Source organism: Glycine max, chromosome 18 (genome assembly GCF_000004515.6).
Source record: "Glycine max cultivar Williams 82 chromosome 18, Glycine_max_v4.0, whole genome shotgun sequence".
Taxonomy (NCBI): domain Eukaryota; kingdom Viridiplantae; phylum Streptophyta; class Magnoliopsida; order Fabales; family Fabaceae; genus Glycine; species Glycine max.
The window spans coordinates 745,625-857,543 of record NC_038254.2 but is presented as its reverse complement, the minus strand read 5'-3'; the positions used below and the strand labels follow the sequence as shown (position 1 = coordinate 857,543).

At 32.8% G+C, this 111,919-nt stretch overlaps 14 protein-coding genes, 1 long non-coding RNA gene, 1 other non-coding gene and 1 pseudogene across 36 annotated transcripts; 5 read left to right on the top strand and 12 right to left on the bottom strand.

Moving 5' to 3' along the window:
* The first annotated feature begins 1,407 nt into the window (after nucleotides 1–1,407).
* LOC121174017 (uncharacterized) lies at nucleotides 1,408–2,085 on the top strand. Its single transcript, XR_005889679.1, has 2 exons — nucleotides 1,408–1,532; nucleotides 1,807–2,085. It is a non-coding gene; the product is annotated as an uncharacterized lncRNA (long non-coding RNA).
* Nucleotides 2,086–6,333: 4,248 nt separating this feature from the next.
* Nucleotides 6,334–10,663, bottom strand: LOC100779690 (ultraviolet-B receptor UVR8). Of its 3 annotated transcripts, XM_003551891.4 has the most exons (7): nucleotides 10,412–10,663; nucleotides 9,489–9,528; nucleotides 9,110–9,393; nucleotides 8,661–9,010; nucleotides 8,164–8,565; nucleotides 7,414–7,801; nucleotides 6,334–6,946 (listed from the first exon to the last, which is right to left on the bottom strand). In XM_003551891.4, the coding sequence occupies exons 3-7, from the start codon at nucleotides 9,332–9,334 to the stop codon at nucleotides 6,704–6,706; spliced, it is 1,608 nt and encodes a 535-aa protein (XP_003551939.1). In that variant the 5' UTR covers nucleotides 9,335–9,393; nucleotides 9,489–9,528; nucleotides 10,412–10,663; the 3' UTR covers nucleotides 6,334–6,703. The 3 variants fall into 3 exon arrangements, with proteins under 3 accessions (XP_003551939.1, XP_040867919.1, XP_040867918.1); XM_041011985.1 differs by lacking the exon at nucleotides 9,489–9,528 and having other exon boundaries at nucleotides 10,412–10,662; XM_041011984.1 differs by having other exon boundaries at nucleotides 9,110–10,662.
* Nucleotides 10,664–20,172: 9,509 nt separating this feature from the next.
* LOC100802546 (ALBINO3-like protein 1, chloroplastic) lies at nucleotides 20,173–25,632 on the bottom strand. Its single transcript, XM_003552750.5, has 11 exons — nucleotides 25,076–25,632; nucleotides 24,284–24,394; nucleotides 24,025–24,099; nucleotides 23,760–23,820; nucleotides 23,446–23,519; nucleotides 23,228–23,332; nucleotides 22,547–22,654; nucleotides 22,124–22,227; nucleotides 21,829–22,035; nucleotides 21,403–21,736; nucleotides 20,173–20,515 (listed from the first exon to the last, which is right to left on the bottom strand). The coding sequence occupies exons 1-11, from the start codon at nucleotides 25,427–25,429 to the stop codon at nucleotides 20,444–20,446; spliced, it is 1,605 nt and encodes a 534-aa protein (XP_003552798.1). The 5' UTR covers nucleotides 25,430–25,632; the 3' UTR covers nucleotides 20,173–20,443.
* Nucleotides 25,633–26,908: 1,276 nt separating this feature from the next.
* On the top strand, nucleotides 26,909–27,781 carry LOC100775960 (photosystem II core complex proteins psbY, chloroplastic-like; annotated as a pseudogene).
* Nucleotides 27,782–27,914: 133 nt separating this feature from the next.
* On the bottom strand, nucleotides 27,915–34,110 carry LOC100802021 (uncharacterized). The gene is made up of 6 exons (XM_003552749.5): nucleotides 33,936–34,110; nucleotides 33,625–33,692; nucleotides 32,005–33,532; nucleotides 30,319–31,824; nucleotides 29,120–29,174; nucleotides 27,915–28,354 (listed from the first exon to the last, which is right to left on the bottom strand). The coding sequence occupies exons 1-6, from the start codon at nucleotides 34,039–34,041 to the stop codon at nucleotides 28,216–28,218; spliced, it is 3,402 nt and encodes a 1,133-aa protein (XP_003552797.1). The 5' UTR covers nucleotides 34,042–34,110; the 3' UTR covers nucleotides 27,915–28,215.
* A 2,130-nt stretch (nucleotides 34,111–36,240) lies between these two features.
* LOC100817128 (estradiol 17-beta-dehydrogenase 12-like) lies at nucleotides 36,241–39,071 on the bottom strand. The gene is given in 3 exon segments (NM_001254581.2): nucleotides 36,241–36,745; nucleotides 38,211–38,280; nucleotides 38,386–39,071. Coding segments are annotated over 3 exon segments (963 nt in total). The 5' UTR covers nucleotides 39,024–39,071; the 3' UTR covers nucleotides 36,241–36,490.
* Nucleotides 39,072–40,768: 1,697 nt separating this feature from the next.
* Nucleotides 40,769–49,131, bottom strand: LOC100816067 (very-long-chain 3-oxoacyl-CoA reductase 1). Its single transcript, XM_003551876.5, has 3 exons — nucleotides 47,976–49,131; nucleotides 47,120–47,189; nucleotides 40,769–41,257 (listed from the first exon to the last, which is right to left on the bottom strand). The coding sequence occupies exons 1-3, from the start codon at nucleotides 48,593–48,595 to the stop codon at nucleotides 40,952–40,954; spliced, it is 996 nt and encodes a 331-aa protein (XP_003551924.1). The 5' UTR covers nucleotides 48,596–49,131; the 3' UTR covers nucleotides 40,769–40,951.
* An 886-nt stretch (nucleotides 49,132–50,017) lies between these two features.
* On the bottom strand, nucleotides 50,018–55,907 carry LOC100801487 (regulator of G-protein signaling 1). 4 transcript variants are annotated; one of them, XR_419302.4, is made up of 13 exons: nucleotides 55,615–55,907; nucleotides 55,058–55,178; nucleotides 54,843–54,906; nucleotides 54,658–54,742; nucleotides 53,919–53,992; nucleotides 53,374–53,565; nucleotides 52,743–52,831; nucleotides 52,369–52,607; nucleotides 51,915–52,039; nucleotides 51,573–51,694; nucleotides 51,077–51,319; nucleotides 50,436–50,480; nucleotides 50,018–50,352 (listed from the first exon to the last, which is right to left on the bottom strand). XR_419302.4 is itself a non-coding variant. In XM_006601854.4 (12 exons), exons 1-11 carry the CDS (start codon nucleotides 55,689–55,691, stop codon nucleotides 51,113–51,115), a joined length of 1,395 nt encoding a protein of 464 aa, XP_006601917.1. In that variant the 5' UTR covers nucleotides 55,692–55,907; the 3' UTR covers nucleotides 50,018–50,480; nucleotides 51,077–51,112. The 4 variants fall into 4 exon arrangements, 3 of the variants coding, with proteins under 3 accessions (XP_006601917.1, XP_014626452.1, XP_014626454.1); XM_006601854.4 differs by having other exon boundaries at nucleotides 50,018–50,480; XM_014770966.3 differs by lacking the exons at nucleotides 50,018–50,352; nucleotides 50,436–50,480 and having other exon boundaries at nucleotides 50,811–51,319; nucleotides 55,615–55,906.
* Nucleotides 55,908–57,861: 1,954 nt separating this feature from the next.
* LOC102669667 (protein NOI4) lies at nucleotides 57,862–59,328 on the bottom strand. Its single transcript, XM_006601853.3, has 3 exons — nucleotides 59,102–59,328; nucleotides 58,389–58,610; nucleotides 57,862–58,188 (listed from the first exon to the last, which is right to left on the bottom strand). The coding sequence occupies exons 1-3, from the start codon at nucleotides 59,108–59,110 to the stop codon at nucleotides 58,162–58,164; spliced, it is 258 nt and encodes an 85-aa protein (XP_006601916.1). The 5' UTR covers nucleotides 59,111–59,328; the 3' UTR covers nucleotides 57,862–58,161.
* An 898-nt stretch (nucleotides 59,329–60,226) lies between these two features.
* LOC100800411 (myosin-11) lies at nucleotides 60,227–68,530 on the bottom strand. Of its 7 annotated transcripts, none has more exons than XM_041011983.1 (9): nucleotides 68,120–68,530; nucleotides 67,746–67,925; nucleotides 67,360–67,650; nucleotides 64,198–67,269; nucleotides 63,018–63,840; nucleotides 62,275–62,918; nucleotides 61,667–61,817; nucleotides 61,510–61,591; nucleotides 60,227–60,744 (listed from the first exon to the last, which is right to left on the bottom strand). In XM_041011983.1, exons 2-9 carry the CDS (start codon nucleotides 67,863–67,865, stop codon nucleotides 60,642–60,644), a joined length of 5,286 nt encoding a protein of 1,761 aa, XP_040867917.1. In that variant the 5' UTR covers nucleotides 67,866–67,925; nucleotides 68,120–68,530; the 3' UTR covers nucleotides 60,227–60,641. The 7 variants fall into 7 exon arrangements, with proteins under 7 accessions (XP_040867917.1, XP_006601913.1, XP_014626330.1 ...); XM_006601850.4 differs by having other exon boundaries at nucleotides 67,360–67,653; nucleotides 68,120–68,284; XM_014770844.3 differs by having other exon boundaries at nucleotides 67,360–67,540; nucleotides 68,120–68,284.
* A 1,851-nt stretch (nucleotides 68,531–70,381) lies between these two features.
* LOC100809811 (E3 ubiquitin-protein ligase AIRP2) lies at nucleotides 70,382–72,513 on the bottom strand. Of its 5 annotated transcripts, none has more exons than XM_006601847.4 (6): nucleotides 72,101–72,506; nucleotides 71,745–71,770; nucleotides 71,608–71,654; nucleotides 71,437–71,503; nucleotides 71,052–71,298; nucleotides 70,382–70,949 (listed from the first exon to the last, which is right to left on the bottom strand). In XM_006601847.4, the coding sequence occupies exons 1-6, from the start codon at nucleotides 72,187–72,189 to the stop codon at nucleotides 70,739–70,741; spliced, it is 687 nt and encodes a 228-aa protein (XP_006601910.1). In that variant the 5' UTR covers nucleotides 72,190–72,506; the 3' UTR covers nucleotides 70,382–70,738. The 5 variants fall into 5 exon arrangements, with proteins under 5 accessions (XP_006601910.1, XP_040867915.1, XP_003551913.1 ...); XM_041011981.1 differs by lacking the exon at nucleotides 72,101–72,506 and adding an exon at nucleotides 71,885–71,922; XM_003551865.4 differs by having other exon boundaries at nucleotides 71,608–71,770; nucleotides 72,101–72,513.
* A 3,463-nt stretch (nucleotides 72,514–75,976) lies between these two features.
* LOC100807148 (probable LRR receptor-like serine/threonine-protein kinase At1g67720) lies at nucleotides 75,977–81,951 on the bottom strand. 2 transcript variants are annotated; one of them, XM_003551861.5, is made up of 15 exons: nucleotides 81,587–81,942; nucleotides 80,655–81,192; nucleotides 79,919–80,430; nucleotides 79,583–79,712; nucleotides 79,205–79,276; nucleotides 79,061–79,129; nucleotides 78,900–78,971; nucleotides 78,686–78,754; nucleotides 78,344–78,510; nucleotides 78,012–78,265; nucleotides 77,585–77,711; nucleotides 77,437–77,502; nucleotides 77,160–77,346; nucleotides 76,943–77,075; nucleotides 75,977–76,483 (listed from the first exon to the last, which is right to left on the bottom strand). In XM_003551861.5, exons 1-15 carry the CDS (start codon nucleotides 81,654–81,656, stop codon nucleotides 76,160–76,162), a joined length of 2,790 nt encoding a protein of 929 aa, XP_003551909.1. In that variant the 5' UTR covers nucleotides 81,657–81,942; the 3' UTR covers nucleotides 75,977–76,159. The 2 variants fall into 2 exon arrangements, 1 of the variants encoding a protein (XP_003551909.1); XR_001386191.3 differs by having other exon boundaries at nucleotides 76,344–76,483; nucleotides 77,180–77,346; nucleotides 81,587–81,951.
* A 4,470-nt stretch (nucleotides 81,952–86,421) lies between these two features.
* Nucleotides 86,422–89,396, top strand: LOC100805014 (E3 ubiquitin-protein ligase AIRP2). The gene is made up of 5 exons (XM_003551858.5): nucleotides 86,422–86,783; nucleotides 87,770–87,932; nucleotides 88,091–88,157; nucleotides 88,256–88,466; nucleotides 88,992–89,396. Exons 1-5 carry the CDS (start codon nucleotides 86,701–86,703, stop codon nucleotides 89,197–89,199), a joined length of 732 nt encoding a protein of 243 aa, XP_003551906.1. The 5' UTR covers nucleotides 86,422–86,700; the 3' UTR covers nucleotides 89,200–89,396.
* A 6,208-nt stretch (nucleotides 89,397–95,604) lies between these two features.
* On the top strand, nucleotides 95,605–100,039 carry LOC100799877 (two-component response regulator ARR11-like). The gene is given in 6 exon segments (XM_014770949.3): nucleotides 95,605–95,972; nucleotides 97,272–97,424; nucleotides 97,543–97,920; nucleotides 98,109–98,185; nucleotides 98,809–99,400; nucleotides 99,403–100,039. Coding segments are annotated over 6 exon segments (1,737 nt in total). The 5' UTR covers nucleotides 95,605–95,845; the 3' UTR covers nucleotides 99,813–100,039.
* Nucleotides 100,040–100,720: 681 nt separating this feature from the next.
* LOC100799349 (uncharacterized) lies at nucleotides 100,721–105,528 on the bottom strand. 2 transcript variants are annotated; one of them, XM_003552744.5, is made up of 9 exons: nucleotides 104,929–105,528; nucleotides 103,779–104,360; nucleotides 103,012–103,668; nucleotides 102,822–102,877; nucleotides 102,618–102,695; nucleotides 102,292–102,394; nucleotides 102,117–102,185; nucleotides 101,705–101,815; nucleotides 100,721–101,265 (listed from the first exon to the last, which is right to left on the bottom strand). In XM_003552744.5, exons 1-9 carry the CDS (start codon nucleotides 104,992–104,994, stop codon nucleotides 101,053–101,055), a joined length of 1,935 nt encoding a protein of 644 aa, XP_003552792.2. In that variant the 5' UTR covers nucleotides 104,995–105,528; the 3' UTR covers nucleotides 100,721–101,052. The 2 variants fall into 2 exon arrangements, with proteins under 2 accessions (XP_003552792.2, XP_006601908.1); XM_006601845.4 differs by lacking the exon at nucleotides 104,929–105,528 and adding an exon at nucleotides 104,527–104,875.
* Nucleotides 105,529–109,024: 3,496 nt separating this feature from the next.
* Nucleotides 109,025–111,319, bottom strand: LOC100798298 (small heat shock protein, chloroplastic). 4 transcript variants are annotated; one of them, XM_041011977.1, is made up of 4 exons: nucleotides 111,001–111,319; nucleotides 110,812–110,913; nucleotides 110,158–110,244; nucleotides 109,025–109,639 (listed from the first exon to the last, which is right to left on the bottom strand). In XM_041011977.1, exons 1-4 carry the CDS (start codon nucleotides 111,039–111,041, stop codon nucleotides 109,540–109,542), a joined length of 330 nt encoding a protein of 109 aa, XP_040867911.1. In that variant the 5' UTR covers nucleotides 111,042–111,319; the 3' UTR covers nucleotides 109,025–109,539. The 4 variants fall into 4 exon arrangements, with proteins under 4 accessions (XP_040867911.1, XP_014625744.1, XP_014625745.1 ...); XM_014770258.3 differs by having other exon boundaries at nucleotides 109,025–109,636; XM_014770259.3 differs by lacking the exon at nucleotides 110,158–110,244 and having other exon boundaries at nucleotides 109,025–109,636; nucleotides 111,001–111,317.
* TRNAP-AGG (transfer RNA proline (anticodon AGG)) lies at nucleotides 110,575–110,646 on the top strand. Its single transcript has one exon. It is a non-coding gene; the product is annotated as a tRNA-Pro (tRNA).
* Nucleotides 111,320–111,919: the final 600 nt, after the last annotated feature.

Below are 111,919 nucleotides of genomic sequence, written 5' to 3'. Positions count from 1 at the left end.
TCGAAATTAAGTGTTTTGGAATGTTGTTTCAAAAGTTTAATCACCAATTAACTGTGCGCCGACACTTACATTTGTGTAGATGAAATCTTTGTCGGTAATTTGGTTTATATGCAGTGAGCTACTCTAATAGTTACGGCAACTGGACCCCGCTTCAACTCATGGTCACTTTCATTCAGCTGCATCTGATTTCGCTATGGCCGTTGAAGTAGGTTTCTACTTTCTACACATTACTTACATAAATTAACATCATTAATGATGGGTCATTCTCTTACCAATATCTATGTACTAGTATTTTATATATCCCTGCACACCTATTCCTGTTCCATTTTTCTCTTGTGACTTTACTTCCGCCTGCAATTCAACTCTTCCATGCACTATTTATATTAGTATTTGAAAAATACTAATTAGTGTTCTAAGGATATTAATTAAAAAAATTTAAAATAAAATTATTTTATTTGAGAAGTGAAAAATCATATTACACGTAATTTTTTTACACTTTTTTATGATTTATACAATAAATATATTTTTTTTCTTAATTCTCCAACCAATAATTTAAAAACACGAGTTAACAAGACTCTTATTATTTTATATGTTTAGATTTCATTTCTCACAACAACAATTATGCTTTGCAATTCTTCCAATCTTATGCTTTAAGCTTTATATCAAATGAAAAATGCTCATTTATTTCCGTGCCATGATCCATGAGAGGTACGCAAAAAGACTAGACACCCTACCTTATCTAGCAAAGTGATGGGATCAGGAATTCAGGATAGAATGAGATTTAATTGTGACAATCATAAATTTTTTACAAGGAAGAAAATGATGCACACTTAATGATCTGACCAGAACACATGCATAAGCGTTAACTGCGCAGGGAAGTGAAATGTGCTTAAATGGAATCTAACTGATTTTTTTTTCCTTCTTGCTTCTGACCTTCTGTTTTCAGACTACTGTTCCTTATAATATATTTCCTATCAACAATAAATAAAAAGATAAGCCAAAGTTTTCAATTGATCTATGATAAATTTAACATCAAACACATCAATATTTAAACATGATCAGATGTTAACTTTTTAACATAATGGTCATTTGTAATTTTATACTATACAACATGAAATGTTTGCATTCTCAAAATTAAAGTGGCTAAACTTATTTACGTTTGGTCATAAAGGGAAAGAAAAATAAGAGTAAATTAAAAGAGGTATATCATATCATATATGAGACACTAACACTTAAAGAGGACACATGGGAGGACCGTACTAGAATCCGTGAATGTGGTGACACGCAGCATTATGCATGTTAGCCCATGTGGACTGTGTTTACTTTTGATACTTCTCTGAGTGGGGCCTACTGGTTCAGTGTGAAATCCTTGCCCCTCATTTGTTTGACCTCATCTCAGCTCAGACGAGCTTCCACAAATTGGGCCAAACTAACCCATTCTGGAGTTTGGGTGGGAAGCTTTTTCGGCAAAACTGACCATTACCAGCAAGATTATTCCAATTGGATGATGGACAACGAAGCTTAGCCATATGGTACAGTATTTCTACAAATAAAATAAAATGGTGTGGTTAAAATATGATAATTACTATAATTTAGATGAATTCCAAAGTTGGAAAATATAAGGTTGCTTAATATGATCATCATCGGAAGAATTTGTTTTCTAGTTAAAGTACTTATAGTAGCGGTTTCTTTCACGTTAACAGAAATATCACGTTGTTTAGTTGGACGGAAATTCTGTTCAAGTAATTGAATTAAGAAAGAAATTAAAATAAAATTAGTTGACTTTTTTTTTTTTTTTGTAAACAGGTTGGTTGCTTTCATATGTGCATGATTAGTTGATGGCATGCATAAGTGCAAGAAAGGTATCTTACGGAAAAGTTTTCTTCTGTCATACGCCAATATTCATCAATCTGATGAGGATGTGTTTCAGTCAAGTCAAGAAAAGAGCAATTTGATTATTAACTTGCATGATTGGATTATATAAGCAAATATGTATTCGTGACTTTGTGTAATAGTATAACGATGTGAGTTTGTCATAATATGTTAATATAGGGAATAATAATGCATGTGATCCAGATTTAAATTTTTTGGGATGGTTGAGTATATTGACTGGGATTGATATTGGTTTGGCGTCAACACTTTACTCTCCGTGTCTGTCTGCATCTCTTCTAAACTAGAAATACAGAAAGCAATTGCAATTAATGCGCTGGCAAGTATGTGTACAAAGGCAAATGCAATGGTATGTACATTACGAAAATTTGAGGTAGTTGGTCTCAGATTCTTGTACAAATCATGTGCTTTGGATGCATATATGACGAGTCTTAAAAAATAAATGTAAGGTGAAATTTGACATCGGATACAGATAGAAATCAAAAGATTTAGTATCACATAAATAAAAAAAATTCATAAATCTTAAGAAATTTTCAATTAAAATGTGGTGTGTTTATTTTCATAATGTATATCATCTCAGTGTAAATCTTCCCGATTTCAGAACGAGCGTAGTTTTAATAACATGGATTAATTAACAAAAGAAAGATATTGTTATTGATTCAAAGGATTAATGGGGTCGTACAGCACCGTACCCTAGACGTGTACACATTTTGGTGATGAGTTTTGTCAAAACGTGCATGTGATGGCATTATTAGATATGGATTAGGATATATAACTCACATAGCTTATCATGAGCAAACCATGTGCGCAGCTAGCTACCATTCCCATTGGCCATTATGCAACCAAATCTCATAGTATGTATATTCATTCTTTTGTAGTGATACAACTGTTACTATATTTAATGAGCAATCATGGCATCATGCATATGTCCTCAGCGTCGATCCAATTCAATATATTTCCACTGATGAACAATATGTATATTGGTAGAGGCTCCACAGTCATTTTTATTTTATGACAGACTTACCAGTTACCTCCTTATAATTTAAATTTAGTAAAATAAACTTACAATTTTTTTGTAAGATTTGAAGTTGGTACACAAGTTATGTTTGAACAAATATCCTTTTTTTGGTTTGATTTTCCATTGATATGCCTGCCAAAGATACCACGCGGCTTTTATGATGATATATAACAATGATATCGGGGTGATGAAAAGTGAGCAATTATGGCTTACTGAGCATAAATTAAAGTAAACAAATCCATGATAAATTATTATATGAAATGATAAATCACTGAGCATATATGAAATATTTTTGGATAAAGCATAATGTTGACAAATTATGCTACTCACGTCGTAAAGAAGAACAATTAATAAAGGAATATCTTAATCTATAAATATCGCTAACTAAGAAGATATAAGCTAATGGAGGGGATATCCACGGATCCTAATTGAGGGAATTAGGGATTAAGTATATATATTCGTTTTGTTGTGAGTAGTGACTTTTCTTTCTTTTGTTTTATCTTTGATCTTAGCTTTAACAGAGTTTTTCTGGTTTTTCCCGTGGAGTTTAATGCGAGCAAGTTTATGAATTGTATACTCTCTTTTTTGTGTGAATAATTTATGAATTATATACTGATGTTGCTTGTGAACTAACATAAACTAACTGACTTCATGTCAAAGATAAATAAATAAATGCAAATTGCAACTTGTCGAACATATACATTACTATAACAAAAAGTAATTTTTGTGCTAAAAAAATCATGCGAATAGAAAAGTAAACTTCTCTTTAATGATTTGGATCAAGTGCTAGGCAATACAAGTAATTAAAACATTAGCATGTTTCTCTCGTTCAATGCAAAAGCTTCAAACGTGCATTAGGAAAGAATACATACCCTAACGTTGTCCCAATTCCCAATAAATTAAAGAAGCTCTCTTTTCATTGGCTTGTCGTGAGATTGCAGATATATCTAATTATTTAAAAGAGAAATTATATTTATACAGTTTTATCATATTAAAGTTAAACAACAGAAATATAGATGAAAAGAAAATTCAGCCAAAAAAAAAGATGAAAAGAAAAGTGTGAGAAAACACGGTTGAAGTGATAGAAAGAAATAAAACAATAGTATTATAAGTATTATTAAAAAAATATTTTACGAATAATAAAATTCTTATTAAAATTTAATCGTTGTCACAGATAAACTTAGAAAAAAAAGTATTATGCTATTATGGTATACCGTTCATTGTATGGAGACTGCCTTCTCTACGATGCAGTATTTGATTCAATATCAAGCCAGAGAAGGAAAACGGAGAGAACTGGAGAATTATAAGTTTTAGTCTTTTATTTTATAAATTCCGTCTTTTTCCTAACTTTTTGAATTTACTTTAGTAAATACAACGACAACATACGCTTGTCTAACCAAATACGTGAAAATTATAGAAACAGTCCAATAAAAATCACACAATTTCTCTCATTTTTCTCCCTCCCATCAGCGAATCCAAACAGTGTAAAGTTCCAAAATTTAAGAAAAACCAAAACTAACTAGCAATTGCATATGGAGGCTAAGGTAAGAAAGCAAACCATTATTACATTTGATCTTCAATTTAGCTGTGAACATCTTCAACAAGCATGGCAGGATTTAAAACTCCTTTACATGTATTTTTTTTTTAAGAGCCTTATTTTTTACAAAGAAAAAAAGGCTCTTCAAAAAATAATGGTTTGCTTAATAAAAAATAATTTTTAGAAGAGCCTTTACAAGTATTTGTGACATCCTTATTAAACAATATTTGCAAATAAAATATCAATTTTTTTATACTTTATTTCTATAAAAAAAATGAACATAAAAATAATTAAATAATATACATAAATTATCAAAGAATCATTTACCTTATTCCTATAAGATACATACATACATTATTGTTAGAAATATTTTTAAAATTGAAGCAATCTTTGAAAGAAAGAAAAAACACATTAATTACATTATTGTTGAACACAATAAGTTTAGTACAGAACATGACTACTCTTGAAAACAATAAATACAAAACACTAATTCTCAATAAATCAATAAATTTATTGTGACACGAAAATTAATTATCCCCATTTGTTTGAACAGAAAAATATACTACTTGCGATTAATTATTCTATGATTAAAGACCATGTAATCTTGTAATACCTTATTAAATCTTATAAATTAAAAAACTGTAATTATGTCTCATCAATATTAACTAAAATCACATAAAGCTAAAGAGAAAGATAATAAAGGTTAAATAATACTAAGTAGTTTGAATAGTACAATTGAAGAGTGTGAGTGATTTAAGGAGTGTAATCATGAAGGAGCAAGAGAGAAAACAAAAACAAAATGAAAAGTAAGATCGTAAAAGAGAGAATAATAATAAGAATAAAATAAAACACACAATATGTACACCAAAACCTCGTATCCTTTTATATTTAACCATAGACTATAGATTATAGATAAAGACATCTAACCCTTTCATACAATTAAAAGCTCGGAATAACTTAACCCAACTCATAAAAGGCTCCCATTTCACTTTGGAAGAGGACAACATTGAACAACCACGATTGAATAAGATCCCATGTCCAAGGAAGTAAAGGAACGATTACATGAGTTCTATCAAAATGAAGTCGTAGGCACAATGCCATCAGGACAAAGACAAGAACACCCAAGGCCAAGGTATGAGTTATTCCCCATAAATCATAATCTTACTCACCTCTCAATCAAAATGGAAATTAGAGTTAACTCACCAGTCAAGCACGAAGTTTATACCAACAAAGCACAAGTGCACAACCAACAAGGATCAATCATAATTAATGTCAAACACTTTATGATCAGAATAAACACCTAATCCGGGCTCTGAAAAAATCACAATTTAATTTCCAAAATATAGTCCTGATTTAAATAAATAATCCATGAAAAATACAAACCGCATTACAAGCTTGCAAACATTTTCCTTCTATTTTTAATACGACTAGTACCTTTAAATGTAATTTAGGTCTTCTAAAAAATTAACTGAATCGAACCAAGGACTTAAATGTCTTATATTTATGATCATGAATAAGTCGAAATCAATGCTTGATAAAAATTAGTAATGTGCTACTACTTTAGTGAACCAATGTTAAGTAATTTAACTTTATGAAAGAATCTCTTTTGCGGATTGTGGTGTTAAATGCGGAAGGTTGAATCACCCACATTCTATTTACGTAGTTTCACCACTTAAAATAATGGATCAAACTCCTTATTATGTTCTGCTATCTATCATGTTCTAAAATCAAATACCGATATAAGAATATTTTTATATAATTTTATTTTCAAAAAATCTGCAAATCATCGTTTGATTTGAGAACTTAATACTGACAACAAAAAATCGATCTTAAGTTTTGCCTCAATAATAATTGCTACCGGTTCTTGATCACTGGGACACGGAGTAAATGATTCAAACCATGAGGGTTTTGACTTATGATGAATGAATACCAAATTTAACAAACTGTATCTAAGCAAATGATCTATGAAAACAATTCAAGACAACTAGGCTATAAATGAACCTTCACCAATGTATCAACTATCAACAACCAGATGAAAGCCTAAGAGTGATGATGATATCAACAACCATAAGACAGAAGCTACTAAGGCCCTTGTTAGCTGTTACCTTACCTTGGACCTTCAAGATGCATTCTTTTGATTATATTTACAGAATAGACAAGGAATTTAAATATTAAATGCTATGCATGATGACCATAAATTAGAGGACAGCATGGTGTAAAGAATTGTGGAGGACTGGGGGGTGTAAGGACACAGACAGTTAACCAAGATCAATTTCAACCCTTTCTGGATTTCCCCTTTCAGTCTGGTTAGCAACAAGTTCAATTCCTAGCTGTCCTTTGTCTCCGGCACCAAATGCATACAGCTTCCCTGATTCAGTGAGGGCAAAGGTATGAGCATTCCAGTATATGGAATTGGTTAGACTAATCTGTACCACCCGTTCATTGATCTGCTTCAGTGAAGTGACAAGCTCTGGACTTAACACATTTGCATGTCTGTTGCCCTGTATATTTACAATCACAACATAGTTAATATTTTGTTGTATAGAGATTAATTTATAATTGAGTATCATAAGTCACTAATATTAACATCTCATATAGGTTTGTGCTCTTTGTCCTCTGGCTCTAAGGGTTGCCTAATGCTTACGTCCATCATTTATTATAAGAGGAATTCTAGCACATAATACAAGTGGAACTTCAACAAGTTTCAATTTATAGTAAGAGAAATGCTGACAACAACGCTCTCTAACACATAACTTTGAACACAATCTGTACTATTGGCGGAAAGACTGTGCTAGAGAGTGCATTGCTAGAATTCCTCTTATTACAATACCTAATTGACTAGAGTTCATGGTGTCATGATTGTGCAAAATGAAAGAAGAGGGGAGAAAATATGTGAAACTCGTCACTTGAACCAAGTTAAATAACAAACTCAAATAAAACATGGAAAAAAGGGAGAAGCAAAGCAGACCTGCTCATCATTTCCAGCAGCATTATGCCCAAGACTAGCAGATTCTCCACAGCCAAATGAATACACATCACCATCATCAGACACGACAAAGGTTGTGTAATCTCCTGTTGCAACATGAACAGCTTTGACATTGCTCAATGCTTCCACCACCTTAGGTACTGATTCACATTCTTCATTCCCATGCCCCAAGCAACCATATCGGCCCCATCCCCACGTACAAACACGGCCATCCCGCCCCACCACAGCAGCATGCCAAGCACCAGCTGCAACAACCATGGGTTGGAGGTTCAGCAGCCCAAACTGTTCGATCAAACGAGGGTATTTTTCATCAGTTCTCGAGCCGTGTCCAAGCTTGCCCCCCAAACCACACCCAACAGAATATACCGACCTGTAAATTTACAAGGAAGGACAACATAATGAACATTCAAATATTATCACAGTAAGAATGAAGCTAGACATAAGAATCAACAATGTTTGACCACTGTCATGAATCTTGAGGTTGATGATCCATACTTCTCGTGCATATACATGTAACAAATGAAAATTAAAGAAAGAGGGAAGATATGTTCGTCAGTTAAAGAATACATTAATGAAAAGAAATTGTCTTTTCCCTCCAGCACCTTAGTATGCTTAAAGAATGAGCATGCAAAATTTTCCTAATTTGTATCATATAACTACCAAATAGAGTTTCTCTTTATAACAAAAAAAAAATAGTAACAGGAAGAAAAGGAGAATATAGCTGGAGCTCACATTCCACTGGGTTGACAAGCCAGACAAAGTAGATAGCAATATCCAGCAGCAATTTGCACTACTGGTATGTTTTCAAGAGCACCTAACAAGGGATGAGGTTCCACATCACTTTGATCAGTGTGATGACCAAGTTTGCCATCACTGCCCCAAGAAAATGTATAAACCCTGCCTTCTCTTGACAACACAGCTGTGAAAAAGTTACCAATTGCAGCTTGGACAACAAATATGTTTTTCAAAGATTCCACTATCTGTGGAGCTGCAACCGTTTTAGAACCTTGAACTCCATACTCAGCTTCCCCAAATGAGTCCTTTCCAAATGCATAAACCTGCCCAGAATCACTGACCAACATTGTCCTCCCAGCCCCAGCAGCAGCTTGTATAATTCGAATGCCTTGCAAAGTTCTGAAACACAATGGAGTTCCATTAATTATTTAAAATCAACTAGTCCACTTTGCAGTTAGCTAGCCTTAAGTTGCAATATGATCGCATGTTCCAACCTTATTGGTCGAGGTCGCCATTCCTCGTCAGTGGTGCCATGTCCAAGTTGTCCAGAACTGTTGGAACCAAATGAATAAACAACCCCTTTTGATGTCACAGCAATGCTGTGACCAGGACCTGCTATAGCCTGAGACTTCTCCCTCCTGCAACATGCCTCTCCAGCCATCAAGTACCTCAGCGCCAGTTTCCATGAACCTCCACACCTTAGCTTCAAATCTTGGCGTTGTTCAGTTGTCATTGGCTTGAAGATGGCTCTCTTCTGGCACATGTCGAGTGCGGCGAGCTCGGATAAGGACAAGTCCAAATCCGGAGCAAAGTTTGCCGGCTGCCTGAAGAAGGAGCATGTTGCCTGCAACAGAAACAAAGCCAGTGTACATTATTGCCACATTGGTTGTTTTTGTTTGATGCTATTCACAAGTTCACATAAGCAAAACATAGTATCACTTGCCTCTAGTTTAGCAAGGTCTTGAGGTTCCAAATTGCATGCAGTGAGGACATGAAGGACAATGGAGGGATTAGCAGACAAGGGAAACTCTCCAGGAGTGGAGTCCCCAAAGCAATGGCGTTGCTGCCTTTGAAATGTTGGAAGTGGAGTGGCAATAATGGCAGTAATTGGCTGGTCAGGGATGTTATGGTATTGGACAGTTGGGGTTCCGCTGGTTGTGGCATCCATGGGCACTGCCAAACCTTATGCAGTGCCCTAACTTTGCAGAAGAAAAGATCTAAACTGTTCTGGGAATTATGAAAAATATGTGCAAATTTATTACTACATTCATTCATTTCTCTTGTTTCTCTAATTTATAGCAACTCTTGCAAAAAGTGTGTACCTCAAAAATATAACTGACTAGCAAATCTCAGGTCTCAAACCTACAAACAAAAACATACTTACATAAACCAATTATGTGACACACACAAAAAAAGAACTGAATTATATGACCAACTGTCTCCATTTATTGTGACATTATCAATTATGATCTACAATCACCACAAGGCATGCATTTAGACCCACAAAATCATGAACCTCCTATGAAAGAGGAGGATCAACAAGACCAAAACAATAAAAAAAAAAAAATACCAAATAGAAAAAATCAGAGGCAGAGAAGGAAATCCACACCGATCGTTGTATGAAACGCTTGATTTAGATATTAGATGACCCCAGATGAAGAAAAAAGCTTTCAAAAACAGAAAACAAACAGAATATTTGAAGGTGAATGCAAAGATAAAAACTTTGAGGGGAAGTATGGTATTCATTCCCCCAACGGTGGGATATTCCAAAACAAAAAGAAAGGAATTTTGCCAATTTTGTAATCGAAGTTAAAAATCTCTATTCACGTGAAGTCATCGTAATTCATCAAAGTGGGATCACCCCAATCAAAAGGAATAATCGACCCAGCAAAATCATCGTCCATGGCCAAACACCCAGAAACAGGGGCTTGTAATTGGAACCGCTTTTGCAACCAATTATTCAAAGGTAGGTGGAAAAAAAATCATTTTATATAATATATTTTGCTTTTGTTTTTTGGGTGTGACTTTCCCAGATCGGAGAATTATCAGTTTAATCCAATTCAACAAGTACACTTGCTGAATACGCAACCAGGAAAAAAAAAAGGTAAAAGAAAAAGGAAAAAAGAAAAAAAAAACAGGGGATTCAGGGGAAGGAAGAACAAAATCACACGATCAACAAGTTTCCGATGAGTGGCATTATGATCATCATAGATCGAATGAATAAAAACATGGAAAGGGTGATTACGTATCGCAGACACCCAGGATTCCTGAAATTCAATCTGCATCGGTGGAGGAAAATCTCACGGGAATGAAATTTTTCACGTTTTTGTGAGCCAACTTTGGATCAAATAAAGGTAGACAGAGATGGGTTTTTGATCGGTTAACGTTGGACAGTGTGTGGGAGGGTGCTTGCAAGAGAAGGAGATTGAGAGAGAGAGAGAGTTTTGTTTGTTGAGAGAATGAATGAAGGAAATGGAATGAATGGTATTAGCTTTTATTTTCTTCTCTTCTCTATTATATCTACTTTCTTTTATTTTTTATTTATTTATATGATATATGAAGTGGTGATGATGTGTCGCTTTGGCAATGAAGTAGGAAATGCTATGCGTCTTACTATTAATATTTATATTAGTGTAGGTATCTTACACGTAAGCTAACCCTTTTAGCTTTCCTATGCCATAACCCTGGTTCAAGCCAGGTTTAGTAAACTCTAACTTAGTATATTTTTGGCATTTTTCTAACAAATAAATAATCACCTTCTGCATTAACCATATCTCAACTCTACTTATTTGAGTTATTTCTATATAATAAATTAATATTTTTTAATTGTACGATTCATAAATTAGTATTTATCTTATACAATTAAACTCCATAATAATAAACACACTTGAATACATAAATATATCTCCTTTTATATATATATATATATATATATATATATATATATATATATATATATATATATATATACACACACGAGTGTTTGTTTAGGTTTATTTATGTTCTCTTTGTTACTCTCTTTCTTCATATCCTTTCTCATTTGAATATTCTCATATCAATGTGATGAATTCCACTTTCCTTAAATGCATTTGATATACTCTTGTATGCTTTTGATATAAACGGATTTCTTACTGTTTGTTAAAAAAAATATAAACTAATATGTTTGACAAGTGATGACTGAATATTAAAAATTAATTTTAAATATTATTTTCACAATTTAAATATGCTCTTAACACGTATTAGAGATATCATCTTATGAATGATTTAGTTTAACTTCTTATCTCTTTTAATTTATTATTTTAAAAAATAATTCTCATTTTGATTTGATATTTTTTTAAAATAAATTTTCAATAATTAATCATGAGATAGTATAGTCACTTCTCAATCGTTTTAAAATTGCATCATCTGGGATACACAAAATTGACGTGACAAATGATGTGTCATTCCAATAAGCACGTCAGTCCTGATATAAGAACACAAATGCATCGTCCTTAGCAGTCGGATTACTTGGCTGACATGTTATTAATAAATGCTTCAATATTTGAATTCATGATCATGTTACAACTCCTTTATCAAGTTGCAGATACTTACTTACCTATAAGAGACAACTTATCTATCAGTTACAATTTATCTATTAGCTATTATCTACAAGCTAGGAATTATCTACAAGAGTTGTTACACCACTATAACAACTCCTACAATCAAGGATCCCAAAGCTCCTATCCCACATATAAATATCATGTTCTATCTCATCCTTTTCAATTCATTTTAAACTCACTCATGTGTATTTTTTTGAGTGTCGGAATCCTTTATTTTGTAGGTTTCCCTCATGTTCTTCTGACAAAGGAAACCTACAGTCCGTCCGACGTGTGAAATCGTGGAACTCATCTAGGTTACGTTTACCCTGACGTCAATCAATTCTAGATTTGGATAAGTACAAAAAGAAATTTTAATTTAACAACAAGCACACAAATTATTTCTTAGCAATTTCAATTACCCAACACCTTGATTTTTTTAACCACTAATTTAGAGCTGTCAAACTTGAATCGTCTCGATAAGCTACAACAAGCAAAATGTTAAACATTAGACCTAAAATGTACCAGGTCAATTTGTCTTCATCGATCAAATTGACTCAAACCTATGAAATAATAGAAATATAGGCCCGAAAACTAACATACCTATTTGGTTTGATATTTTTTTTCCTTTCCCCTTGTAAAATTTAAGTATAACCTATGAGAAATGTGGTTTGGGTTTGTTTTGACAAGCCAGCGGGTGGGTCGAGTCAACAAAAGTGTAACCTATGAGAAATTTGGGCTAGCTTGGCACAACTCTCTTTCCACACTTTGGCATGCTAGGTTGAGCAACATTTATTTTGATAGTTTCACACTTATTCATGTTTATCAAACTTTCAAATTAACTTGTTAATTTTTACAAGTTTACAAGTTCACTTAACATGTGAGTTGACTTGTGTATAAATTCTCTTTTTAGTAATTCTATGTAAACTTGGTAAACTCTATACAAACTTTGTAAAATCTCGAGTTTATCACTGAATCAGTGAGCTAGCAAGTTAAAAAAATTAGACTAAAATATGTCGTTTTGTGTTGTTTTTGATGCTCTTAAGATTCAACATATCTTCATTTGACGTGTTGTTCCTGATTTGAAGAACCTTCACTTCTAACAACATTAAATCCTCAATGGAAATGTTCTACCACTAGTATCATATCGGCAAGTTATTATCTAATAATGATACATTATTGAACTTGATTATTTAAGTATTGTGAAATTTATGATTTATTATTTTACATTGTTGGAATGTTTAATTGATATATTAATTATAGATATTTTGTTATTATTTTTATATGAAATAGATTCTTATGAGTTAAGTCTATAGAACTCTTACGAATCTACATAGACTCTTTGATAACCTTGCACTTATCACTTTTAATTTATCTTTTTCATCTTTATTTTTAAATTAAATTTTAATAAATTTTTCAAAAGAATTGTTAAAAATTAAAATAACATTATGTCTCGATATAAATTATTTATCGAAAATTCAATATATGACAAGTATTTTAGCCCACGCGTTGTAGGGTCGAATCCAATATTAAATTTTATGATTATAATTATTTATCATAAAAAGGAAGAAATTATGAATTATAATTTATAATAAAAAGAAGATATATATATATATATATATATATATATATATATATATATATATATATTATGAAAATTTCTATTTATATAATTTTATATTTATCAAATATTTTAATAGATATGTTTATTAAATTTTTATAATTCAATAAATTAATTTAATAATTTTCAGTAAATAATTTTTAACTATTAATAAAATTTCCAATTTTCAACTAACTTATAGTATTAACTAAATTTGTTAAACATAGCATAGAATTTTTTTTTGAGATGATATATCAAAATGTATTCTATTTATTTGCTTTGTCGTTTGTGCTAAATAAATAGATAAAAATAATAATACACCGCACTCGTTGAAAAAAGACACGGCATAGAGCTTAAGGAATTGAATGGGTGACGAATGATGCATATTTGATTTGATTATTCAATTCAAATGTTAAATCATTGATTTTAAGAATTAATTATATTTTCAGTATAATAAGCGGTTAAAATTATTAAGAGTGTTTGCCAGTTAAATCAAGTCAGTTTGGGGAGAATAAAGTCATTCAATTTTATTGATTTCTTATTTTTATCATTTTGACACTTTCATTATAACTATTTATATAAATAACTGTGATGATCGAGGAGTTATTTTTTACAATAACTAATACGATTGAGAGAGAATTTTCAAAATCAGTTAAAAAGAAAAACAGTCCAAAAATGTGTATACTAAGTATAGTTATTTATTTTTATTATTAGTATAAATAAGATAGAAAATGGTATTTTTTTATACATAAATAGGAAATGATGTAATAGTTAAATAAGAGTAAGATAAGATGAAAGTATATAATAAACTCCTCTACTGTATAATGTTTGATCTTTGATGTATAGAAGATAAATTGTTAAATAACATATATCATTATATTTTATGTTTAATTAAATTTGATAGATAAAATATAAAATATGAGTGAATCATTAATTTAGTCTTAAAATTGTTATAATCGGCTATATTGGTGTATAAAATTAATTAATAAAATGTATATTTTTATTTTAAAATTGTAAATTATTAACCAATTTAATCTCTGAAATTTTAATAGTAAAGAGCAAATTGGTCCATATGAAATTTTTTAAAAAAAGACAAAATAACATATGACATTATAAATCATCAATCAATTTAATCTTTTCATTATTAATTAATGTCTTCTAATACTGTCATTTAATCAAACAACACATTCACAAAACTTATGCTGTGATAGACATTAATGAAACAGCTTATTCTAAATACTTATTTTGTGTACTCGGAGACATAAAGTCCGATTCCAATTGTTACTCTAGCAAAAACACAGAAAACAAATCAATTTTACTTGTCCATTTAAGTAAATGAAAGATTGGACAAGGTGAATAGATTCATTTTATTGACTGTAGATGGATGGAAAGTCAGAAAATAGCCTTAGGCATCATGGTGTTTCTTAAAATTTGATATGAGCTATTTCGGAATTCTATTTCTGGGTGACTTATTTGCATCAAATACCGATCGCACTGTAACTTCTTTTTTTAAATGCACCGGTATAAAATCAAATAATACAGGACCTAAGCTGTTTTTAAATTGGTAACTGCTAATATGCATAAACATGTTAATCATCCTTTTTTATATATATGTGTATCTAACAAGAATTGAGTGGATATGTTAAAGTATAAGTGTGAGATTCTTCTATTATTAAGTTAAGGTGTGATATCAAATTAATTTATGGGATTACTCATATCCCATTGGTGTTAAATTTTCTTGGTTTTACTCTCGAATGCTCAACAGATGAGATCATCTGATCATTAGACAGTGAGACACAACGACATTGATATATTTGGCTTGACATGGCGTGGGAGAAGTAAAATTAACAGAGACTAGACTACTGTAATTTTACTCATATAGGGTTCACACCAAAAAGAAAAACAATCTTGGACTATCATTGACATAATTAAATTTGTACAGTTCCTTCTAACCTTTCATTTTTGCAATTAATGTGTATATATATGTATATTCCCCTCCCTGCCCGGTTATTCTTCAAGCCACAAGGAACAGTAAATTTACTCAAATCCCAAAAGTAGTGCATGAACGAAAGTTCCATTTTCCTGCTGTTGTTTATTTTTTAAACAAAAGAAATTGTTTTGCCCCTCAATGTTGGAAAAAAAAGGTAATTTATCATGGACAAAGACCCACATGTTGAAATTATAGCAGGTAGGGGGTCACTTCAGGACTAAGGAAATCATTTACAGCTTTTACCTCATGCATGCCTCATGGTGTGGTGTAATTTGCTGGCCAAAGCGTGACAAGGAAATCTTATATATATGCTCACACACGCACTATCTGTACCAAATGTCCCTGTAAATTTTCTTCTGTTGGCACTTTCATTCACGTCCGAAGGACCTAGCTAGGTAGAAAATAAACATGCACGCATGAAGTTGCTCAGCAATGACAGCATGTCTATAAGGTGTGGTCAGTTGTCTTGAATGATATGATTAATTCTAGAGTTTTGAGTTTAATGCCTGTCAATGAAATTATTTTTATAGTATATATCAATCAATTAAAAATTATCCATTGGTATCATTTTAACATAATTATTATAAAAATAATAAGTTTTTCATATAAATAATATATAATTGAAAGTAATTTTGCATAACCTATTTTTTATTAATTTAAATATTAAATTTTATGGTTTCTAAAAACTAAGCAGAACAAAGTGATAGAGAAATATGGTAGAATATGTTAGTAAATATTTGTTTTATAATCTAAAATTTAAAATATATATTACTTATATTAATTCTATTTTATAAAAAAATATTTATTTTTTAAGATTTTGTTTGACTGGATCAATGTAATTGGTTAAGTTTGTGTTGATATTTTTCCAACTATCATATCTTTTGTTGTTGTATAGGTCTATGTTTATATATATCTCTTTCATCTTCTTTAGAAAATACAAGCAAATTAGTAACAACAATCTGATTTCTTTCTCCCTAAAATTTTCTCTTCCTTCTCTTATAAAAACTTATTTTTTAGAGTAAAAACATTGGTGTTCAGAAGCAATTAGATTTTTCTACCCAAGCAAATCAGCAACAACAATCTGAGGGTTTTTCTCTCTAAAGATAACGTTTGTGCGCTTCAATTCAAGCTAATTATTTCTTCTCCTATTTTTTTTTTTTTTGTACTTATTGTATGATATAATGCATGGTTGATTCATGTTCTGCCAATTAAAATTATTTTGCTACTGTTATTTTCTTATTTAATTTAAGGCTTTGCATTTTCTACTTATTTATTTATTTTATTTTATTTTAATTTTCTCACATAATAGTACTAGCCAATAGCCACACACATAAATCAATTAAGTGGTTTAGCTGTACAAAAACTAAAAAACACTGCCTTTTGGCCACGGTGAAGATTAAGAACTGTAATTTATTTTACTCTATGCACCTAAAAGGCTTAGATATGATTTCGACCAGTTACTTGCTTTGGCAAATCTTGGTCTCCCACATCTTTTATTAAATGCACGCTTTAGCATCTTCACCATTCATATTTCGGTGTTTTAATTTGTGAAAAAGATTAGTGAGTTGAGGTGTGGTCAAAGTTGACCTTTCCATCACCTTTGAATATCACAGATTCAATGGCGTTAAATACGATAATCACAAATTCATTTGATCGGCAAAACTGAGGAAGAATTTTTTTTAAAAAAAGGTATTAAGCAACCCAATTGAATGAACAAAATTATTTTGTTTACAATTTTGTCATTTAAATTTAGATTTTTTGTCAAATGCATTTTGATTTTGAGTATCTTTGAGAAATATTTTAAGATAGTTTATGGTGTTTTTTATTATTTTAAAAAGTTTATTTGACTATATTAGAAGGGTGTGTAGTTCATAAGCTAATTGAAAACATATAAATTAGAGTTGAAAATTTTAAAAGTTTGTAAGGTACTTGAGTAAATAGAAAATATTGGTGAGATTACTTAACAAGTTAATTAATAAATGTAACATGACATATTTAATTATTTAGTAGTATACATCACATCACTTTTAAATTTGAATTTATATTTAATAATTTATGATCTTAAAAATTAGGACAATAATTTTTAAAATTTCTATTATAAAGAAACCGATGAGTTTTAATGATTTTTTTTTCCAAGTATAGTGATTATATTAATTTTGAAAATAATAGATGATCGTAGTTGTTTTATTCATTTTTTGTTTATTATGATGTGTTTTCTTCCTTTTCACATAAAATATAGTTTAGTTAAATACGCTTATACTGTTTAGAATCATTTTTTAATATTTGAATAAATTTTTAACAATAGTATTTTAAAACAAAAATAATTATACTTTTTTTTATATAATTTTAGGCAAGTGATAATCAGTGTCCAGTGTCCTGTTATGAAATTCAAAGTAGAAAGATTTTATTAATAAAAAGTGCCATTAGCACACTTTTAATGTGATTTCCATTGCATTCTAAGTGTGAATTTAAAAAAAAAAAACTTCTATTTTAGATTCTTTAACCAATAAGACACTAATTAGGAAGACTCATTATAATTAAAAATAAAAAGAAACTTCATGTAAATTAGTGAAGATCAAAATAGCAACAAATATAAAAGTTGACAGAAGACATAAAAAAATAAGATACAACACTATAGGAGTGTAATTTAATCTATCCTCGTTACTAGTGAAATAAGACATAAAAAGTTGTAAAGACAAGGTTGTAAGCTTAAATTTTCTAACAGAGATTTCTAATAAAATTAATATTTGTTGTTTCTTTTAGATGAAAAAGAAATGTTGACAGAAGAAAGAGATGAAAATGCTTTACACGGGTCGTATATAAGAAATTAAAAATGGAACATGAACATGGATTCTCAGGCTACAATAACTAGCATGTGTGCCAGCTGTAGAAGAAAAGGTGAAGCATCAAATATTTGTTACGGTTGAAGAATGCGTGTCGGGCCCTGTCCTACAATCGTGGACCATCTTTGTTCAGTGTATTGTCACTTGTCACCAACAAAGAAACACTAGCAATCATACATTAATCAAAATCCAAACCATATATATCAGTTCAGTTCATAAAATAACTTACATTCTACTCATGAGTTAAGATCAGTAAAGCAAACTGTTGTTTTTAATGAACAAAATGTTCCATCAAATTAAAAAGTATGGAAAAAAAATCCTCGGAACCAAATAAAATATAACGTGCTAGGCCTGCTCGATCAGTCTCAAATTTGTCTCCTCTTACGCAACCCATCATAGATTCATGCTCTTGTTGGGACTTCATTTACCCATAAGCTGTTTATCATTTTATGCATTACACCAAATCCCCTTTTTGAATGTTCTTATATACATGATCTTCTAATTTATCCTTTCCAGGGCCATGAGTTCAGAATGTTGGACACGTTCTAATACCATGCTTATGGACTACACTTTCTGTAAGAAACACATTTTGCCGCCCATCAAAGATATAAGGTTGACTCAAGTAAATGATGAAGGGAGAAAAGTCACGGGTTCAAATATTCTTAACAGACATTTCTATCAAATCTAACAAATTAATATTTACAGATAAAAAAAAACCATTTTGCAACTCATCCTCATCAACCACCAAGATTTTAATCCTGAAGTGCACGCAAATGTATACCAATTGTCATGGTGAGTCTGAAAACTTTTATATTACGGGAAAATGCGACCCAATTGTAGTCGTGGTTGTTTTGCGGCGAGTCAAAATACCTTGATATTATGAACACACTTGCGGTTGAGGAAGGCTATTTAAAACCATGCTAATCGCCAACTGCCAACTGCTCTACTTTTCTAGCGTGTAAAAGACCTCTTGCTGCTAGTACTGCACGGTGATGCCAATGATACATTGCCAGTTACTTTGTTAAGATCTATGACTTCACCCACATGCAATTTATAGCGGGTTTGAAAACTCAATGATAATAAAAGAATCACGTTTGACATTAAAAGCTATAATTATATTATTAACTTTTAAAATCACAGCCAAAATAGCAGAATAAGAAACGTAGGCATGTTACAAAAAGAATAACTAATTGAAATCCAATGACAAATACTGTTATTGTGTATACTCGTGGGATGCCGTATGCATAAGTATGTCAATTTAGCCTACTTTCGAACTTAGGCCATACGCACTTGATGTCGTTATCATATATTAAGGTTTCCAAATTGAAAATATAACAGGGGGATAGGAGCATAGGGCAGTTAAAATTTTTATTATACAGGATATAGATGTCAACCAGAACATGGTACAATTCAACAAAACTAATGAAATTGTAGCGCACACGCAACGTCCACCTTAAAAGTGCGTGTGCTGAACACACAATGGGCCACATTAACAAGGAAGGAAAGTGTTGAACAAGTTGCGTCATCAAATGAAACATGGCATTCAAAAGTTTCACTTTGCTGAGGCAAATAACTTGGAACGAAACCATATATTCGTTAAGCAGCCAAGAATATCAACAACTTAAAGAACTAAAATACAATGAGCTTATTACTTTCTTAAAACTAGCGTCTCAAAGAAAATATACCTTAACTTCATGTCAAAGGTATGGCTTGGATAAAGTCGCATTAAACCTGATCATTTTAAATCGTCAAAATTGGTACAACCGTGCAAGTCAATAGCTAAAAATATCACGACAAAATATAAAAAGCCCACTATTTAGCCTGTTATTACGTGCCGATATTTTAGAGTAGAAAAAAACATTATGGATATTCTCCGATCACGGTTTCTACGGGATATACAGACCTAGGCCTGCATTTACTGAACCATTACAGTCACAAACAAAAAATAGTATCAAAGATGACAAGCTGACTATAAAGGGTATTATGAAACATCTGTTCTAATGGGAATTCATCCATCTTTGTCAATGAAAATTGATGAAAAAAGTATTATACAAACTAAAACTATAAGGCTGTAAAATCAGCCATCAAATCCAATCACTCCCTCTGCCACTATAGAAACCTTGAATCTCATTCATTCCACCATTTCTGTGGCAATGTACAGTGTTAACCAGGCAGACCCCAAATTGCAAGGGAGGCTGCGCTTCCAATATGGCATATAGATGGCAACTGGGCCAGTCAATCTCCAAGCAGATCAATCTCTTTTAGTTGGTCAATCCTTTGTCTCTTCTGCAGGAGGTTGTTTGTTTGTGGCGGTTGTAGTTGTTAATACTTCTCTTGGTTCCTGTAATGTGGATTAGACATAGAGAATTGTACAATTTATGAGGTAATTATTCTAATGCTGATAATATAAGAAAGGTTCCTTTCAGCAACAGAGAAACAATATAAAGGAAAAAAAAAAGAAGAAAAAATACAACTTATTATCAACTGACTTTGTATCAACAAATCATAACTCAAGACTAGTAGAATGATATTGCACACTATAATTTAGTCAGTTCCATTATTTGAAAATCCAAATAATGATTCAGTATTTATCCTCATATATTTCATTTTATTTTGTTTTGTATATATACATTTCAAATATATGCTACAAAATCAAAAAAGCCAACTTTTTGTTGTCCATTTACTACTCCAGATACGGAGAAAAAAATGCTGAGACTGTTCTTTAAATTTTCGAAAAAAAATGAATTGTTCATGCTGGGATGATGAAGGGCTATGGGGGGGAAGAGGAGTAAATATTGGGGAGGAAGTGGGAAAATGCAGAGCTTTCAATTTTTTAATTTAGGGAAGAAGAATTTACTTAAATGCCCCTTTAGTGAGGTTGTTGCATTAAATGAAATCGAGGTTTTTGGTCATTAAATTTTGGTGTATAATGCTAATATACTCCAACTAAAAGAGGTTATTATTGGAGTATATTAGCACCCTGCTTTTTAATATATTTTCATTATTGTAAATTTTATTAAGAATTATTAAAAATTTTATTGTTTTTAATAAAATTCGCACGAAAGTCACTCAATAATTAATTGTCTGCCCTTACAGTAATATGCATGTTTAGTTCAATTTATTTTGAAGAAATAATCACTTATTCTAGCATATCTATGAATGAAGGAAATGTATCTTTAACAAATAAATATTAGGAAAAGTGCCCTATATTCATATGTGCAATAATACCTTGTCTAAATTTTTCTCGTTTATCTCAACATTGTTGAAATGAGCAGAACCATCATTATTTTCTGTCTCAGATATAGACGTAGAATTCTGATTTCCCTCCAAGTCTTTACTTAATGGATTACCATTTACTACTCCAGATATGGAGGGATCAGTATCTGAAGCCACAAACCGAGATTTTTCAACAACTAGATCACCTCCAGTTTGATTTCCCTCTTCAACTGTTTTCTCAAATGTCTCGTCTATTTTAGCTTTTCTAGCCGCTGCTTCCAAGGCTTTCCTTTCTTCTTCTTTTCGTTGTCTTCTTCTTGCCTCTTGCTCCTTTATTAGCTTAAATCTGCAACAGAAAGAAGAGTATAATTACAACAGATGAAAATAAACTAAACTAAATAGCATATGAAATGAGTGTAACTACCTACAATTACTAACCTTTCACCAGGTTGTGGCCCCTCTGATGTTTTCTCACTTTGTCTGGCTTCTTCCGCTTTTGTGGAATTTAGCTTAGATATTGACTTCTGAACCTGTGTTAGGTCATTCTTCATGATATCATCTGGGACTTGCCTTACAGGATTTTTAGCGCCTCCTAACTTTTGAAGCCATACTTGTTGTGCAGTGCTCAATATATTATTTGTTAACCTGTACAACATAAACATAATAGGTAAATATAAGATAGATAAGATTAAATAAACAAAACCAACCAACTGTAAGCTTTACCTATGCTCACCAGTAAAGACTAAGACCAGAAGGAACTGAGAGAGCAAAGTAACCAATCATTAATGGAAGGACCTTGGTCAAGGCTTGAGAACTTTTCATGTTGGGATCATTTGGCTGAAAGTTGACATGAAAAATGACAAATAACTCAGCTACCAATGAAAATACACAGATGCACTTAATTCACAGACACATAAAGTAAATCACATTAGATGAAAAGGTAATCTGGTTAGATAGCCACACTATGGATACAAAAAGGCCAAAATTAATCCAATATACCAATATATTGTGTTAATTAGCAAGCAGCTTGAAAATGCATTCTACTTAAAGCTATAATAAAACTCTTATAAAGCACAATAAGGTTCATGAATAAAATTAACATTAGAACCTACATGCATCTGATCTAATTGTACATGCATGATGCAACATGACTGACCTGTGATGACTGCATTATTTGGACAGAGATGTACTGAGAGACAATCAGCAACACAGGCAAGACCAGGTAAGCCAATGTATCTGACCATCCAAGGGGAGGGTGACCATCCTGAAGACAAAGGAGTAAAGCAAAAAACATTAAAACAAAATTCGCATTTAAATCCACATAGAATATGCAATAAATCACCAAAAATGTGAACAAAAACCAAAATAAGATATGGAAAATTTCATACAATAATCTAAATCAATGAAGGTGATTCAAAATTCTAAAAGATCTGCCCCACTTGACAGACTGAACACAAACATTCATTCAATTATTGACTTTGACAAAAGAGAGGAGAGAGATGCATTTTAGTTGGTCCCTTATCAATATAAACTCTTCAAGTAAGTGCTTAATAATATTTGCAATGTAAATACACAGCTATCCTGGCTTTTCTCATTGTGTACCCACACCAGTGACACTAGTGGACCAATACACACACACCAGCTTATACTAAAGGTATATGCCACAGTTTGCTTTCAGAGTATTTTCACAAGCATATATTTTACCTAACACCCTCTGAAAAAAATATCAAGTTGCTAACAGCATAACCTTAAAAAGAATGCCACAACAGAAAACCACAAGATTACAAAATTAATATCTGTAACATATGAAATTTTACTTTCTACGAGAGATACTCACCACAAAAGGAAAAATCCAAGAGATACCACTGCCATTCTGACGAGCTGCAACTGTAGTTGGACCAGCAAGAGAAGGTATCCAGAAGAAACCTTCAGTAAGGAGCCCCTTTGTATATCAGATAAATGCATAACATTAGCCATGGAAGATATGAGTCATGTATACCCCAAAAATGGCATAGTTAACTGTCAAATAACAAATCAACATCACAAGCGGCATACCTCATCTGCCACGTTTGAAAGGGCTCGATATAGCCCAATCCACACTGGTATTGTTGCAAGTGTAGGGAGGCATCCTAGGGAAAAAAAAAAAAAAAGAAGACATATTAACAAAAGAATTACCAACTTCATGTTTAAAAAACCAGATAATGCTTATAGTTCCATAGATTCGCCAAAGAAACATTAGGAGAAAAATTATGGAAATAACTTAGAAAACAACAAGACTTGTGATATGAAAGCTCTGCAAGGCACCATCCTCAAAGCCAAAAGAAATATCAATAAACCATTTGCAATAAAGCCAATAATGAAATGAATACCTGCTAGAGGATTAATGTTGGCTAGTTTATACAACCGAGCAGTTTCAAGTTGAATTCTCTCCTGCAAGAAGACAATATATAAATCTTCATATTTGAACTATTTTATAGAACTCCATCGGTTAGAGGTTGCAGAGCCATGCTTTTACAGTTAAAGTTTCCAGGCAATATCTAAAAATTTACCCAATGGCAGTTCCCACAGTAGTTTAATTGTTATACAAGAGATTTTATTGGAGAAAGTAACAGTTATAAAAGCTAAATAAAATACCTGATCGCCAGCATATTGCTGCTGAATAGCCTTTACTTGAGGTTGCAAAGTTCGCATAGCTAAGGCAGATTCTACCTGAGAATAATCACTCAGAATTTTATTTAACTGAATCATGATGAATATGATAAATGGAACAATATTCTATCTATTACCAAATTTTTTAATGTCAAAAGCAGTAATAGTCAGTTCACAACGATAAATGTATGAGATTCAAAAGATCATGGCCTGTATTGATCATTTTCAACAACTACATACAAACCTGTTTTTTGGTTAATGGAAAAGTGGCAGCTTTAACAAGAACTGTGAGCAGTATAATTGCAAAACCATAAGCATACGGGACATGCAAAGCAGAAAGCCCATCCTTGAGTACCTGAAAAACATAAATTACTTCCCCTCAGAATTACTGGACAGCATATAATCGCAAAAGTATACCCATGTGTACTTATAAAAGTACAATTTTGAACCAAAATAGCTATCTAATTCACACATAACAATAAATCAAAAGTAATGATATATCCTCCTGTTAATCATCCTAATACTCTATACAATAATTCACACATAACTGATAACAATAAACTGCAACTTCCTTTGATTAAGTTTGTCAAGTTAGCAGTCTTCAAAGCAGTAGTTCAAACAGTAAAACTTATACAAGGTGAAATTAGACCGGAATAAATTACTTTCTTAGCCATGCAAAATTATCATCATAACTTTAAAGTCCTTTCAGTGGCAACTAGACCTAGTACGGGAAATTAAATCGCTAGAATCAAAGTGGAAATAATGATATTTCGCATTTCTCAGCTACAACAGCAAATACCACTAACCATCCGCACTGGAACGCTATCCTACCTACCACTAAAAATAAGTGCAAACTGTAGTGTAGAGAGCTACAATCTTATTCTTACTTTTCCATTCTATGATTCTAATTACATTCTCTCCAAACACAGAATCACAAGCTCCGTCAAGCGAGTTGATAATTCAAATTACAATTTCAATTCCACACATCAAGAAAACCAAATCAAATCGAAGAGTTCGGAGCTTCAGAGAGCAATACCTTGAGAACGGTCTCCATGTAATTGGCAATTCCGGAAAGCCAGTCGTTGCTCTGTTTGGCGGTGGTGGAAGCCGCAACAGTATCGGAAGAAGAAACGGCGGCATCGGCAATCGTGTAAAGAAGTCCCTCCGCTCGGCCAAACAGTTCTCTGAGAACACCTTCAGCTTCGTCCGGCTCGGGCAAGAAACCGGGTTGGAACCCGAAGCGGGCGACGGTAAGCGAACCGCGAAGAAAGTGTCTGGCGGTCGAACCGGAGAAAGCGTGGGAGTAAGGTCGGTGCGGGAAGTGGCACGTGCTCCGGTTCCCCAAGGGAGCAGAGACTACGTTCGGCGCGCAAGGTAACAGAGCTGCCATAGTATTCGGTTCGCAACGAACCGGACGGTTCAAAGAAGGAAAAAAAAACGAAGTACTCCCTGGTTCGGTTGAAAGTAGATAGCACTAGCAAGTTCTTGAATATACTAATATGCCAGGAGCTCTGTGCAGTGGAAATGGAGCAACGCAAATGAAAAAGATTGTGTGGGGGGTTCCTCTCCTCCTTTCCTGGGTTTTAGAAATTCAAAAGGGCCCACCCATATCATATTTAACAAATATAAAAATAAAATATCACTAGTGTAGAAAATGTATATATATATATATATATATATATATATATATATATATATATATAAACCAAGTGATGGTGGATAAATGGTTAATGGCATAGTAATTCAATTGTTTAAATAATAATTGAATTTGATCCTATATTATCTTTCCATTGAATTTTAGATTATTAATTTTTTCTTTGATGAATGGGGGTTTAGATAAAAAAAAAAAGCTGTGCTATTAATTAATTAAAATAATTATTAACATGACTTCTAAGTGGCAAAAAAATTATATTTTATACAAGAATTTATAGTTAAAATTTATATTATTATTGCTATATTATTTATTTAACGTAAAAGAATTACAATAATTCTAATATTTTCTATATCTCTATTCCGTCAACTCTCTTAATAAGGTTTCAGTGTGCTTTCTCAATTTTACATGATTATTTGTTATTAAATAGTAAAATTTATCTTTAAAAGTGGGAGCTACAAATAAGTTGATTTTTAAGATGAAAATTTTAAATTTAGATTGTGAATGTGTAAAAAGTTTGAGAAATTAATCCTATAAATTGATTATAAAATTTGTAACTTAATGTTTAAAAAACTATAATTTGTTATTAAATTGATCCTTCAACATTAGAACATTAGAACTTGATGATAAAATTATTTCAAAATTTTAACAACAATACTAATTTGTCACACTTTTTATATATTTAGAAACTAAATTTATATTTTTTTATCTTTTAAGATTAATTTATCATTACATTACCCCTTCAAAGATGAATTTGAGTATTTATCTTGTTTTTTTCTCAAAGTATATGATTGATGTACATCGGCACCGAACATATTATCACCTTTGTAACGTGACAAAATGAGGCTCTAAAAATCTAATCTCGATATATACACGAAAAAAACGATACTCCAGAGGAGTAAAAAGTCAATACATTAGACTTGAGCTGCGATAAGCCCAACTCAACGCATATTACATGCTTGCAGGCTAAACGGTGAGTCATCCCAAGTACTAAACGTTCTCATTAGTTCTTAAAATGAAGACAATTTTAAATAAATCTTTTAAGATTTTAATTATTTAAAACCTTTGAATTTAACTGCTTATTTTTATTTTAATTTCTAACTATACCACTTAAATCACTTTTTTTTTTGGATTAATGTGATTGAGAACATAGTAAAAGGATAATTTACTTGGATCCATGCATTAGCAAGACATTAGTGTAAACATGTGAAGTGATAAGAGACATAGGAATATGAGGTCCGAAACTTCCAAATGGCACTGTTAGGATAAGAGTAGAATCCAGATATCATAGTACGTGCAAAGTTCCCCTCTATTGTCTCTGCCTCGGCACTCTGCACTCTGCACGTTCATGTTCCGCAATGGCAGCAACCATAGCAGCAACAATGGCTATGATAAACTCCAAGTGTTTGAACCCAATAACAGGGTCATCACCCAAGTCGAACAATCCCAAGCTCCCACCTTCAAAACCCACACTCTCCCTCTTCTCCATTCAGAACTTCCCAAAGGGAATAACCTCCAACGTCTCAACTTCCACAGCAGGCACTGCCATTGCAGGCGCAATATTCTCCCTCACTCGCAAACTGTGACGCAGCCTTGGCTGCGTCGCAAATTGCTGAAATAGCAGAAGGCGATAACCGTGGGCTGGCACTGCTGTTGCCATTGATTCCCGCCATAGTGTGGGTGCTGTTCAACATTCTGCAGCCAGCGCTGAACCAACTGAACCGCATGCGTAGCAGCAAGGGGGTCATCATTGGGCTTGGGCTCGGGCTGGGCGCATCGGGCATGCTTTTTGGCTCAGATGCATCGGCTAGTGAGATTGCTGTGATTGCTGATGCTGCCGCCAGTGACAACAGGGGACAGCTTTTGCTTATTGTGGTTACACCTGCGATTGTTTGGGTTATGTACAACATTTTGCAACCGGCACTCAACCAGCTTAACAGAATGAGATCAGAGTAGTGACTTTGCTATGCTAATGCTAAGGGAATGGAATTTTGTGCACCCGCTTCCAATGCCTTTTTCTTGTACCACTTCTTGCTTGTAACTTGTACCTATTGCTCTCTCTCTCTCTAAATATAAATATTATCTCTCTTATTGACTAGGCCCATATTCCTTAAAGGAAGTTTCAAGTTTCATTCTGGTAGATAGAAAAAAATGTGGTTAAAAAAGAAAACGCTACTGCAAGTTATCAGTCAAGAGATTATTCCTCTATGGAATTGAAAGATACTTCACACAATTCACACTAGGGATATAAGTAATTTAGTGTAACATACATATAGTAGTAGAATATATCACATTGTTCTCCTTTACTAGATTCGTGACATAAATCACCAACTAGATTGGTAAACACGCTTACACGGCAAAAATAGTTTTCTGTTTGGATTTTGGAATGTTAAGAACGAGATAAACCTACAAGTAAAAGGGCAACAAAAACAGAGAGACGGAGCTCTGTAAGGACACAAAAATGAACAAAAATACCACTGTTGTGGTTACGTGTCCTTTTTCCTTTCTTCTGCTGAAATGTGTGATTACTCGGCGAGGCTGTCTGGAACAAATTTGGGCTGGCTTTGAGTCTCTTCCAATTGAGAGGCCGTTGTTCTGGCCTTTTTATACCTGCTTGAGCTTCTAAGAACATGATCGATTGACATCCCTTTTGTGCCTGACAACCTGACCAAAGAACAATTTCAGAACTCGCCTACTGCTATGTCAAATATGTAACATGATACATGAATGATCATGAAAAAAAAGCCCCAAAAAACTAGTATTTTCTGCAATGATTTAAAGATGAAAGAGTGGGAGTTTAAAATTTCAAATTTGACCGGCTAAAGACAAAAACAAATAGATGAAAATCTTTTGATAAAGATTCATGTTATTTGGAGGGTAGAGCATCAAATCATGGCCCATGATGCAGGAGAACAAGGTAATTTAGCTTGCATCTCCCCCACAAGATTTCACATTATAATTGAGTGATAAAATCTTATCGTTTAAACACATGTATACAATAAACTTAACAAAATGACCAATTTATTTTTAAAGATACACTACAGCTCTAGTTTTCTTTACTCGTCTAAATTGCCAAAAATAAATATAGGGCCAAAAGAGTATACTCACGATAATTCTAGCTATGTTCTGATTCTAAGTGAAAAATACAGTTACTGGTCAACAATAAGTTCAGGTTAGAGTCAAAGTCCATCTCATAATCAATTATTAAAACTTGAGTTTCAAGATTTTGTTCGAATGTAAATGCTTATACATGTCAAAAGAAATTTCAAATGGTAAAAAGTAAGGCTGAGAATGGAAGCAAAAAGAGACACATGGGATTATATTTTATTGCTGAAAATGGCTATTCAAGCATGCAAACTTCTGGCCAAAATGCAAACGACTTTGCCAACTTATATCAGCATTCTGCAGAAATGCAATTCATTAACTTACCTTGCTTTTATGGAACTTCTTGCACCATTTTCCAGACTTCTACCACCATTTGAAACTGATCAAAAAATGAAAGAAATTGGTTCCAAATTGTATCATCACCATTTTTATGAAGAAACAAGATAAACTGAACATGCCATATATAAATCTTTAATTCAAGCTTGTCATCAATTCCAACATCAAAAATAAAAAGGCATAACAAGATACATATTCTAGAGGAAAACAAAAAGATAAATAACGCGGTACAGTGGATATTAATACCATAGTCTTAACAACTACGTGAGATACAAAAACCAGTGGTTATCAGCAATGTACTAAGTTAGTTTCCTCTCCGAATCTAGAGGAAAGTGGTGAGCTACAAATATACATCAACTATTCTGACTGCCTGCCTATAATTTCTTGGAATACAAAAGAACAAGCATCAATCGGAATCAGAAAAATCTGAATTATAAACTGTTAGATCACTCACTGACTAGAAATATAGCCAATGTAGTCCTCATAAGGCTTAGGCAGTCATCACATTACATGCTAATTTTGTGGGGTTGAGTTCAGCTTTAAGTCCAAATTCTTAGATTGTATCAAAGTTTATCCTAGAATGTTATTGGGTCATCCATATTTATCTACACTCTAGATGTCTATTCCTAGGCAGCAAGGAAGTGTGGTTATTGGGTCACTCACATTTGTCCACGCTCCAGATATCCAATCCTGGGTGAGAGGGAGTGTGTTGAGATCCCTCATCGGCTAGAGATATGATCAATGTAGTCCCTATAAGGCTTAAGTCGTACTCACCCTACAAACCGATTTGTAGAGTTGAGTTCAGCTCTAAATCCAAATTTCAAGACTAATGACTGTTCATTCATCTTCCAACACCAACAAAGTAATAACTTGAAAACATAAAATAGTCTCAAAATTAGCCAAGGGAACAAGCAAGCTTTTCATCTCTACTTTAGGAATTACAACATTTTCAACCTTGATAAATATGATCATAAAGAATATTTCCAGATCTGAGAAAGGAAAAAAAGAAGAAGAAAGAAGCTAACTCCAACTAACACAACAGAAACTCACTCGTCCACCCACAACCCAGCCACCCAGAGATTGAAGAATATTTATACACATTGTATCAACTTATTAAAACATAAAGCCACACTCCCAATTAAAAATTTAAAATATATTACAGATACCATCTACTTGTGAATCCAGACCTGAACTGCTATCCCCATCAGAAAAATCAGACAACAGTGGATTATATGATGGAGTTCTAGTACTGGCATCAGAATTATCAACTTCATCTACAGAGGTGCCGCTACTATCATCCTTGAAAATTGCTCCTGATAACAAGCTCTTCTTCTGTTGTATTTTACTTGCAACTCCATGAATGTTGTTCCCAGAAGCTTTTCCTGCTTTATTTTGAACCATTTTTATGGAACCTTCCGGCTTTGAGTTTGATACAGGAACATGTTTTCTTCGTTTCTCCAAATCCATACTTTTCCCAGAAGCATTGACATGAGCCTTTCTGTTTTCTCCAAATAAGGACATGGCCCTGTCAGACCTACCAGACAATTTTGAATCTTGTCCAGCCCTGTGTACATTTGGAACCTTCTTACAAGGGTGACTCCTTACATCAAGCTCTTCCTTTGATAATAATTGCTGTGAGGAGCTTAAATCCTCAGCATGAGCTTGTCCATTTATTGCTTCCAAGTTATCATCATCTTTCTCTCCAGAGCGTGTTGATTGTTGGGCAGCATCTTTACCCCCAGTATTAAATCGAGAATCAGAAAGTTCAAGTCTAACAGACTCTTCCACCAGTTCCAAATTTGTTTTGCTTGATTTGTTAGTGGACTTTGTGCTTGTAGATTTACTTTTCTTTGTCACTGCAACTGAAGGTTTGCCATGCGTTCCACTGTCAGAAGATGGTGATGGCTTCTTACTATCAAGAACTTTATCTTTTGTTAGCATACTTGATATGATCTTTGAGGTAGAAGTCTGTTTGTCGTTTGATTTCTTTCTCTGTCTCTTGTCCATGCGTTCATTAGATTTAGTTGTAATTTGTTCCAAGGAACCAGCATTATCAACACCAAAATCATCTTCCTTATCAGAAGTCCCTTGTACTTTCTCCTGATGAATTTTTTCCCCTTCTGTTTGATTTAAAGGGTTATCCTCTGTCTCTGTATTTCCTGACATAGGATCACAATTTTTTGCACTAAGAGATTTCATAATAACAGTTTCACTCTCAGAAGCATCCACAAGGCCAATACCTTCTCTAAGTGCAGACCCTCCACCTGAACTCTTAGCTTTTCTCATCCTTCTTTTTTCCTTCTCTGACTTTATAGGTTCAGTCATTCCATTGGCATCCACACCTTTTGAAGTCACATTTAATTCTCTGATGTTTGCATCTGTTTTATCCTGGCTGGATGATGTGGACTTTTCCAACAGGGCTAACTTAGAATCATTTTGTGGTGATAATTCTCTTCCTTCCTCAGCTCCCTCAATCTGACCAGCTTCATTTTTATGACATTGATCAAGGACAACATTCTCACTATTCTCTGTCAGCTCCATAGGCTCATCCACATCAGCTATGTGTGCATTTGTTTCAATGTCAGAATGGTTCTTATAATATCCTGTTGCTCTTTCTGTATATTGAAAGCCTTCTTTGCATGCATCTGTTCCAGTCTCCATGTTGTCAATAGTAGCTTTGCTCATACTATTATCTGCCCCAAAAAAGCAAAAGATCAGTAATAGATAAAATATTTCTTTCACTATTCTAAAATTGACTTCTTTGATTAATTTGATCTCAAAAAAAAAATATCAAACTAATCTTAACATGAATCAGGGTTAGCACCTAAAAGGCGGGTACTTTTATACTTTCACCCTTTTCCAAGTAGTATCACCTTTAGATGATAGGGCATCTTCAGATATTTCCTCCTGAACACCTCTTTGAATGCTGGAACAATCTGCTTCTTCACCTTTCCTGGAAGAAGTAACTACAGGTGTTTCATGAGGATTTGATGAATTTATCTTCCCTTTCTTCCTCCTACCCTGCACACTAGTTCTTGGTGGATCTGTGTCATCAAAATGTTTAGCTGATTGGTCAGCATTGCTGTTTTTAATCTTCTGTTGATCCTCCAAAATGTGGTGAGAAGCATTGTCTCCATTGAAATGATTAATCAACTTTGCCTTGGACAAAATTACTTCTACACTTTTCTCTTTGCCATTCCTCTTTTTCTTTGCAGGAGGTCCAGTATTTAAAATGTCTTCAGTTACCTGATCTTGCTTATATTCAACATCATCCCTAGATTTTTCATTTTTAAGTTCAAACTGCTCTTTTGATTCTTTCTTTTCCTTATGTGCTTCATTAGACTTATGCACTTCATCCTGCTGAATTGCTGTCTCTACCTTGAACATTTCTTTAGAATCAACAGCCAAAGACCTCTTCCTTTTCCTATGCTTCTTATTTGCAGATGCAGCAACATCAATGTCATTCTTAGTGTTATTATTGTTGCAATCAGTGTGCTGATGCTCCTTTAAAATTTCAGTTTCCTTAGTTACTTCTTTATCTGCATCCTCTGAAGGGTTTGCTATGACCTCAATATCCTGCTGAATTGTATAATCACCAGATCCAACAACAGAAGCATCATTTACTTTTGAAGTGTCATGCTGCAACGTGCCTAATTTTTTCCTTTTACCTTTCAGTTTTTTCTTCACATTTGATACAGATTTACAATTTCCCTCCTCATGTACAATACAAGCATCCTTAATGCCTTCAATGGTTCCATCTACCTCGTGTTCAATACGTGAACCTGGAAGTTCATTATTTGCACCGGATGCCCTTTTGGATGGAAAACTAAGAGCATTGTCTACAGCAGTATCATCTTGCGCTGTGTCTTCTTTTTTCCTTTTATTCTTTCGTTTTTTCTTTGCACTTGACACAGGAGTCTCTTCACATACATTATGATCATCCTTAATGCCTTTACCAGATCCATCTACTTCGCACTCAATATTTAAACTTGGCAGTTCACGATTTACAAAGCAATGGTCCTCTGTCTCATGAACAGAACCAGGTAATGGGGTTTCCATGTCATTGTCAGCAGACGATTTAACTCCTTTGCCGGTATGTTTTGAAACACATGGACTAGCAACATGAATTTCTTCATTTTGTCTGTTCTCCAACTGAGGCAACTTGAAATGGTCAAAGGTGGACACCCTCTTGGATGGAGAACCCACAATCAAAGCATTATTTGCAATGCCAAGAGTGGCCACCTGGTTAGGGGAACCGTGAGAAAATAATTGCTCATTCTGAGAACACTCCCTCAACACAGAAACATCAACACTGAGAAACCAGCTCCCATTGATGCCCCTGAAGGCACTTCTCACGGGCATGGAATCTGTAAGGTGGTAAAAGTACCCCTTGCGCTCAACCTATATCAAATAAAAAAAAATAAAGTTTAATTGTATATATAGAGAACAAGACAAGACCACGGTTTGAACTTTGAACAGTAGTGAATACCTACCTTTATACCATGAATCTGAACTTGCCCAATTTTCGGAAAGCATAAGGGATGTTCCGACAGAATACTCTCTACATACGAAATGCATTCATGTCATATAAAGTTAAACAAGAGTTGGTCACTATTGAGAACAAACAACCAAAACCCATCTACTAAGAACAAAAACTATTGACAAGAAGGTGAAAGAAGGATCTGCATAAACTACAATGGAAGAGAAGCATTATGAACGAAGTAAGGCATAATTGTTCCAGAACCAGTCTCTAAAAAATTGAAGAAGAGATAGAAATAAATAAATAAATAAATAAAAAGATTACTTTTGAGGTCGGAGACAGTGTCAAGGTCGGAAACGACGAGGGCCAAGTGGGTATCGAGGTTGGTGTCTATGAAAACGACGTTAGGGTTGGGAGTCGCCATATTCATATGCTTGTGCTTTCTGGGGTTTATGGCATGACGGCACCACTTCGCCTCTGCTTCAGGTTATATCCTTCCCTCCTTACACTTTAATATCTTTAACTTTTGCATTTTTTTGAAAAAATAAAAACTAATCAACTTTTAGTAATTTTTACTGTTAACTTTTTTTCCTCAACCTTTTACTTACACTTTATTATGAAAAAAAAGTATATACTTTCGTTCAAATGGTGATTAATATATGTCTGAGTGAATTATTATAAATCTTCTAACATCTTTTATCTATTTTTACAGATAAATAAGGAAATATGTTCATTGAAAGATAAAATTGTCTATATAAATATTATTATAGCTATCTTTTTTTAATTAACTTTGTGTGCATTTAAATAGAATTGTCAAACCGGTTGGTTTAGTTTGTTTTCAAACCGGCATTTTGGTACATTAGGCTAAACTAAATTGGTCTAATTTTTGTAAGGCCGTCATTTTGTGAGATCAGATCAATTTTGACAGCTATGTAAATAACAAAGTATAATGAAATGAAAATGTAAATAATTATTGTTTAACCCACATAGTCAAAATGTAAATAATTATTGTTTTAACTTTGTAAAGGGCATCTATAAAAAAAAAACTTTGTAAAGGGCACAAACTGTTTTATTTTTTTTTATTTTATACAAAAATCATTATATATTGATTTAGACATTTGATATTTAAAGTTATACGGTTTAGATTAAGTTTTTATTTCCTTAATATAGGATATAGTGGATTGAGAGGATATTTCCTAAACTTGCAATGGTAATATCAATTATTAGAGGAGAAATAAAGTCATACAATGAAGTTAATTTGGTCTGAAGAAGTGGAATAAAAAAGTTTTTTCTTAGTATATTTATGAATATTTTTAGAGATGGTAAAATGAGTAGGGTTGATTCAAGCTTACCTAATGAAATGTAAAATTTAAATTTTAAAATTTGAGTTTGAATTAAATTTAGGTTTTCTTAAGGGACATTTATTTCATGAATTATTTATTTAATCTTGGAAATAATTTTTCCTAATAATATAACGTGGAAATGTTATTTTTAATTATTTTTTAAAAATGTATGATATTTCTTTAACATAATTTTACTCCTTATTTCGACTTAATCCATAAAAATTACAAAAGACTAAAAAAATATTTTTTTTTTTGCTGGGTTTGAATCTTATTTTTGAAACTCGTATTGATTTTTTTTTTTTACCGGGCCGCTATAGCTTGAGATCCACATCAAGCCATGCAACCTAGTTCTCCTCAAACTTTCTCCCCCAACACTTCTGCCGTCAACCACTGCTCGCCACCGCCAGAGGGAATTTCCGACGGCGGTATTTCCGTAAACATTGCAAGTGGCAATTTTGGCTGAATCATGTTTGTAAACAAAGCCTCACCATCTTCACCATCAACATTGTTGCACAGACCCACTTTTGATGAAACAGAATACAAAATGCGAGGGCACCTCTAGAGGCTCCATGCCATGGGAGTGGTTGGGAAGCCGAAAGAGGAGGAGGACTCGTCGTCGTTCTCGACGAGATCTCAGACTTCGTGAAAGGCAATCGGTGGTGAGGTCGATGACCCATCTGCGGCGGTAGCAGCGCGAGGTAGAGGAAGCTCTGGTGGCGAATCTGAAGACGCCGTCGAAATGGACGTTTTTTCAAAACACTTTGCAAGCATCTCTGGGTTTGACTTTTTATTTTTTTGGGTTTTGCGATCTTGGATTGCTTTGATTTTGCAAGACAGCGTGTGGTTGATCCACTAATTTGGTCTGGTAACGGTAAAGGTGCAATTTTTGTGTTGTTTTTTTAAGACCCAGATTGAGGGAGAACGAGCTGACCAGGGACAAATTCTGGAACCTCAGTAGATCTAGTGCATCATGTTTTCGTTCCAGGAATGGAGCCGCTGTTTGATGGCGTTTGAATCTAGCTGTCAAAGAAGAAGTAGAAAAAGAAGAAGGGAAAAAAAAGGCGCCACTGCTAGACAAAACCATAATATAGGTGAATAAGCAAGCAAGACGAAGAGGGTCTGGTTAATTTCTATGAATTAAAAAAAAAAAAAGTGAATAAGCAACTTCAATTCACACTCTAATCAATCATTTATTCAGTTTAATTTCCTGCTCAAAATTTTCGCTTGAACCACAAGGGCTTCCTAAAAGCTCAAAATAAGAGAGAAAGGAGGAGTGACACCAGAGAAAACCGGGTTAAGCGATATGCCAATATATGATATCAGTTCAACACACTACTAAAACAGTGAACAGAAACACCCAAAACAGGTGAGTGAAAAGAATATGCCACACAACTGATACTAACAAAAGAGTAATAACAGTAAGATGAAAATCAGGAACACAGCAGGTACTTGGAATCCTTAATCAGCTAACAATCTGCATATATATTATCAGATGAGTAGCGTCTATTGGCCTACACATCAGAACCAAGCATCCTTTTATTCCTTCTTCATGGACTCTTTGCGCTGTCCCCTCTTTCGAATACCCAAGCAAAACCACAGGCGCCAAGCATCAACAACAAACTCGGGCAATGAGAATGCCACAGCCCAAAGAAGAGTATGCGGCCAGTATGGTGTGCAACGAGGCTCATAGCCTATCCATTTCACACCTGCTTTGGCATAGCCATCTGTTGATGGAACAAAGAATGAAGATTTCCTGATTGATGCCATCTTGGTTGCCACATATAATGGAATCTGCATCAGGAAAATCTCAATCAGAAATGACAAAAAGATCATAGCAAATATCGTCAACTTTAACAGCAAACCAATCTATTTCCACATAGTCAACTCTTTCATACACAGATTATTTAGGTGGGCAGTTTTCCAACGGCAGAAGAAAAATGTAGGATGGAGTAAGGGAAAGGATAATAGCTAAGACCATTAAGAATATTTAAATTCACTGTGAATCCACCTAAAATTTACAATCGTCAATCACGATTCTAGTTAATTGTTGAAGCCAGAGTACCTTAAAGGATGACATCATATACTGCTCTATATATACTCATAAATAATAAGACCAAAACATTGACCGGACAAGCTTAGTATTCAAGAACAAAAAACAACGGTACCCCCAGAAAAACCAAAATAGGATGTCGCACCATACCACCCACGTAACAATAAAGCAAAACATCAAAATAAGCTAAAGAGAAAAAAGCAAGTGCAGTTGCTAACACCTACCGAAGGCAATGGTTGAAAAAAAAATTACACACAGATACAAACACACGGACCAGAATTCCTATCATGAACAAGTTGTACACAAATATGAAATATATATCAGTATTAAAAAAGAATCACAATATATCTTCAACTTTCAGCAAGATTTATAAGCATACCTGCCTTAACTGAAAAAGCATAGAGTGATAGAGTAAAGGGGATTCTTTTCCGTTCAGTTTTGTCTATGGTTTGTATAAGTAAAAAAAGTTATAACGCAAGGATTTGTGCTACACCAAATAAAATATAAGTTCTACAGTACGATAATAGTCCCAGCCTGCTAAAGCCCATAATAATGAAAAAAAGGCAACTCCACCAAGGCACATCCTTTCTTTTCATCACCGTAAAACTCCAACTGACTTAATTGAAAAAGCTTTAAAAAGAGGGTCAGTAGCATATGTCCGTAATTTTCACAATATTAAGCAAGGTTTTGAAAGACATCCCCTATTGCAATTTTGACCGCTAACATAAAAGTTTTTGGGGTCCTTGCAAAACTGCAACGGCAAATAACCATAATTGTACATAAATTGTAGCAGCATCGACTCCGCAATTTCCCGCAATATAAAGGAGTAAATGGAGAAGATAAAGGAGTAAAAGGAGAGAGGGAGAGGTCATGGGTTTAATCTCTCTCTCTCTCTGTAATTAACGACTAACATTTGCCGATCGATCCAAAAAATGGAAGGACTCACAAAATCGCAACCGTAATTTAAAACCTTGATATTGAGAATTACAACAAAAACCGCTACCACAATTCCAATTTAAAATACTTGAGACTAGAGCTGTTCAGCTCGAATACAGATCAATAACTAAGCTAATTTGCTGAAACTTGATAGGTGGAATTAAGCAAAAAAAAACAGGAAAAAGAATTATACTTTCTATCCCAAAAAGAGAACTAAGCAAGCAAGAAGTTAACTTGAACGACTATAAAAAAACAAAAACATCACAATACCTGACACTGAACGTCAATCCCACTCTTCTTGTATTCAACATAGAGACATCTCGAAAACTGGTCGATGTACCTGAAACAAGGAGCACAAAACCTCAACAAAAAAATAAAATAAACAAAACATATCACAAAGAGGAAACGCAACAACCAACAAGAGCAATCATCAACAACAACTCACGCTTTGGTGGCGGCATAAACAGCATAAAGAGGATCAGAAGGAATAACAATAGCAGCTCCAGAACCAATGTTAACAATCGCCCCCTTCTTTCTCCTGAGCATCCCTGGCAGAACAGCTTGCGTGACCTTAGTGGTTCCAACAACGTTAACCTTAATAAGGTTGTTGAGAAGCCCCTCGTCCACTTCGTGGAAGAACCTCGCGTAAGGATACGAAACTCCCACATTGTTAACGAGCACTCCAACTTCCAACCCTTCAATCGCTTCGCTAATCTTCTTCACGCCCTCGTCCAGATCCCCGGAGAAGTCAACCACGACGGTCTTAACCTCGGTTCTTCTGAACTTCGCCGCGATCGAATCCGACACGTCTTTGAGCTTGTCGGGGTTCCTTCCGACAAGGACGAGGTTCAGGCCCTTGCGAGCGAGCTCGAAAGCGAAGCTCTTTCCAATGCCGTCAGTGGGTCCAGTAACCACTGCCCAAGATCCGTACTTTTTGAGATTCTTCGGTGGTCGGAGGAAATTGACGTAGACCCATCTGAAAACAACGAAAGCCAATTTGAGAATCGTTAACAATCCGACAACGAAGAGCAGCGCGAACCATAAAGGTTGGGTCTTGAGCCTGGCGATTATGCAGCATTCCATATTGGAAAGTGGGAAGTGTGAATGAATATGATGAGTGATGAGTGTGTTACAACACGAGAAAGCGGTTTATGAGGGAAAACGATGAGAGCATTGAATTTATGATAGAGAGAGAGAAGTGTGGGTGAGGTAGATGAGCGGAAAACCACCAGATTTAAGTAGAAAGGTTGGGGGCATAACAGGGGCATTCAATGAATACTGATGCGCCAAATAAACAAAATGGGTGGGCGGAGTCAACTGAAAAACGGGTAGTTTGGCTCTGGCCCGTTTCATTCTACAAGCTGTGGGTCGTTACTTGTGGGACTTGTTTTAAGAGAGAGAAAAAAAAGTTATACAGTCACCTTATGAAAAATTTTATATAATTATTTAATTATAATTCATCATGTATAATATAAGTTTAATAGTTTTTTAAATAATAATTTTAAAATACTTTAAACAGTAATTTATAATTAAATGATAAAATAAAATTATTTTATACTAGTATATGAATATTAAATGTTTTTGTTAATTACAAAAAATTTAGGAAAAATTCACATGAGTAACGAGAATTAAACTCACTTCTTGTGAGATATAGATTTGATTCTTACTAATTGAGACCAATTTTTGTTGACGTTTTTGTTCTTGAAATGAGAAATTGTTGTTACTAATACATTTTTTATGAGTTTTACCTGTAATTTTTAATAAATTTTAAATCATAATGGAAAATGTATAAAAGGGTGTTGTTAATACTCTTCTTTACAAAATAATCCATGGATATTAAGTGTTATTTGACACTGAGAGATAAAAGGAAGTATAAATGTGGTTTGTGATATAATATAATAGAAAAACAGGTAAGAAAAATAATAAATATTAATGAAGTATTTGATATATAAGATTGTTCTTATACGAAAGTGTATTTTATATATCATTATCCTTCACAGGTAGTGCTAATATACACATATACGGAGAAAGAGAAGAAAAATATAGACATATTAAGTAATATGTTGTGAAGAAAAATAGAAAAAAATGAAGCATGTTCATACATATATATATATATTTGGTTTGGCCAAGTGAATGGTGTAAATCACGAAAACTGGAAGGTGTTGTGTTGGAACCCGGAAATGCATATTATCGTGGGCCAGAAAAAAAAAAGGTGTATAAAGTGAGTCCACACGTTTAATGATGCTACATGGTGTATAGTACGATGTTAGGTCTAAAACAAATGACGGGTTAACGCCCAAAACAGGTAGAATGGTTCTAGTACAGTGGACGCAGCCGTATATGTTTTGGTTCTAACTTCAAAGAAACGCATTCAATCAACTCATACAGATAAAAAAAAAATAGTTGCTGCTACTCACAAAAAATTATTAGATAGATTTGAATCATCATCATGATTCCGGCAAATATTTATGTGACATATAGTTAAATTTTTTAATTTCTTCCTAATAATTCTTTAATGTGTGTTTATATTTCAATTAAAAAAATTGAGTTTGATTGTCAGTTAAAAATAAATTTAATGTAACTTAATTTAAGTATGAAGTATTCTATTTTCAACTTAATTGAGTAGGTAGGGATAAATTAAACTTTAGTTTGAATGATAGTCATGTTCAACCCAACAAAAAAAAAACAGTTTATAGATTATCAAACAAACAGGTATAGCTTTTCACGAAGAGTGAACATCAATTTAGGTGCCAAACGATCAAACCATTAAAATTAACCAGAAAGATGGCAAAGCAAATGTTCAAAGAATAACTAGATTAAGTAAAGGCTGACCAATTGCAGATAAAACTTATAAGTATAAAACTAACAATAGTGGAAAGTAGGTAAACGACTTTACCGAAAGGCAAATCTAAAAAGAAAAGAAAAAGAGAAAAAAAAAACTATAATTAATTCACTGGGGGTCTCCATGATCAGCCACAACTTTCCATAAATGTTGTTATAGGAACTAGGACTTAATTTGTATGATCTTGATTAATGATGTTTGCTTCTTCAGAATTAGATGCTGCTGATGTTTTAATGTTGGAGTCCTTGGAGAGTCCTCTTCCACGCCAATAAAGAAAATAGCGCAGCATATAGGAATCCACTAATGAATCAGGAATTGCCCTTATGAGAAACCCCTGCACAGAATGGAGGAAGTATGGCTCAACCAGTTTTTCGTATCCAATCCATCTTGTGCATGTTTTACTATACATAGCCGGCGTTGGAACAAAAATTGATGTCTTCATTTTGGTCATCTTTGTTGATACAAATAATGGAACCTGTATGCATAGCTCAGCAGCACATCAAAAAATATTGCCATGAGTTAGATACTTAGATTGTTATATTTCCTTAAAATTAGAAGTGAAAACTTATTTTCCTAGGTTAACAACAAAATATTCTAGGATCAAGTACTTTTTGTAAGTTTTTGTCTCAAATCAATGGCCTTTTGTTTACCATTCTTTAAAAAGAAAAATTAAACATCTATGTAAAGTAGATTTCACCATTTTCTAATAATACTCTTAAGCAAAATAATGAGGGCCTTAAGGGCGTATCAGTGTGTTAAAATTGATTTAACCTTAAACAATTGTTTCTGTTTTCTCTTGTATTTTTGGGAAGGGAGAGGCTGTTAGGAGTTAAGTAATTATGTTACTTCTCATAACAAAATTCCCTATGTGATTAGTGGAAGTACAGTAGCCTTTATAAGGCTTGTAACTAACACCATTGACATGTAACAATACAAAAAAGCTTCTCTCCCAATAATTCTCTCATCTTTTCTAAACACTCTTGATTAACCTAGGTGTTCCTTTCTTCCAATACCATTGTGCAGTATCTGTTTAATTCATAATAGATTGGTCCCAGAGCTCAGGTTGGGTTTTCTGGGGAAGTTGTTCTTGGTAAAATCAAGAATGGGTTCTGCAAAGTTTGATATTGAGAAGTTTACTGGCAAGAATGATTTTGGGCTATGGAGGATGAAGATGAGGGCGCTGCTGGTTCATCATGGACTGGAGCAGGATCTTGAAGGAGAAAAGGGGTTGCCTACAACAATGTCAGCAAGGGAGAAGAAGGAGGTTCTTGACAAGGCTCATTGTGCTTTGATTCTGTCTCTTGGAGATAAAGTACTGAGGGGAGTTTCAAAGGAGAAATCAACTCGATTTGGAACAAGTTGGAAAATCTGTACATGACCAAATCGTTGGCCAACATGTTATACTTGAAGCAGAAATTGTACACCCTCAAGATGACAATAGGGAAGTTGCTGGAAGATCATTTGGATGACTTCAATAAGATCATTCTAGATCTGGAAAATATTGAAATCACCCTAGAAGATGAAGACCAAACACTTTTGCTCTTGAGATCATTACCGAACGAGTTTGACAACCTCTCTAATACTCTCATCTATGGCAGGGATACTCTTTCATTAGAAGAAGTACAAGCAGCTTTGCTTACAAAGGAGTCGAGGAGGAAGTCAAAAAGTAAGGGTGATCAAGATGCATAGGGATTGTTCACTAAAGGGAGGCCTGAAAAGAAAGAATTCAAGGGCAAGAAAGGTACAAGATCCAAATCAAAAGAAGGCAAGAAGAGGAGATGTTTCATCTGTGGAAGTGAAGAACACTTCAAGAAAAAATGTCCTGAGTACAAGAAGAAAAAGAAACAGAGGGATCAGAACAATCACAATGGTGATGCAGACGTTGCCTTAGAAGGGTATGAAAGTGTTGATGTCTTGTGTGTTTCAGAGGCACCAGTCAAACCAGATTGGGTTCTTGACTCGGGTTGCTCATTTCACATGTGTCCTATAATGGAACAGTTCAGTTATTATGAGAAGATTGATGGAGGGCAGGTTTTACTTGACAACAATAAAGCTTGCAAAGTAGTGGGAATTGATACTGTTACTCTGAAACTTATTGATGGAGTAACTAGGACACTACAAGGGGTTAGGCATGTGCCAGAATTGAGGAGGAATCTGATCTCTCTAGGGATGCTTAACAAGCAAGGTTTTGTGTGCAAGGCTGAGGGTGGAGTTCTCAAGATCACCAAAGGTTCCATGGTGTCCATGAGAGGCAAGCTGGAAAATGGCCTGTATCTTTTGGCAGGAAATGTTCAAAAGGGGGTTGTGGCAACAATGACTGAGGGAACTGATTCACATGCAAGTCTTTGGCACAAGAGGCTTGAACACATGAGGGAAGGACGATTGAAGGAGCTCAGCAAAGCAGAAGCTACTAGGAAAAGATAGTGTTGAGTCACTACAGTTTTGTGAACATTATATTCTTGGCAAGACAAAGAGGTTGAAGTTTGCCACTGCTATGCATCACTCCAAGGGTACACTTGAATGCATCCACAGTGATGTATGGGGCCAACAAAAGTACCATCACATAATGGAGCAAGGTACTTCCTTTCTATAATTGATGATTTCTTTAGGAAGGTATGGATCTACATACTCAAGCACAAGAATGAAGCCTTTGAGAAGTTCAAGGAATGAAAGGTACTAGTCGAAACTCAAACCAACAAGAAAGTCAGGAAACTCAACTGACAATGGTTTAGAGTTCTGCTCAGAAGAATTCAATCAATTTTGCAGAAAACAAGGGATTGAGAGGCATAAGACAGTAAGGGGCACTCCCCAACAGAATGGACTGGCCGAGAGGATGAACCGAACCATTATGGAGAGGGCCAGATGCATTATATTTGATGCAAACTGTTTTGCACATTTCTGGGTTGAAGTTGTGATGACCATAGCTTACTTAATAAACAGAAGTCCATCCACTGCTATTGAGATGAAAACTCCAGAAAAAAGTAGAGTGGTTACCCTCCAAATCTTGGACATTTGAGGACCTTTGGCTGTATGGCATATGCTTACATAAGGCAAGGAAAACTAGAACCAAGGGCTCTGAAGTGTATGTTCCTAGGATATCCTCAAGGGGTCAAGGGTTATAGGTTGTGGTGTATGGAGAAGGGCCAGCCTCAAGTTCTGATCAGTAGAGATGTTGTGTTCAAGGAATCTGAGATATATTACACAAGGAAGGCCTCACGGTTTGCATCAAGGGTCAACCCTTAGCCCCTACCTTTTTACCTTAATTCTGGATGTCCTCACGGAACAAATCCAAGAGATAGCGCCGAGATGCATGCTTTTTGCAGATGACATAGTCCTCCTTGGAGAGTCGAGGGAGGAGTTGAATGAGAGGTTGGAAACTTGGAGACGAGCTCTAGAAACACATGGCTTTCGCCTAAGCAGAAGCAAATCAGAGTATATGGAATGTAAGTTCAACAAAAGAAGGAGGGTTTCTAACTCAGAGGTGAAAATAGGAGACCATATTATCCCTCAAGTCACACGGTTTAAATATCTTGGGTCTGTAATACAGGATGATGGAGAAATTGAAGGGGATGTGAATCATCGCATTCAAGCAGGATGGATGAAATGGAGAAAAGCATCGGGGGTGTTATGTGATGCAAAGGTACCGATCAAGCTAAAGGGAAAGTTTTATCGGACTGCGGTAAGACCGGCGATTTTGTACGGAACAAAATGTTGGACGGTCAAGAGCCAACATGAGAATAAAGTAGGTGTAGCGGAGATGAGGATGTTGCGGTGGATGTGTGGTAAGACTCGACAGGATAAAATTAGAAACGAAGCTATTAGAGAGAGGGTTGGAGTAGCGCCTATTGTAGAGAAGATGGTGGAAAATAGACTTAGGTGGTTTGGGCATGTAGAGAGAAGACCGGTAGACTCTGTAGTGAGGAGAGTAGACCAGATGGAGAGGAGGCAAACAATTCGAGGCAGAGGAAGACCCAAAAAGACTATAAGAGAGGTTATCAAAAAGGATCTCGAACTTAATGATTTGGATAGAAGTATGGTACTTGATAGAACATTATGGCGGAAGTTGATCCATGTAGCCGACCCCACCTAGTGGGATAAGGCGTTGTTGTTGTTGTTGAAGGCCTCAATAGATCAACAATCAGGATCAAGCACTGATGATAGTGTTCTGATGGAGGTGGAGCCAGTACAAGAAAGACCAAGCCCATAGATCAAAGTTAAGAATCAAGAGAATGAGCCTTCACAGACTCAACCTGATCTACAGAACTATAAATTGGCCAGAGATAAGGAAAGAAGAGTCATTAACCCACCACTAAGGTTTGGCTATGCTGACTGGTTGCCTCTTCACTGAATGTAGCAGAAGAAATTGAGACTGATGAGCCTAGGAATTATGTTGAAGCCATCAAGAGCAATCAATCTCAAAATTGGATTGCTGCTATGTATGAAGAAATCAGTTCACTTCAGAAGAATGACACTTGGGTTTTGGTGGAGAAACCGAAAGGGACTAGACTGGTCAGCTGCAATTGGATCTTCAAATTGAAGGAAGAAATTCCAGGGATTGAAAAAGCAAGGTTCAAGGCAAGACTAGTTGCAAGAGAGTTCACTCAGAGGGAAAGAGTTGACTGCAATGAGGTATTTTCACCAGTTGTAAAACATTCTTCAATTAGAATGATACTTGCACTAGTAGCTCAAAACAACCTAGAATTGGAACAATTAGATGTGAGAACAACCTTCCTATATGGAGAGCTAGATGACAAGATTCATATGACTCAACCAAAGGGATTCATTAAAGAAGGTGATGAGAACGAGGTGTGTTTGTTAAAGAGGTCACTCTATGACCTCAAATAATCTCCTAGGCAATGGTACAAAAAGTTTGACACCTTCATTGTGTAGAATGGATTCAAGAGGTGTAAGTATAATAGTTGTGTGTACTTGAAGGATTCTGACACTGAATCCATAATCTACTTACTGCTATATGTAGATGACATGTTGATAGCTTGCAAAAGCAAAGTGGAGATTGTAAAGGTGAAAGAAATGCTTAAGGGTGAGTTTGAAATGAAGGATATGGGGCCTGCTAGTAAGATTCTAGGAATGGAGATCTTGAGGGACAGAACCAAGGATATCTTGGCTGTTACTCAGAAGAGCTATATAGCCAAAGTGCTGAAGAAGTTCAGTATGGAGAAGTTCAAGCCAATGGCAACTCCTATGGCTCAACATTTCAAACTTTCACACCAAAATTCACCAAAGTCAGAAGAAGCAGACTATATAAAGAATGTACCCTATGCAAATGCAGTAGGGAGCTTGATGTATGTAATGATATGTACAAAGCCTGATCTAGCCTACTCAGCAAGTCTAGTCAGTGGATACATGGGGAAACTAGAAAAACTACATTGGGAGGCTTTGAAGTGGATCCTAAGGTACTTGAAGGGAACCATTGAAGCTGGATTGTTGTACAAGAAACATGAAGAAAGTGCAGGGAATGTGACAGGATTTGTTGACCCAGATTATGCTGGATGCATTGATACTAGGAGGTCATTAACATGATATGTGTTTCAGTTCTGTGGAAACACTGTTAGCTGGAAGTGCAACCTGCAAAAGGTGTTCTCATTGTCCACAATGGGAGCAGAGTTCATTGTTGTGACTGAGGCAGTGAAAGAAGCAATATGGACGATAGGAATGGCAGTGAGTTTACAGGCTTAGAAAGGAGATGCTAAGGTCTACTGCCACAACCAAAGTGGTATACATTTGGCTAAAAATTAAACATTCCATGAGAGGACTAAGCACATTGATGTCAAGCTTCACTTTGTGAGAGGAATCATTGAAAGTGGGGAGGTGAACCTAGAGAAGATTATCACTAATCATAACCCAACAGATGCTTTGACTAAGGCTCTACCTGGACCTAAGTTTCTTCATTGTATACAAATTATGCAAATAGTATAGATAGTTGAAGGTTTAAACCAAGGTGGAGAATTGTTAGAATTGGTTTTACCTTAAACAATTGTTCATGTTTTCTCTCTTGTATTTTTGGGAAGGAAAAAATTGTTAGGAGTTAGCTAATTTTGTTACTTCTCATAACAGAATTCTCTATGTGATTACTGAAAGTGTAGTAGCCTTTATAAGGCTTGTAACTAACACCATGGCCATGTAATAATACAAAAAAAGCTTTTCTCCCAATAATTCTCTCATCTTCTCTAAACACTCTTGATTAGCCTAGGTGTTCCTTTCTTTCAATACCATTGTGCAGTATCTGTTTAATTCATACCACAGTGAACAATGATGACTTGGGAATATCCCATAATTTCCATCAATCGGGAAGAAAAGAGGAAAGGCAATAGAGAACCTGACATTGGATGTCAATTCCTTGATGCTTGTATTCCAAACTGATGCATCTCGAGAACATTGCAAGGTATCTATAAAAATAGCAAGTAGATCTCAGTCTGGATCAGATTTGTTTTCCTCAATTAAAACTAAAATAATAACCCAGAAAACAAAATGATTTCTTTTATAAACATCAAAACTTTTTTAGCTATTTTTTCTTTCTATTTTTCAGTTGATTTGGTAGGAAAAGGACAAGATAATGCAACAAGTAGGTAAATGTTTATATGTTTAGTCCCCATTGAAGAATTTACTTTGAACCGAAAATTGATTTTGAGTGTAAGCAAATTTAGGTAGTTTTTGCGTTGAGTAAAAATAATAATAGAATAAAAACACTAAATAGAAATCACTTCACTCCAAAATTATCAAAATTGGTTTTGTAAAATCAATTTTGTATAGAAACACTTCCCCAGGCACACAGTAATTTGATCGCAGCAGATCTTATAGTTATATGAACACAATTCAATGCAGTGAAACTATTAAATTTTGTAGTTAAGGACAAGAAGAAAACGTAGAGGAGATTTCCCCCATTAAAGTCTTGACTCCTCTGAGCAAATGAAATGAAGTCACTTCAGTTTTCTGTTCTAAGCATAGTTTAGATAGATATAAGAAAGACATAAAAACTACTAGTACATATCAAAAGAAAAAAAAGGCATAAAACTGAACAAATTTCCCCAACAAAGCAAAGCATTAATGTTAGCATATTTCTGGGTATAGTCGATCAATAAAAGCAAGATCCTTAAAAAGAAAAAAGTCCCCACCTAGAAAAGCATACATTGAAATGTTGGAAAACGGAACAAACTTAATTATGGACCACTTACGCTTTTGTAGCAGCATAGAGGGTGACTAGAGGATATGAAGGAAGCACAACAGTGGAACCAGAGCCAATGTTCACTATTGCTCCCTTTTTCTTCTTGATCATAGTGGGAAGCACTGCCTTTGTGATCCAAGTTGCTCCCTCCAAGTTTACTTTTATAATAGCATCCATAAGCTCCAAATCAACCTCATGAAAGAATCTAGCATAAGGGTAAGCCAAGCCTGCACCATTAACTAGCAAACCTATATCCAATCCATCTATTGCTTCCTCTACTTTTTTTACTATTTCAACTCCCTCAACTTTTTGCATGTCTATGACCACAAACTTAACCTCAACATCAAGTCTATCTCTTATTTCCTTGGATGTTGCCTCAAGTTTTAGAGGGTTTCTACCAACCAAGAGAAGGTTAAGTCCCTTAGATGCCAATTCAAAAGCCATGGCCTTGCCAATTCCATCAGTGGAGCCAGTGATTATGGCCCATGAACCATACTCTTTGAGATTCTTTGGTGGCCTCAAGAACACCACCCATACCCACTTGAGAAATTTGATAAGGGCACTGCACACACAAATGAAGCCTATGGTATTCGTTGCTACTAGGAACAAATCAAGCCCCTCCATTTTCATTCTAACAAACTCCAAGAAATTTTCTAACTTTATAAGAGACTTTAATAATTATGTCACCATCAGGAAATAGGAATACTTTTGTTTCTATTAGTAAATGTTTCATTAACCTCAGGAAACAACTTCACATGCACGATGTGAGGGAGTCATGTCATTGGTGTGGGCCTGTGGGGTGGGGACAGGGGTTAACGTTTCCGATGGAAGTTTACAGAGTAGGTAAACATTTGAATTTAAATACTAATAGAGTACAGTTATTAAATTTAAGAAAAAAAAATGAGTATTATAATTCTAACACACATTTCTAAAATATTTTGTCTTCGAAAGGAAATTAGATTTTCCAAAATACTCCTTCCGTCTCTGATTATAATACAGACTTATTTACAATTAATAAAAAAATTAATTAATTAAAGTATTAATATTAAATTTGTCTACGATTTTAATACTTTTTTTAAAAAATTTATCCTTAATTTCATTAAAAATCTATTCATCTTCTCTAATTTTCATAAGAGAGAAAAAGAGTCGATTCAAAATATTTTAGTAAAAAAAATAATTAATACACAAAACAATTGAAATAAAATCTTATGTCTTATACATAAGGACAAAGGAAGTATTAAGTAGTATATATTTTCATTTTCTGGTTTTTATAATAATTATAATTATAAAGCTGTCACTTTTTTTATATGGAAGATAATGAAAAAAATGTTTTTAATATTTTTTTAATTCGTTAAATAAGAAATGAAATTAAAATGTTATACTAGTATTTTAGTATTTCTATCCGTACATGAAATATAATCTGATATTCTTATTTGAGTTGAGAATCTCTAGAGGTATCATGAGATTAACATTTTCAACAAGAGTTAAACTAAATCTTAGCAATTATTTAAATTATTATATTTAATTTTATATTTTACAACTTATAGAAAAACTTATTTTAAAAAATAGAAAGTAGATAATAAACATTAATATAAAACAAGTATTTTAGTTTGTGCATTCTACACTACTACACTATAAATCTTTATTTTTAGATATTTTAAATATAATAAATAAATATTTTTAATATGAACTATATTTTAGATTAATAGTGAACAATTTAATTAGTGATATGAGGTTATCTTTTAACTGTTAAAATCATTTTTAAAAAATGTTAAAATCCAGTATCGAGGTAAATACACAGATAAAAAAAAAATTAATTTGTTTATATAGGGAAAAAAGTTAATTTGCTTGAGAGAAATTATTTTACTGGTTATTGAGATAATGTGTGAAATATGAATACAAATTCGAAGGAGATAATCATAAGAAAGAGCATTTAGAATATCTAGTCTAATAAAGAGAATAAGGAGTACTAAAGTCTCACTCTTCAAGTTGTGTATTCCATTTTTTTTTCTTATACAAAACCAAGTTTCTTGTTAAAATACAACTATTAAATCCGGAAGGAGTATCTATTTCCATGAGTGAAATTATATGATAGTCCAAAGATTATTGTTATGACAAGAAGCACTAATCAGCAGAACACAGAGCAAGGAGATGCAGAGCAACAACCAGACAAAGAGATAGAAGAGAATCAAAGGCCAAAAAGGGAAATCAACAAATCTCACTGCCTCAAGGATTTCGTGTAACAGACTAGGAGGTAGTAGCTTAACTGGCAGCAGAGTAGTGGCCCATGCAGGATAATTGTCGGCCAAATATTCCCTTTCTGTTAGGAATCGTTCCCTTTGCTCCTTGTATTTGATTTCCTCCAAGGCATGCAGTGCCAAAATCCGCTAGAAAATTGTTAGAGAAACTTCTATATAAACATGAATGATGTATTCTAATGGATAAGCAGAAATAAAACTTCCTTTCTCACCTTTCTTCTGTAGGTGCCTAGGCCTCGAATGCTAGGATCTTTTCTCTGATCACAACAATTATCCAATAATTAAACAATGACAAACCACAAAAATTCCAATACTCTGTTCTTAAAAAGAAAAACCCACTTCTGTCAGTTACTCAAATGTGATAGATTACATTTTCCTTTTATACTGTTAGACAGTTGTATCGATGATAATAGTAATACACAAGGCTAAGAGCAATACCACTAAGTATCAGAATGAAAGACACATCATATCAAGGTAGGTGTAAGTTGCATTCAATTAAATGACAGCATTTTGATATCTTGCACGCTTAAAATGATAGAACTAACACATGGTTGATGAATGAAGACTTAAAGTAACTGCAGAAGCTATTCAGGGTTCAAATGAAATCTGTATAGTACAAGCTACATGGCCAGGGTGAGCATGGTCCCAGCCTAACTGTACAGATGTTACTTATGTCTTATGGATTGAAAATAAAAATAAATAAATAAACCAAAAATAATGTCACTTTCTCCTTATACCTCCACACTCTCTTCTACTCTTCTTCTATGGACAAAAATCATACATTTTGTAGGAAAAAAAAACATCAGTAATTTTTTTTTTCTGAAGAAGTGAAACTAGTTTGGCAAGGCATTACCAAACCAGAGAAATTCTGCGCATAAGTGCTAACAAGTCATAAATCAGTTGTATCATTGCTACAGCCTGAGCTCTTCAGAAGATGGTCCTGGTGAAAAGGATCGTCTATACCATGCACAGAACTCAACCTTGGAGAAAAGTTCCACCCGGTCATTTGCTCCAGCTCGTACTCATTAGATCTTACATTGGTGTCTTCCTGGAACTTCAGGAAGAACATTGAAGACCAGTAATCTCGAGCTAGATTCTGCACAAGTGGAATGTGCAATTTAGATGAAAACTATACAGCCACAGCCAGGCTAATTTTAAGCAATAATTTTAATTTTTTAAATCATCGCTTAACAAATGTTTTTTTTATGTTTTCTAGACATTAAATGTCTTTACCTTTTGATTAAATATTTTCTTTATAAAGTGTTGGGAGGATGTTATGCGAAGATATAACATTACCCAATTTTAATCAAGGGAGTCTTGTCAAATTGTTTTGAACCTAAGGAACTTACTGTTTTCATCAGCTGAATGATTTCATTAAGTGCATTATGGAAGAGATCAGGGCGTGTGAGGCTGGAAGTTGATAAAATTTCTTGTCTGCTTCTATGAGAGATGTTCACCTCCATAGCCACACCTGTGAAATTACATTCTAGCAAATATTAACTCTTACTATTTCAACTCATTCACCGGAACCCCATAGGATGAGACATGCAACTGTGTCTAAATCAAATAGCTGTGTTCATAAAAGGATTGACAGAAAACTGATCTTACAATTTTGAATATGGCAAAACCTGGGCATCATGGAAAAAACCAAGGATAAAAGAAGGAAGCCACCTGGAATTAGAATTACAAACCTGCAATTATGTATTTCTCAATAATATGTCGTGCCATATAGATCCTTCTCACACAGTCATCTTCAGGTATTTTACTAAGCTCATATACTTCATCAAAGAAGTGCACACTCTCCCCAGCCAAGCAGCTGTAAATATATTTAAACAATATTTCATTTTTTAGTTTAAACAAAGATAAGTTTTTTTCTGCATTCTTTAATTCAACTTTGATGTTTAGGTCCAAAACTTTCTGGACCTTGTGGGGACGAGTAAAAAGGATTCATTCTTCTCAACAAAGATTCAATTGTGCAAATTTAACATCTGTTATCTTCCATTTAATGTGTAGAAAATATTACCCATTTGGTCAGAACTGTTTCTCTTAAATAAGTCATTTCTTAAGTCCTCTAGAGTCTAGAGAAACTATAATTCGTACAAATGTCTGCCAACATACTGGAGTAAACAAAGAAGGATATTTTACCTATCAGCAAATGCCATAAAAGACAGCCGGAATCTCTTATTCAGGAGAAGCTTATCCAACGGTTCATTAGGATCTATCCTTGAAATTGGTTCACTTTGTGCTAATACCCCACTATCAGGTATGCCCAGAGCCTGACTCATTGTGCGAAATTCTCTGGATTCTCTTCTCCTCAAGCTGATTTGTGAGAGAAGTGGTTGTGAACTTGATATTGAAAAGAAAGCCACCACAAGTATGCTAGCCTTTAAACAAAACCAACATAGGATGGAAGTAAATAAAAGATTCACAAAGTACTAACTTGGATTTTAACTTTCAATGTATTGAAAGTATCTGGCATTTCATAGTTATGAAACATAAGATGTGATACCAGAGCATACCACAACTAAAAGCAGAAATCTGGAGGCAACTTCAAGCCATGAGATATTGTCATAAATTTCATTTAGTATGTAAGCAGTAACCCACACAGCTGCCAGAATAAATTATAGAGACCACTGAGATAAGCTATCCAGAAAATATCCAAGCTCATATTTTATAACAATAGTTTGAAAATAACTATGTGGATATAGGATCAAGCAGTGCAAAATGAATGGGTTGGTTTTAGTTCAGCAAGCCATAATTAAATTCGAATAAAAATTGTGGCTAATTAAGAGACTTCATAGTATGGAATCTCTTCTCAGAAAGTAAACTATATTGTATTTAGGGGAAAGCTTCTGCAAAACTAGTTTGCTAAGCACACTAGTTAAAGAATATGAGATATCTATAGCATTTGCAAATATGCATTGATGAGTTAACAATAACTTTGGCATCAGATTTTATCTTGAATGTTACACATTTATATTTAGGTAGGAAATCTATTTGCTGAAAACAGAAGACCTGAATTATTGTCGACTTAATGGTGAATTCATTACCTTAATAACAGCCTTGGAGCACAGGTTAGTAGGAAGCTAGGAACTTTAAAATAAATAGAGAAATAAAGGAGTTTCTTATAAAACCTAGGAAAAAGTGTACCAATGGACACAGCTGATACAAGTATTCCCCGCCAGAGGTCTTTGAGTTCATCAAACCTGAACTCTATGTGATGAACAGCAGCTGTAACCCCAACCAAAATGGCAATATACAATGAATGGAGGGATACAACTGGGATGGTCCATTGAGCTTTCATGTGACAGCGACTGCTTAGAGGCTTCATTGAATGGATAACTAGAAAATGAATGATATTTTATTAGAAATAAATAGAGGAAAGAAAGTAAACAAAAGAGACAGGACTAGGGAAAGAAAGGGGAGTGGGTTCTCGTAATCATTTCTAGAAATTCCATGAGATGTTGAGAAAATCATGAACACAAGGCACATACACTTAATATGTAATAACTGGGTCAACTGAAGAGACAAAGTCCAACAAAATTTTGAAATATTAGATAAAAAGAGATAAAAGGAAATGCAATTCTAATTGACAAAAGTGATAAATTTACACCTGCTACCTCTACTTCAATTAGTAAATTCAATGTAATAGAAATTACGGCAATAAGTAAATTAAAATTAATTCAGATTCTTACCACCACCAGCAGCAATCCAGGGAAGTAGAATAAGTGGAAGAAAAATATATGATCTTATCAATGGTAAACGCCTCCTGAAAGATCAACAAAGAAGTCATAAATGGATGATAAGTCCTTTAGCACAGTTAAGAATTGCAGTGACAGGCAAAGTGCCAATTAGTTATGGTCAACAATGCCTACAAATAATCATATCTGTAAAAAATCCACAAGCATCCATGAGCTCATGTGACTAATAGCTTCACCAGTGAAAACCAATCAGACAAACAGAATGCTATGATAATACAATCAACATGTTGTTTGCTATGCGTTGTGGTTGTGGAAAATACAGACTAACTGCTTTAAGCTATGAATGACGAATTAGGGTGTCTTTGGAACTACTTATTTACAGTTTATTTTGTCACATAAGAACTTGTAAGTGTTTGGGAGAGCTTATGGACATAGCTTATAATTTGTCCATAAGTTGTTTTCAGCTTATCAATAAGATCTCCAATCTCCATGATACCTCATGAAAATAACTAACAACTTATATTGAAAGAGTTTAATCCTATTTCTACTTTTATTATAGAAATAGCTTATACATAAGGGCTTACATGATAAGTACTTATCTAATAAGCACTTAATTAAGTTGTTTATCCAACCACACCCTTAAGCCATCTTGTTGACTTGAACAGTTAAGAGGTACAGTGGCAGCAACTTGCACCAATGTGGCCTAAAAAATCAATATCAAGCTGTCACTTACTTGACGAAGATAAAATATAATTGTGAAGCTTGTGTTATGCGACAGCTCAACAGCAAACCAAACCCTAGTGGACCTTCAACCCAGACTGAAAATAAACAAGAAAAACATGGTTATACTAACAAGTATTCATCTTTTTAATAGGTAAGTATAAACAAGTCAGAAAAGTTGGCAAAAAGAAGGATAACCTCCCCATAGGTAGCATGACCGCAACCAATGTCTCTTTCCCATTTTCAAGAAATTATTTGACATCTGAATAAAAAATCAAATATAGAATCGCTAAGCTTGAGAACAAGGCGATGCTAAGCTGATACTGAAGTAACGCTGAAGAACTAGAAAAATTGGGATTCTTTTTTAAGTTGTCACAGAAAATAAATGACATAGACACAAAGAACTTATTTACCACAATCGATAGAAGAAGATTGAAGCTGGCAACAACTTGAATAACAGGTAACCAGAAGCCACTGCCTTTGGTACGAGGAACCTTGTGAACTAGGAAGGGAAATATGGACCATAAGAGAAGCCTGAAAAATAGAGGCCAACCAATAGCATATGCATAAGAAAACAAATGCCACATACGTAGTTTTTTTTTATATATATATATATATATGCATACATCATTTTGAAAATTGAAACAAATGAAACCATAAAGATGAGACTAAAGGACAAACTAAATCACCCAACACAGGAATCACGTGTATCATCAAAGAGAGAGTCCAACAAAGGAAACTCCTTTAACCAATAATCAGATCAGGTAGGGGGAAGAAGCAATTTTTGATTCATGGGCATGGTGGGAAACTAACTTACAAAAGCAAGGGGAAAAGGGTATATAAATAAGATTACAACTTGTTAATCAGAGCTCAAAATTCATAGAGTCATAAGATCAAACAGGTACAGTGGCCAATTTGGCACAATAAAAAAGACCCATTACTTGGATAGGGGCAAAGAGAGAAACTTTACACAGTGAAGGAAAGAATGGATAGGGCAATAGCTATGTAGTCACTGGGGCAGCCTCCTTTCACGGTACAAGTCTCCATTCTGATATCATTTGGCACACTACAAACAATCTACAGATTCAGAGTTCAAACAGTTGCATTGAATCGAACACAAGAGTTCAAACAGTTGCATCTCATTGAAACAGAGTTCAAACACTTTGCAGTTATGTTCTGTTCTGTTCTGTTCCTCGTTAATTATGCAGTCAAACATGGTCCTTGACTTCCACGTGATGTTTGCTTCACCACACTTTGCTTGCTTCGGAATTTCCCAAAATATATGACTCTATTTTTAATAATTATCGTTGTTTCATTTAATAATCCCAATCAAAGTGTTAATAAAGACCTTGACGTGTACGGAAATCATAAACCAATCTCTTATAAATCTTCATCCCCGTACTTTCATAATCAGTTGTGTATAAAGATTTTCTTATTAAAAAAATTAATTAAAATAATTTAGATTATTATTGAATCACAAATTATCATATTAATTTTTATAATAATTATTTTAAAAATCATACTAATAAAAAAATTATTTATCAACAATGTAAATATATTTTGAATTAAAAAAAGTTCCTCGAATATTATGCTCAATTTGGAAACAAACATATTCGTGGTCAATGTTAAATATAGACATTTTTTTACGAAGATTCAAATCTAACTTCTTCTAAATTCAACTTTGTTGATTATTAAAAAGGTATTTATTACGATGAGTATAAAAAGTATTTAAAACTCGCAGTAGAAGACTAGGAGTGGTTAATAGAATGTTTTTAATAGTATTTCTTAATTAAAGGGCAATTAGTTGGCAAATAGCAAGACGTTTATATAATATAAGGGTTTCCGGGTTGATTTGGTTGAATTTGTTTGATTTTTTAAATAAAAAAATCTAAATCAACGTGAAGTCACTCATTTTAGACAAATTTGAGAGGGTCTATAGACATGAGACGTCTACTTAAGCTTTTAATAATCGTAATATTTTTTATTTGAATAAATGAGTAAATGGGTAGCTTTATTCGGTGTTTCAGAAAACTTCATTCATCTTTTTGATGAAGTATTAAAATAATTTAATACAGTTTAGTTTTATAACTGTCTCATCAAAATCTAAACTAAATTAACTTTATTAATATGGAGTTGGTTTGGATGATTGAGTTTATTATTATACTTTTTAATTTTTGAAAAAAATAGAAAAGAAATTTATGTTAATTAGTCTGAATAATCAATATTTTTAACTATAATAATGCTACATTAAGTATATAAAAAAATAAATTATGAATTATTAAATACAACCATGGAAAAGTATGAAAATACTGAGAAAGTTATTTATTTTTTAGGTTTAATTAAATTTTTTGTCTTTATAAATTATAATATAATATGTCATTTTAATCTTCCAATAATTTATGTTTCATGTTTGGACAAAAACTAGCTTTTTATTTTAAACAACAAAGAACAAATATTCCATTCAAAGCATAAAAAAAGATACTACCTCCTGATCATAACTATTGATATTTAAGGTTAAAATAGTTAATTTTTTAAGGCAACAAATAGTTAATTCTACTCACAAATTACTTATTAATCTAAAATATTCTCACTTAAGTAATATTTAAAATTAAAAGAGTTATAGAATATAATATTTATGATTGAAGGAGTTGTGAAATAGATCATAATTTTTAGACTTAAATATGTTTTCATTTTTAATAAATATATTATTTTTGTGTTTATTCTCTAATAAATTTTTGTTTTGTGTTGAGTTTTTAATAAAATAATAATTTTTTTTATCTATGATACTTATTTTTAGTTCTTCATAAATTAACGAATTGTGTTTATTTCTTGATAAAAAAAATTCATTTACTATTAATTAGGATTAAAATAAAATAAAATTCAATAATTTATTAAGAAGAAAATACAAAACTCACCCATCTATCACGGTTAAAACAAAATATCAAGAAAAAAAGTAAAAAATTATTTTATTAGTAACTCAAAACATAATAAATGATCAAGAATAAATACAAAAATTTGATATTTATTGGAGATAAAAAAAAAAGTATATTTAAGCTTAATTGTTAAATAAAAGTATATATGAAAACAATAATTAATGAAACTTAAAATCTGTAATTCATCAATAATTTTTTAACAACAACAACAATTAATTAAAACATCAATAGTTTTGGTATGGAGGTATATATATGTACTTAATTAAAAGTAAAGACCGACAAAGTTTCGTTTCCTAGTTGAATAACAATAGCACATCATATCATCAACAAAATTAGGTGGGGGAGATGTGCTTTCTCCATTTGCAAAAAGGGTTCTCATTGATTCATGTATTTACATTAGTTTTGGGATGTTGCATTTTATAAATACAACGATACATGAAACAACTAGAAGCTAAACGGAGAATTGAGCAGGCTGCACTATTTTCTTTTCGTACTGCTTCACCCGTATCCTCGGAAGAAAAGTGACATATAAGATATAGAATCAATATTACTTATGGCATCAAGAAACACGTCCTTATCCATGTCTAAGGGCCAAAGCAAGACCATTTTTTCTGCAACCAAAACCATGCATATACAATTCAGCTCACAATGATGAACACAAATATCATCATCATCGCCAACATACATAAATAATAAATAATATACATTAAGAAGAAATTTTAATATGATTAGAAACTTGAACAATCTTGAATAAATAATATTTTTCTTGTACATTAAGAAGGGTTTAGAAACAACATAATTAGATACGTACCTTTGAGGAGGAGGAGGAGGAGGAACTCTTGCACTTTTTTTTATCCTTGCCATGCTTTCGAGAATCATATCTTCGCTGAGAAGGGAATCGTCCTGATGCTGAGGCAATTTTCTTATCATCTCTGGCCTTGTTGAATATAACAGTGAATCCTTCAGCTGAAGCAGGATCATTCACATCCCATTCCCCAAACTTGGGTAAAGGCTTTCCTTGTTGTTCATCAAACTGCACGTACAAACAAATCATTAATTGATGAATGATTTTGCTATTGCAAATATTGCATATCATCTTTCACTTTAAGGCAACAAACAAGAATATATATCTAAAGTTCATTTCTGCCTAGATTTCTTAGAAGAACAAAAAAAAATTATGAAAACTGCTAAGATAGCTGTAACTTTTTAGCCAAAATTTTCGCATAAAGAGTTGTGCGAAAAAAAAATGGTTATGGCAAATATTGATTCTTACTTCTTTATTTCAGCAAACAGTTTATCAGTGAGTCCAACTAATTAAGTTCTATCCAACCATTTGCATTCTATCATTTGAGTCTATAACATTGGAAGGATGTCTTCTTTTTTTTCATTTGTGTCAAGCTATTTTGTTCTTAAAGAAAATAAGAGAATCTAAATATAAGAAATGGCATGACCAAAAAAAAAGCGTACATGCATTGCAATGCATAATAATTGAGAAGATGGAAGAGAAGAACAAGAAGATCATACCGAGGCCATGAGATTGAAGCTTTGTGATATTCAACAAAACCGGAAATTCTGAGGAAAATGAATAGACACATAAGAAGATGAAACACAAGGGATGAAGTGAAATTGAATATTGTGAAAATGCATCAGGTTATAAATGTTATACAGGAAGAGGAAACGAAGTGCAACGAAAATTAGCTGTTGGGTTTGCGTGGCCAACTCATCCAAACACACGGGTTATTTAATCATCAACATTTTTTGTTAGCAATTGCACAAACTAAATGCTGAATCCCTTTCCCATGACCCGTTTCCGTTACAACAAAAACGGTTAACTATTTATAGTAAATGAATTGATGTAGCAATCCACATTCGAATAACAAACAAAAACGTATTTGAGCTTTGTCAAAATTTTAACTTTTTTTTTTTTTTACTTTATAACATTATAAGATGCCCACATTCTATAATTTTTCTAAAGAGAGAAAAAGATGCTTGGAGGAGACTGGAAGATTGGAAGCTTTTTCTTTTTTTAATCCTTTGTAACTTGCTTTTTTCCTCTATATATACAAAGAAAGTCTAAATCTTAGAAGAGACATAACCCAAAGCTTACATGTATTGCATCGCATGGTAATTGAGAAGATGGAGATGGGTTTACTAAATGATCATGCATACTGAAGCTACGAGAATGAAGTTTTGTAATATTCAGTGAAACTAGAAATTGAGGGAAATAAATAAATGCCTAAGAAATTGAAGAAATATGTTAGCTAACAACTCTCCAAAATACCAGTGATATATGTTAGGTAAATTACGAAAAATGACTATTGAATTTTGATCATTCAATATTATTTGAATGATTAAAACTAAAAAAATAATATATATGACATTTTTCATTATTCATGTCTTAATCTTAATCAGAACTATAAATCTTTATTTATGATCAAGATTTATTATTTTCACATTTTTAAAATAAGAACTATTTTCGTTATATATGACCCTTACATAAAGGAATCAACTTACATAAGTATGAATCAAACTCTTACACACAACACCTCTCCAAAATCCTGTTTCCGTTGCAAAATCACAGCTAACTATTTACAATAAACTTAGATGGTTCATAAAACGAAAACAGCAGACAAAAACACAAATGAGTCATCCTTCAACTTCATTCTCATTCACTGCTTGAGATATAAATAAGTCATCCTTAAAATCTTTCTACATTTTTATTACATTAACGTTCGAAAAAATTCATCTACCTATTTTCTACCCACCAAATCCTTTAATATTGAAGCAATCAAACAATTGTAGGCTAATACAATGGAGGGGCTTCGATTTTAAAGAAAAAGAAGGCTGTCAAAAAATGAGCCCAAACATTGAAGACCAGAATCTCTGAATCCCTAAAATGTGATTGCAGAGAACAAATAGTGAATTGACGAGACTAAAGAAAAACAGGCTAAAGAAGCAAAAAGAAAGACATGAATAAAAAGGGACAATTTTATATCGATAATACAATTTGCAGACGCAGGACATTCAATGTTGAGCAGTCCAGGTAGGTTTGGTCACAACTTTTCTACAAGATCGTCCCCAGTAGCCATATATGCAAGACAAACAAATAGCCAATAAGTCCTAATCTTGCTCTAGGATGACTCATGAGAACCCGGCCACCAGATACCCTGCATAGGGAAATTAAATTCTAAGTTAAAGAGTGTTTGATGAAACTACAAATAAATAAAAATTTGCAACGGTAAAAATTTAGTGTTAAATTCTCAATGATAAAAAAAAACATTCAATTTGCGAAGTCTGAAAATGCTTTCATTTAAAGTATTGAAATTCAATATAAAGGAACTGTTAGCATTAAGGTAATAGAGATGAATTTACTGAAATATCATTTAATGAATTATCAAAAAATATTTGCTACAATGCTATTGAATACATTTAGCTACCTCTCATGTTAAATGATTTCAGCAGTTTTATTATTAAACAAATTAAACAACGCCAATAAATCAATTTCAGTTATGCAGGGAGGAATCACTTTCAATACGAAAATTTAGTTTTAAGCAAAACTTTAACTTGTTTATTCAAAGGAAAATGTCATTAGGAGAATGGTGATGATGATTTGATACTATGAGAAAGATATTTCTTTTCCCTAAATAACTCCAAACCATGGACCATAGATCTTTAGCATCTTGTGGGCCGTACTACTAAGCGGTCTACACAGCATGGCGTTGATTGAGATTCTACGCAAAATATCATCTTAAAGATTTCAGGTCTTCTGCTTTCAACATTTCAATGTATAGCCATCATTTTACCATGTAAATACTACCATGTTAAAAAGCTGAAACAAGAATATTTTTTTTTATAAGCTGAAACAAGCAATTTCTAATACTCATTCTTTACCATTGGTAAAAAGAAAAAAGTATAACAAAATGCAATTTTACCAGAGTCCATCAATACGATCTGCAATGAGCTTTCCCTGTTTTGGTACGAATCCAGTAGTGCTCAGAGACTTGAATACATGACCTGCAAAGTAATCTACAATTAGATCTTCAAATTTTCAAATCAAGAAATTCACAAAAATGAGAAACTCATAATTACCTTTATCATCATCCTTATCTACCCTGTTAATCAAATTATCAGACTCCCCACTAATATCGAGTGCAAGATGGTCAGTAGATCCTTTTCGCATATTCCGCACATGAGCAGCCGATGGGACAGGAGATATTGCTTTCTTGCTAAGTGATGATCCCTGTGTAAAGAAGCAAACACTTTACAGTTTACTTATGCCTTTCCCTTAATCACTTTAATACTTAATTTGAGAATGCATCATAATATTAATGAATGCATAAAAGATAAAAACAAGATATGGTCAACCAGAAATCAAATAAAGTTCCAATATGTAAAGGGGAAAAATAACCCTTCAAAACAAACTTCTAGTTCATCTGCATTTAGTTAAAGAAAAAAAATAAGGCACCAGTGAATAGATATATCTATTTGTCATATTTTATAAGCAATTAATTCATAAAAACACATCAAACCATCTATATTAAGTATTTACTTCAAGAAAAGGATCACAGGAAATATGTTTTTCATTTAAAAAAATTATGAATCCCCGAATAAAAAATTAAACATTTGAACTTAAATAGCACTGCAGACTCGCTACTTATATATTGCATTGTGTAAGAAATTTAAGCTTAAAAAACTACCTCTTCAACTTCAATTATCTCAGATTCAGCAGGTAATGAGGGTGCTTCATATATGCTCCTCTCCTGTACAATGTCTGGCTGAGAAGTCCTATCTTGGAGTGAATCTTCAAGTAATTTAACCTTGGTCGTTAATTCATCAATAACCTTCTGACTTCCAACTAACTTAATATCAAGTTCCTGAGCCTTGGATTTTGAATTTTCAGATTCTGAAAGAATGGCAATGATATGCTTCTCCAATGCTGGTATTAATTCCTTCGAACCTTTAGATTTCCTATCTACAACCCATTCACCAGCTCCCAAAATATCCATAATTTTTTCTAATACATAGGTGAGCTCAGACAATTCATTCTTGATCATTTTAGAGTCTTCACAGATTCTATTGAGTTGTTTGACTTCATCCTTCAGATCCTTAATGTCAAGATCCCTAGTTTCAAGGATTGATTGCAGCTTTTCTTTATCATGAGACAGAGAGTTTATTTGATCATGCAACCTAGGAACACTATCAATAATATAAAAGAGTTTTCTCATAGGGGCTGAAGTATGTGGCTCCAAATCATCTTCTTTGGACTCTACAATAGGGATTTTGATCCTATCTATCTTGTCAAAGAGATCTCTCATTTGAGATGCTGGAAAGAGGGAGTTTTCTGCCAATGGAAAAAGATAATCAAGTCATAAACAAGTAAATCACCATATGAAGTTAAATCAAATATTGTTAAGACAATAACGATTTCAATTTTTTTTACCTTCTTTTGCCAACAAAGCATTGTGCATTGATGAAATCTCAGCCTCTTTTTCCTCTAATTTTTCTTCCAAGGCATGATAATCCTCTAACTTATCCTTAAGCTCACTGCAAGCACTTTGCAGTGATTGAATATCAGACTCCAGTTGTGAAACTCTGTTTTTATTCAAGTCTCTCTCATCAGTGACTAATTCAAAAGCAACAGTTGTTTCTTTCAATTTATTCCGCAAATCTTCAATTGTTGCATCCACTTGCTCACTTCTACATCCAAACTGTGCAATCAAAGTTTGAGCTTTTCTAGAAGCATTCATCAACTTATGTGTGGCTTCCACGTATTTGCTGTTCTTATGATGCTCTGTTTGTGCACCTGCTTCAAGGTTTAACTGTTCAACCTCGGAAATGGAGCCTGGCTGCCCAAGATTCTTGTCAACTTCACTCTGAAGTGCAATGGTAGAGTCTGTGCAAGCAGATAGCAATACACTGACATTGTTTTCTAAAGTGGCAATAGTATTTTCCTGTTCTTCTTTCAATTTTTCCATGGTATTTGCTTCTTTTTTCATAATTTCCATGTTCTCAACAATAGTCGTTGACATGGTCTCTGTTTCCAGTAGTTTTTCATGGAGAGGAGAAATAAACTCATCCATAAAATCCGAAAATTCATAAAACTTATCTGCAATGTGTTTGTTTCTCGACTGAAATCCTTTCACAATCTTTCCAAATGATGAGATTATGGTGTCAATGTCAGCACCATCAATCTCTGTATTGTCCAGTTCAACTTCATAATTTTCAGGGCTGTCCAAGAATGTTTCTCTCACAAGTGGATTTTCCTGGAACAAACAACACCGCCCATTAAGAAAAATACATACAATGGAAAAAAAAAAGAAGAAATGAAAGACAAATCCATAGTAACAAAACACCAACACACACACACAATGATTTTACAGAACAAAAAGATTTGAAACAACACATATCTGATATCAAAAGCCCTGTGTAAATTTCTAATTAGTAGACACTTCAAAGTTCAAACCATTATGCGTTAATCACCATCAATTTTTCAAATTATATGTGGATACATATATCTTACTGGTCAGAAGACTTGAACAGTGTATCATAGATTAATTCAGCATTGAATGCACAGAACAGGAGGAAATAATAAAACCAAAAAAGGGTAGAAAAAATATTACCACCATCACAGGCTGTCCCTTTGAATCCTTTGCAGTCATGGCAACATTATCTCTTATTTTGTTCAGAATGAGATTCATATTCTTTAGCGTCTCACATTTGCTCTCAAAGCATTGTTTAATTCCGGGAAATGGAGTAGTATCTTTCATGAGCACCTGAAGATCATTAAGGAGTCCAATGAGCTGTAAGGACTTGTTTTCTAAGCTGCCACTCTTTCCAGCTAACTCGTCCATGCATGAATTTAACTTAAAGCCAAGTGAAGATATCTCCTGTTTCGCAATTTTATTTGCATCTTCTAAGGCAGAAATATCATCTTGCGCCTTCAATAATGCATCCTCCAGTGATTTTATAGTTCCAGAGGCACCCACCAGTTTACTAGCATGATTTGAAGCTTCATCTTGTAGCTTCTTCAATTCATTTCCCATGTCAATTTTGGCAACTTGATCGGCATTATACTTTTCAGTCAATAAATTGGCATTACCCTCAACCTGAGATAGTTTATCTTCTAGATCCTTAATGGTCTTGCTAGCCTCTGCCAGTATGCTTGTTTGCCTGGCTGCTTCATCTTTAAAAATCTCTAACTCTCTCTCTGCAGCAACTCTGCTAACTTGAGCCTGCTCTTTCTCTTCGGAAAGAATAGAAATTTCTTTTTCTGCTTGTGATAAGGCATCTTCAAGTGACTTAGTAGTATTACAAACTTCAGCAACTTTATCTTTAACTTTCTGTAACTCTTCCTCAACTTTCACTTTGCCATGTTCTAACTCAATTTTTTCTTCAGCAAGTTGAGAAACATTGTCATCTGAAGATGATAATTCCTGTTCAAGGGATTTTACAGTTGCTTGGGCTTCTGCTAATTTAATTTCAAGTATACTGGCATTTTCCTTCACTAGCTGCAATTCCTGTTCTCTGTGTACCTTAGCATCTTGACATTCATTGACATAACCAGCAAGCCACTTCACCTTCTCTATTGGTTCATCAAAAACTGGAACAACTGGAAGAGCAACACCGTCAATACACTCCATCACTTTCTGTAACATGTTATTGCTCTCCATTAAGAACTGTTCAAACTGATTCTTATCCCTTTTCATTTCCAGAAGATCAGCCTCCAGCTTCGGGATGCTTTCCACATCATTGGACAATCTATTGATCTCATCCCTGTATTCAGAAACTGCAGATTCTTGCTTCTGCAAATCAGCCTTCAACTGCTCAATCTCTGAGTTCTTTTCATTTAGAAGACCTTTTAGATTGTCCCTATCTTGAACCAGCCCCTTTCCTTTCTTAACTGCCATGGACAACTTGTCCCTAAGCATGGAAGTCTTCTCCTCTGATCGCTCAAGATCTTGCAGCAGAGAACTCCTTTCTTCTTTCAGTGCTATAATTTCCTCAGATACCACTTTCAACTCATTTGACAGCTTATTCACATCTGATCTAATTAGCATCTCCTCTTCCAGTATATCTTCATAGAGTATTAATCCCTGATCTCTAACATACAAGAGACTTTGAATCCTTTCAAACAACTCAGCATCAATATGGGATGCTCTAGACAAGGGACCACTCTGTCCTTTGATAACTTTAAAGCATAAATTGATGATCGTATAAGTGCTGGAAGAGATTTGATCAATCCCTTCATCTTCCAAGTTCAGACCACAAAGATCGACTAACATATGCACTATCTGATCCTTCTCCAAAGAAATCTGATGGTTCTTGCTAACAAGCTCATCATATTTGAACCTCAAATCAGTTAATTCTGACAGAAGGTAATCTTTTTCCTGCAATGCCAGCAAAAGAGAAACACTAAGCTGATCAATATAGTTACGGGATGATTCCTTGATTGTGGAAATTTCTTCCTGTAGAGTATGCATGTTGTCATGGGCCCTGAGCAAAGAATCTGTAAGCCATTTCATTTGTGATTCCAAATCAGATGACGAAACAGGCTCTGGCAGGTCCGCTAGAGATAGAGCTTTCTTCAATTTGCATAGCTCTAGGAAGGCTTCCTTCAAAGTATTTCTGTCATCCACAAGCCATCTTAGTTTCTCTGGCATATCAAACATTTCAGGTTCATCAGGTTTTGCCTGAGACAAGATTTCTTCCACTTGATCAATAACTGCATTCTTTTCTAGTAATGAGTTCTGCAGGGATGCAACCATATTTTCACTTTGGGACAACTCCTCCTTAGCAAGTTCAGCAGCTTGTAGTGCAACTGACTTCTCTTGCAATTCAATCAAACATTTATCAAGCTCACCGGATTTATCAGCCAGAGACTTCTTTAATGAATCTCGCTGCTGTACCAATGCCTTTCCTTTTGTCACAGCCATACTGAGCTTTTCTTTCGTATTAGCACATTTAACCTTTTCCTGCTCGAGTTCTATTTTCAGATTTCCAAGTTCAGTATTTAATGTCCTTATCATCACCTTTCCCTTGTCAAGCTCATCAACCATTTTCTGATTTTCATCTTCTAAATGAGCCAGTTTTTCAACCAATTCTGTTTCCTTTTTTTTGAGCTCCAGTAACCCACCACGAGCATCAGCGAGTATGTTCCCGTATTCATGCTCGTTAGTATCCAAGCCTACCTCAGAGAAAGATTGCCCAAGTTGATAAATTTCAGAAAGAATCTGATTATACTTTTCAATTAAATGGATAGTGCCTTCCTCAATATAAACTATTTTCCCACTAATAGAATCATCCAATACTTGCTCTCGAGTAACAACTGTTGCAAGAGAAGATATCATCTTATCTATCACAATCTCAACATTACGATCCTTTTCAAGTTGAGCTTCGGATGAAACTTGCATACTTTCATTAGATACCATTAATTGGGCAAGCTTTGCATTAAGATCCTCTATCTCACGGTCCTTTGTAGATAGATGTTCACGAAGATTATTTATAGTAGTTTCACTGTTTGACTGTTCTTCTGAGGCGGTCTTCACAAACTCCAAACATTCCTTTATCATCTCCCTCAATGAAACATCAGTCACTTCCCTATCTCCAACTTCAGCTTCATTCTGTTGACCAGTGAGAGTCTTCAGCTGACAACAAAGATCAAGCACTCCTTGAGTAACAGTTTGTCTTTCTTCCTGACCCACCCAAAAAAGAAAGCATGAGTACTTGACAACAAACTCCATCTGTGCTAGCTAAAACTATTAATCCTTAATACAACCACAAACCTGGTATTCCTTCAAAATAATTTCCTTCTGAGCAACAACTTTCTCTAGCTGGCCTGAGGAGTAACCATCTCCCACTCCATTGCCCAATTTATCAAAATGACTCTGCTGTTGATGCATAACTTCATTTTCCTCTGATCCGTCATCTTCATTTTTCGCAGCAGCAACTTCCTCCTCCTTTTGCCTACCATCAAATGTGGTTAACTCATCAGGGCAATCAACAAACATGTCATCTCTGGCAGAATCCTCTGTAGATTTTCCATCTTCAGGATCTCTGAGATCAACACGCTCTCCCTGCTTCACTCACTCGCATTTATTAAAAACCAAAACCTGGCATTGCACCGATTTTCATAGCTTAGGTAATCAATAATTTGTAACCGGTAAAGTACCTGATCTTGATAAGTATCAGTGTTTGATTCGGTATCCACATTTGATTCGTCGTGCACAACACCATGACCCGAATCCGAATCCGCTTCCGAAACCTGCCCTGCTACGTGATTCTCAGACATCTCAACATTCAAATTCCTCACTCCAAAACGAGATTTGGATCTGCAATTTCTGTTTCTTTCCTAAAAAATTACAATACGCAAATGATAACTTAAAAAGCAATAAAAACAATAAAATCCAAAATCAAATCGCTTCAATCTAAAATCAAGGAAACGAGCTAGAAGATTTTTATTTTAACAAGAGAAACCCTAAAACGAAATTGACTTCGAAAACCTGAAACAGAAGAGTGAGAGCCAAACAAACTGTAAATGCGCACCTGTCTGTTATGACGACGAAATTCGGATTGTAAGAAAAGTGAAATTACAAATTTTATTTATTTAATTAATTTATCATTTAGTTATTATTATTGTTTTGGATTGGTACTACAGATCCTGAAACTGCTATGTGGTAAACGGCAACGTTGCGAGACCCGTCGTTGACCTTTCTGCTGTTTCTTTTCATACTCAAAACGATATCCTTTTTGGATTTGTCACTTTCTAATTTTCTATGAATTAGAATTATTATTCTTTTAGAATTCATTTTTTGGTTTTTATTCATGAAATTGAGTTTTTGGTTAAAGAATTAGAATTTTCTTTTCTTAAAATTAATTTTAGATGTAAATCAAACACGCGTTAGTGGGACAAGGCTGCGTTTGCTCTCTTGTCGTTTATTGTTTCACACTTTCTTTCGGCCATTTCTCTCGTGGTTTTGTCTTTCTTATGCTTTCACTTCAATGGATTGGATTGACTGATATCTAATACTTTATCAAAATTAGATTATCTTTAAAAATATATTTCATTTAGTTTTTAATTTTTTATTAGTTAAAAAGTTTATTTAACTGTTGAATAAATAATTTTTTTAATAATTTTTAGCATTTTTTAAAACATTAATTCAAGTAGGATTTTTTAATACATTAGTTTCTAATTTTTTATTTTTATTTTTAATATATTTATCTAATTTTTTAATTATCTTTTTTAAAAAAATCATGATTTTATTATTTTTCTCTCATTTTATATTTTTAAGTTATAGTTAATTTGTTAAATTTTCAACTTTCAACTATAAATTAACTTTTTAATTTCTAGCTAAATTTTCAATTAATTTTATCAAATATAACGATTCAATCCGATTAAATAATAATAATGTCATTAAGTCACCTTTAATAATAATAATAATAATAATATTGTAGCTAAAAATTTGTCACTGAACTTATGAAAGGCCAACAAATTAGTGCATGAAAGATAATAAATTTATCAAATTTTACGTCATTATCTAAGGATTAATTTAATAATAAATTATGTTTTTCGAAGCATTCACAAGTTTAATAATCACCGTATTATATTTTGGATGATAAGTGTCTCTATTTACCCATGAATATATGACACTTACATAATGGAAAATCTACTCTCATTATCGTTGCATCTTGAGTATCTCATTTCATTCATTAATATTGTATCGTACCCGTATTAGCTCCCATATCAAATATATCAAACTTCATGGCCAAATTTTTTAAACTTCATCTCCGTTATGATGTAAGCCTCCCTATCATACTAATATACTATATTCTATTGCAATTATTTTAAAATATAGATAAAGTAAATGCCTAGAAAATTAAGGAACAAGTTCACATAAAAAGTCTTAGACTTTAAAAATTGATGCATTTCGACCTTCCACCAATCTTAACAATAATGCCTTGGTGTGATACTGTGGTAGGAATAGGAAAAAAAAAGGGACAAGGTGAAAATAGAAAAAACAAAACAAAACAAAACACAATACAAATATGACATCGATTCAAACTCAATTAGTTTTTAATTTTTTTATTAACTAAAATGTTTGTTTATTGTTTGATAAACAATTTTTTTAACAATTTATTAGTAATTTCTAATATTTTTTGAAATGTTACTAACTTTTAACTTTCAGATTCTAATTTTCTTTTATTTTTATATTGAATATATTTATCTAATTTCTTAATTATTATTTTTAAATAAATCATAATTTTATTATTTTTATATATTTTACACTTTTCAATTACTTCAACAACTAATTTAATCAAATATTTATAATTTAATAAATTAATTTTTCAAATTTAAGTTACTAGTTAATTTTTCAAAATTTTCCGTTACTAGTTCATTTTTTAACTTTTAATTTACTTTTCAAATAATTTTATCCAACATAAAGAAAGTCACTAGATATAAAAGCATTCAAATACTTTTCACACCTAAATGCTTAAGCCTTTAAGATAATTAATTCATGAGTCAAGACATGATAATATCAAAGATAAAAGATATAATAAAATCCAACATCTAACAATATCTTTATTCTACAATTCAACCTTTTCTTCCAGTTTAGGTTATGATTGAATAGAAGTTGAAAAAGGATATTTACAAATTGCAGTACGTATTTCTGAATTTCAATACACAAATAAAGATAGGAATTATTTGAAAATAAAAATACTTTTAAACTCTCCCAATTCAAATCTAAACATGCACTTATTTGTTATGCTATCCATATACATTTAGATATTTTAAATTGTAAGCACCAATTAATCAATGGTTTTGCATATATTAACATTTCCAACGTACAATACAATCACAAAGAACAGATTCATCTTCTCAATATCAGTCTGTGTCAATAACTAACTTACAAGAAGATTTAACTTAATGGATCCTTTATGCAAGGAATTCCAAGTTAATTGCAAGAACAATGTCTACAATGGAGATATATCACAGGAGTAAGAAGAATGGTTTTTCTGGACTAAAAAACCAGAAATTTCTCTTACCATAACAACTGTGATTAAATTACCAGAGTATTTTCTTTTTGTACCAGACTCTATTCACATTTGCAGTCCGGAATTTCCTATCTGTACATTTTTTTTTTCTTCTTCTTATTTAGTAGAAAATTAAATGAGGTATTCATAATACATTAGGAAAAGTGCATCTGGGTGATCTTTAGGCAGCTTGCTGACATAGAGATAAAAACGCAACAAGTCCTCTTTAGAAACTGTTTCAGCATCAACAACATCATCATTACAAGTTAATACCCATAGATCCTCCGAATTAACTCTCCTCAAGCTACCACGGCAAAAAGGACAAGACTCTGACTTTCTGTTCCTGCAAGTTGAATAAGTCCAGAACAAGTGACAAAAAAGATAAGCCATTGGTAATGGCATATAAATTTGGAAGTTGACCATAAACAAATGTTGTTATTGTTACCACTTGCGGTAGCATTTAATACACATGGCATGGCAGCAACCAGGTAAAACCATTTTGGTGCAAGGCTCTAAGCAAATCCCACATTCATCTTCTCTTTGCAAATCAACATTGGCCGTTAGTTTCACACCTTCTTCAATGACCTTCTTGCCATAACTTGGACCTTCTATGCTTGACTGGCCTTCTTCTTTAACAACCTCCAACTTCTCCAAACTACCATGAAGCCGTTGGAGAGATGGTAATATAACAGCTAAAATTTCAGTTTATGATAACATAAACAATGAGAGGAATAGTCAGCAATGGCAGCCACAAATTAATTACATCTTTTATTCAAAAAATAAAAAATGTTTTTTTTTTCTTTTCTATTGAAAGTCAAACATTCACGCACCATAAAAGTCCCCAATGGTAGCCTTCCTTCCATGAGTAGGCATGATTGATCTACCATCATTATGTACCTTTGGTAAAATATGAGAGCAACAACATAAAACCATGAATCAAACATATGTAGTCTATAGGTATTATTATTATCCAAAACAGTAACAAATAGATAGATAAATACCTTGTAAATAAGTATGTGGAAGAGGTCGAGATACCTATGGAGAAAGCCTGCACAAGAACAATCCATCCATTGTAGAAATAACAGGAAGAGGGGAGCCAAGTGATTGTAAACCAATTTCATTTGAAGAAGAGTCTCACCCTTGGCTCTGGGAATTGCAGCAGCCCTAGAAGAGGGCACAACACACAGTCCAAATTCAGAATGGGGGCAAAATCAAAATCAAAATAAAAAAAATCACAATCAAATTCATAAGTGACAAGCAAATTCCTATTATCAGTACCAAATTCTTTGTAAGCTGATCATGCTCCTTTTTTTATAAAATTAATCGAGCACAAAACAATTAAGGGAAATAATCAACAATTATCAGAAGACCCTTCTTTCCCACTTTTTTCCTAGTAACCAAAAACATATATTTGTAAGAAGAAAAAAAGGGGAAAGTTAATAAATTGGTGAAAAAAAATTTAAAGGGTAGGGAAAAATAAAAAAGAAAACTCACAAAGCATTGGCGTGCTGTATATCAGCCTCAAGTGCTTTGAGGGAATCCTGGTAAGGTAAACGGCAAAGGTGGTAAGGAATCATTGCCATCTTTCTACTTTACTTTGTGGAAAGCTGAAGCACAGAATCAACTCAGAACACACACACAGAGAGAAGGGTTCCTCCTAGTAAGAGTAAAGTGGGTGAAGGTGATGATCAAATTTAGAGTTGAAAAATTGAGGAGGGTTATCCTAATTCCCACCGAAAAGGAAAATGAAGAAAGAGAAGTGATGATCAATGAAGATAGAAGAAAAAAAGTAGGGCGTCCCAAAGGTTGAAGCTTTAGGGGGAGGATATATGAGAAGAGAGAGTGTAGTTGGGGTTTTGGTTAATGGGTGTTGCGGTGGGTGAGGTAAGGAATGCCGTAAGACAAACGATGCGTTGCGTATTTGCGTTTTTTCCCATGATATTATGACCATCCCTACGACACTACGAGAATCATACGATATACGAGACAATAAGAAAATTATAACAGATAACTAGGGTTTGTAAGGAAACAAATTTTGATAACAAGTACTGGTATTTTAATATACTTTTGTACATTTTTTTATCATTCATTCGAATTAAAAAATATATAGCAGATGATTGAATTATTCAATTGGCCTATAAAATATTTGATAAATTTTAAATAAGTTCCTAAATTTAAAAAATAATAGACTTAATTCTATTTTTTACCTTAACCTTTTAATTTTTAATTAATTTGATGTATTTTACTTTTAATTTTTAAGAAACTTACAGATTATTCTGTCATTTTACTCATAACATAATTGTATTTATCATTCCTAATTTTTTTTTTATTTTCTGACAAATTTTATCACTAACTTTTTTTTGGTAAATTTTATCTCCAATTATTAATGGATAAATGATTGGGGTAAAATTTATAAGTTTTTAAAAAGCTTAGAGGTAAAATATGACAAATTAAAAACTTAGATATAAAATTCGTCAAAAATAAAAATTTGGGTTAAAAATGCAATTAAGTAAAATAATAATTTAATTTTTACCCTAAAAAAAAAGTCTCCGAGATTATTTTAAATAGCTTGAAACTGTTAAAAAATGACAATTCATAACAGTTTAAAACTCTAAAGACTCAATTTAAAAAATTACAAGATTAAAGACTCAATTTAAATATTTTTTAGTTTAGAAATGTATTTGAAAATTCCTAATAATTCAATAGCCAACTGAGTAAATTAAGAGATACGGAATTATAAATAAATTTCATTAAATATCTAAGGAAAAACAAAATTCAAATTACGTCGTAAACTTTAATGATAATGAAAACAATGATCAAATAATGCGTGGCTATCCATGGTAGGAATCTGACCGTGTTGGATAATTTGTCCATTGTATTAACTATTATGTAATTATGTTGTTATTCTTTCTCTCTCCTCAATCCTCATCCTTGTATGACCATGGGCCATGCCTAACTTATCTAGGATTTCCGTTGTCGTATTCCACCGTATATACTAGTTTTTTGTAATTTAAATTTAATATACGATCTATTTTTTAAATTTTCGACGAGAGATTCAACCAATATTATATTAAAATTTTCAGAACTGAATATTTGATATATAATGACATTCGTTTAATCGGATTAGTTTTGTGCTTAAACATGACTTTGCGTTTAGAATTTTTTTTTAAAAAAAATAGTATGTAAATTAAGTATATGTATATTTAATATTGGTGAAAAGTATTTAATACTTTTCAATACTTTTTATAGATACCAAAAATTTTAAAAAGATGAATGGTAGAAACATACTATTTTTTATATATTATTTATGAGATTGAAATTTATTAAAAACTATAAAATTTTCATAAATATTCATTAAATATAAAGTGGGAGTCAAAATTTTTGCGTGTTTTTTGAATTTCAATCAATAAAATAAAGTGTTAAAAAATGTATTTGATATTTGAGAGTGTGACCTAATTTTTTTGTGATATCTCTTTGATTACAAATTGTACATCTAAGCTCTTGTATATATGATTTTATGTCTCTCTAAGCATCTCAAAGAAAGGCTTGTCTTATACATCCATCTTGCTAAGACTGTATAGTGAGTGAACCTTAACCTTAACCTTTTTTTAAGTAAATTTGTTGAAGCCTAAAAAAGTTTTATGTTAAGAGAATACTTGATCAATTAATTAGAGAAACAAGTTATAAAATACTCATGTTGAAGCTTAAAGAGACTTGTGTTAAAGATACTTGTTAGTGATAAATCTATTAAAGGGGCTAAAATCTTTTTCTCCCTCTATAATTATTTAAATATCTAACTTTAACAAGTGATATTTTTTTTACTATTTTTACACATAAAATAAAAATGAGTTTTTATTTTAAATAACAATAACCTTAATTATTATCATAAAAACAACAAACACATAATTAGTTTTACAAAAATTTATTTTAGTTATCTCCTTAATCATTACAGTAAAATAACAAACAATTAATTTTATATTAATTAACCTTAATTATTATAATAATAATTACAATTATAGAATATAGTGATTAGTGAAGTCAATTTTTTTAAGAGAAAACAAAATAAATTGAACCAAAACCAAAATTTATTATTTTTTACTCAAAAGAAGAACAGATTTAACCTAAATTCAAATCGTAATAGAAGTGCATTATTAAATACTTCCCAGGTAAAGGAGGCGTCGAAAACAAGTTGAAGTTGAATGAATCTTCAAATTATATTTTTCTATTCCTACATAGTAATATTTATGTTTCTTATCCTCATATTATTGTAAAACACGCATGGGCTGGCTGCTCAATAGAAAACATTACGTTACTAATGAATATGCTAGTGAACTGCCATTATATTACATTATTTTATTTTAGGTGCCCGGATTAGGTTTATGTGATGTATAATCCATCAAAATAAAATCAAATCCACTCATATTTTATTTTATTCCAATAAAGATGAGTACACGTTATAATATTCACGGTTCTTCAAATGAACACTCATAATCTGATAAATTGTTCTAGCTATAGCTATGCTATAATATGCTCAATTAATGCGACAGCGACGAAGGAGAATTATTGGTAATGTTTCAACTTTCAAGTAATCAAGTTATTCAAATGGTTCAAATCATGTAAAGTTTCAGCCCAAAAATGGAGAAATTGACAACCGGGAATCGGAAAATAAGGTAACCTAAACAAAATACATCCTCTACAACCTACATTTACATTCAAGAAAATCCAAAGGAGAAATATGGAGAAAATAAAGACAAAAAGGTAGATAATACTGTAATAATAGAGTAAAAAAATTGAAAGAGATAGGAATCGGCTGAGGCTTTTTTACTATTTTGAGGTAATTTTTTTTAAAAAAATTAACAAATGGATACTTTTTAAATTAATTATTATTTAAAAACAAGTCGTAAAAGTAATCACAACTTCATAAGCATAAGTCGTAAATTTTTATACGATTTTTTAATCATGTGTTTTGAAAATTAATTTGAAAGTCGTATAAAATTTTACTACTTTTATTTATAAAATCATAACTACTTTTAAATGATGATTAATTTAAAAATATCTCATTTGATAATTTTGAAAGATTTTTTTTTTATCCCAAATGGTTAAAAAAGTCCCGCGGCTAAAGAATATCCAAATCTTCGGATATTTTCTAAGTGTAGCTGTATAAGTCTGAAAAAACATAATATATATATATATATATATCAATTAAACTTTTTTGGTTTGGATCAGTTCCCTAATTTTGTTTATGGGCTTGTCCTTTCTCAGCACTCTGCCAAAAAAAGAGGCACTTTCTTTGTCCATTCGTTTTTAATATAACCGAATGAAATCCAAATAACTAGTTAATTCATAGTTTCCTACAAGTAGTCAAATACAGAGAAAGAATGTTCCACTTTCGTTGATTTGTTCTAAGATTTGAAGGTCATATCGTCTCTAGTTAGAGAGTGTCACTGGTATTAACATATTAGTACTATGACAATGAACAAAAGGCAAAAGAAAATAATTATAATTAAGTAATGTACAAAACCCACCTTGATATGAAAAAAGAGAAAACAAAAATTATCTTGCTGAGGGGAGGCAACTATTTGACAAGTCAGGGCTCTCAATTTCAAGAAAGCTTGCAAGTAATGTCTTACGTGAAGACTGTGGCTTTGAACCACCTGAAGAAGATAACTTCAGTTGAATTTCTGACCCTTTTTCAATGTTAGAAGCATCTTGTATAGCCAAAATGACCTCTTGCATCCTTGGTCTGCATGCACCATGTTGTTCTACACATTGAATGGCAATTTCAGCAACCCTCCAAACTGACTCGGTTTTCACATTCCCCACAAGAGAAGGATCCATGATGCTTATCACATCTCCTTTACGAATTAAAGATCTTGCCTGCAAACACACGTAAAATTTGCATGTGGGATTGACAATAAAGTATGCAACAAAATTTCTAAGAGGTACATTCCTAGCAAAAATAATGACTAAAATATACTATTTTGGTCTCTTTTTTTTTTTCAATTTGGCTTCCTAAGTTTAAAATTTTCACTTTGATCTCTAAAAGTGTAATTTTGTAAGACCAAGTTGGTCTTTCAATTAGTTTACCACACTACCTTGGTCAATTTGGTGAAATATGACAAACTGTGAGAGGCCATATCTAATAGGCATTTGTGGCATCAGATAAAATTAATACCGTTAGTGGAAAAAATTGACAAAGGATCAGTTTGGTCTAACGGATCAGAAAATTTGAGCATCAACTTGAGGATCAAATATGCTCGTGTTTCAGCTTCTGATTTGTCAAACTTTGCTGATACTATTTTTTCAACTTTGGTTGTTGAGAAAAAGCTAACATACCCAGTGAACAATATTCATTTCAGGACCATAGTCTTCTGATGATACAGGCTTTTTTCCTGATATCAATTCCAGCAGAACAACTCCAAAACTGTACACGTCACTCTTTTCAGTCAATTGCTGATTTGCATAGTACCTGTTCACAGGGAAAACCTGAGTTCAAGGAGTTAAGGAGAAAAGATATTTTGGTGATCATAGACACATGAGAACCATGGCTTACTCAGGATCCAGGTAACCTACAGTTCCCCTTGCAACACTTGATATGTGGGTTAAATCTTCTTCAGCTAGCCTTGAGAGTCCAAAATCTGACACTTTTGCTCTCATATTGATGTCAAGAAGAATATTGCTTGTCTTCACATCGCGGTGAATGATACTAGGATTACATCCTGTGTGTAAGTATTCAAGACCTACAGAAATAGAAAATTGCTCTTTAACTGTTAACTTGGAAGTGAAATGCTAAAATTACTTGTGGACCAAGAAGCTAGTCATTAGCCAACCTTTAGATGCATCTTCTGCAATTCGAAGGCGAGCTAACCAATCTAATTGCTTCTGACTCGAACATTCTGTCAAAACATTAGAATTTATTATCATGCCACAATCTTTACAACTAGGTAAATAAATGAACAAAAGGGTGTGGAATTAGACCATGAATGTACTCCCTTAAAGTGCCATTGTGCATATATTCATAAACTAGAATATGTTGATATTCTTCTTCACAATATCCAATCAGAGGAACCAAGTTTCTGTGATGAATTCTTGATAAGAGGGCTACCTGCATTTGTGACTCTACAGTCAATGAGCTGAAACATAAGGTTTTCTCTTATTCTTCTAGTTCCCTTCATTTATTTAAGAAATTCATGTTCTAAAGTTTTCTGCAGTTAGACCTGAGCTGGAGTTGAGAAGGTTCATAGCTTCAATTTCTTAAGCTGTTTGAGCATTGATATTACTGTATCTCTAGTTCAAGGAATACAATATTTTTTATTGAACGGCAGCTAAAAATCTATAGTAGGACACTGACAGGTTGATTATACAGAACCAATTCTCAATCAGAATTCAAATATGGAAATAATACCTCATTTACAAATTGCTGGTTCCCATAGCTGGATGGATCAGTCATAGTCTTAACTGCCACCTCTTTTCCGTCTTTCATTTTCCCATAGTAGACTGATCCAAAGCTTCCTTTGCCAATATTCTTTGAAAAATTATTAGTAGCTTCTTTCAACTCTGAGAGTGTAATATAGTAAGCAGTACCTTCATCCATTATATTCCCATTCCGACCAAATGAGTATCCAGTTAAAGGTTTAGTGCTGCTGCGTCCAGAAATACCTGCAGGGCACAATAATGATTTGATGATAGAACTTCATATTTGTCTAGGTGTTGTTAAGTTTGACCAGGTGGACTAACCCTTTTCGTCACATTTCTGTCGAGATGTCTTTCTCCGCAGATTAAGCAATAGTACCAAACTTGTTAAGAACAATATTAATAGAATCGCTAGTACTCCAATAGAAATTCCTAGCATCAACTGAAAATGCTTCTTGTTCCCTTTATGTAGTTCAGGATTATCATCAAAGCTGGAAGAAGAAATAGATATCTGTTACTTCAATCTAGGTACAACCTAATAAAAAAGATCCTCATCCTATTATATTCATACTTAAGCTGATTCAAATTCTATTGAGTGTTTAGCTTATTCACTTAAATTGACCAAATACTAGAAAAAAAAAATATGTTTTTGATGACGATACTTACTTGAAAATGATTTTTCCAGAAAGTAATCCTGATGGTATAACCCCACTAAATGAGTTATTCTGTATGAACCTGTCATAGATCCACAGATGTGCATGATTCATAAATGTCTGAGGATAACAAATGTGTTTAGTTGGAGAAATTCGGGGTTAACTACGAAAATGCTTCAAACTCTCAAAGTAGAGATGATAAACATGGATGACTAAGTGCAACATACAGTGCTTGTAAACTTGGCAAGCTACCCAAGTAAGATGGTAATGGACCACTCAATTTGTTGTTCTCTAGATGCCTGCATGTCATTAGTTGAAAAAATTAAAATAAGATTGATTCCGCCCGAAACCTTTGATTAAAGGCTATGTGTGAAACTAAAGAACTTACACAATCTTTAGATTGATAAGATTTCTCATGTCAGGAAGTTGTCCTGTGAGCATGTTGCCATCTAACCACCTAAGAAAACAACAATGAATTACAAAAGAAACCATTTAAAACAAAACACTTTTATTTTAAAGGTGATTTACTTACAGTTCTGTCAATGCTTCCATGTTGTTGAGCTCCCGTGGAATTTCACCCTTCATATTCCTTCTTGACAGGTTTCTAATACAACTTATTTCAATTAGTAAAAATTTGTACCGCTTGGAATTTCAGTAAATATTTTCTACGGCAAGATGTTATGCGAACAATAGAAATATTGATAATAATTTTCCATCATGCTTCTGCCTAATTGGTTCTACAAATATAATTATTCCAGTATCTGGCATTCTGTAATACCAACTTTTGGAATTCAACATTCTTGTGTGTATAAAAACTGCTGCCAGAGAGACTCATTAATAGAATGACAATTCACTAGGCTAGAAGTTAGCATAAAACATAAACATCAACAAAAAGGTATGGAGATGTTACATCTTTGTAATTCTTGGAGGTGTAGTTGTGCTACAATTTACCCACTCCCAGGGAGTTGGAACACAGGGATCACCTTCATTCTTTAGGACACTTTCAGCAGATAAGAAGCGAAATGCATTTACAAAATTTGCTGTAAAATAAGAGTATAGTTAGCAACCTGTTCAGTCAGTACAGCAATGCAATTGTTGTAAGTTAGTGATCAAACTTGAAATATTTAAGTTAGTGATCAAACTTGAAATATTTAATCTTTGATGCAATTACCGTTCCAGATAAGATATTTTGGACATGCAAGAAAAGATCAATTTTCCCAAATATAAACTGATATTAAGAACTTACAATCTTGCCTGTCAGTCTTTGATGCAATTGACACATATTTGCTAATTTCCATTGCATTTAGAAGAGGTCCTTGAGTGGAATCCCGGGTCTTAACAAAGGAGAACGAAAGCACAAACTCCAGACTCACATTCATGTAACTTGGTTCATAGAGAGTGTAGCTCCCATTGGCATTCTCAGCTATGTTCACCACTGCATTGCTATAGTCAGCTATGTAAGGTTGCTCCAATTTGAATTTTCTAGTCTCATTCTTAGGCAGATCTTCAATCTCCGCGAAATATGCATAAGCTCTAGCATTGCCAGGGAAGTCTTCCAGGTTTAGTCTATAGCTAAGAATTCCTTTGGTGCCAACAACTGCAGTTTGCATCACTTTAACAGGTGGGTATTCTCTTGTCTCTATTTCTATTTTCTTTGTTGTGTTAATTCTTTCAGTGCCTGGGGCCACCCCAACAAGATAATTTTGTCTTTTAATAAGATCAGACTCCCAAATTCTATCATATGGGTCATCTGGATACCTGATAACATATTTGTTAATAAACAAATAAAAAAATAAATCAAGCCACTGGCACCAAATATATTGATTTTTTTCTTTTCTAATCAAGCTATCATTAATGCAAAATTTTAAACATAGATTCCCTTGAGACTTTGTTCTATCATGTCAAATATTTGAAACTTTCCATTCTTGTGCCAAAAACTTTAGAAGAAGTAGAAAAGAAAATACTGAGGGGGAGTACCATACCTGACAACATCCTCACTTGGAGCACCAAAGTTAATTCTTGCAGCCACTTTCAAGAAAAAACTGCCTTCAAAATCTGTGGCATACATAGAAAGATTCAAGGGCCTGAGCTCAAGGGTAGATATGAAGGGAGAACCAGTGGTAGCACAGCACATGCAAACATCAATAGAGTTTGAGGGTGCCCTGAAGATCATTTCCTTCACATAAATTCTCGAGGCATCGTAGATTGACACAGTAGCCCATTTGGTTGCATCCAAATAGAGCTGAAACTGAGGGTATGTGTCTCCATCATCCAAGCTACCATACTGAAACGTTGCTCGAACCAGATGCCTTCTTCTCTCCTCAGTGCCAAGAGTATAACAGTATTTTCTGCTGTCTATAGGAAACTCTCGGCGTCTCTGATACTGAACCTTGTTTCCACTTGGATTTTGTACCTCCACTGGCTTACCATGTTTCATGATTCCATAGTCTGATATCCATGCAAGCCCTGTGCTTTTATCAGTGTAGTTATTTGTCCCTCCACAGTCAATGCTGATAAATTCTGCATCCAAAATCAAATATCTCACAGATTTAGAGCCAATTAAATTGGTGTTTTTGGTGTTGTTCTTCAATTAAAATTGGAGTATTGCTTTCGTATCTTACATTGATCTCTAATACAAACATTTATTATGCTGATTACTCAGATGAAACTTCAATTCTAATTGAAGAACGATACTAAAAGCACTTAAGAAATTGCATCTAAGTTTTGTTCTTCTCTCTTCTGCCTTCTGTCATAAAATGATATGATATTTTGCAAAATAAACATATTCTACTTTAGAATTTTGTGTTGATAAAAAAGAGTTGAAGTTTTTTATGATGCATGGTTGCTTGAACTGAAATTGTATATATTCAGAACTAACTGCCTGAGTTGTTGTGATCTAATAAAGGAAACATACCTTCAAGTTGGCAAACCGCATATGATGTTAGCAGAAGAAGTGTAACCAAAAAAAGAGAACATAAACCCATTGAAACGAGGAATAGAAACTAATAGTTTGCATCAAGAATTTTGGGTGATGGATAAAATTAACTGCCTGTTTGAGTTCAGCATCACAACCAGCTTTCTCCCACTTAACTTTAACTTTTTTGATTGATGAGTTTGTTGATTGTTCATTCACGTTTATTGTATCTTTATCTGATGTTGGAATCTTCTTTTTCTTTTAAGAAAATATGACTTCATGTTCTTCTTTTCTTTTTCTCTTTCCCTCATAAAAAGAGTGACACACAAGGCACAAGCTCAATCAGTCACTCTTAAGGAAAAAAATGAGGAAATTAATGTGAGCCCACTAGTTTGTTTTCACTGGAAGAAGCTACCATAAGTTGGTTAAAATAAGCTGTCTTGTGGCTATACGACAACACGAACAGAAACAATGTCGGGTTGCTGAACAGGTTGTATCAATTATCCTGCATGCACCAACACATTATAGTAAGATCCACCACTTTTCTTTGTTATTAAGTATTACCAATGTTTTGTACTGAAATTGAAACATCGATCCCTTTTTAATATATTGACATATGTCCTTTGTCTCATTATAATTATACAAGAGAAAAAAATTTGTTTCAAAATAATTATTATTTTAATTTTTCAGTGTAATATTAATTATTTTTTTGCTTATATCTTTTATAATATTAATATTGGACAACAAAATTTATAAATAAATTAATGATGATATAAAATTAATTTTATAAAATTACATTCTCTTATATTTATTTATTATTATTATTATTCATGTATAATAGGACGATTATTATTTTATAACAGATGTACCAGATGATATGAAAATACTATCTAATGTAAAAATTATGTTAGACACAACCTTAACCGTGCCAAAAGCAGTGGCCAAAGCTAAAAGATGAAAAATTGTTCATGAGTAGAATGGAAGGGTAATTATTTATTAGTTTGTGTAATTTAATTTGTGCTTTGGCAGACCGCATAATCTTATCAATGGTGCAACTTTAGACCATGTTGTTGTCTTTATTCTTTGAAGCTTGAAAAAAGTACGCAGATGGTCCCCTCTCTAATCTCGATGCAAAAAATTCAGTGGTCCAATATGCTCAGATTTACTCTGTCCATTAAATGCAACTAGCCTTCCTCATGTTTTCCCTTACAACTAGTATCAATTCTAACATAGGCTCAGACCACAATATGGAAAAAAATTCAACAATTGAAAGAGATGCTTACGCTATTCATATAAGTGGACAAACAGAATCCAGTTTTTCCAATCTTCTTTGGGACGAATAAAATCAGAATAATGATCCTTTCATAAAGTTTATACAAACTAACTTTTCTCTTATTCGTTGTGAACTCATCATCTAAAATATTTAGAAACAAGATCCTAGTGATTTTTTCTTTTTTGCCAAAACTCTCCCCCACCAACAAGAGACAAGTACAAAACACGGTTGAATTATATACCTTTTCTATATAAAATTTGTAAAACAAAAACAGAAATGGAAAGAAGAAAAAGAAAAGCGCGTGATAAAATAGTTTATGTAAATTGTAATGAAGAGAAATGAAAGAAAAAAGTTTATGTTTTTGAAAATATTATATGGTTAATTATTGTACATCCATTTAATTCTAAAAGAACATTTTAACAAATTCCACCTTTTAAGTATTTCTTTATATAAAAATTATAATTTAATTACAACGAGGTAGTTGCATATTTTTTTAATAATAGTGGTATAATGAAAAAAAAACACCTCCAATATTATTGGTCAAGGCACTAATGGTATAATGGAAGTTTGTTCTCAATCTTTAATCATATGTATTGATGAGACTAGAGTATCTTACATAGTAAAGCTTTGCACTTCCCAAGCTCCCACTCTAGATCTTACCCTAGAGTTTATTTAAAAAGAAAAAAAAAATTATTTAGACAAAGAGAACATACGCCCTTCTGGTTTATACCAAGTTTATCTTGGTGAGGTAATGGGTGTCACCAACCAAAGGCTATATAGTTCTCTTCTGCTGTTCTTTTTGTTACTTTTCCTACTTATAAAAAAAAGACATAACAAATCTTCTTATTTGATTAAAAACAAAAAAATGCATAATATGTTAAATTAAATTTTATATTTTTAAATATAACAATAAGTAAATATATTAATTTCATATTTTGATTAAGTTTCTTCCTTTTTTTTCCATTTTCTACTTATATGAGCAGAAAGCCAGAAATAGTATTTGAGTGGATTACATAATATTTTTCCTGATTTATATATTTTTTTGCTTTAAAAAAAATAAAATATTTTTTATCCTTTGTGCATTTCACTTCCCTTCTTTCATTTCCTTTTAATAATATCAACAACAAAAAATGCATGGTATCGATTATGGATTATCACAATTATTTTCTTAGTAAAATATTCGTCCCTGTTCTTAACCAATGGGCCTGACCTCTGAACAGGATAACAATTATTTTTATCCAATAATCTGTAAAAATAAAGAAGAATGATAACAGTCTTTTTAATATTTTCTTTCTAACATTTTCTTAATTATTTATGGAAATTTATTGAAAATTATTAATTTTAATGAGTCATACTTTTACATCAAAATAGAAAATCATTAAAGCAGAAGTGGAAGACTACATAACTTTTGTTAAAAAAGAAAAGAGAGACTAAAGTAGAGCTCTTTAGGGCTGTTATCAAGGATTTTTTTTATTTTTTATTTATTGTGCTATAATTGCTCACATCTGCGTTTTATCATGATAAAAGTTATAGGAAACTAACTCTTTTGTAGAGTAAGATATACCTCATAACTTTATCAAAATAGAAGATAATTTCTCATATTCTAAAACTATGTTCACCTTTATTTATTATACTTCTATCATCCATGATTTTCGTACATTTTTTTTTTACTTTACACATTTTTCTATTCATGTCTTCTTTTTTCATCACACCATCTATTATATTTATTATTTTTTTCTTTCTATCTTTTTCTGTTATGGTATAAATACCCCCAATGAGGTGTTGAGCCATCATTTTCATACAAGTATCATTTTCCTATCTCTACATTATTACTCTGTTTCAATTGAAATTTGTGGAAGCACGCCATTCAGTCAAAACTTAAAAGGCCGATACATATATACTTTCTTGTATATCATATTCAATGTGAGATTGTTAGGTTGGTATGTTTGGGACTTAGGGTGTATGTACTAGGTAGTATTCACTTTTAGTTATAACTGTAAGCATCATCAACCCCTCCCCTTCATATTAGCTTTGTGATGCCATCTGCTAGTATTTTCTATACAGTGCCATGATGCATTGCTTTATGCAAATTATGATTGTTCAAACATGATATTTTCTAAGGAAATTAACCGAATTCAATAGTGAATATATAAAATTAATCTAGTGGTTAAAGAAAGATACAGACATAAGAGAGGGGGAGAAGGTTACATATTCAAATCCTCTCTACTAACACTTCTAACAAAACTAATAAATTTAAATAACTTTTGTCAATTAAAAAAAAAACTCAATACTAGAATTCACAAATAAAAATTTATTGGTTGCATTCCCGCACCTCCCTCCCTCCTTAGGTCCTACAAGTGTTAATGGTTATTAGATGAATATTTAGCTTCTTTGAAACATTTGGGCCTTAGCCAACGTCAAGGTCTTCGCCCATATCTGAATTGATGTGAAGTATATTTATTGGGGACGTTAGGTTAAAAAAGCCTGACAGTTTGACGAAAAAAATAATATTAAAGGAAATATATTAGTCAAAATATCCATAAAATCTTGTATTTTTTAAGAATTTGCAATAATTTATAGTATAAATTACATTTTGACTTTTCATAATTTTACATTTTCTTATTATTTCTTTAAAAAATTATTACTAAACTCTTCTAAATTTAAGTTATAAGTAAAAAAAAGTTAAATTTTCTTTTTTTACTTAATTTAGTTATGATTTTAAACTCATTAAATATAATTTTAACTAAGATTATATAATACTTGGTGGAAAAAAATTAGAACAATAAGTTAGAAAATTTTGAAACTAAAACTACAAAAGATAAAGTATATTTTTTTTTACTTTAAAGAATTTGATTTTTAATATATTTTCACCCTATAATTTAATTATTTTTGTCACATTATTAAAACAGTAATAATTCAATCATGTATCAATTAATTTATCAATTTGTGTTGCCTTTTCTCTATACATGTACCTAAGCCTTGGAAAAGTTTAGCATGTAATATTAGTCATCCAGTCTCGTCTCGTGACCTCCCCACTTGCAATTTCTGAATTGTTTTACAGCTGCAAATGCAAAAGTGTACGAGGAATTAAGTGATTAATGTATTAAAATTAAGGTTTAATTACTTGAGTAATATTCATATTTGATATTTGACCGAAATAATTTTTAGTGAGATTTTACTTTCTGTTAAAACTCTTGGATTTGATATCTTTTTTTTTTATGAGCAGGAGAGTTAAGAAAAAAAAAAAAGAAGATGTGTGTGATATGCAGTCTAGCTTTAGCTTTTGGTCCTTTTCATGGGAAGAAAATGAATTAGTCACGGTTGGAATAGCAAACTTGTTTTCACCACAAAATGCTGGCAGCGGCACCATTAATGTTTCTTGTAGAAGGAAGTTTAAGAAATGAATAAAAAGTAAACAAGAGTAGGCACAACATTTATTGAAGGGTCCTAAGGAACAGTGTGATGTGAGGCACAAGGAATAATGAAGTACAATTATATATAAGGACTTTGTCAAAAATACAGATGTCAATGGTAAAACCATGCAGCAATATAAAGCAGTGCAGTTGACGATGAAATTAATGAAGAAGGAAAGAAAAGGTAAGGTATGTGACAGAAGGCATCCTTTTCTTTCCTTACAGTTTGCAAAGTTTGAATATTAAGCAACCTACTCTCTCAGCTTCCTTTTAAGAGATATCCCTCCTTCCTTGCTTTCTTCTAATTTCAAGCTTCAAATATTCCCTTTGAATTTGATAGAGAAACCAAACTGGATGGTCCCATTTATAAAAGCTCAAACTCTTTTTCTTTCTTCCTTTTTGTTACATTTTTCTTGTGGAGACTTATAATGTGGCAAAATCAGCCCAGCAATTCGTCTTTCAGTGACTCTGTCAAGGCTCTCCAAGATGATATACAACATGCTAATACCCTGTAAGTTCCTCGTTCTTTTATTTTATTTTTCAAGGGTATATTTTAGTTATACATTATCCCATTCCCCCTTTTAAGGTAGAATCATTCTCGAAAAAACATTGTATGATTGGTATCTTTACAATTTACGAGAGTTTTAACATGGTTGAAGTTTGGTAAGAGTTTGAGAACATTAGAGGAGACTGTTAACTGCACAATCAAAATGAACCATCAAGATTAAGTTCCATAAACAATCTTGAATATATATGTATTGCTCTATGATAAATAATCCCTCCCTTCCATTAAAATTGTCGTGTAAAAAAAATTATCTTAAAATAATTATTATTTTAATTTTTTAATATAATTTTTTTTACTGATATTCCTTATAATATTAATAATTAATGATATAAGATTAATTTTATAGAAGTACTATTTTATTTCATCTATTTATTTCTTTTTCTTAATTTGTGTAAAACAATTTAAAATTACAAAATATTGAAAGGAGTACTTAATACTCAAGATTAATTCCTCACACTCTTCCATATAGGCCCCATGTATGTGTGTCTGCGCTACAGAGAGATGCATTTTAGCCACAAGCCATGGCCAGAAATGCCAATTTTAATAATCTAGCAGAACTACCTACAAACAAAATCATCTCTTTATGTCACAGTTTTCCATTGGTTTGCTCAATTTTGTTGGTGAGTTGTAAAATTGCTAGAGTGCCTGTGCGTTGCTCAAATTATATCTTAAGAGTGTATATACTGATGATGTAAAGGATTTTTCCACTGATATCTATTACAAATGGTTAAGTATAATAAGTTTTTTGACATTTACAATAATTACATACAAATTTTACTAACAATGGTTTTTTGATTGATTAATAATATAAAATTTGTTACCCTGACAATACAAGGAAATTAAATTGATTATATTTGATGTTTGATTAATCTATGCCTATGCTAGCTGTGGCTGAGCTTACACATGTTGTTGACATTTAAAAATAAATGCAGGGCATCAGCACTTCCTCGAGATTATGATGGGAACTATTTTCAGATGAAATTATCTTACAGCCCCTTTGCTCCTATTTTTTTGTTCTTGAGTGAATGGTTGGATTTTAGTTGTACAGACACTTTGCCCATGTATTTGGGCTTACTCCACATACTTATTTTCAATGTTAGTCACTATCACTTCTGGTTAATTTCTTCTCTTTTATATTTCCCCCCTTGTTCAGTTTTCGAATTTTTTGCTCTCTTTTTGTCTACTTTGCCCCTCCCTTTTACCGTGGAAATGTAAATGAATTAGCTAGCTGTGCTTTGTTTGTCCTAGTCCAGGTATACGCTGATGGAATGCCATCTATTTCCTCAAAAGAAAGGAAAGCAACTATAAAGGAATTTTATGGTATGTGTTAGTGTTACATATTTACATGTATCTAGTTATCTTGCTGCCTTTTTCTATTAAAACTTTGAATCAACTTTGATGATGGCATGCTTTTGCAGCTGTCATATACCCTTCATTAAGGTTACTTCAAGGCGAGTTTAATAATGATCAAAGAAACAGTTGTGCAGAAGTGAGCAGAAAGAGGCTTGCAAAGGTTCTCAATAAAGATCTAGAGGGAGATGAAGAATGTGGCATATGCATGGAAAACGGCATGAAGATGGTTCTGCCTAATTGTGGACACTCTTTGTGCATTAGCTGCTTCCATGATTGGTATTGTCAAATGCCACACTATACTTAAAACATCCTCTAATGTTTTTAACCTCAATTTTGGTTCATTTATTTTTCAATAGACATGATTTTTATATTTTAAAAAATTCATAATTTTGATTTAATTTTATATTTTGTTTATATTTTATTTTGATTCAATTAAACCTTAGACCTAACATGTTTATTTAAGGGATCATCAAAAAATAATTTAATTAATTAAAATATAATAAATAGAAGAAATAAATATAAGCAAAATTTAATATTGGATCAAAATTATAAATTTTTAAAATAGAAGGACTAGTTTTCTTTATTTTGAAAAAATAGGACCAAAATTAGGAATTTGACAAAATACAAACAACAAAAGTTATATTTAAATTATCTTTTTAATATATTATTGAGAAAATACTAAATAAAAATGTACGTGCATGTGATATGTTAGAAACAAAAAGTATATAACATGAAGATGTTGTAGTAGGACATAAGATTATTTTTGTTGGCATAGCAAAATGTAACAGATGAAAATTTCAGGTATATGAGATCAGAATCATGCCCATTTTGCCGTGGAAGCCTGAAGAGGATCAGTCCTAAAGATTTATGGGTGGTAATTGGCAACAGTGATGTGGTTGACAGGATTACCATTGCAAAGGAGAATTTAAGACGTCTCTACCATTACATTGAAACTCTGCCTTCAATTATATCGGATGCACATGCATATACATTCAATCACATGCTATAACTCGAAGAAAAAAAAGTGTTAAATGTTAATTATAACTATTATGCAATTGAAAGAATACAATTATACAAATACAAATCTGGTTTTCCTGTGTGAGTAGGCAGATAATGTAATACTAATACTGCAGCCCCATGCTTTATTATTATGTACTATTGATACTATTGAAATGGTACAAAGCACAAACTATGAAAGGCATCATAGATATTTTGAAATTTTTTTTTTTACTTTTATTAAGTCCAAAGTTCTCGTTGAATGGCTTGGAAATTGACACGTTCTAGCTTTTAATACACTAATAATCAACGGCTGAATTATTGTATATGGAGTCATCATAGACAATTAAACAGTAGCTGTTTTCACAATATGAGAAGTAAAGAAATTTTTTAGATGATGTCACGCTGAGATGGTTTTATTTCTAGAAACCTCTTGCAGTTATGGTTTATGTTTAACTGGCCCAATTGTTTTTGCTCAAAGATCATTAACACAGCCCAAATATCAATTATACTCCTGGGCTATTACTACAAAATAACTAAATTACTTCAGTAAGCCCAACTATCTTTACTCTAGATAACACAACATATATATATATATATATATATATATATATATATATATATATATATATATGTGTGTGTGTGTGTGTGTTACGTGTGTGCCTGATTTGTTGTTGTAATGTTCTTCTTTAAACTTCCTATATTTTTATAAGTGCGTGCGGTTGAATGAATAATCCTTTGAAAAGAAAAAATATACATGTTACGTGCATATGCCTAATGTGTTTTATTTTATGAGAAAAAAGAAGGGCCTTGCTCTGGCAAGTGGCGAAAATGATTAGGCAAAGTATATTCTCCAAAAGCGCAACTAGTTCATTGCATTACTCAAACAGCTCCTAGTTACAGGGAAAATAGTGAAAATTTTAACAATGAAAAGTTAAAAAGAATAAAACAGGTAGAGAGCAACTGATGAAGCATCATGGGGGGAATAAGCCAGACCCATTTTCTTAACTTTTTCCATTAAATAAATGGAAAGCTGTGCTCCACTTAGCTGAAGTTGCATGGAGTTGATCCCTTTTCTATTATGTGAGTATTCAATCGTGCCTGGCTCACTACCCATTCCTTTGTTTAAAATAATTCCCCTCATCAAAAAGAATTTCTTAGTGGGAATTTTCCTTTTAGGGTCATTTAGTTTTTGCTCATTATAGTTCTTTTGCTATCCCAAAAATCCCTTCCGTACTAACTTTTTCATGGACACACAGGCTTACCTTTAAGTTAAAACTTGAAAATGAAACCTCCAAACTAACTTTTTCAATTTTCTTCCTTGGTAACATCGTAGTCCCTCTATGAATGAACCTCAACCACCAAGTGCACTTCCATTTAAAGTGTGAGATAAAATAAAGGAACAAGAAGGAAGAAGTTGGCATTACTTTTGTTGATCATGGAACTTAATTAAGTCATAATTGGTTCAAATTAAGTCATTGTTTAATAGAGTTATAAAGCAGATGCCACCTTATCCCTTGTTATGCGCAGCAAATGGAGCTATCTTGGACTTCAAATGTAATATTGGTAGGGGTATCGTGGCCTCTATCAAGTTGATGTTAATAAAAATTTTGGTTACAATTTACACTGATTGGGTATTCTTACGTCATTATGGTGCACGTAATGGGTCTATATGATTCTATAGAATACAGATAGATCATTAAGATGGCATAATTGGATACCTTTTGATTTTGATTTAATTATGTGTTCTCACAACCTTTTTTTTTAGTGCAACCTCCATTAATATTTAATTAGTATTTACGCTGAGTTCTAGTTTCCCATTTCACCCAAAACAATAGACACACACATTAACAGGTGTACGTGACGTGAACTTCCACGATATAATCTCGACATATACAAATAATAATAATAACTATCTATGCAAATTCTCAATTACCGTCTCCAACAATTAGTCTTGAATATTCTCGTACAATTATTCTTAAACATCATTAATTATTGCTCCCTATAATTGCTCTTAAATATTCTCCTACGACAATAATATTACATATCAGTCACATATTTACATATTCAGCTTAATACTCCTCAAGTTGCATGAGAATTTTCAATATTCATCTTGTCCAATACCTTTGTGAATATATCATACACAGGGTTGATCAGATGTTGATTTTGCTTTTAAGTACGTATCTCATCTTAGATGAAATGACAAATTAATCTACTTCAGTATGTTTTGATTTGTTCATGAAAAACAACATTCTTAGTTATATGCAATGTTGTCTGACTATCACAATAAAGGTGCATGAGAGTGGAGTGTGTCACACCAAAGTCAAAGAGTATTCCTTTCAACCACTTTAATTCACATATTGTTATTACCATGGATCTATATTTTGTTTTTGCTAATGATTAAGACAATGTGTTTATTAATTGTTTCTTGATCTTCTTAGAAATTGTAGAATTTCCTAAGAGCACGAAACACTTAGTGAATGATTTCCAAGTCAAAAGACAACTTGGGCGCCCAACTTCAATCTCACACCATCCATACAATTTCAAATCACAGTTTGAACACAACATAATGCATTGTCTTAGGTTTCTTTTCAAATAGTAGACTACTTGCAATGCAACTTCTTAATGTTCTTACTTTGGCTGTGGCATAAATTATGAAATAGTGTGAACACGATAACAATTCAGGTCAAGTAAAGCAAATGAGAAATGTGACATTGATACTCTTTTGAACACATTTTCTTTCCTTAGTTTAAATTTTATTGAAAATCATAACTTTATAAGTCTCACAACTTATTTATTGACTCTCTTAATTTTATAATTTTCAATATATTTCAACTAATAAGAGAGAGTGTGTAAGAAGAAGTGTATTAAAGAGTATATTGTTAGCCCTATCTCAAAGTAAATATATACAAAGACCACTTACCAAGTGATGATATCTTTTTGGATTATTAAGTAAACCACCATTAGCCAACGCGAATTGATGGTTTTGCTTCAAATGAATATTGTTCGCAGATTTGGCTCCTAGCAATCCAACTTCGTATATGATATTCAAGACATATTTATGTTGACAAAGAAAAATGCTAGAAGGATTTAGCAGCCATAACACCTAAAAAATACTTCAACATTCCCAAATCTTTCATGTGAAAATAGTCACTTAAATAAGCTTTAAATTGTTGAATGATATGATTCTTTTTCGAGATTTATCAAATCATCAGCACAAACAAGAACAACAATTTGCACATTTCCTTGTTGCAAGCTGAACAATGAATAATCCAAATAAGATTATTTGAAAACCTACCTTTCAATGCAACAAATAAGTTGGACATTATTTTTCACCCATCAAAGTGATTTACATACCGTGCTTGGTTGCTACCCATTAAAGCCCAGAGACATTTTCATGGACACCTTTTCTTAGGTCACCATGAAGAAAAACAATGTTCACATAAATCCTTCGTTGCAACCATAACTAAGAGCATGCACATTGTATAGCAACCAATGCAAATGTGTCCGTATAAGCAACACCTTCAACTCTGCGGTTGCCAAAGATCACCTGCCTAACCTTAAACCAATCCATAATTCCATCTCAATGGTGTTTTATCTTATACACTCATTTACTATCAAGTCACTTGTTTCCAAGAAGTAAACACTTCACTCCTGCGTCTTGATGCGTTTTCAAGAGCTTGAATCTTATATATTTTGCATTACTTTTTTTCTATTCTATCTTTCTCTCTCTTTTTTTAATATTCTTTCACTCGGTTTCTACTTAAATATTCAGTGGGTAAAGTGAATGTGTGAGGAGTTTAGCTTGATTAATGTGTTTTTTCTTATAGGTTATTGAATTCCACATATACTATGAGGGTGTAAAAGGAATGGTTAAAGTTATAGCATACAAAACTCTTTATATGCCTTTTTTTTAAAAAAAATGGATTAAACTTTTGTAATAATTGATAAATGACATAATATTTTACTAACTTATTTAGAGTTGGATTCTTATTTGCACATCTTTACTTAATAATTTAAGTTTATATTTGAATTAAATTTGTAAAGTAAGTTTACAAAACTAACCTAAATTTTGTTTCTCCAAAAGTGTATTTGCATATAAATTTTTCCTCTCAAATATACCTTTAAATATGATTTCAAGTTAATTTTATTTCCAAACATATTTTTTACCACTTCCACCAAAAATTTGCTCTAGAGTGTTGAAAGAATGAATTAATCACTGCCAAATTGAAATTTCCAACAACAATCCCATTTGGCATTTGGTTACTTTTTGAAAGGGTTATTGTTTACAGTATTAACGAAGCATGGAAAACACGCACCAATGGTACCGCGACAGAATCTTCAGGTATTTTTTATTTTTGACCTGACACTGATGTTTTGTCCCTCTGCCTTTGTGCTTTGTCTTTGTTCAATTCAATGACCTTTTTTGGGTCCATTAATATTGACACGTTGGAAAGCAACATGATCGCAGGGGGAGGGGTACCGGGTACGTATAATTTTTTATTTAATTTGACAAATTAATATTTATTAATTTTAGAATCAAATACTTGGATCAACTATTATAAAATTATTTTAATTTAACTAAAAGTATTGCATTTGAATTCTAGTTAACAGTTACATTAAGTACTTGAAAAAAAGAGATTTGTCTTGGCAAGGAGGGTAGTACTAGTCCAGTTCAATAGGGAAGGGAAGTTGGGTGTTGTTTGTTTCTCTCATTCTCTTAAGTCTGGACCCAATTGGATTGAATTGATCATTCACTGATTGGAATTAGAGATCAAAGTTCAGAGGATATTGGGCAATGGGCATGTCTATGTCTAACAATTGCTCGTCCCTCCCACAACTTTCTCATCATGTCTCTCAAATGCATTCCACGTGCCTTTCCACCAAGACTTTCTCAGTCGTGAAATGAATTTTCTCGTTGTCCATCTTACCTTTTATTTCCCATTTCCAAAAATAATATAAGATGCCATCTTCAGTGAATTCTTAGCTGACAAAACAGAGGTGATTTTTTTATATTTCTTGTCCCCTCACTTTTTCTTCATAAATTCCTGTCTCATGTATTTTTCCAAAACAGAAGCTGGTTTTCATTATCTGTTTTCTTCCCACCCTATGCAAATTGCAAACCATAAATTTCCCACTAATAAAATAAACGGCAACCTCTTCTACCTCATCACCGATAGTAATATATTAATACATATATTTTTATAACAAATGGCTATAATTCATTTTTTATCACATTATTTAAATCGTTCAAGAATCGAGGCAAACATGAGTCTAGAACATCTTAAATAAATGTAATTTAAGTAATTTATTTTAAGTTTTTTTATGTTAATTAATCTCTATAATGTCACACAATAATTAACAATTTATATATTTTTATTTAATGATATAGTTTTAAGTAATACTTAAATTGTGTTTTCAAATAATTCTTAAATAATAAGAATATTTTTGTTCATAAATAACAATTACTTATATGAACAGTCAGGAAGTTAACTTCAAATAATCTAACATGACACATGAATCTCTTCCAATAATTAAAAAAAAAATAAACAATAATATTTAAAAATAAACAACTCGTTAAACAACCAACCTTAAAAATACCCTTGTGCCTACTATTCGAAAGATGTTTTCTAAAGACAACAAAACTATAAGACATATGACCCTAATAACTGAGGGAAATTAAGGTCTAAACATTAAAATCAGAAAGAAGGCCCAAGTCACACAGAGGTAAACCAGAAGGCTTTTTAGTCCTTTAGCCTCGACTGAATATAACTATTCTGATACACCAAAATTGCATGTTACATAGATATCGTGGCTAAAAATAGTCCCCCCAAAACCCTTTTTAAAAACAAAACCGTAACACCATACAAGCCAAAGCATATAATACTTCAAATATACAAAAGTTCCACTTACTGGCTTTTAGAAATGCACCTGCACCGCAACATATTCCAGAAGTATAGTAGAAAGTAGAAGCACTGTTTGTTTTCCCTAGGTTATCTCAGTATAGTACACACAGTTTTTGGCTTTTGCATATTTTGACAAGCAGCAGCCTCACTCACTTTACCTGGGATGCCTGAACAATCTTCCCACTCAGTTCAGTTCACTTTTTTTTAATAGTGTCATATATTTTCAATCTAAAGCCACCCAACGTGTCCCTTATCTTTCGGCATTAAACTTAAAAAAAACTGCATCACTGTTCCAATTTCCCATAACTATACTTTATGTACCTTAATTCTTTAACAAGTAGAATAGCTTCGGGTTTCATGTACAAACGAACATTTAAAATAAAATAAAGTTTGCAAAAGCATTCAATCCTTTCTTTTATAAAATCAAATTTGTGAATCATTAGATTTCCTTTAAAATTCATATATATTATTTTGAACTGAAATTCAAACATGAGTTATTGTAGCTAGGTAGGATCAAACAAAACCAAAGGGATATATACTAACGTACGCCACAGGGACCGTTAGCTGTGCGGCGCCAATATTCGTTGGTGTTGTGCTCTCTCTCTCTCTCTCTCTCTTTTTGTGTCTTTCCTTTGATATTTTTTAACTCTCCTTAACTTATTATAACCCAACAAACAAACCCAACCTTTTTTTGAACTCACTAACACAAGCACTGATCCTAACTTGGCCCTCTTTTCTGTATCTCTCACAAAAATGGATAATGGTTGTTTCTCTTCCCCAAAGCGTGATTTTCCTGCTGGTCTGAGAGTTCTGGTTGTGGATGATGATCCTACGTGGCTCAAGATCCTTGAGAAGATGCTAAAGAAGTGCAATTATGAAGGTTGGTATGTTTTAAGTCATGACTCATGAGTGGTTCCTTTTGCTTCCACACACTGCGACTTTTGTTATGTGCTAAGTTACCAATATTAGTTTGATGTACTAAATATCTATAAAATTGATATAAAAAATTCTTGTACACTGTTACTATGCAGTCTAAGAGATCATGCGTTTCCAGGTTTTGGTTTAATTTTTTGAAGCTTTAGTGTGTGATAGGTCGTGGTCATATTGTCACGGATCAGTCAGTTTCTAAGGAATGTGCTCCTTTTTTTAGGGGGAAAAACATCCTTCTTTTAAGCATGTAAACTGGTGACATTTAAATAGCTAGTTTTTTTTTTGGTGGAAATTTAAATAGCTAGTTAATGTTAATTACTCACGTTTTTGCAGCATTTTTTTATAGCTATATTTTTTATAAAAAAAAATGGGAATTTTAGCTATTACTAGTACTTGATAAATTGATATTTCAACTTTTTAAAGGACCACCCTTTTCATGTTTCAAGAAGCAAAAACTTGAATTGCAGAGAAGTTCAGATTGCGAAGTTATTATTAGTCCTTAGATGGGGCAGGTTATAATTAGATTATTAGCTCCGGTTCTATCTTCTGTGTTGCCATGTCTGTTAATATTAAAAAATCTAGAGAGTAGCATAAAAAAGTTCCCTTATCGAATTTGATTCTTTCTAGTCTAAATTTACTGTCTTTTGGCCTTGTCTATTATATGGTATCTCAGGAATTAATATTCCATCCACTCTCTCATCCATTAATAACATGCACTAAACTCACTTAGATTGGACATTTGTCCTCAGTAGATTGCAAAAAAATTGCTGTCATAAATGGAAGGTAGAGATTTTAGTGCTTATGTAGTTATATATGATTCAGATGAAAACACCAATAGAAGCACAATCCAAATGAGTAATATTTGCAATAAGATGTTATATTATATGAAGAGACATCTGAGTGTTAGTCTAAATGTCATAGGTAGCATTAAGAGCTTGTGTCTCTCAGGTTATGTGATCTTTACATCATGCAACAGTGATCATGAACTTGGGTAATATGAGAGATATCAGTAACTGGAGACTTTTAAAGGTTTTGTTATGTCAACATCTTTACTGGTTTTCAGTCCCCTATCTGTGTTTTTTTCTTCTTTTTTTTTTCTGTGATCTGTCTCTCTGTTTGTATGAATGAGATTTCATACAAGTAGCAAACTTTGGAAAGCAAGCACGCATCTTATGTCCTTTTATGTATTCTCTGTTATGATGGCTGATTTCTTAATGCTATTCTGACTCTTCTCTATCATTTGCATCAGTGACCACATGTTGTTTAGCAAGGCATGCTCTAAGCTTGCTTCGTGAACGGAAGGATGGATATGATATAGTGATCAGCGATGTAAACATGCCTGACATGGATGGTTTTAAACTTCTTGAGCATGTTGGGCTTGAGATGGATCTTCCTGTCATTAGTCAGTTCTCTATCAATAATATATTCAAGTTTTTAGTTGTATCATATCATTGTAATCCTTTGATCACATTGATTGAAACTCCAAGCTCTGACAAGTCACACTTTACAATGCTGTTCAGTGATGTCTGTGGATGGGGAAACAAGCAAGGTGATGAAAGGTGTTCAACATGGAGCCTGTGATTATCTCCTTAAGCCTATAAGGATGAAAGAACTGAGAAACATATGGCAGCATGTCTTCAGAAAAAAGATACATGAGGCAAAAGAATTTGAAAGTTTTGAGAGCATTCACTTGATGAGAAATGGATCAGAGCTATCAGATGATGGGAACCTGTTTGCTGTAGAAGATGTTACCTCATCAAAGAAAAGAAAAGATGCTGATAGCAAACACGATGACAAAGAATGTTTGGATCCATCATCCACCAAGAAAGCTAGAGTAGTCTGGTCTGTAGATCTTCATCAGAAGTTTGTTAAAGCAGTGAATCAGATTGGATTTGATAGTAAGTTTCTTTTCAAAGTTCTGCATAAAGTGTTATTTGCAATCATCACTGTGACTTCTATAAATCTTGTTATGCTTCCTAGATGAATTAAAGCGTGACTGCCAGGCATAATCTTTTGTTGCATGTAGTCATCTTATATCTTGAACGCACACAAAAAAAAATTGTAACAAATAATTTCTGTTTGGCAGAAGTGGGGCCCAAGAAAATACTAGATCTGATGAATGTCCCATGGCTGACTAGAGAGAATGTTGCTAGCCACTTGCAGGTGATGCTATATTTTCACACCAGTATGTTATACTTAGACTATAGAGAAAGAAACATGTATACTTTCTTTCATTCAGATGAGCATCTAGATTCTTAATATTTTTTATTGTATGCATGATTACATCTCATTTATATCACCGTTTGGTAGACTTAGAATCACAACAAAGCTTCACTTTAATACAATAGGGTGTAAGTGTAACCTCCAAACCATAGGTCCTGTACAAATGTTTCGTAGAAATATTACAACTTAACACGTTACTCAGCATGTCCATCTCCATCTAATGTAGGTTTTGTTACTCAAACTTGCACACCAAGAAGATACAGATCCTCTCATAAATTCAATAAAGCAAAATAATAGGATAGAAAAATGGCAAAACTTATATACAGTTCCTTATGTTCTGTTTGTACTATTTACTAATCAAAATTGAAGTTTCATCTCGATAATCTGCACAATTCTTTAATGCAAACCTTTATTACTATGATGAAACTGCAATTCTAATTAGATAACAACACAAACATCTATAGAACTGTATCTAAGTTTTGTCCATAGAAGAAATGTATGTTTCTATAATGTTTCATAAGTTTGAAACCAAGGTTCTTACTAAGAAATCTTTAATTATGCAGAAATACAGGCTTTATTTGAGTAGGATTCAGAAAGAAAACGATCAGAGATCTTCCTCAAGTGGAATGAAGCATTCAGATTTTCCTTCAAAAGATATGGGAAGTTTTGGTTTTCAGAACTCAGTAATCAAGCAACAAAATGATGTTGCAATTGACAACTACAATCATTCAGATGGATCATTACAACTTCAGAATGTGGAAACTAAAAGTCATGAAGCTGATCCCAAGGGAATTGTTTCACAGTCCACCATAGCAAAAAAAGGAAGGATTTTGACTGGTAACATTGCTGACACGAACATGAGAGAGAGTTTAAGGGTTGGCCTTAATCAAACTTTTCCCCCTCTAGAGTCAGAAGGAAACCATGCAGTGTTTGATTGTTCCATGCCAACACCATACTCTTGGACTGAAGTTCCACACATGCAACTCAAAGAAGAACACAAGTCACTTGTTTATTTAGAAGATAGCTTCAATCAGTTGCCATTACATGGTAAGCAGCAGCAACACATCCATGTGGATCAATCACAATCAGTTGCTTCAATTAGTTCCGCTCCCTCAATAACCGAGGAAGAGGCTGCTGCTTGTATAGAACCAAAACCTTGTTTGCAGATTACAACAATGATTATGCCAGTTCTGTGAGTTCAATAGGGAATGCAGTTGCCACCTTTCCTATTCAACCAGGAAGTCTTATTATGAATGGTCAATCTTCAGAACGCATTTCCACTACAACTTCTGGATTGAAAACACAGGAATATAATAATCTCAGTAGCATTTCTGATCAGGAAATTTACCAAAGAAACCTTTTGGGATGTGAGGCAGCTTCTGCGTCATTGGACGAGGACTTGCATTTCTATTGGCTAGAAGGCGAATGCTATAATAATATGAACTTTGGTCTGCAGAATATAGGAATGTCTGAATATTATGATCCAGGACTTATTTCAGAAGCTCCAATCCACTTATATGATTCAGCTGATTACTCAGTTATGGATCAAGGTCTATTCATAGCATGATTTGCTTTGCCTTTCCTGCATCTTCAACAAAAATCATAATTCACTCATGAAAGGACAATTTAGTGTTTCTTGTAGCTAACTACTGCTTTATTGGAGAATTTCAACCTCAAGGGTTGGGGTATTCTTTTTCCAATCATCGAGGATTTGGATATATATTGCAGTATGTATAAAAATGGGTGCTGACAAGTATTGAGCTTAATTAATGACCTTGCTTCCTTCTTATTTTATTCTTGCCTAAAGTAAAGAAATAAAAATGCCAACTCACATTACTTTCTACATATTATTGTTGAATGAAAATGAGCACCGTTTGAGTTTTTACAAAATAAAATGGACTCAAATAATTTGTTAAGACTCGCATAAAATTTACTAACAATAATGTAATGAAAAGAACGTGTAAACAAGATGATAACATTCTTATAAGAAATGTGTGAAGCAGGAATAGTTTAATTGCATATTATAGTGTAAATTGTAAATAACAGATTGCCTCCAGCCAAACACATGCAAAGTCTTGCCTCAAGGGAACTTGAGTATATTTAATGATGTACATTTTCACATGATAATCATATGCTAGTACTGGCTGAAAAACAGGAGCCGTGCGCATTTATCACGGTAACTTACTTTAAAGTGATTGGTTGGAAGAGTAGTTTTAGAAGCAAGCAATGACCAGAAAATGTTAAACAGAGAAGCTTAAAGAGATTTTTATCAACATTAATAAGGGTAATAAATGTTTAAAGTATAAATCATTATTTTCTTAAATTTACAAGAATGAACACGACTTTCCTTTTAGGTAGGAAGTATTACCTTTTGGTCTATGGGGGACAAAAAGAGAAAAGGGAACGCCGCACATACATGAACCGCACTCCTTTATGTACGGGTAAAATTCTTAAAACACACGCTCCCAGAAAAAATATATTAATGTCCTCGACACTTAATATTTGAATGGTTCGTAACAAAGTGGCGAATCACAAAGTTGTATGCAACTAAAGGTATACAAGTCCTATCTATCTTTACGTATATAGCCTAAACCTATTTTTTTACAAACTTAGGGTTTAACATATATGTTAATGCTCCTAGGTCAAAACTTATTGAGTCCTAGATATAACTAACAAAGACTACAAAATTTTCCTTCTAAATGTGAAAACACATCGGGGTATTTGAGGCTGTCTAAACACCACTAGTGTTTTAGTCTCTTCGACAGCTTTTTCTTCAAATCACAGGCACAGTCAGATGCTCCTTGTTCTCATTGCTGAATATTTGGTGAAGCATTTTCTCTTGTGGTATTTGATGATGAAGTTACTGGTCGCCATGCTGTTCGGTAGTTTTTTTCTGCAGTACGTTTGGAGGTGCTGATAGGAGGCTTCCATGAATTTCCTAAGCTTCTGTCCTGAACTGTGCTAGAACTAGAACTCGCTTTCCTCCCAAGTTTTGGTGACTGGGGCAGTGTAAGTGAGATCTGGAAAAGAACAAATAAATAAAATTAAAGGTCAAAACAAAAGAAAATGGAAATACAATATTATAAATCACAAGTTGAAAGCATCACCCAGAATCAAAGAAAATGCAATACAATAATATAAATCACAAGTTGAAAGCATCTCCAGGTAGGAATGAACCGACAGAGATTAATGGTTGACAGATTATGTGGAACTATGATGATCATTGGTCATAAAGCCTTTGTAAAGTGAACAGAATTGATTGACAAGCAACATCCTTTAGAACATAAATAAAAAATCCACAAACAAGGATTTATGGCTAATCCAGCACTGAAGCATCCAGATGAGTAAACAAAAGTGCATTTAGTCAACGGTTCAACAAAATTTATGGTTGTTGTTGCTGTTAAATAGCATTTAGTCGATGGAATTACTTTCAACAACAGAAGTAATAAGTAAATATACCTTTCTAGTCTGATTGCTTGGAGATTGTGATCCACCAGGCTTGTCTTCGTTTAGTTTGGATATAGAGCCACTGCGCTGCCGCAGCTTCTTGTGATCATGCTCTGTTTTACCCTGCATCAACATCAAATTAAAGATGTTAAATAACCTTTTTATTAAGCAATAAAGAGCATTTGAAACTGAATTATGAAGCTGTGTCTTGACTCTTGACTAACTCCTTTTTTCCTAAATTGTAGTGCCTTAGGGCCATCAGCACAAAAGAAAAAAGAAACATACATATTTAAGAATTACTGCTTATGTATCAGATCAAATTCCAGCTTTATGACATTTCCCTATCGGTTATTGGCACCAATAGTTTTCCCTAGAGAAAAGGTAAATCATGTACCAGAAGAGCTATTATTATAAAATTATTCACCTTGAGAGTCCGTTGCAACTTAACTTTCTCTTCTTCCTTGGATTTAGTTTCATCCATCCTCTGCAAGAACTGAAATACAAAAAAAGGGGGGGGGGGGGGGGGGGGGAAGCCAGTAAGACCTATAGTTCTACCATAAATTGCACAGCTAATGTAAGGGGCAAGGAAAAGAACTTGCCTCTTTGCGTTTAACTGCTCTTTCTTCACTTCTGAATCTAAAAGGTGTAGATATGGTAGCTGATTGGGGGTTGCTTTTGGTGGGGCCTGAAGATTTCAGGCAGCTGTTCCCACATTTATGCAACAACCAAAAAAAAAAAGTATAAATGAGACCTCACATATTTTTAAGGATGTTTAAACTTTTTATTCTGAATTTCAAATAGTAAAAGCAAGCTTGGTAGGAAAAGTTTGTAGCTCTTAATGGAGCAGCAAACAGAGATTCATTAAATGTAGCAACCCAAAAAAGTGTACATTAAAAAAAAATAGCAACTAGTTAAATGCTCTTACTCAAAAGAAATGGAGGAGGAAGGTTTTGCATTTGCTGTAAGAGCTCCAGATACAGACTTATTAAGTGGTCTTTCAGTCCTGACATACACAAATCTGATGTGTCAGGGAAATTTTCTAATGATACACACACACAGTTGAAGCCATAGCTCACAAGGAAGATATTTGAACACAACATAAAAAAAGGAGGCTCAGAAGACAACATACCTTCTACCCTGAGAAGGGGGATTTGCTGAAGCTTGATTTAGCAAACCATGAGATACCTAAAGAAGGGGGAAAAAATCTTTAGCAACCAGCATAATTTGCTAGCAAGAGTACCATTTCAAATGTTTTTAATTTCCTCAGAAAAACCACTGATGTAAATGTAGGTACAAACAAAAAGTGGATATGTCAATACCTTAGTGGATGTCCGCAACACCCCTGGATTATTTTTGGAAATGTTAGAATGATTTTTTTTAATTCCGTTCTGTTCCAACACTGAAGCTGTTTTACTTGTTTCACCTGCACCAGAAGGCAGATTGATTGACATGTGGAGTGACCTTTTAGTTGGTCTCTTCTCCACTGAGTTTCCAACAGATTTCATACTTTTTGCAGCAAAGTTTATTCCATTTCTGGGTTTAGCAGCTACAGTATCTGTTTTGCTTGTCATACCGGCACCAGATGGGAGATTGATTGACATGCGAAGTGATGGTGCAGTTATTCTTTTCTTCTCAACCAACCCTCTAACAGACTTCTTACTTGTTGAAAAATTGTTTGTGCCATTTCTGGACTGTGAAGCAGTTGCAGTTCTTTTGCGTGTTTCACCGGTACCAGATGGAAGATTGATTGACATGCGGACTGACTGTGCAATTAGTCTCTTCTTCTCAACTGAGTCTCCAACAGACTTCTTACCTTTTGGACCACTGTTTATTCCGCTTCTGGGTAGCACAGCAGCCTTCCTTTCATCAGGAGAACGAGAATGTTTGGCAACCACAGTTTTGGTTGATAATTTCGGAGAAGAGTTTGCTTCTCTTCCCTTGACAGACAAAGTTAAAACTTCCTGACCAACAGCACCCTGCAGCATATGTATGATAAATGTAAAGAGTTGCAACAATTATAAATTTAGCCATCAGAAGAAACAAAAGGAAATAACATAAAAACAAAGAAGGAAAAGCATAGATTTACATGATCAGGTGTCTTCTCTTCTGCAGGGACAGCAATATATGTATTGTCCTCAACATGATGAAGCTGGTTAGAATAAGAATTAGCAACAAATGTGCAACTTTCCACGTTAAGATCTGTATCAGTGCGAGGATGTGGCACATCCTCTGCTCCTTTCACATTGGAAATGTCCAAATGACTTTGTCCGGCATCACATTTATGTTGGTCAGTATCAGCACATTCAACAACTTGGTAATTAGCAGTTTCATTATCCAGCTGTTCATTGGCGGCCACAACATTTGCCACATTTGAACTCGTCCCAAAGGATGAATCAGCACAGTTTCCTTCGTGAACTTGTGCCTCAAAAGTTCCATTAGCCTGAGCATTTGCTTCTGGGATCAATGCAGCTGCTCTCTCTGCAGCTGCTCTCTTGTAATGAGCCTCAAAGTAGGCTTTCTTCGCGGCAACAGAACCCGGCTTGGAATATTTCTCAGCTTCTTCTACATAGCGATTGTGTGAAAATGTTGACCATTTCTCCCAATCCAGGCCTTCTGTCATAAACCTCCCAAAAGAGATAGATTCTCCAAGCGCACGAATAGGGTTACCCTGGAATCACAGAAAATTTAAAATTAAATAAATAAATACCAATATATATAACAAGTCACCACAGACTCAACAACGGAGAAGAAACTGCAAAATCGTAATATTGATATAAATCTTAAATTAAAATTAAAAAAAAAAAAAAAAGTATCCGTAACATTGGTGAATTTACCAGCGACATCGAAACCCATGCGTGATTGCTATCCTCGACAAAAACAACGTGAGTTTGAATTATAGAAATTTTCAGAACTTTGGCAAAGGAATCCATAACCCGATAAATCGGAATGAAAAAAAAAATGAAGGCGGCGAGAAGTTCTTCAGTTCAGTTCATGGTATAATTATATGAACGTTTTTAACCGAATAGTTAAGTTGCAGCAGAAAACGCAATTCTAAATTCTAAAATTCCAAAATCGAAACAAAATGCAGTTACGGACACTCTAACCTCTCTCTCTCTCTCATTCTCTCAACAACCAAAAACCAAACATAGCACAACACCATTTCTCAGTAACCAACCGAACAAAAAAAAAACAGAAAAAGTTGAGATTACGAAACCAAAAAAAAAAAAAAAACTCACGTCGCAACAAGTAGCCTCTGCGGGAGTGGAGAAGGATCGAACAAGACACGCCGATGATTCAGCCATAACCCAAAGCAAAACCCTTACTCGACAAACAAACAAACAAACAACTCTAACCACATTCAGAAGACTGAACCTAAACTCTGGTGCTTCAGAAATTAATGTGAATCACAAATTAAACGGTCCAATAAATATAAATTCCCAATACACAAAATCTCAATGGCACCGCCTACTGGATATTGTTTGAGTAACGCTGAGGTTTTTTTAATTTTACTTTGGTATTTATACTGACTCGCTAGGCTCCTTGGTTGGAGTATGAATTGGACCCGACGTGGATTCTGTCCCTAATATGAATCTTCGTCTCATTCTGAAAATAAAGGACACTTTCTCCCATTCGTTTGAAGAGAAAAATATTCAAGAAAAAAAATATTAAAATCATATAAGATTTATATTTTTATACTTTATCTTAAAAATTTTATATCGCAATTTTTTTTTCACTCTACTTAACATATACTCTATTTTTAATTTTATTTTGGTATGGATTCCGCTACGGATTTGGCCCACAAGTTTGAATTATTTCGTGCTAATCTTATTTTCCCTAACGTCTAGTTTTCCTATTTTTTTTCCTTTTATTTTGTCGTTTTTGGCCGTTAGATTTGTTTGCTGTTGCATTTAACATTCCATTTTTCAATTACCAAAAAACAAATTCCATTTTATCTAAATATAATTTGTGATGGATTGAATGATTATCGAAAAGTGGAGAAATGGAATGTTAGTAACATACTGTATTTGTTAATGCAATTTTAAAAACAAATTATGATTGAAATTTATCGTAAACTGTAAATTTATAAGACTCATTGTTTCACTAAATTTTATAATTTCTAATAAATTTTAATTAATAATAAAAATATTTTTAAAAAATATATTATTAATGTCTCAATACTGAGAAAATATTAAGTTGTATATAGTATAGGTGTGTTCGAAAAAAAAAATGCTATAATGTTAATCAATTTTTAGTTTTATTGTAATTGTTTTATAAAGAAATAATTTGTTATAAATAATAATTTATGACTAGATAATATTATAATTTTTTTACATTATTAGTGGATTATTCGTTTATTGTGTGTTGACTAAACAAACAAATAACTTTATTCACGGTCCAAACAATAAGTAGCTTCCTAAAAAATAATTTGTAAGATCATATTAACCAAATCCAATATTGTTTATGCTAACTTTAGTAGGATTGTTATTATGGTTTGAATTTGGACCAAGAAAATATGAGCGGGGGCAAATCTAAAGCAAGTATAGATAAAAAAAAATAATGTCCAACGGCCATTTCTGCAATTATTGTTGTTCCATCTAGGCCAACCCAACAACGTGCTGTTTGATGCATACTTTTTAATAATGATTAAGTGATTTTTTATGCAGAACGATTAAGTGATTAACCATTGTTTAAACACAATGCTATTGACATGATTTTATCATGTTCTTAATGAAATATTATATTAATTTTTAATCATTATTTCTAATTAATGATTAACAAAATTGTCTTACAAGAATGATATATGAACACTTCCATTTTACAAACACTTTATTAACAAAATTATTTTTCTTTATTTCCTTCTTATAACACAATATTAATTATTTATTATATTTATATTTTTCTCTCTTTCTCTTCTTAAAATGTTAAATAGCATGGACTGGTCCATCCAACATTTCCCATTGTTTTAATAAAATTTACTTTTGTATTATAAATTCATTTGGTTCCTTTTTTAATATGTAAAACTTTTATTCCGTACATTCTTTTTTTTTTTCCTTAATGGCACATGGCTTGATTTGTTTAGATATTTTGTTTTAAGAAAATCTCAATTATGAACATTTTCAAACCTTCTATATTGAGAGTTCATTATAAATAGGTTAAAATCATAATTATTATACTATATTTGTTTATATTTTTATTTTGATATATTTATGATAAATATATGAATAAAATGTATGTTTATGATTTATTAAGAGTTAATGTACATTTAGTTATGAATACCGATGAGTTTAATTAATTCAACAAGGTGTATGAATTTTTTGTAAATTCATGTATAAAATAAATAGTTATGAATAGAAACATGTACCTGAGTTGCTTATTTTTTCAAGTTTAGAAAACAAATAACTATAAAAATTAAATTTCACGTGTTTTTTTTTTTTTTGCTGCAAGTAATGTTCAGAAGTTAAAAGTATAAGACAGTATATATTTTGGTTAAAAAAAAGACAGTATAATATTTAATCTATACTAATGTATATATTTAAAGACAATATGCATTTATTTATATTAATGTATACCTTTATTTCTTTTGGTGAATATAAACTATAAAATAGTTTTTATGATTTATTAAAATATATATATAAGACAATATTTTTTATATTTAGGATTAATAGCACAATGTATTTAAAAGTAAATTTTATTTGCACTTTTGATCTCTTAGGTATCACAATTGTATAATTTTAGTTCTTCAAATTTTAATTGTATTAATTGAGCCTATCATGTGATTTTAATCTTTCCTATTTCAATTGAACCAATTATATCCCTTATATATTGTCTTATGCGATTTTAGTCCTTCTTTTTATTAGATCAATACTATTCCTATTAACAGTTTATACACTGGAGGGATAAAAATTACACAATTATAATACTTTAGAATTCCAATTAAAACTTTAAAGACTAAATATCAATATTTGTTATACCTAAAAAAATCAATTTATACAATAGTGATATTTAGAAGAATAAAAGTATAATTAAACCTATGAATAATTATTATAATGAGCTTTTGATTGTGCAACTAATCTTTTTTTTTTAATTCTAACGTTTTAAAATTATTGACGCTTTAAGTGTTGTTTTATGTTGAGAATTAATTAACTTCTGACATATTATAGATAGTGCGTCTATTAGAGTAATTTTGGTTCTTAAAATTGTGAAGAATTAATATTTATGTTATAAAGGTCCCCTCAAATTCATTTTGCCAGTCAATATAGTCCACAACCTACCAAATGTTACATGAATAGTAATGTTTTTGTTGATTCTGTTAGACATAAGCATGTGCCTGGATTACATTTTAAAAAGTAAAGTTGGGTTAAACTTGTAAAGTTAAATTTAGTTAAAAGTGCGTTTAATGTAATTTGATTTAAATTTATGTTTGGAGGTTTTTAACGGAAAAAGAAAGAAAAGAGTAACTTTGGGATAAATCTCAGGTTGAGTAAAAATTATATTCAATTTAACCAAAAAATAATTTGTAAAACAAACAGATATAACTTTCCACGAAAAATCAATATTGTTCTAATATATCAAAAGTTTAACATCATTTATGAGTGAATCCAAAGGACGTTTACAAATAACTTCCTTCCTTAACCTACCAATACTCCTTTAAGAACAAAATCGTGACAAAACATTGAACATTAAAACAAACAATACCTTAAATTAAATGACTCTAAATTTAAGATTTGAGAGGAACAAATTTCTATTTGGATACCCAAATGTCAAACCAAATGCATCTTAAGTGATCCCAGCTTACACTTTTAAATTCATTATTTAAATAATTCGCACCATCTAAATAAAATAAAAACATTTTGTATGACAATATAGGTGAAAAAATAAATGAAAAGCAACAATTATTTTTCTAAATTGCTCTCCAAATGAGTTAATAATTTCAATTTAAGTGAGAATAATTAGGATGTATTTGATTTGCATTTTTATTTTCTGTTTTCATTTTTAAAAAATTATAATTCTAAAAATATGTTTAGTTTGACTTCTTGTTTTCTGTACTGAAAACAAAATTTTATTATTTTCATTTTCTGATTGTTTCCGATTTTCATTTTCATTGAAAATATTTTTAAAAATTCAACCAAATACATTTTGACTGAAAATGAAAACAGAAAACAATCAAATCAAACACCCCTTTAAGTTTTCGCACCCCCCAACCTTTTGCCATTAACGCAAGTTTTAGAATTTGTGAACATGGTTTATGAGTGAAAATTACCCCTTATTTACATATGTCATTTTAATTATACCATTATTTATTGTTGCAAGATTTTAATAGAGAAATGTAAGTGAAAAAAAGTATAATAAATATTAAACTTGGTTTAAAAAAAATATATCTACACATTTCACTATTTTTTAAAGGAAATCTTTCTATCAAACTATATAAAGACCATAAAAACAAAATGAATCATTGAACTTGGATATCAAGGATGCAGGAGTAGCTGATAGCCTTGGGTATGGTTATGTAGAGCACACCATCCTTAACCTCTGCCTTTATATTCTCAAACTGCACATTATCAGGCAAAGCAATCCTACTGCTGTACCTACCATAACTCTTAGCAGACCATTCCTCTTCCTCTTGTTGTAATTCCACAATCTCATTCTCTTGCTTCTTTTTTGGTGCCTTCTCAGCCTTGACCACAAGCATCTTTTCCTCCACCCACACCTTCACATCCTCCTTGTTCATCCCAGGCATATCAAACCTCATCTTGTATTCACCCTCACACTCTTCAATTTCCCATGGTGCCCTTCCCCTTCTTCGATACCCTCCCACTCCCTCACTTGGAAGGGGTGATGAAGGCCATTCAAGTGTGCTGAAAGCAAAAGGGTCCTCCATCATTCTCTCCATCGTCTCCATCATTTCTTGCACTGTCCTTGCCGTAGGAAATCGATCCCGCAACCCTGCTTTTATACAATTTCCCATGTTAACACATAGTCATATATTTAGTGCTAGGTAAAAAAAAAAAGAAAAAAATGGTAAATTAAGTCTGCACTAAGACAATAACATGGAAATATAAAGTTGGCCAAGGGGTTGAAAGAGAGTTTAAAGGTGAAGGCAAAAGGGAACGAAGAAAGGTTGTCAGTTTGAATCTCCCACTAACATTTATAAACAAAACTAGCTCAAAAAAAATCTAGGACAATAACGTAGCATATGTAAACACAAAAGAGCACCAGAAATCATATGATTTGGAACAATTTCAACTGGTAAATAGACATATGATTACTCTATGGTTCCATTTACTTCATTATGATCAATTTCTATCTAAAACATATATAGTCATACAAGAAAAATTTTAGAAAAAATGGGAATGGTCTTCTAACTTCTGTAATGTATAAAATTTCAACTCTGTAAACCGTGAAATTGGATTTAAAACATTTATTGAGGTATAGCATAAAAAACTAAGAAACTATAGGAGCATTACAAGAAGTTTGTAGCCGTATCTGAAATCAGTAGCTGATCGCAATACACGGTACTGTTTGCATGCAGATTTCTGTACCTCCTTTTCATCCTATTTGAGTTGAAGCAAAGCAGTCAGCAACAAAAACAGGACAATGAGAAATTAAGAAAGCACAGCCCAGTATAGTAATTAGTAATTACACAAGATCTCTTGTGTTTTTGGGAGAACTTACAAAGAGCTTATTTGGACATAAGAAAGTAGCTTATGACATTACTTGGCTGATTTACTTCAACAAGTTTCACATTGACATTTAACAAAACAAACTTTGTTGTGCTCCATACTAAGACAAACCAAGCATTATTCATTTTTAAAATGACAACAGTAAACATATTCCAATAAGAAAATATTCACATTGTTATAATAATTTATTTTGTTCAAGGTGGGCATTTGGTCTAGTGGTATGATTCTCGCTTAGGGTGCGAGAGGTCCCGAGTTCAATTCTCGGAACGCCCCATTTCTCCTTTCTTTTCTTTTAATCAATTTCATTATTAAAAAAAAAAAATCACTTCTTCCGTGTTAGTTGCCTCTGGTTACCAAATGCCAATGCAATAAAATATAAAACACGCTAATCAACATAATATGGACACAGAGAGATAGAAAAGTGGGGGAAAAGCTTACTCTGTAGATAACAGCAGCGAGATTTCTATCAAGGGTGTCTTTGTAGATATATTATCTTTAGCTGCAACCATTATTTTAGCAGTGGTGCTGCCTGATACGATACTAAGAGGGTACCAAAGCATAAATAAATAACAGGAAGGACTAAGATAAGATTAAAATTTAATTAAGAAATGGTATGGTGAAGAATACATTGGCCATGCGAATGAAGATGACGAATTTGGGATTGCCATCGTCTTCAATCTTGGGTAAAGGAGGAGGAGAATTGCGCTGAAATTGACGAGACATCATTCCCTTTTTGCCCTTGGCTTCAACCACAAACACTTGACGCTGTGGAAGAACCTTATAACTCTGCTGCTTTCGGATCGAAAACAGAGAGTGTCTCACCATCGGAGCATCGTCGTGGAAGAGTGAATTCGAGAGAGAAACACCAACGAGCCATTCCTACTGCCATTGATGATTGCAGACGAGACGACAGTCAATGACTTTTCCTTATCCATATGAATTTCTTGCTTTTATTTTTGTTTTGTCTTTTAATTGAAAAAAAAAAATAGTTGTAGTTACGACGAAAGGAGGCCATACACGTGGCAGAAGGAAACCCACATACCATATAAGAATTTCTCCTCCTTAAAATTATCAGATGTGACTTCATTAAAGTTTTTTTTTTTAATTTTAAGATTTAAAAAATATATATTGAATAAAAATATACTTTAAAATGTCATTGTGTTTTTACTTTTTCAAAAGTAAATGAAAACATTGATTTGTTGTTTTTAATTAGGATCTGCTTTTAAAATTTTCCAAATTTTAAAAAAACCTATTTTCACTTATTTTCTGTTTTATTTAAAAATAAAAACAGATAACATTCGAACCAAATCCTAATTTCTGGTTGTAGTTTCTGTTTCACAATTCACAGCCATAAATAATATTTTAGGGGAAACAGATAGTGAGTCAGCCTACATAAATGTCTAATTGTTTCCTTCTCATACTTCTCATTCCTCAATATAAGAAAATAAATACAAAAATACTAATTACTTAAAAATATTTTCACTTTTTATAAACATATTTTTATTCAATTTTGATTATTTTAAATTTTTTTTATCAATTTTATTTA

Bases quoted from the DNA above. Each gene is read 5' to 3' on its own strand.
- LOC100802546 (XM_003552750.5), bottom strand. From the start codon at position 25,429: ATGGCAGCTCTGTTACCTTGCGCGCCGAACGTAGTCTCTGCTCCCTTG. The intron at 22,036-22,123 runs GTGAGCATAGGT...TATGTTGTACAG, and splicing joins TCTGGTCTTAGTCTTTACTG to GTTAACAAATAATATATTGA. The intron at 21,737-21,828 runs GTTAGTAATTGT...TTTCTGTTGCAG, and splicing joins GGGCCACAACCTGGTGAAAG to ATTTAAGCTAATAAAGGAGC.
- LOC100816067 (XM_003551876.5), bottom strand. From the start codon at position 48,595: ATGAAAATGGAGGGGCTTGATTTGTTCCTAGTAGCAACGAATACCATA. The intron at 47,190-47,975 runs GTAAGTGGTCCA...CTATTTTTATAG, and splicing joins CTCTATGCTGCTACAAAAGC to ATACCTTGCAATGTTCTCGA. The intron at 41,258-47,119 runs GTTCTCTATTGC...CTATGCATACAG, and splicing joins GAATTGACATCCAATGTCAG to GTTCCATTATTTGTATCAAC.
- LOC100798298 (XM_014770257.2), bottom strand. From the start codon at position 109,658: ATGGGAAATTGTATAAAAGCAGGGTTGCGGGATCGATTTCCTACGGCA.
- LOC100805014 (XM_003551858.5), top strand. From the start codon at position 86,701: ATGTGGCAAAATCAGCCCAGCAATTCGTCTTTCAGTGACTCTGTCAAG. The intron at 87,933-88,090 runs GTTAGTCACTAT...GTCCTAGTCCAG, and splicing joins TCCACATACTTATTTTCAAT to GTATACGCTGATGGAATGCC. The intron at 88,158-88,255 runs GTATGTGTTAGT...ATGCTTTTGCAG, and splicing joins AACTATAAAGGAATTTTATG to CTGTCATATACCCTTCATTA.
- LOC100809811 (XM_003551865.4), bottom strand. From the start codon at position 72,189: ATGGCAATGATTCCTTACCACCTTTGCCGTTTACCTTACCAGGATTCC. The intron at 71,771-72,100 runs GTGAGTTTTCTT...GCCCTCTTCTAG, and splicing joins ATACAGCACGCCAATGCTTT to GGCTGCTGCAATTCCCAGAG. The intron at 71,504-71,607 runs GTATTTATCTAT...ATTTTACCAAAG, and splicing joins TCCACATACTTATTTACAAG to GTACATAATGATGGTAGATC.
- LOC100801487 (XM_006601854.4), bottom strand. From the start codon at position 55,691: ATGGAGACTTGTACCGTGAAAGGAGGCTGCCCCAGTGACTACATAGCT. The intron at 54,907-55,057 runs GTAAATAAGTTC...TTTTTTATTCAG, and splicing joins ATCTTCTTCTATCGATTGTG to ATGTCAAATAATTTCTTGAA. The intron at 51,320-51,572 runs GTAAGTTCCTTA...CCACTTGTGCAG, and splicing joins TCATTCAGCTGATGAAAACA to AATCTAGCTCGAGATTACTG.
- LOC100799349 (XM_006601845.4), bottom strand. From the start codon at position 104,622: ATGGATTCCTTTGCCAAAGTTCTGAAAATTTCTATAATTCAAACTCAC. The intron at 102,878-103,011 runs GTATTGACATAT...CCCCTTCTTTAG, and splicing joins TGTTGCGGACATCCACTAAG to GTATCTCATGGTTTGCTAAA. The intron at 102,186-102,291 runs GCAAGTTCTTTT...TTTGTATTTCAG, and splicing joins GAGCAGTTAAACGCAAAGAG to TTCTTGCAGAGGATGGATGA.
- LOC100800411 (XM_006601850.4), bottom strand. From the start codon at position 67,865: ATGTCTGAGAATCACGTAGCAGGGCAGGTTTCGGAAGCGGATTCGGAT. The intron at 67,270-67,359 runs GTTTGTGGTTGT...TGGGTGGGTCAG, and splicing joins TTATTTTGAAGGAATACCAG to GAAGAAAGACAAACTGTTAC. The intron at 62,919-63,017 runs GTAAAAAAAATT...TTCCATTGGCAG, and splicing joins TGCTTTGTTGGCAAAAGAAG to AAAACTCCCTCTTTCCAGCA.
- LOC100807148 (XM_003551861.5), bottom strand. From the start codon at position 81,656: ATGGGTTTATGTTCTCTTTTTTTGGTTACACTTCTTCTGCTAACATCA. The intron at 81,193-81,586 runs GTATGTTTCCTT...TTTTGGATGCAG, and splicing joins TGCGGTTTGCCAACTTGAAG to AATTTATCAGCATTGACTGT. The intron at 78,755-78,899 runs GTATGTTGCACT...GATCTATGACAG, and splicing joins TTGCCAAGTTTACAAGCACT to GTTCATACAGAATAACTCAT.
- LOC102669667 (XM_006601853.3), bottom strand. The intron at 58,189-58,388 runs GTACGTATCTAA...TTTTGGTTGCAG, and splicing joins CCTCCTCCTCCTCCTCAAAG to AAAAAATGGTCTTGCTTTGG.
- LOC100779690 (XM_003551891.4), bottom strand. From the start codon at position 9,334: ATGGATGCCACAACCAGCGGAACCCCAACTGTCCAATACCATAACATC. The intron at 9,011-9,109 runs GCAAGTGATACT...TTTCTGTTGCAG, and splicing joins AAGACCTTGCTAAACTAGAG to GCAACATGCTCCTTCTTCAG. The intron at 6,947-7,413 runs GTCTGCTTTGCT...GTAAATATACAG, and splicing joins CTGCTGGAAATGATGAGCAG to GGCAACAGACATGCAAATGT.
- LOC100802021 (XM_003552749.5), bottom strand. From the start codon at position 34,041: ATGAATATGGCGACTCCCAACCCTAACGTCGTTTTCATAGACACCAAC. The intron at 33,693-33,935 runs GTAATCTTTTTA...TTTCGTATGTAG, and splicing joins CACTGTCTCCGACCTCAAAA to AGAGTATTCTGTCGGAACAT. The intron at 28,355-29,119 runs GTAAGTTAATGA...TTCTTTGGTCAG, and splicing joins AGAAGTTCCATAAAAGCAAG to GTTGTCAGGCACAAAAGGGA.